Genomic DNA, 142919 nt, shown 5'->3' on the forward strand with positions numbered 1-142919 from the left:
TTTGTATGGTGTCTCAGACTTAACTGAGAACATTTCATTCTCTGTCCATGTTTATATTTTTATATATATATATATATATATATAGTCTACATGTGTATATTTTTACTCTTTATTTTTATATTTATAGTAGCGATTCTGCCTCCTTGTTTATTTTTTTAGCAATGGAATTTTCATTAAAATGCTTTTCAGGAGCTATTTGGAATAACAGCTGTTTCTTAGGAGAGGGGATCTGTGGCTGTTACAGTCCACAAAACTTCCTCTCGACCCTGGACTGGTCAGGGTGTATTTTAACTCCTGTTCCTCTCATGCTGCTTTGTTTGCTCTTGGACAAGTCAACTGGTTCAGAAACAAGTGTTAGGTAGGTCATTATTTTCTTGCCCTTGCAGATGACACAGCTTCTAACACAGCACCACTCTTAGCAGATGAAAGTGCCATGGATTCTTTCCAAGGAATATGTGAACAATTTTAAATTCCTCTGCTGACTCTGCTTTTACTGAACCTTTCCCCTTCCAGTCTGCACAGTGTTTGCACTTTGAAGTCAGAAATACATACAGGCCTTTGGTATCTGGTTACCTTTCTTCCTTTTTGTTCCACAGCTCATCACTTCATCATACCTGAAAAAAAGTGATGCTCCTGTGAAGTGAAGCTTGTATAAAACACTGTTTTGGTATGAAACAGGGCCTGAAATTTCAGTGGTGGTTCATGTAAGGTCTTACATGTCACTTGTTCAAATCCCAGTGGGAACCTGATTCAGCTGCCAGTGTTGTTACCCTGTAAACTTTAGTGGTGTCATGGCACAATGAGAAATACCAATTTTAAACTCATCTTTTTGTGCCATTTAATTCACTGCACATAAGCATGTCCAGGAGGAACATCATGAGATTTTGTTCTTGCTTCTTCCATCACAGAGATTATTGTGCGGTGTTTTGCCATTCTGCCACCAGAATGTGTAGAGGTGGATGATAGACATGGGGAAGGGATTTTTTTACACCCTTGATACATTGTAGGGAGTACAGTGGGTTCATTTCAGTCCCTGGGTGTGCAGTTGCTAATACAGTCTCAGAAGGAACAAAGGAGATCCAGAATGAAACAAAACCCGTCAACTGGAAGTTGTTAGAGAGAGAAAGAAATTCTCAAAAATTCTTTCAGCTGCATTCTCTTTCTATCCTTGTGTGGTTTTTATGTGCTCTTGGTGTCTTTTTGTGCTCCTACTATCTCAGTGATAGAAAGGCCATAACAGCTCCCTGTGGGGAACTTAAAATGCCAGAAAGTGCTGCAGAAGACACGAGCTAGGTCAGTGCTGCCAAAGTGCTCACCTCTGGAGTCAGACTTGATGCTTGGAAAGCTGCATATCACTAGTGGGCTTATTTGTGGTTGTTTTCTTTTAGCTTGAGATACCAGAAAAAGATTATCTATGCTGAAAAGAATGGCAAGGGTGCCCTCACCTCTAGAGAGATACTGGACAATTTCATTTGTCCTTCTGCACTCGGTTCACTGCTTCCAGCTTTCTTAGTTGAAAGACCCTCTTCCTTTCTGGAATTTCCTGCACTCGAGGCAGTAACAATTCAGCTCTTTTGGGAATTTTGTGAGCAGTTTGCACTCAAGAACTGGCGCTAGGACTTAACAAAGGAAGCACTGGCAGTGCTTGCTGAGATGGAGGGTACCTCACAGCAGGATGAAGGTGAAATGTGCAGGAGTAGTGGCCGGGGAATGATTCAGCCTCCTGGTGTCAGTTCTTCCCAGTGCCTGCCAGTCTACAAACAAGGGCGTTTGACCTCACAAAGGCCTAAATTCAGCAAAACCTAGATTTTGTCACCACATACCTGTCATGGCTCAGGAGGAGCAGTTCCCTCACTTGTGCCTCGGAATGTTTTGGAAAGGGGCTCTCTAGGTAATGTCATTTTGTAAGGAATAATCCAATCTCTTTAGATATTGAGGAAGAAGCCAAATAAGGAGGGAAACCAAGATGTGCAAAGGACCAAAAATAGCATGGGGGGGGGTTGTCAGTTTTCTTCAGGAAAAGAAGCCCTGACAGCTCTGTGCTCAACATGTCTGACGTTTACTCACTTCATGGGAGTTGGCACTGTGGGGAATAGGTATTTATAGGGATGTGTTCACACGACTTTGCTTTGCACAGACTACTGATTTAGATGCCTAATTTAGTAGCACAGGCACTCTCTGTCGTCAGCAGAGCCTAAATGATGGTCTCTGAGTTACCCCCTGAAAGGAGGCACCTTTCTCCAGCCAGTTGAGAGCCACCTGAGGTTCCTAATTTAGGCCCATAAGCCACATGTGCAGTGTGTGAGCTTTGAGTAAACAGCACTCAGGGATTAAGTGCTGGCCCTGGCAGTGAGCACTTTGGAAATCAGTGTGTGGCTGAAGAGAAAGATCACCTTTGTCGTAATACGACACGAAAAGACAACACGGACACTGCTGCTCTCCAGGTGAACAAAAAAGAGGGACCTTTATTTTCTGACTCCAACATTTATAGTTTTCCAGAAGTGACAGTGGATTGGAGGGTGACAGTGCCACCTCTCCAATGACACTGGACAGAGCAAGAGTCCATCAATTCTCTCCTCCTCCATGAAAGAATGCAAAACATAAGTTGTTTACAGAACTGTGTGTGAGAAAGTTTGTTAGAAGAATGCAAACATCAGAAGGCTTAGCAAAGTCTTAGAAAATCAGGGTGACACACCTTCCTTCCCTGCTGGATGTAGCCAGATCCACGGGACTCGAGGGCAGAGACACACTTGCATAGGATCATGCCCAAAATACCATTTATTCATTGAGGGAAAAGGGAACTCCCTACCCTGGACCCAGCCGTGCATGCTCGGCTTCAGGTGGCAGGGCAGGTAGAGGCACGAGCCCCTGCAAGCTGCTATGTGCACAGCTGGCTACCATGGCTGTTATCCTGGGATGAACAGAGCTGAAAAGATAAAAAAAAGGGAAGAAAACTCCACCCCAAAGCAACCCCCACCTCTGCAGAAGTGCAGGTTAATAAAGGGAGGACCAGAAGGGGTCTGTGAGCCCCTGGCTCCTCCATCTGCCTCAGCCAAGGGCTTTTCCTGTGACCCCACACACAAATTGTGGAGCTCTTGCTGCTTCTCCGCCTCTTTGCAATGAGAATGATTTTATTCACAGAAGGTGATGTCACGAGATTGTTGGGAGGGGATGTGACTCAATGTTTGTATAATGCTTTGAAGATGAAGAGTGCTAAGTATTGTTATTTGAGATGGCAACAAAATAAAACAAAATATGTTCGGTGCAGCTGTTCCAGCCAAATCCATTTTCAGTTAATCTTCCAAGCAGGAATTCAAAATCAAAGTAAAAATCCTTGCCAACTGGAACTTTACAGCTTGATGGGAAAGTTAGAAAGAAATTAATTGGGTTTTAAATAGTTGTAACTGTATTGTGATGGAGCGTGGAGTGCTCATCTACTCCTAATTGCCAGTCAGTTTGGAACTGGGAATTCAGGCTCGCTCAGGGGAATCTTTTTTTCAGAAAAGGAAAATAGTTGGGCTGTCTTGCATGGCACACTGTATAAACTGTCAGAACTCTGAAAACATGTGCTTTTTCCACTTTCTGCTGCCTTTTTGCAGTAATGCAAACCAGCAGAAGATGTGGAAAGCAATGAAACTGCCAAATGCCACCACAGAGCTCCTTGGAATCGCTGTCCCCTCTGAGACAGCTCAGCCTCTGATCCTGCCCCAAAGGGCTGCTCCAGTAGAGCCATGGTTCTCCTGGAATAATCTGGGATCAGGTGCTGTGCTGGCCCCTCTGCATCTGCTCCTGGTTGCTCATACAAGGGTCCATGACCAGAGGTTTTTCCCTTTGGACCAGGGGTGTCAATAACCACACAGTGCTTCCTCACAGTGTGATGGAGCAAATTTGCTCCCCAGCCTTTGTGATGGCCTTTAGGCCCTCTCCCCTCAATTTTGGGAACACAGGATTTCCTGTGCTGAATCAGACTAGTGCTTCAGCGTTCCAGCAGCAGCAGCTGACCTAGGACTCCGTTAAGGACAGATGTGCTTCAAAATTGTTTCTACCTCGTGGTTGATGTTTCAAAATATGAGAGCAAAAATCTGCTTCCCACAGTGTCTCTATAAAAAGGACACAATAACACCTTCACTTCCCAGGAGCAGTGCTGAGCCCAGACCATTTACAAAACACTTTCAAGTCCTGGACCTAAATTAGCAAAGCCCAACTATTTTTACCTCCCAAAGACCTGCCTCTTTTAAGGAAGTGTACATTTGATTTAGAGTTTTTCCTGATGTTCAAAGGGGTCTTGGACGTGTCTCTCAGCCTCTTGTGTTTGATGGGATTTGTGCATGTGAAGCACCTTCATAAGAGGGTTATTCATTACCTCTCACTTTGAGTGAACTCACTGTTTTCCAGCTAAACCATCCTGTTTGAGTTTTGCTGTCCTGTGCAGAGGTATGCCTTCAGATCTCAGGTTTTTTTTTTCTTAATACTTTTGAAGTTACTTGTTCCTAAAATACGACTCTCAGTAAACATTTCAGCGCTTTAATTTGGCTTAAATTTACGCTTGAGTATTAAAGTTCCAAAATAGTTTTATGAGCAAATAAAAATACGGTGGCTCTGAGAGCCTTTCTTTTCAATATCTTTTAGTTATGTTAAACTCTGTACTCAAGTAACTGCCTTATAAACAGCTTTATATTGCACTCGATTGCAAGTCATTGGAACAACATTCCGTAATGGCTTGCAAATGGCATCATATTATGTGCCCCAGTTTCTGCAGCCAGAATGAACAAGATCATTGGAAAGGTTGGTGATAAAAGTGGACATAAAAAAAGATAACCTTAAATCTAAACCCTCTAGATCACAAGTAATAGAACAAAGTTTAAAAAAAACCCGTATATTTTTCTTCTCGGAAGCGACACGAGCCAGCTCAATCCTGCTTGCTGAAATGCTTTTTTCTTATCATATTCCAAGTAAAATTTTTATTTCCTTTAAAGCTATGCTTGCTGTGACAAAAAAACTATTGCATAAATAATTTTTCCTCACCTTTGGAAAGCTGATTCTCTCAGAATCAAGTAGTTAGCTGGTAGAAGAAAACCTGGGTCATATATTCCGGAACACTTAGTGGGCACAGCAGTGTTGAAATACCTGTGGCAAATGTTTCTTGCTTGAGGTCTGGCAAAATTAAAAAGTGCAACACAGGACTTACATTTTTTCCCCCATTCTGCAAATAAACTTGTATAATTAGATGTTTATATTCTTTCTATGGTGTAAATCTTTTAGATTTGCATGAACGTTGCCATCAGCTACAAAATGGGAAACAGCAGAAAAGATGGTCATTGCTTGTATGGTATTTTGCAAAATCTCGATTGCAAAAATGTCGTCAAGTCACTGAAAGATGTACATATTTTCTAATTATTATCTTGAAAACCTTGGCATTTCAAGTGCTTTCTGAAACACATCCAGAAACTTACGTGACCCAGGTCCACATGGTGCAGCCTCTTATGCCCCTCCCAAAAAATAAACCTCAAACCCACCAACGAAATACCTTGCCTGAGAAGTTTTGACAGAAAATAAAGCATTGTTAACTGAGGGACACGTGTGCCTGCTTTGTGTGGGCACTGTTTTGGGTGTCAGCTGTTTGGTGATCATACATTTTAATTAAGGAAGGGCCCAGTGATGTGTGCACTTTACTTGAGCTTGTTCTCCCTTGTAAGCCTAATGAACTTATCCAGCCCCACAAGCAGGAGCAAGCCTGTCAGGCCCCTTTGCCAGCAAACTCTGGCACAGATCACTGCGCAGAGAGTGTGAGATGGCATCACCCAAGAGAGGGAATTGTCCTATCGCAAAGAAATCCAGCTAGTTTTAGTAAAATACAGTACTCTAAGGTGGGGCTTAGTTTCCTCCTACCTTTCTGAGAGGAAGGCGATGCACTGGAGGAGAAAGATATTTCCCAGACACATTTCTAGGAACAAATGCTTTTGGAGGTGGCTACATCACTCAAATTCTGGCTTTCTTAGTGCTTATTTTATCAGCTGCTCTCAAGCTTATGAGCTGCAGCTGGATGGACTGTGGTCCTTTTGGGAAATGTGCCTTGGTTTTATTTCCTCATGGTTTGAGAGCTGTAACCGTGAGTTACTGCACAGTCACCTTTACGTGCACTACACTGCAATAAAAGCAAATTGCTCAGGTTTTGGTTTTTATTTTGATTTGATTTGATTTGACTTGACTTGACTTGCACAGACTTTCCTGAGTTGTGTGTGAGAGAAGAGAGTGAGGCAGGAAGATCGGGTGGGATGGTCCCAATAGTTAGAGCAGCAGTCGAGGATCAGGATTTCTGTCCTTTCCCTGCCTAGCCGTGGCTCACTGTCACTGAGAACATTCACCTCCTCTTGCTGAGCTCATGTTCACAGGGATTTCTGTCTGAAACTGTGACAGCATTGACTCGTGGTAGTGGTGCTGAGGGAATGATGCTAAAGCACAGACTCGGACCAGGAATCCTGTTCTGCTCTGATTTACATCTGTCTGTAAGCCAGGCTGAGCTTCCTTCCTCTATCAAACAATAGTGTAACCCTGGATTTGCACACTAAGGGATCCCTTCAGTGGGTAACCTCAAAGTGGCCAGCGGTACAAAATGTCGCGTGCAATGATCATACACGAGAACGGGGTCTGTAAGGGGAAACCCTGTAAAATGGGAGATTCTTGGGAATCACCCGTGGAAGTGGCTCTTTGTGTGAGTCACAAAAGGCATGGCCCTTTCTCGGGAGAGGCAAAAGGCAATTTCTCTGCAATGGCTTTCTGTGGCGCCATTGCCTCTTTGCCAGCGCCGGGAGAGGAGGCCGGAGGCAGGCGCAGGTGCAGAGGCGTGGGATGCTCCGAAGGCCGTTAAGGAGCACGGCCTGAAGTGAAACCCCTTTTTTTCTGTGGAGGTCAAGCAGGAGAGGGTCTCAGGCGGCCGGGGGAGTGCCGATGTATATATATATATATTTATGTGAGTGTATAATTTGTGTGTATTCTGTACGCACCGGTGTCCATCGGGGCCGGCGCGCTCGGGCAGCCCCTGTGTGCGGGCGCCACCTGCCGGCCGCGGTGCCCTTCCCGCCTTTTTTCCCGCCGCCCTTGCCGCCCTAACCCCCGCCACTTTGTGGGACACAGGGATGAGTCGTGAGGGGATTTGGTTGAGGAGGGAGCCGCCCGGGCAGGCTGCAGGTATTTTGAGCTGCGGGCGATGTCCACATGCCGTGTTACATGTCGCTCACATTTATCCCGCCTTTTTTAGAGTTTCTTTAAGGGAAAGCCAAGCTCAGCCCCAGAGGAAACATCCTCTGTGCTCTGGGGAGATTCCCCCTCAGTGGAGATGCCTGCTCATCTCTCAGTCTCCGACTGAGCTAATGCCAGCAGGGATTTCTTTTAGGGCACCCTGTTCTCCGTTAGCAGTTACTCCCACCCAGGGCTGCCCTCCCAGTGCTCCCAGCCTTGGTGTCTGGTTTGTGGTGCCGAAGTTACGCATTGTTCCAGCCCTCCCTGATGGGAACACACGGCCAGAAAGGCCTGGATCTGCCCTATGTACCCTGTGGGCACAGCGGGCCTGGAACAGGTAGCCCTCTGTCCGGGGGTCTGTGAGCTGGGGATGAATCCAGAGGGTCCTGGAGAGCTGAGCCATCCTCTCAGATCCACACTCACCCCATGGAACACTTGGAGTGACTGGCTCCATGTGGATAGGTAGCAAAGGCTGAGGAAGAAAAGTCTGGGTCAGCATTTCTTATCACAGACAGGTACGGAGCAAGTTTATTTAAGCTGTATTTGACTTACCTATATAAAAGCCAGAGAGGATTGTAGCTCTTGGGTCCTCGGTACTGTTATATTTTATTCGATGCTTTACGTCTAATGTCTGCAATTCTAGGGCTCATATTAATTATTTTTGAAAATTTCAATGAGTAGGTCCAGGGGTTGGTTTGTTTGTCTGTTTATCCCCAAGTGATGTTTGCTAAGTAACAAATCCATGCAGTTCACTGAGCTGACTGAAGTCACTCCACTGCTGTTTCCCTACTTCCCATGCAGTACTTCTCATGGACAGATGAGGCTGCTATGGAATTGGTTATTTCAATTGGGGGAGTGATATTTAGGGGATTGTCCCCTCCTTGTTAGATACTTGCTGAGAGCTCTGACAAGCCTTGACACTCGCAGTTACTCCTGCCTGGCTTATTCTAGTCTAGGTCACCATAAAGTGGAATAATAGAGGACTGGCTACCCTTGTCAACTGCTTGGAGGCTTCAGGTGATGCTGAAGGTGATCACGAGTTTCACAGTGTGACACCTGTGCCAGTGCTCCCCTCTTCTGTGCCAGTGTCACCTCGCTGCCACGGGCACATCCAAACTTTGCTTTGCATTTAGGGGGCACTGGGCTGCCTTGAGAGCTGCTTCTCCCTTCTGCCAAAACATTCCTGCCTGGACTGCTCCTGCTGTTTTTTACCATAACATTAAGCTTGTAGGTATTAAAGCACTGTCAGCTGAAATCCCTGGCTCCACCGCTGACTTTGAAATTTGCAGCCTGGCCTTAGCCTTAGCACAAGCAAATGCTTATTTAGGTTTTTTTCAAGTGTATGATTTATTGACATCACCAAATTTCTGGCTAATCAAGAACTTTCCAGAAGCAAACAATAAATGGCAACAAAGCATATCCTTGAAGTAGATTTTATGTACAAAAACTGAGCTTTAGCAATCTCATTTTTAGTAATGAGATAAAAACCACAGCTTTTAGGATCAAAGATACATCTTGTTCTATGCATTACCACACATACTATGGGATGATGATGTATGACAAGCAGCACACCTGACACCCCCTCAATGAAAAGCAATGTCTCCGGGCAGATTTGGATTCATAAAAATACCAAACAGTTCAGTACCAAACTCTTATAAATCCAAAAGAAAATCAGGTTGCATTGTCCCAAGAAAGAGCATCTCGTTAGAGCAGACCCAAATGTTATTTTTTCCCCACGGGAGGATATGGAATGAGCCACATTATTCTCTAGATAATGGACAAAAACCTTCTTTATTATGAAAACTTTATGCCCTTTCATAAGCATTAATAATGCTGGGGGTGTGTGGGTGGGAGAGCAGGTGGGTAGGAGTGCTAAATGGAAAAGCAAAAAGCAGAGTTATGAGGCTGTAATTTCTTATGAAATATTGCTCCATGTGATACCTCTTTGCTTTAGAATATTTTTATAGAAGAGAAGTACTTTGCATTTCCTGCAGTCTTCAAGTTTTTGCTGGATTTTGTGACTGCAGTACTTCTGAAAGGCAATGGGGAGGGGATAGCTTAGGAAAGCCTTTATTTATCCCAGTGATGTACAGTACCAACAGCAGTGGAAATTTCCTTGTGCTCTGGGCCAGTGCCTGAATCTTGTCTAAAATAATCTCCTAGGCTCAGAGCAATATCCCTCTCCAGCTCTCCCAAGCCTCTGAAGATGGGACTCGTTGCTGTTCTTCCAAAACCATTTTCCTGTGCTGTGGAAATTGGGTGGTTTTCCCTCATTATCCTCTTTGGAGGTCACAGGGCAATAGTGGCACACAGGGATGGACTTGGGGGTGATTCCTGGCGTGGGCTCTGTGTCAGAGTACCTGGAGCCCTCCCATCTTCTGTTTGCTTGGAAAATTCTGTCCTTGAATCCGATTCCTGCATTGTGGCTACCAAATGTTTCAGCCTCACAGCTCTGCCTCGTGTGGCAGCAATGGCGCCGGAGGGTTTTTTCCAGTTTCAACCTGTTTGCCTCACTATTGCTATTGTAAAATTGTGAAATATTCCCCACAGTTATTAGTAAGGGTTTAGGACTGTTCTGTTCCTGAGAATTCCAATGAGAATTTCCATTCAGGGTTCAGAAAACTTGATCAGCACAGTTCTTTCATCCACAGTGTCCAGAAACTCTTTTATGGAGTCATCAGATTGAAACTTGTCTTCATAGTCGTACAGTTTCCTTCATGGCTGAAAGTAAAATCCAATGAGCTGGAAAATTCAGTATATAGACCTCACCAGCCAGCTTCTGTGTAAATTAAAGAAAGACTCCATTTTAAAGAATAATAACATTATAAAAAAATAATTAACACGAGAATGAATATTTGCAGCCCTATTAGTCAGAAGCAGGAGAGGTAATGAGTAAGATTAAAATCAGCGCTGGCCTTTCCTGTTAGAAGTTTATGGGCATTTAATGAATTTAAATGGGAAAAGGAAGCTGATAATTGAATTATTCCTAAGAACTTTATTCAGCAGGGTTTGAGTGATTGCTGTTGGCTCTCACTGCTCTGCTCCCCTTTGTCACCTCAGCCTGTGCTCTGGAAGCACCGGATCTATATTTCTTTATGTAATCAGGCAAACGTGAGGAGCGTGCTATTGATTGCATTGACTGAGAAATGTAACCAGCACCAAGAGAAGGGGAACTGGAGCAGGAACCAGCTGCTCAGAGATGCTACAGCCACCTGAAGAGTTAGACACGAGCAGAGAAGTCATTGAAAGAGGTAACTGGAGAAATGTTTTGGCCCTCCACACACGTAACACTCAACAGTTCTATGGGGATGTGTGGGGAAAAAGAGATTCCTGCAGGAAACTCTGGCTGGGCACTTTGCACTGGCCCATAAAGGAAGGCAGAGAACAGCAGAGCAAAGGCAGGCTCAGCCTACACAGCTAGCAGGGGAAATGCTGCAACATGAATTAATTTTCATTAAAAAGGTGCGTGGAACAGCAGGAGGACAAACTGCAAGTCTCTGCAGATGGAAAGGGCAGTGGGGGGAAGGCACCAGCAGGGAAAATGCTGCAAATTGGTGTTTTGGAGAAAAGGCAAATGCATTCACCCTGTCAGCTGCGGGAGGTTTCTGTTAATTGCTGGCTGTGTGTGGTAGCTAATGTGTGTGGGTCCTCGTGGCTTTGGGGATTGTTAGTTTGGGTTGGGTTTAGTACCTGAAAACCCTCAAAAACTGTTGGGAAAATCTAACAACTGTGAGTTATCCAGGCACTGACATCCCTGCAGGCCAGTGGTCTGCAAAGAAACCCAGAAGGAACGTTTCCCTGCTCACAAAGGTCAATCCGTTTGCCACAAAAACAACAGATGTTGAAAGGAAGTAATTTTAAACTGTAAGGTTTAAATTGGCAGCGGGGGAAGACGAGTTGCCAAAATGTGTCTTTGTTTTGTGTTTCTGAAAGCCTCAATTCCTCCTAGTAGGAGACTTCCACGTTTGGCCCCTGCACAGATACACTTGCATTTCATTTAATCTGCTGTGGTGCAGTCTGAAGGCTCTGGCTACAAGAAATGTCCTGTGAAGCAGATCCAGAGCAGCTGGCCCACGGAGAGCTCTGCACTGCTCTGCTTTTAGCACCAGAGGTGATTTTTGGGGTGCATCAGTGAGGGCTGCACTCACCAGGTATCTGCTTGGGGTATTTGTCGTGTGGGAAGAAGCAATGGGATTTGGTCCCCGGAACTTCCCAAATGAAGTTTTTCTCTCTGGGTGTGAGCATTCCAGTAGCTGCAGGAACTCCACAGCAGCCCTGTGCATGAGCAAAGCTCAAGGAAAAAGAGATTGCAGTAACAGGGATCTGTGGAAATAGCTAAAAAGGCAGAATTTCAGGGACAACAGGAGAGCAGATGTGAGTTCTCAGTGTTCAGGACAGCTCTGAAACTCTAAAATTGCTTTGTAATAAGTTGTACAGGATCCTTTCTAAGCGTGACACACACGTGCAAAGAAGTGAGAAGTGTTTTGTAAATGTAGTGGTCAGATAAGGAGAGTAATTGAAATGTTAATTCTAATCATATGCTATGCTCATGCATTGATTTTTTAATTCATGTTATCCATTAATTAGTTAATGCCCGTAAAGTGCATTGAAGATAGAAAGTGCTAGAAATTACTATGGACTATTGTTGCTATCATTATCCCCTCAGTTTAATTAGTTCTTGTACATTTTGAGTGGATTATTGAGATGTAAACTTGGTGAAGATGATTTCATACCAGAGGCTGTCCTCAGAATCCTGGCGAAGTGAGCAGCCGCAGTGCCCATCCATCCAAATCAGGCTACTGCCTCGTTTATGCAGATTGATTCGGAAATCTTCTCAGCTTTGTCCTGCATGAGCAGGGCATCTGATGGCTTCCCTCTCCCCCAAAATGCTCCTTGTTCAGGGCCAGGCTGGCACACGTTCAGCCCAGCCTGGTGATGGTATTGCTACAGAGGGACGTGTCACAGGGCTGAGCAGTGATTTATGTCCCTGGAAGAGGAGAAACAAGATTATGGCACAAAGATGAGAAGGTTTTTAATTTCCCTGTGGGACCAGCACATTTCTGTCACCCTTTGAAGAAGGGGAGTTGTCTTTAAAGCAATAGTGTCTTTAACAGGATCTGGTTGTAGTTCGTTCTCTTTTCTTTTTATGTCTGTAATCATGATGAAACCCTCTGACTTTGTCCTTTGCTCTTGTCTGAGCTTTGGAAGGTTGTGTGGAAAATAACAGTTTGTATTCAACCTTATTTAATTATTTATTTATAAATAGCTGCTTTTGAGGGAAGCATCAATATCTGATCCTCTTGGAAGAAAACCTCTGGGAAGTTTTTCTTTCAATTTGGTCCAAACTTCTTCCCCCCGGCCCTGTGATAGATCAGGGATATTCTGGGTTTGTGTAAAATTGTTCCAGAACCTGCTTTATTTCCAGAAGTAATTTCTCAGCTGCATATCTTCCCGTGTCTGTTTGCAACAGGGCTCTGTGTTCTGCATTTTTTCCAAATGTTTTGATTTTAATGGTTATAAGAACCACCGTTAAAAAAATCTCCCACCAAAATAAAAAAGGCATCGTAGTGGAAAAAAGAATGCAAACACATTTGCTCTTTTTTAAAAGACATTTATCAAAGTTCAATCAGCTGGGATTTTCTGACACATGGCTGACTTGCAAAATTCTCTTTAACATCTTTGCATTTTTGGCACATAAGGAAGTACCACTTGGATTACTGCAACTGTGTGAGGATTTTAGCTGACAAGAGAAAAAAAAAGCAGGCAATATGATTTTTTTTTCCCTAATTATTTTTTTTTAGCTATTTCCCTCTCCTAATTTTGTTTCTGTCATTTTCTTTGTCTAAATGTCATTCTGCTTTTAAAAAGAGATGAGGACCACGTCTGGTAAGAAGTAACTGAGCAGGTTATGAGTCCAGGCCTCCTTGCAAATAATGGAGTGCCATGTTTTGGAGCCAGTGAGTTTTGGGACAAGTTCTAAAATATCTAACTGGTATCTGCCTCCACAGCACTGAATTCCTATTGAAAATCAGTGAAGTTTGTTTTTTTTCATAATCATAACTTCCTGTTAGTCAGTTCTGGGGTCTTAGGTGGTGGCATCATATCCCCAGTCCTTCAGGACTGAACGCATCTGTCCCTGTGCACAGAGATTAGAAAGTGACCATGTGTTCTGTAGCCTTGAAGAGCACTGGCTGAGGCAGCCTGGGGAATCTCACTGCTGGGTTAGATCCTCCTTGGTTTCTCGTGGTGCTGAAGCTGCAGGAGCTTGCTGTGCTAAGATCTTTGTGCACATTGTTTGTCTAGTGTTACAAACAGAGAAAATGCTCATCCTCTGAAGCTTGGGGGTTGGGGTTTTTGGTGTCTAATATTTCCTTGTTGGAAACAATTATTTCGACTGCAACCTACCAGTTTATTTTCAGAACCACTTGCCCTTGGCATTTTTCATACCTCAGCTGTGGCAAAATGTACAGCAATGAGATTTTCTTTCCTCTCCCTGCGTATTCCAAGCATTATGGTGTGTGTCATCCCAAACTGCTGGGACCTGAGTGAGGTCAGCAGGATTTTGCTGGCCATTCTCAAGGAATGGTTTGTGCTTTACATAGATTAAATCTTATTTCTTGGAATTGCAAATTGCCCTCTCTCTGTTTCTGCCGTGTTTCATACAGTTTAGAATGTCCACTCTGGTCTGTCATGCCTGTGGCTGTGCAAGCCATACACAAGGATTTCCTCTACTTTTCTCTAATTCCTGCTCCACTTAAAAACTCCAACAAGCCAAAAAACCCCTCACTCCAATGCCCAGTTTCCTGAGTTCATGCATCTCCTCTGCAATTGATTAAGTAATAATAGCTCAGAGGAGGATGCTTAGAATAGAAATCCTGATTTGGGTGTTCTTTTTTGTTTTGCTGTTTCTGTCCAGAAGCAAATAGGCCAAAATCTCCAATAATGTGCATATCATTGCAGCCCGGTGTTGTAATGATACAGCTTGTAATGCTAAGTTAGCTCTAGATAGAGTGGTTCACTTACCTAATATATTGAACACAGCCTAATTAAATATTTAATGGATTTTTCCTGCTGAGAGGAATCAGCAGAAAAACTAAGGAGTGTGTTCCTGGAGATGAAAGTTGCAGAGGAAGGTGATCTGTGGGGATTGTTGTTCATTCAATAACCTCGTGAGCTGCCTTTCCAATGACTGTGTGCCTTCCTTCCGAGAGGGGCACTGCATACATTGATATGTGGATGCATCTTTCAGTGGCCTGAAACCAGAAGAAGAACTTCAAAGTCTTACTGCATGACATGATGGTGAATGTTCAGTTGATTGCTGTTTGCTGAACTGACAATAAAGCTGTGGTTTGTTCTTTCTTTAGTTTAATGTCGGTGCAGCTTTGCAGTGAGAAATGCCCACATATTAAATGGGACACTCAGATTTAAGTAATTCTGCCTCTTTCCTTTGCAGGAACCAGAGGTCTAAAGGTGTATCTTGTAAATTCTAGGGGAGCTGTCTTTTTATGGACTGGATTGAGGACAGTCCTCTCCTTTAGGGATTCCACAGCTCCAAGGGATCCCACTGCATGGCTGGGGGTTTCGGGTGCTATTGCAGTGCAAATAAATAAGTGAGGCTCAGCACAGATAATACACTGCAGTCTTTATTCCATTGTCAGAGCTGATAATTAATTAATTTCTGCAGCTGTTGGTGTCTGCAAAGGGCTGGAGCAAGTGAGCAGTTTCTCTGTTAGCAGGCAGCTTCCTTCTACAGTCCTGCAGTTTCCAGCTGATGTGAAGGCAATGACTTTAGATCCAGCTGGGCTTTGATTCCAGCTAAAACTTAGAATTCCGCTAGGCATTGTGATAGTTTTACTGCCGTACCCTTAACTCTCCTTTTCTGGGCAACTTTTCTTGTTTTTCTCATAAAAAACGAATCTGTAGGTAGCAATTACAAAGTGGCAAAAGGTGTCTGCTGTCCTGCTCGGGCTCTGTGTTCACTGACATCGTGCACGAGCCCAAAGGGCTCTGAGCCAGCTCCTTCACGCCTGCTATTGCCAAGTTCCAGCAGAGCCCTGTGAGGAATCGCCAGTGAGCTGGGGGCCCAGGGCTTGCTCACATGTGGGATATAAACCCCAGGAAATATTGCAGTCGTTTTTAAAGTGCTGGAGCAGCACAGGGAATGCACTCAATAGGAAGTGCCATGTTCCATTAGATAAGCTCTGAATGCTTCACTTCATAGGAGCCCAAACATTGGAGGGGTTTGTTGTTGTTGCTGCTATTGGGTTTGTGTCCTGTTCTTTTTCTTTTGTTTGTTTGTTTTTAATTAAAAAGCAACAGGATAAAAAAAGCGCCCAGTTTTAAAGAATAGGGATAAGGAAATGGGAATTATCAGAGCTGCAACTGGTAAAAAGGAAAGAATGTTATCACAGCCACATCTGCTGGAGAGGCTGTGTTACTCCTGCTGCCTTTTATTATCTAAAAGTTAAAGGGCTTTTGTCTTGGAATTCTTTCTTGCAGCAGGAGCTGTGCAGAGCTAAGCACCCCTCAGATGAAGCCTGGGCCAGGGCTAGCAGGGCAGCATTGCAGGTTAACCTGTCAGGAAATGAGCTGCTCCCGAGCTGCTGTCCTGGCTCTGGAGCCCAAACAAGGAGGGACATTGTGGAAAGCAGCACTCCAGATGCTGTGGCCTGGCCACTGGCTTTGGGAAGTGCTGAGATGAACTTGGGCTTGTAGTGAGGACACGAGACTGATATGGACTGATGTGCAAATGTCTCCTGTGGGTGTTCCTTAGTTTTAGGCTTTGCTTTCCTTACTTGGTTCCAAATTTTGTCCTCGAGAACCCATGCTTGGCTGGGTGAATGGTTTTGTTTGTGTTTTTAAACCAGTCTAGTATTTAAAGTGACTCCAGGGAAATCTTCAAAAGAATCTCATTTTGCTTCTGTAGATAGGTAATCCTAGTAAAGAGGTGAAAACCTTAGGATGGGAAGTTTGGATAATTTGGAAGTCCCTGGAATTGTTTCCCACTGAGCTGCACTGTGGAAGTTGTCAGTGAAGCAGCATGAGACGGAGAGAAATTGGCTTCTGCAACACACCACTGATGTCTCTGTGGCAGAGTAAGTGGTGAATAAATAACCAATGATTTCACAAGAGCCCACCGTACTGCAGGCAAAACCTGGAATTTTGGGAGATCTGTTGTAAATGACAAAATCCTGCCTACCAAGGAAGGAACTGGGTATAAAAAAGGCCATCACATAACCATGAGTCAGCCAGAGTGAGTGGACGGGTGTCTGATTTAAATGTTTTTTGCTAAATTAAGATGATTCTAAATGAAAAACAGTGTTACAAACCATTGGAAGTCTGTCCTGTTGTAGATTGGTTTTACTTAAGCACACATAGCTTTATAAACAATGCAGTGAGTAATCACTTTTTGTGAAAAGGTTTTATTAACAAGCATCAATAATGCCTTAATCTCATTCCAGTGCTTACTAAGCATGGTATAAATGCTTAAAGCCCTGTTGATGTCTTAGAGGAGGGCAGAAGGTCTCCGTCTTCATGTCTGTGGACACTGTGCCAGTATTTGCCATTCTTCCAGGGCTGGGGAAGCACAGGATGATGCTGTCGGACGTGCACCTTGTCTCACTTCTCACCATATGGGCATGTACTTTATTTGCATCAGCAATAGTGGAAAGAAGCATCTGGCCCCTTATTAACTCACTAATCAAGTATGAACAGGAAGCGAGGTCCAGTGTTACCCAAATGAAGAAGGGGAGCACAAGTAAAACAACCCCGCAGATGCTCTGGTTATGTGTCTCTGTTGGATCCCAGCCAGAACAAACTGTCAGCTCTGCAGAAAAGTTGCCAAGCCCTCCACGATAAAATCAGCGCCATAAAAATGTTATAATTAATGATTTCCCTCTAACATCTATGGATGCCTTTAAGTTATTGTGTCAGGAATGTTTTCTGCTGAGTTGGAAAGGTGCCCGTTTCCATATTTGATGTTGTCTCTAAGGATCAGCCATCAGCCCACTTGTTTAACCTTGGGCAGTTCTGAAGCATGTTCATTTACATGAACCTCCCTGAGATGAACAGGCGGCTTCAGGAGCATGGGCCAACACCTGCAGAAGCAATTTCCCTGTCAGTTTGAGTGGCACTATCTTTTCCTGGCTCAGGAAAAGGTCTTTTCCTTACTCACCTCCTGTGAGTAATCCCTGACTTGGGAATGCTGGGTTTGTCCTGGGGGAGGCACACACAAGTCTGCAATTGAGATAAAAGGCAAAGTGCCTACGTGAGACCTTCCAGGAGTTTTCATTCTATTACAGACTCCAAGTGAAAGCTGCAAGTCTGGCTGGGCCACAGGCTCTGCCTAAGCTTAAGCAGGACATTCTCATTGATCTGCACTCCTCTCCTCTGGGACATCTCTGGTGGCTGCCTGAGTCAGGGTGTGTTTAGTCTGCTCCAAATGCAGGCTTCTGTCAGCAGGGATGGACTTGCTGCATCTCCATCCTCGGCCTAGTGTGTTCTTCCACCTCCCTTGTATCCCATACAGCTTCCGTGGGCCAGAGCAGTGCAGTCATCCATGGGAAAACCAGTTATTATTCATAAGTGGTAGATTTGAAAATTGTTTTTTCTTTGACTCACAAAGCTGATCCAGCTTACCACACACTCGCATGGTCACTGGACTATAAGGAAGGTGTAGGTGGCAGCAGGAAGAAGTTCACAGAAAACTTTGCTTTGTGAGAATTCCTGAATTTTGAAATATGGAGGGAAACTTCTCAACAATTTCAAGAAGAAAAAAAAATTATGTAGTTTGTTTTCTTACAGAATAAATAGAAACTATTTAATACAAGTAATTAAGTAAAGGGGTTTAAGTTGCAACTTCTGAAATTTTAAAAAGCTCAATGATTCATTCAAGCTGAGCTTCCTTCCCTCTCTTCAGACTATTATTTTGAAAACACTTTTTTCTAGATTTCTTTTACATTTTCTCCTAGTTGGAAACACATGAACTCCTTTCTCTCTCAAAAGCATTTCTGGGATGAAAGAAGTGCATGTTGCCTGGTTTGGTTTGCTCAGAGCTGGCCATTTACTTTCACCTGGGGTCAGCTCAGGAGCAGAGGACGAGGATTCCTTCTGTAAAGGCTCTGAATACAAAGGTGTCTGTAGTGAAGGATTTTGTTTGTGGCCGTTGTGGCATTATCCACAATATCCTTTGTGCAGGGGAAGTGGGCATGCAGTGAAGTAGGAAACTGTGTGGATGGCCTGGTGTCAGATCAAATGCACCAACTCTCTGAGCACTGCTGGGGACTCCATTAGGAAGGCTTGATCTCGGTTGCATTGTAAAATGCATTATCTAATTTATGCTGGTGCAGTGCCTGCAGGAGCGGCAGTCAGGGCTGGAAAGTGAATCCTGTCATGGTGAAAGAGCTGGAGGAGGAGGAGTGGATGGATCCTGTGGCCAGCAAGTGCTGGCACAGCTGGCATTGACAGCAGGGATCTGGTTTTTGTGACCATGGGACCCTCTTTGAGTGTCAAGGACTGTTAGGAATTGCTGAGGTGGGATCCACCCGGCCAAATGAGGCAAAGGCATTTTTGCCAATGTGCTGGCAAAGCTGCTGGGGAGATCTTTAACCTAGAGATGGACAGAGAGAGCTGATGACAGTGACACTGTCATTCCCAAATGAGGGAATAATGGCCGGACTTGGAAGGCAGGAGATGCATGGCTGGGCTGTGCCGTGGTGGAGAGAGGCTCTGTAGGAACAGGATGGGAAGGTGAGGAAGCGGAACTCTCTCCTGGCTTAGGGATGGGAAGGTGTGGAGCTCTGCCCAGGGAGCAGAGAATGGACAGGCTGTGCTGGCGAGCAGCTGATGTTGGGGATGCTGTGTTGGGTGTCAGCGACAGACACATGACTGATGGGAAGAACATCTAGAAGCAACTGTAACTAAAATTACTTGAACTTTTCATTTTTAAAGCTCTCTCCACTGCCTTCCAATTTGGGAATGACATTTTTCAAGTCTGAACTCCTCTCAAAACTATTTTTGGAAGGTCTGAACAAAAACAGTTTAGCCATCTTTGTGTAAAATGACTGCTAGGCAAGTACTTGGCTATGACATGTTTTTGGCAGAGAGCTATTGAACAGCTTTAGGGCCTCATTGGAAATCTCCAAGTTTTTAAAATCATCAGATAATTATTATTGGTTATAATAATCCTTAGAGACCCCACCCAGCAGGCAGGGATTTAAAGCACTGGAGGGTCTGCAGACAGCAATGAAAAGCAAGTCCTTGAGGATATGCCAGAGAAATTTTCCAGCAACGGTTCCTTGGTATCTGCATATCCAGGCAGGACACAGCAGTGAAAATGTTACTGAGCTGGCAAAGCGTGGTCAGCTATGGAGGTTTAATTGGCTGTGGATCCACACTGCTGCTGGCATTTGGCACCTGGTGTGAAGGAGCTGGAAGGATGGGGAGGAACTGCCATCCCCACTGGCCAGAGGCCGCAGCGATCCCAGCACTGCCGTCTCCAAACTCATTTGCCCAGACTCTCCATTTCAGGCTGTGGATGAGAATTATTCAGGGGAGTATTGAAGAAATGCAGCTTTGATGTGAAAATTGGAGTGTTTGTTTTGGGGCAGTTGTGGTCCTCACCACAGAGAGTAAAGCCCAGGAGTAGGGAAGCCCTTGGCATTTGGGCAGTGAGGTGGGCTGTCTAAAAGGCAAGTTTTAAACTTGCCAGGAGAGGGGAGTGATTACGTTGCAGTTCCCACTCTGGTTTTGATCTTGTTACGCCAGCGTGAGTGAATGTGAAATTAGATCCTCTCCTTATAGAAACGTTCCAGATTAGTTTCACTTGATACACTTTTGCTTTCATTGTTAGAGCTACATTTGTCCCAGACCTTTGAAGTTTGAACTACTTCCAATGTCCTTGCTCCACGAATTCCCCTATCTCCCCGGTGCCTGTAAAATAACACTGTGCCTCCTGAAGACACAAATGTGGAGGTGCTTTGTATTTGTGGGGAACACGGTGTCCCCTGGAGCCGTTCGTCTCAGATCCGTGCTTTTCCATGGCTCCTCGTGATCAAAGCTGTGAAATGCTGCTCCAGAGAAACACTGGGAACGTTGAGGCAAGTGGACGCTCTTCCCTGAAGCTTTTGCATTAAAAAGTTCTTGGACATTTTTCAGTTAACTGTTTATTTCATGGATGGAAATTAATTTGAACTTTTAAAAATCTGACATCATGTGACCTTTCAACTCATCCACTGCTGAGTTAGAAGAAGAAAAGCCTTTATTTATTGCTGCCAAGCCGTTCTTTTCCAGTTGCATTAAAATGAAATATATTTGGGCATAAAAGATGACAGCTCCTTTTCATGGCCTCTTACTGTATTTTTGCTGTGGCTGGTCAGATGCTTTTATCTCAAGCTTTGTTCTTTGCAGTGGAAAAAAAATCAGAGGATTTAAGAGAGTGATAGAGTTTGCAGAGAAAACAAAATTTTCACAAAACACTTGGCGCTGCTCAAGAAATGGGATTTCATGCTGGCAAAGCTCTGTGCTTGGTTGGAGCTCTTGTTGACAGTGATGGGCTTTGGGGTTCCTCCTGTAGCTGAGCCAACACGCCACCCTCCTGTGGCACAGGGATTTCTTGGAATAGGGGCAGAGGATCCTGAGCAGCAGGCTGAACCTGTGGGAGCAGCTCAAGTGAGATTCCCATGCCAGGACCCATCCTGGATGGAACCAGAGTGTCTGGCATGTGCCTGGGAGACTGGAAAACAGATCAGCTGAAAGAACATCTATCTCTTCATGACGGTTGGGAAGGGAAAACATGGAGGACTTGAGTGGGGAAAAGTCCAAGTGTAGCTCACGATGGATAGGAGCAGGAGAACTTTTATTGTGGTCAAGTACAGCTGGCAGTTCCAGGAGAGCATTGGCAGTAAGAACAAAGGGACAATGTTTGATTGAACCAACCTAGCAGCAACTTTTAAACAGGACGAAGAGCAGAAAATAATCCTTGGTCTGGTCCTGTGGCATTGGCAGGAAAATGCCAAGGGAGCCGGCTGGGACAGCGATGTGGGACAGGTTCTGCAGCTGCCTGTGCAGAGCCAGCTACAACCTTGTGATCTGCCAGTGCTGGCATTAACGACTTCAATTTTCCCCTCAAGAACTAGAAATCTTCTTTAATTCTACATAATTCTAAAATTGCAGAACTGGAGGTAGGAAGGGCCCATCGAGCGAGGCAGCCTCCTCTGCCCACAGGGGGTTGTTCAGGGGGAACTTTGTGATTGAAAAACAGGGATTCAACCAATTACTCACCTAATAGTTTCAGTTCATCCACCTCTGCCTCCGAGATCTGCCGTCTCATCTTTCTTTGAAGCAGCATGAATGGATTATCAAGTTTCATTCTCAAATCATCTGCAAGGCAGATTTATGCAGAGCCTTTGTATCTCTAAGCGAATTGGGGAATGCGAGTCTCTTGCTACACTGCGGCTGAATATTCTTAGGGAAGGTGTATAAACAGCCCGAGCCCAATTCCTGTCGGGGGTTTAGCTCATGACATGCGGCTTTCAGCTGGAGTAAGGAGCTGCCCTCAGGCTCGCTGCGAGCCCGTCCGTGCCTGCGAGCGGCGCTGCCGCCGGTGATGTAATGTGTGTGACCTCCCGCCGCCCGCGCTGCCGGAGGCGTCGCGTTGATGCGCGGGCGGCTGCGTTTGTGCCTCCATTCCGCGGGGCGTGCGGTCGCCGGCCGGGAGGGCCGGGACGCTGCCGCAGGTGTGTCCCGGCCGCAGGTGCGTCCGTCCCTCGGGTGTGTGTCCGTCCCTGGGGTGTGTCCGTCCCGCCCGCCGCCCCGGGATGGCCCCGGCCGCGCTGGCGGGCACGGGCCGGCAGGGGGCGCCCGCGAGCCGCGCGGGGCCCGCGCCGCCCCCGCCCGCACGTGGCGCGCGCCCCGCTGAAAAGCCGCGAGCGGCCCCGCGCGAGCCACTGGCGCCGGCAGCGCCCGCTCCGCTCCGTCCTTCCCGCTCGTTCCCGCTCGTTCCCGCTCGTTCCCGCTCGTTCCCGCTCGTTCCCGCTCGTTCCCGCTCGTTCCCGCTCGTTCCCGCTCTTTGCTTCCCGCTCCTCCGCCGCCGCCCGGCCCGCTCTGCCCACCCTACCCACCGCCATGGTGCGCGGCACCGGCGCTTCGCATCCTCCCCTGCATCCCGCAGCCCGCGGGCGGCGGGTGCCCTGAGAGCCACCGCGCATCCCCGGCGCTGCGGCGAGGACCGGGCGCACGCAGCCGGCGCTGACCTGTTGCAAGAGCCGGGCTTGTCTCGGGGATCTTTTTGTCTAGGTGTTTTTTCTATTTTATTTTATTTTTTTTTCTCCTTCTCGACGGGGGAAGTTTGCTCCCCAGCCTGTGGCCCGGCTTCCTCCACACCCTTTCCTCCTCCTGTTCCTTTTTCCAGGATCCGCTGCCTGGGGCCAGAAGAGGTCTCCCTCGTTCCCCCCGGCCCAGCGCTGGAGCTGGGGGCACCCCGCGGGCTCCGGGCTCGCCCTTTCCCCCGGCGGCGGCGGCGGCGGGGCGGCCCCGGCAGTGCGGGGAGGCTCCGCGAGTGCCCCGGGCTGCCGGGCCGCCACCATGTCCAAAGTGGCGGCGGAAAGTTGCGGAGCGGCGCCGGCCGAGGACTTGTCCAAGGTGTCGGACGAGGAGCTGCTGAAGTGGAGCAAGGAGGAGCTGATCCGCAGCCTCCGCCGCGCCGAGGCCGAGAAGATGAGCGCGATGCTGGACCACAGCAACCTCATCCGCGAGGTGAACCGCCGTCTCCAGCTCCACCTCGGCGAGATCCGCGGCTTGAAGGTAGCGGGGTGGGCAGGGTGGGAGCCCTGAAGTTTGTGCGGCGTCTCCCGCCGGGAGCAATCTCGTCAGGTGGATGGTCTGGGAGGAGCCGCTCCCGAGAACCGCATGAAAAGTGGATAAGGACCCGGGTGAATAGCGTCTGATCCCGCTTTAATAATCAAGTGTCCGGCTAAGGGATGACCAGCTATTCGGCAGGCTGTGGGGCACAGCTGGTTTATGCTCTGCCCCGGTACTTTTTTGCGTTGATAGTCTGAAAGTCTTGTCAGCTTTGTGTTGGACTTCCTTGGTGAGTGAGGTAAAATGAGCCTGCCTGAAGTGCACAGAAATAAGGGTTTCTGTAGCTCACGCTGTTTTCCGTCACTATTTTCAGACAGACTTAGCCTGTCAGGTAGGCTGGTAGGCTGCTGGAGAGAGCTGGTCGTTTCCAGGGTGCCGTGCAGCCTGTGGCAGGTGATGGCAAACCCTTGGGCTCGGGTTTGGGATGCTCAGAACCAATCCCTAATGTCTGAAAAGACATCTGGTAACACATCTCTGATCAAGCCATTCTTAGTTGTGTGCTCCTGCAGGCTGCAGTCAGAGGCAGACTGTAATGGCTTATCCACTCTTAATTTCACTCTCTTGGTGGATGAGAAGCTTAGTCCCTAATGCTTCCTTCCCACTTCTGAGCTCTGGGAAGAAAGTGTGACTGTTTACAGAGCATTACCTTGCTTGTGGATTACAGACCTAGAAAGTTACCTTCGAGTAGGCAGGACTACAGAACATTTTCTGGCTGATTGCTTTGAGAATTTTCAGGGAATTCCTCCAGTGAGGTGAGGTTGGAGGGAAGGAGAGAAGAGACAGAGATGCAGTGTGGGCTTCTGGATTATTACAGGAAAGTGCATTAGAAGAGAGTTCTTCACTTGTAGAATGGCTTTAAATGACAAATTTATTGAGAAAGTGTCTTTGATAATAGCATGGCATAAAATAAATAGCTCCTGGGGGAAGATTTTTCCTGCCTCCCAAGTTTTTGTGTTCTGCGAAGGATGTGTGTCCCTTTGGTGGTGTGTGAGGGTAAAAAAGACCCACCCATGGTAGTACTGGGTAAAACTGAAGCTTGTATTTTAAATGGAAGTTCAGTTGCAACAACAGTATCCTGCTCCCAGTTATGTGCAAAAGTGTCTGGATTTCTGCAGCTTCCAGATAACTGACCAAACACACTCGAGGTGGGTAGGAAGGAGTCACAAATTCCTCTCTCAGTTCCAAACTCCTTGAGTCTCGTTTGACTTCCACCTTTTGTTCAGATCCTCAGCTGGAGCTTTCAGAAGGAATCTGAGAGAAGGAGGCTTTTTGAGCCCTGTGTTGGTGTCTGGGAATCTCCCTCCTTTGTCCTGTGAGAAATAACTGCTCCATGAGTAAGAATGACCAGCTGGATGGGTGTCTCCTGCTCCCTGACTGAGGAATTGTGGACTTCCACAACTTTTTTTTTATTCCACTGTGGGATCATTTCAAACATTTCTCACTAGCAGAGGTTTTTAAGGACACCTTAAAGCCTCATTGAGATTTTTTTTTTTCCATTATCAAGTACAGTAAAGTTCCAAGTTACTTTGGGGCAAAAAATCAGACAAAACAGGCATTCATGCACCTAAATCCAGTGGAGTTACAAAAGCTTCCTTTTCTTAGGAGACTGTACTGAAATGTACTGACTGACTTTTTAACAGCTTTGCCTAATCCCTAGCTGTAATGTCATACATAAGGAACACATATGTAGATGACGGGAGAAAGAGAAATATGGTCACAAGTCCAAACTAGAAGGATAAAATACTGAAAATATTTTTATTCTGCTGTAGTAATGCCCTGAACGTTTTTACTTCAGAGCGTTTGCTTCAGACTGTTCCTCACTTAGGGAAGGGCATAGAATCATGTACTTCATTTTGTTAAGGGTGAAAAAAAATCTATTGAAGCAGATTATTTCATTTCAGAGTGGTTGAAGCAATCCTGGTCAAGTGATAACTGGCAAGGCTTTTTATGCCAATCAGAAACAAAATCCAGCAAACCCCTATCTTAAAAAAAAATCTCTAAAATGGTCATCTTTATATGTGACTATGCTTTAGGGAGTAGGGAGTTTAAATGTTAACAATTAATTATTTAAGAGAGATTGCAATTTCTGATGCACCTTGCACTTTTATTTAGCAATAACTCGCAGGTGAATATTTCTCAGGGGAACGAGATCATCATGAGAGCACTTACAATCTTTGCTCAATTTGGGAGCTAAATTACTCTGATATTTAGCATGAAAATTAATTAAGCACCTGAAACTTTTCTGCTGTGTCAGAGATTAGAAATTAGCTCCAAGCTAAGGGAAGTTTTTGCTGGACAGCAGCTTTGTTTGCTCAAAGCGTGGGGCTGTTCCAATGTGCCACATCTCCACATGGAATTATTTATGCCTCACTGAAGTGCTTAAACACGAGTTTGCAGCAGTGCTGTCCGCTGGCCTGTGTAACTGTTTAACATCAATTCCTTTAGACACCCCTCTGCCATGATGATCTCTCTTTTAAAGGACATCAACCAGAAGCTGCAGGAAGATAACCAGGAGCTGAGGGACCTTTGCTGCTTCCTGGATGACGACCGGCAGAAGGGCAAGAGGGTGTCCCGCGAGTGGCAGAGGCTGGGCAGGTACAGCGCCAGTGTCATGCACAAGGAGGTGGCCTTATACCTGCAGAAGCTGAAAGAGCTGGAAGTGAGGCAAGAAGAAGTGGTTAAGGAGAACCTGGAGCTGAAGGAGTTGTGCGTGTTGCTGGATGAGGAGAAGGGTGGAGGAGCGGGCAGCCGGAGCTCCATTGACAGCCAGATCAGCCTGTGCCAGCTGACTGCCACCAGCGCCTACATCAGAGATGTTGGGGACGGCAGCAGCACCTCCAGCACGGGCAGCACAGACAGCCCAGACCATCACAAACACCACCCGAGCACCAGTCCAGAACACCTGCAGAAACCTCGGGGGGAAGGAAGCCCCGAGCACCAGAAACACAGGAGTATCAGCCCGGAGCACCTGCAGAAGCCCAGGAGTTCTGGCAGTCCCGACCATCACCTGAAAGGGCCGAGCCCCGAGCATCACAAAACCGTTGTCAAAGTACCCGAACAACAAAAGCACAGCAGCAGCAGCCCAGAAACTATCCCAAAGCACGTTTTGAGTAGTAGCCCTGAACACTTTCAAAAGCAGAGGCCTGGTGGTAGCCCTGAGCATCAAAAGCACAGCGGTGGCAGCCCAGATCACCTTCAAAAGCACACGCCCAGTGGAAGTACAGAGCACCTGCACAAGGTGAGGGGTACGAGCCCGGAGCACCTCAAACAGCACTATGGAGGGAGCCCAGAGCACCTCAAGCACCTCACCGGAGGCAGCAGAGAAGGGACCCTCAGGAGACAAGTGACAGATGAGCTGTCCCCTCACCACAGGAGTTTGTACAACGGAATGAACGGTGGGTCAATACTTGGAGCAAAAGCTCCCTTTGAAAATTGCTAAGGTAGTTTTGGTGTTTTTCCAGCTATTTCTGCGGCAGGAATGATGTTTGGTGTGAAATGAAAGGCAAAGAGTCTGGTGTTACCATTATTCCTTTAGCAGATGGTTTCATTGGAGTACACAAGTTTGTCCATCCAGCAGGTGTGGGGTAGATTAAAGAAGCAGGGGGAAAGTGCATTTTGAGTGTTGGTGTAGGGTATCAAGGAGAAGATATCAGCCCTGACCCTGCTCTGTGGTTGGTAAACTGTTTGTCCCTAGGTGGATTTGTGTTTGCATCAGAGAGGAATTGCATTATGTTTCTTGTCCTGCTTATGTCTGAGTCAGCAGAGTAGAGGTGAGTGTCTCCAGTTTCATTTCCACCTTCCTAATCTGCTTTGTCTGTAGCTTTAAAGATTTTAAAATTTCCTGTTTATTGATTGAAGGCTTATTTTATCCTTATCCATAAACTTTGGAAAAGACCCCAGATGAAGAGTAGGCTCAATAGAAATGAATCTGATAGCTCCTTTCAAAGCCTTGAGTTTGCATATTTTTAATCATAACAAATTAAAAATTTAGGAAGATCAAGAAGGGGTTTCTTTGCTGTTGTTATTGCTGCCTTTTGGAAAGGTTTCCAATGAACATGCCTAGTTTTTAAGTGCCGTGTATCCTGACTGATGGAAATAAATTATTTGCCTTAGGAGAGTCACAATGTAAGTATCTTGTTATTTTGAAAGCTACAAAGTTCAGCCTTCCTACTCTGCTGTAGAAACAACTCATTTTAGACGTAGCAGAATTCCTATAGCCTGCTACTTTTTCTTTCTTCCATGTGCTTTGGGAAGTTCTCATGAAGGCAATTAGTGTTCTAGTTGCAAACCCTTTTCTCAGACCTTCGCACTTAGATTTGAAATCAAGCTCCGCAGAAAGCGGTGGTTTTGCCTTAGCACATTGTCTGGGATGGAGCTCATGTGTTTCCATTTCATAAGCAGCTGTGAGAAGCTGTGCTGGCATCAGTGAAGTGACCCCTTGTTGGATCTGCCTGTGAGATGGGTGCTGCCCTCAGCCTTTGTCACACTGGTCCAGTTACCTGTTGGGATTAACTTGCACAATGCCTTCAGTCAGCCCCTCTCTGCAGGGGCAAATCCACGTTGCTTTCAGTGAAATGTGTATTTTTGGCAGAGCTCACCAACCCCAACATGGTAAGTGTAGAGACCCCTCTTTTTAAAGACTTGGAAATGATTAAAAAGGTGAGTGTGTGACAAATATGTGAAGATGTGCAATACAGAAATTATTCAAGTTGCTCTTACACAACTTCCATGAAATGCTGTATTTCTCTCCATTCAGATTTTTGTGTTTACTCTTGACCTTCTGTAAGTAGCGTGAAGAATGGAACCTGACTTCCTAAAAACGACTTGTTTCTCGCACCCACGGTGTTCATCAGTCCACCAGAGTTTGTGTAGGAAGGTGATCCAAGGTTTTCAGTATGTGTTTTTAGAACTCACTCACAGGGGCAGGAAGATATGGGTTTTCTGCTACCAGCACTGCAGGCTTTTTGTTTGGTTTTGGGTTTTTTCCCCTAAGTAGCCTTGTTAAGAACCATATTCCTAACAGTGCAGTGCAAGCAGTTGTTACTTTATTCCTGAGTTGACTGGCATCTATTGTGCAGCATATTTCAGCTGTCAGAAGATTGGACTCAGGCCACAAGGTGCTGGAGAGGGCAGCTGGTGCTCTGGGAGGCTCTTTATTGACTTTAATCAGAACTTTGCCTGCCCTGTGCTTTATGGAATCACTTTTACAGAGAAGTCCTCTTCAGTTTGACAACTTCTCTCACCAGAAAGTTGTCAAACCTCTCTTCTTTCATATTTATGTAATTTGATGCAAGCTTGAGGTTTAATTCTGACATCTGTCTGACCTTGATCAAACTTGGGAAGACTCTTGGCAGCTCTGCTGTGAAGAAAAGGTTTAAACTTCAGGGAAGTACTGGGCCTTCACAGCAAGGCTGAATCCTTCTGGGTATTTTGTGTTTTGATTTTGTCAGCTACTGTAAAGTTTTGGGAACAGTTAATAAGGAAGTGGTAGAAGTGCTGGTCATTATAAATTGTTACTGTTGTGAAAATACTGTGTAAATCTGAATTTGGATGTTCTGTGTGTACTTGACCCTGCCAGCTGAGTGCAGGCAGTAAAAATCCTGGTCTTGTTGTAAGGAATGCTGAAATTGTGACAATGGGAGTTAGGAAGTGTCCTGGGAACCTGGCCCTAAACTCTGATGAGCCATACAAAAGGACAATGTTTGATTGTGATCCCAAAGTCACACAGTACGTACAGTATTACATCTCATCAGCGCAATCCAGTTTGTTTTCAAATTTGGAGTATCTCTAGCTGGCAGACGTTTGCACATCTGTGTCATGAGTTTGCATAAGTTCTGAACTTATTGTAGTTCTTGTGGGCTGTCCTGGGAGCAGCAAGAGTGAAGTGCTGGCTGCCCTAAATGATAAATGGCAGAGACAAACATGTTTTGATATTTAAAGGAGTTAAATAAAATATTTTGACTACGCAGTCAGAATTTACCAGAGTCAGTGCAAGCCTGTCCCATCTTCCTTGGTCTGGGCTCTGAATCACGTCTGAGAGGAAAAGTTATTCCTCTGCATGTCAAACCTCATTCCAAAAGTGTTGTACTCTCTACCTGGAACTGCTGTTCCTAATTGGAAGCATGTTTGGGAACAGCCTGGCTACTCCTGGAGAAATGGGAGCTTCTAGCAGCTCGCCTTTAGCTGGATTTGCAATCCTGTCAGTGCCTGGTGACCGCGGGGAAGCAGGGGATTCCACAGGGTGGTGTTACCTCTCCCAGAGCTGGGGCTGTAGGTGAAGGCCTGTGGGATGGATCAGAGAGCTTGCAGGTTCCTGTCAGAGTGGAGCTGCAGTCAGAGCAGTTGCAGCGCAGCATTCCAATGCCATCAGAAATGTGATGTGCAGCTGGAGCTGCTTTGCAGGATGTGTTTATGCATTAATCATTGGCCTTCATGCATGTTTTAAGCTATGGGGGAAGTTACCTCAGCCTCTCACTCACAGGCACAGCTGGAGGAATAAAGGATGAGGTGATAACATTTCCTTTCATAATTCTTCTCATCTTCTATGCTCAAAGGTTTGATCTTGGTATTTTTTCTTGTATGACATGTCAGCTTTCATTTATAAGATTTATAAGGCTTTAAAAATACCCTCTACTTTATGGTTCTCCTACGTATTTCTCTGAAATGAGTGTCCTTAGCCTTTGGAGTGACAGAAAATGGGATGGGAGAGCTACATTTGGCCTGGCGCCTGTTAATTGAAAACACGTGCATTTAATTCCAGAGGTTTTAACCAAATAAAACATGATAACAATCTTTGCTGTAATCACACCTGAATGTTCTGGGTAATGAAATAGAAGTATTTGGGATAGAAAGATTGCTGAAATTAGATAAGAAAATACCAACCCTAAAAACATTTTGAGAAGAGAGCATTTATAGACCCTAGAAGAATACTTGACAGTTTAGCTCTGACACAGATAGCTGGGGTATAAGTGCCTCTATAAATTGATCTGCTTTCAGCATTTTCAGTCTAAGTGTTGGTTTTTTTAATCTAACTGATTTATTTCCAACTTTCTATTTTAAGAAGTCTTTTGTTTTACTCTGAGCTTTGACTTTATGTGAAAGGAAGGTATCCAGAGGCTTTCATGTGTGCTTCTTGCTTCCTGCTGAGGTTATTAATGAAGAGAAGTCAAACTGCTGACTAACACCTCCTGTACTGCTGGAGCTGTGAGGGCTCTTACAGAACAAATGCAGCATCACCTCTCCTTGAGCAAAGGTGTTTGTAGGCTAAACAGAGACTCAGCATAAATTTTGGACGTTTTCTCTTATAAATGCATTTGTGAGAAGGAAAATTAAATTAGAAAACACTGCACTGGGTAAAAAGGGGAAACTGCAGCGTGACTCCAGAGGGGAAAAACTCAATGTTACTGAGTTAACTGATACCCTCTCTGCGCAAAGAGCTCCCCTTTGCTGCCTGTGGGGTGGGATGATGTCATGTTTCCATGAATGTTTTCTTACACTTCATGTTTCTTAAAGCTGAAATGCAAATAATCTGCCTGTCATTAATGGCACTGCACAGCACTCTGTGGGTGATTTGACCTGTCCTGGTGCCACCCAGGACTGCACAGCTGGGAGCCTGGGGCAGCGTCGCTTCCTTCTCAGAGTGTAACCAAAGGCTACAAGGATCAGTAGAATTATTTTTCCTTGACAATACGAAGTGATGTCGTATTTACTTCAGGTATTAAATTTAGAAGTGTAGAGCTCTGAAGCTTTGTCACTCAGAGTCTTTCAACTGAACTCTGTAGGTTTGATGTCAAACTTGTAAATTGGTTCTAGCTGTTACACAGTGTAAGAGAACTGGGGCATGAGTTGTGAGTATGGATGTGACTGCAGCACACTGCATTAATTACCCAACTCATTTTTTTTGGGGAGTGATTCATCATGTTGAAAATGTGTTTTGTAGGATCAAAACAATGAACCTACTAGAAACCCACGTTGTAGGACTTTTGGGAGAGGTTTACAATTCCATGTCCTTAACTTCTCTGACGTAACTCCTTTTGATGTGAATGTTTTAGTGTGCAGTGGATCATCCTTGCAGCAAAACTCTGGGTGTGTTAATGGCAGAGTGATGCCTCTCCTCGTGGAGAGTGGCCTGGTTTCACAGGTTGTCTGGATGTTCAGCACTGATTCCTGCCCAGCTCAGAGGCTGATCCGAGGTGCTGGGGACAGGGCTTGTTCTTGGGTGCTGTGGCACTGCTGGCTGCAGTGGGATGTGCAGGGAGACTCACCTGCACAGCCCCTCCTGCTGCAAGACTCAGAACACCCCAGCACCTTCTGGGAAGTCACTGCTTCCGAGTTCTATTGGCTTTTCCTTTCTCCCCGAGGCTGCATATCCTGCTACGCAGGCGGCTCTGTTCTGCACTGAGGACTTGACGCTAATTCAGCCGTTCTGTGATGGAACAGAACAGAGACGTGACCTTTAAGCCATGTCCGGGGTACCTCCTCTCTCTGGGAGCGAGGTCCCTGTTAGTCGGTGCTGCCAGGGATTTGGGAACTGCTCCCGGAGCAAAACCCCATGCGGTGACTCCCTGCAGCCCCGTGAGCAGTGCCTGTCTCTAGACAGAGGAGGAGAGGAGGAGCCGTGCTGCCTCGGTGACTGGAGATGCGTGGCATCTCTCGTGTTTGGAGTGTCCCCAGTGTTGTAATATGACACAAAATGACCACACGGACGCTGCTCTTCTCCAGGTGAACAAAAAAGAGAGATTTTTATTTTCTGACTCCCAACATTTATAGTTTTCCAGAAGTCACAGTGGATTGGAGGGTGACAGTGCCACCTCTCCAATGACCCTGGACAGACTAAGGGTCCATCAATTCTCTCCTCCTCCATGAAAGAATGCAAAACATAAGTTATTTACAGAATTGTGTGTGAGAAAGTTTGTTACAAGAATGCAAATATCAGAAGGCTTAGCAAAGTCTTAAAAAATCAGGGTGACACCCTGGAACATCCCTGGCACCTGGCCCCGGGGCTCCGGGAGGGAAGGGCGGCTGATCGATCGCAGCGCCGGGACCGATCGTGTCCCCACGAACACCCTGCGAGCCAGCACCTGCTCCCACCCCCGGCTGTGCTAGTGGGACACCTGGGATGGAGCTGACGTATTAATCTTTCTTCTGTTTTCTTCATTTCCTTGGGCATTTCTGAGAAACGATGTATTTCCTGAGTGGTGAGTGGGAGTTTGTTTTGGTGTGTACAGGACACAGCAGAGAAGCTTATTTCTTTTTTGTGGAGATTGGGTCAAGGTGTGAGCCACTTGCCTTTATCTCAGAGAGCTTATCAGGAGTTTGCACGGCTGTTGGTGTTGTCTGCCTGAAATAAGTGAGCACATTTGTGTGTTATGTTATTTTTTTTAGTGCCAGAATGGCAAATCCTCACATTAAGGCCTTGTCCGAGTCCTTGCATAGAGAGAGTACCTTTAACCTGACCTCAGGACCTCGTGTATCAGTTCTTCACACAGCTTTTGGAGTTAGTGATGTGAGTTTAGAACAGTAAAATATGGGTTTAGAAATATTAGTGATTAAATTGTAAAATTCTCTGAACTATAGCACTGACAATACAGTCAGTATATTACAGTAATTTTTGGTGAGTGCTGCTTGTTTCAGACATTCAGCCTTGTAGTGTATATTATGCTTACCAGTCAGAATGTCCTGTCTCTTCTGTTAATCTATTAATGGGTTGGGGTTTTTTTTGTTTGTTTGTTTTAAATTTTTATTATGAAGTTAACAGTGTAGAGTTGTGCAGGGGTTGGAGCTGAATGGGTTAAGAGCTGGGGAAGAGTGTGGCAGGCAGTGTAGTGTGGGGTTCAGATTTTGTACTGCCACGCACACAAAGTGCAGGGATGTTGACAGGAGTAAGGGACAGCCAGGCATTCCAAATTACAGGGTATTTAATGAGCTATAATAAAGCCTTGTGTACATAAGAAAATGACTGGCAATGAAAATTCATTGGCTTCTGAGCTAGTAAGTTATGTCTTAATTAGTAAACTGAAGCACAGCTTATCTTGGGTCATATTGTCATGTGCAGAGATATATAGTTACTGAGGGAGCACTGAGAATTATCTTCAAGTCATGATCTTGATGTAAATCTTGTCTGCCTGTGCTTCTTCACTGGTTAAAGGGTGGTCTCTGTGAAGAGAATCAGCTAGGACTGAAACACAGCTTTGAATTTTGCTTATTGCAGAAAGCAGTACAATAATCTCTTTGAGAGAGGATGAGTTACACAAGTATAACATGGGGGGGTGAAGGGCATGGACTAAAATTGCCTTTAGAAAAATAAGCAATAAGGATATTACTCTGTGCTTATTTAGTGGACTTGTAAATTTATTTTTTAAGTGTTTTTAATTCTGCAAGGCACACAGAGGAGGGTCAGGGCTGTAATCTGTGTCCATGAGCATTTGGTATGCAGCATGGAAGTGTGTGCAAATTTATTGATTGTGAATGGGAAAGCTGCTATCTTGAGCTAGGCTGTCTTAAAAGATGAACAGTTCTGTGAAGGCTGTGAATAACAAATAGCCTCAGTTCTACTCCTCATTTCTGCTATAAAATTTGGGGCATATTTACATTCTTTCTCTAACATTCATGGGGAGTGAAGAAGGCAGCAGCTCTGGACCTGTGTAGTTCAGCAAGAACATGCTGCTTCTACCCTTTATTTTTTATTTACATGATTCATGTGAACTTTACTGGTTTGTAAAAGTCCATATAATAAATGGAGTGGTTATTTGGACCAGTGAAACAGCAGTGTTCAAGCACTGTCAAGACTAAAAGATGTGTCATAGCTGGAAAAGCACAGTGAGCCATGTGGCAACCAACAATATGGAATGTCTCCTAAATGTCTCCATGTTGGTACTTCCTCAAGGTTGCACAAATTATTCCAGAGTCTTTATGCCTGTAATATTAAACACCTCTAATCTGATCAGTGGTGAGATAGCTCCTTCAGATGTTTGACCTCACAACGCACCAGATTTCTTTCATTGCATCTCTCTAAGCTCCTGCGAGCTGTGAAAATTTGCCTTGGTCAACTGTGGAGCCTGTACCTGTGACTTGGATTCAAAGGAAAATATCAGTGCTTTCTACCAAGGGTACAAGGCTGATTCATCACTCTGTGATAAGCTCCCATTTAGGCCAAGTGCAGCTAAGCCTGGAGAAAAGCATTGATTCCTGATCCACATCCCCTCTTGGCTCCTGAGTCCGTTTTTGGTTTACAATGAACAAACTTTAATGATGTTCAAAATCCATCTTATGACTTTTGTGGTCAGCAAACATTGCGGAGGACATTAAGATGAGCCTCTAAAAATAGTGTTGGATTATGAGAAACAAAAAGAACATTCCACTGGAGGCAGATGAATATATCAAGCACAAAGACATGACTGCTGTGAGGCAGAACCTGCAAATTGACTCAGATCCTTCCAAGGATTTGAGCACTTCACTCCTTGCTGGTGCCGGACTTGCACTGAAATGGGATGCCCAGACAGAGCACAGTGCTTAAATATCCCTGCTCATGCAGTGCTCTGAATGAAGTCACTTGTCTGTCACTGTCATTCACCTTGTTTGTTTGGGTCCATTTTAGAAATGTATGTAACCTGAAGTTAAATTTTGAATTTTAGGTTTTTGCAGTGTCACTAAGTCCAAAAAGAAAACTTGACAAGAAAGCATTCCAGCAATGATTTTTTCCTAACCAGCTCTCCAACCACTGAGACCAAAGGCTCTTCAGTGTTAACTGAGCAGCAGAAGATACCAAATCTGTCTCCTCCAGGTACAGGTGCTGAGAACTCTTTGATTCATTACTGTTGTTGGAACTTGGTGCCTGGCCCACAGTCCATACTGCTGAAGGCCACATTGTGACCACTTACAACCGTGTGCACGTATTTTGGAGAAAAGATCCTGAGTTTTTATTAAAACAAACCCTAATTTCAGTGTGAAGACATTGGGATTTTATGTGTTCTAGCTTCTCCATGAACATAATCAAATGCTAAGTTTTTATTTTCACTTTTTGAGTGGACTGGAATGTTATATTCAGCCTGAATTGCATTGGCCAACAGCATGGAAGTGACTGATCAGACTGTCTTGGAAGCGGGGATTCCAGTTTTGTGCTGTCAAGCCACTCCATCATCCTGGATTTATCAAGAATGGGTTGAACAGGGTTGATGCCTTGAATTGATTGCAATATTGCAGGTGCAGTCAGTTGTATCCATGGAATCCTGAAAAGGTGGCTGGGGAAGTCCAGAAGGAGATGTAGCACAAAAGGACTTGCATGACCCACTTTCTCCAGCCATGCAAATTTAAGTGTATTTACTTACCAGCTGCCACCTGAAGTGTGTCCTTCAGGCACTGGAGTCAGTTTCCTGGGCAACATATTCTATTCCACCTTTCCTGTTTCGTGATGGTTTTATTTTATTCATTTTTTTAAACTAAGAAAACCTGACAGTTAATTCCGGTGTCACTTTGGAAAATGGATATTTGAAGGATTGGTGAAGAATGTTTGTATGAGAAACAATTTCTGTTGGTGTTGAGAGCAAAATACTGCTGAATTTATCACTGGAAAGATCTGTAGTTTGAATGTAGCAAAGCTTGGCTGTGTCTGCTCTTTGCTCAGTAGAGCTGCACTTAGCACATGTATTTTTAAGTCAGTTGATGTTAGATATTAATCCTGCATGTCACTTAAACTTAATATAAGATTTTTGAATATTCCTTGTCCTTATTGCAGGGGAAACACAATCTTGACTGCAAAGATATAGTCAGGTGATGCTTGTTCTCAAATTTAACACTTTTAGTGCTTTTAATGCATCCCCAGTTTTGTTAGATTTTGATTTATTTGTTCATGCAGTGCTGCTCAGAAACACATAATGATGCACAGGAAGCAAAGAGGCTCTGGAAAATCTTGGGCAAGAATCTGTAGTGAAAGATAAAAGTTACTAGTAGGTTTTTACTTCTTGGAATGAGAAAAATCCAGGTAGTATTTGCATTTTGTTTATTAGGAAATGCTGTTCCCCAGGGAAGCAGGAGCACTTTCATGCCAAACACTGAGGCTCTCTGGTCGGTGGCTTTGCTCATCAGGTGTTAGGAGAGTTGGCTGCTGCCTGAACCAGCTGCTTGATTTGCATCTCAGCTCATGGAACTGCATCTCAGCTCATGGAACTGCTGATGTGGGGCCTGAGTGCCAAATTTGTGTCACATCATATCTGGAAGGGTTCTCTGGGAGAGTTTCTTCAGTGCTCCTGAAGTCTCATCAGCAGAGCACAGCCTCAGTTCAGCTACACCCAGAGACATCTGTTGCAAACAGAGATAAATTTCAGCAAAGACAGATTTCTGTTTTAATGGTGTAAATCAGAAGTTGCTCTTTGCCCTGCAGATTGCAGGTACGTTCTGTTTCTGAGCACCCTCCCTTCAGCAATCTCAATTCAGGATTCAGCTTCTAACTGAGGGCTTGAGCCAGCTCACATCTGTGGAAAACCAGGGGTGGATGAGATTGTAGACCTTGGCTTGGCATGATGCTGGCTTGTCACCTGTGGATCTGTCCATGTCCAGCTCCGTCTGTGTTTATTCTCCATGCCTGGAGAATTGCTCTGATAGCAAACCAATCAGCTGGGCTAGATGCTGACTGTGGGGAGTCGTGGGATTTTGGGGAGAGCTCATCAGACATGGGGGTAATCAGACCTTGAATCCTGTTTTTCTCTGGCTTTGTGAACATGTGTTTTTATGTACGTGTTGTGCAGAAAACTTCTGCCTCCGAACCCAAAGACAAATGCTGAAAAACCCAAACCCAAGTGTATGTCAGATCTGAAATCTAGCAAAAGAAATATTCAGTGACATCTATTTTCACAGATTCACAGCTTATTCTGAGTTGGAAGGGACCCACAAAGATCACCGAGTCCAACTCTTTAGTAAGTGGCCTGTGTGGAGACTGGACCCACAACCTTGGTGTTATGTGCTGAATTCACCATCAGAGGGAAAAACTGGAAATCTGTGACACTGGTCATCAGATTGACAGCACTTATGCCTTTCCTGGAAATGGCCTTTGCAGTATGTCTGTCCTTCTCAGGCCCAAAATCTTCTGCCTGGTTCATGCTGCAGAAGCTTTCTGAGTTCCATGGAGTCCTGTGAGCTTCTGAAAGGTCCAGAGCGAGTCTGTGGCTCCAGAGGTGGGACTGGGGTACCCAGGGCAGAGGAGGACCCTGCTGTTTTCCTTTGCTCCCTTGCTTGCTGTGCAAAGCCATCGGCAAGTCCTGTCCTTGCTCCAACTCGCGATGCTGGAGTTTGAGCCTGCAGAGGGTGTGGGACCAGTCCTGTGTGAGTGAGGAGAGAAAGCAGCTCTGCCCAGAGAGCTTGGCTGGATGAACTCAGGGAGTTACAGCCCTGGAGAGCTCCCGTGCGTGGGCTGGGACAGCATCGATGTGTGCAACATCGATTGGCGTGTGTGAACGCTCCCCTGGTGGCAGCCCAGTCAGAAAAAATATCTTTATGAAGGTGAGACCTTGACGTGTATAAAGAGCTGTGGGTGTGCCATTACCCTGAGGAAATGCTTACACTTGTCAGTAGTGCCTGGTTCCTGCTTGCAGCTCTTATCAATACTTCTGGAAACAATTTACCGACCACAGAAATATTGTCATCATCACCTGTGTATTAAGAACCATGAGCTAAACAAAAGACAAGACAGGATTAATCAGCCACCAATTAGTGCAGGTTTCCTGAGGTTTTGCTGCTGGTTATTCCATTGCATCATGCCAGTTTTCTAACAGCTTTATTCTAAGAACAGTCTGTTTTCAGCATGGTGTAAAAACTGGGGCTGAAGTTACTCACATGCCTAGAAAACACCTTTATGAACAATCAGCTCGAGACAAACATTTTCAATGTGTTTCCTTTCAAAATCAACTTTTGAGGCAATGCTTCCTTCCTTCCTGAATTTCCTGAACTGGGCTAGTGGGAAACAAAGCTATTTTTAATTCTCTTTTGTGTGTGCAGCATTCCTGTTAGAAGCCATTAATCTACCTTTTGCATCTACAGGGCTGCTTAAAGGTGTCCTGTAAATCACAAAGTGATTTGCAATGGATCCCCCCCTGACGGGCTGTGCTAGCTTTACTAGAGGAAGCTCTGTTTTCTGTCCTGTTCCTAATGGCCTGTTTTTACTGTTACAGAGTAGTTGTGTAGCTGTAGTTGTCTTGATTTGGGAAATGAAGATGCCAGTACCAACCAGAGGCACGGGCAGCTCTCTGCTGTGGATTTCAGGCCGCTAACTGGTAAAATCCCGAGGAACATTCGTCTTCCATCAGAATAAAATTTGAACATGAACATTCTCGAGCTTAAAAAAAGAGAGAACAGAGTATTTTGGCAAGATGGTCATCTGGCCCTCAGCATCCATCAACAGTGTGGTATATTGTGACTGTGCCAGGGAGGGGGGAAGTGGTGCTTAGCAGATTTAAATCTCCACGGCGAGGCTCAGGCTGAACATCTGTGACTTGGCAGATGTGGAAGGGAGGAGCTCGGGATTTGGAGCTGTTCTGGCTGGCTGCCGGCAGACTGTTCTAGCAGGTAGGTGGCTGCTGCTCTCTGTCAAACACCGCGGGCTGAAGTGTTTGCTTAAAGTCCTGCGAAGCCGGGCCTGCGTTCAAGGGAGCGCTGGGGAAAGGTTCTCCCCGCCTGCCAAAAGCTGGAGCTTTCCTGTGCGAGGTCACTGCAGCAGGGGCGCTTCCAGAAGGGTTTAGCCCCGCTCAGGGGTCGGTGCCGGCTCCAGAGGTCTCCGGTGCTGTGACTCTTGTGGGGAGCTGGGGTTTGCCATCCTGGGATGACAGCCCGGACATTCCCAGCCAGGGAGATGTGCTGACAGGACAGCAGCAGCAATCCTGCTCGGGAGCACCAAGTTTCTGCAGGTACAGCAGCTTCCTGCCATGCCAGGCAGCCGGTCCTTAATGGCCTTCCCAGCCAAAATGTGCTCTGAGTGCAGTCCAGTGCTTCAGACCTGGGCAGAGATTGAAGAGACTTAGTACCGCTGCTATTTTCATCTTAATTACAAACCAGAGCAAACACCAGGTTGTTTGTCCTGAGCATGATTTAGCAACCTGTTAGTCTTTTAATTGCACTGATTATTTGGTACTTGAAATAAGTGTATATTTTTAAAATCTCGTGGCAGTAACTTTTGGAAAAAAGTCATTGCTTTTCATTTTGCAGGTGTTTTGTCTTTCGTGCTGAAGTACAGGAACATATGGTGCTACTTCTGAGGTAGCACTTGTTTAAATATCTTTCCTTGTAAAATTTTTCTGGAGAGCCATATAATTTTCTCCTGTAAAAATACTTCTACTGCGTTTAACTGGTTTTATAGCTACTTGATGGGATTATCATGTTTTTATAATTGCAAACTTTTCATGGATGTGGGTTAAGAAATTAAACTCTGAATCCTGAATAAGACAAATGGGCAGTAAGCAGTTACAAATTCAAAGAGAGTAGTAAGAAAATAGTGATAATAGTATAAGGTAAATAAAACAGTTTATCAAAACACATCCCAGGTATTTTGAAAGGGTCAAAACAGAAATTTTATTTTTAAGCTGAGCTCTTGGCAGTCAGTAGACATGGAATGCTCTAATACAGTGTCCAGAATCTCACATGGAAGCCAGTTCCATCTCTGTGTTCAGTCTGGTGAACAGGCTTCCCGAGTCATGGTGCTCCTTCTGCCTGAGCCATGGGAAGCTTGAGCCAGGAGCATGCATTACAAAATGTAAACCAGCAGCACATTCATCTATACACAATGAAGGGAGACTGGAAATGTTCCTGAGTGTGGCACAGCCAGGGGAGTCAGAGAAGTGGAATAACTGGAATATTCTGTATATTTTTGTCTGCATTGCTAGACTCTTACCCAGCATGAGAGATGATTAGTGGGAGGCTAATTGGCCTGTTAAACAAACATATTTAGAAATGTATAAAGATACGTATCTCGGGAATGATGCAGATCTGAAACCCTTCTCACACAGCAGTGGGAAATCATTCCAGGGGCAGTGTGCCAGGCTCCCTCTCTGCTGCCTTGGACATGCTGAGCCGAGGCTGGAGCTCTTCACAAGCCAGGCACCTTAGAGAATGCTGCAGGGATGAAGCACCTCCAGTCTCCAGGAGAGGAGGAGCTGGCCCAGTCTTGCCTCGGGGGCAGAGCCCTCTGCCCCTGCGGGATCCCAGATGGAGCAGCAAACGCACAATTGCTGGAAGCGGAAAGGCAGGAGTAGGATGGACTGAACAGGATCTCCCTTCTCCTGCAACTGGGCTCAGGACTGATTGCCATCTCTAGGGAAACATCACTGACATGTGGAGGTGGCTTTTGTGGCTGTAATGAGAGCAGGCTGCGTTTGATGCTGGGGGTTTGGAGTCGCACCCTGCTGAGTGCAGACAATAGAGTTGCTCAGAAAATGGTTTCTGAGGGTTTTTTTGAGAAGCAGAAAGTGGATGAGGTCAGACAGATTCAGAGTTGTATCTAAGAGTGCATACGTTGTAAAGCGAAGGACTGAAAAAACCAAAAATGTTAGGACTCTGGGCAAGGGAAAATGCCATAATCCAGTTGCTTAAAGTTGGATTATGTTGGATCTGCCCTGTTTTTGAACAGTGTTCCTGTTTCCTGAAAATGAAGCTGTGTGAGAGCAGAATTAGGTTACAGGATAACCAAAGCTCCAACATTTCTAAGTTTGAAATGGTAGGAAAAGCTGTAGGTAATGACCACTTATATATCACTTGTTTGTGGGTGCTGAATGCAACAACTGAAGGGTTTTGGTAATGGCTGTAGTTTCTCAGTCAGTCACAGGTATCAGTTTGGTCTCCTGCCCACCTCATTCTGCTGGCAGGTGGAAAACAGGACACTTATCGCAGTGCCAGCCATGGCGGAGCGACCACTGTGGGGCTGCTGGTCCTCACCAGCTCCCAGGGGCTGCTCAGGGTTTCTATTCCCATAGCACCTCTCAGCTCCCCTTGGCTTTTGGTGTCTTGAGCACTTGGAGGAGCTCCTGCCAGTCTTTCCTCATGACTGTGCATGGGGTTTTGGCAGTCCTGGCAGCTGATAGTCTACAAAGGTGAATTCCTATTTTGTGTGGCCGCTCCTCCTCTGGCAGAGTTCTGTGTGAAGCAGGATTCTTCCCCCGTGTGCTGGAAGGCAGAAATCTTTCATTATGGAGTATTTAATTTTTCAAATGACTGCTGCCACAGTATCAATCAATAGTCTGTGTTAGCTGATCTCTGAGCTTTCCTATTAAAAAAGGAGAAAGCAAAATATTTTTTTTCTATAGACTTTTACTAAATGAATCCTAATAATTAGTGCAAGTCGTTGCTATGAGTCCTTTGATTATTATTGCTGGTAGAAAAGCAATTACATTGGAAAATCAACTAAAAGTCAATTGTGATATTAAAACCTACAATTCTAGATCTTTTCCTTGACTTATTTTTGATAGTTGAGTGACTTATTATTGAGAGTGAGATGGGGTCTAGGAATTCCTCCTTGTTAATCCCTGCCTAGCAGCTGTATGAAGTTTATGGCACTAAGAAGTTCCTACAGGTGCTTTGGGGCTGGGAAAAAAAAGTCCCAGGTGAAGTGAATCTGTAAGAATCTGATGGCTCATTTGATATGTGGTCATACAGGGTAGCAGCTCATTTAAGGGACCACTTGTCTCATTTTAATTCAACTAGAAAATGCTCACTCAGCTGCACAAATAGGACTATCCGTCTGTACACCTATTATGGGATCAGATTAATTAAAGTAAAAGCAGTGAATTAACTTCGGTTACAAAGGCTGCCACGAATTGCTCAGTAATAATTTAATCCTATGTTACACAGGTAGAAGGCACCATATAACTAACGTGTTAAACTACAAATTTCTGATCCAACATTTTGAGTTTTGAGGGTTTTTTATTTTGTTTTCAGCATTGTCAAGGAGCTTAGCTAAATAGCCTTACAAAGGTAGATGTTTTGAAAGCTTTATTGAATAATTTTCAATGCTTGGTTTTAGCCTTTGGACTATTTCTAACTATAACCTGAAGTACTTTAATCTCTCACTATGTCTAAATGGTAATTCTGATAAATTTAACATGAATCAAAGGTACTGTGGAATGGAAAGCTTTCCTGCAAGGTTACTCAGAAAAGAAATAGGTTTGGTTTTAATTGCACAGGTTAATATGAAATTACCTTTCTGCTTTGAAAACAGAAAGTGATCATGTGCATTTGCCTGGGAACATCCATCAATCCATCCCTCCATCCATCAATCCATCCCTCCATCCATCAATCCATCCCTCCATCCATCAATCCATCCCTCCATCCATCAATCCATCCATCCATCCCACTGCCAGGGTGTTTGTGAAGAGTCAAAACGTTTACCAGGGAGAGTTTTTGTATTTCCAATTTCACTGCAAGGTAATGTATGCTTTTTAGGGAAATATCTAGCTGTGGGCTGCATTTGTTCACAGCCACCACACCCCATTCCCTCCGTGCTCCTGTACAGGGCTCCAGGTTGGATGTGAAGCTCTCAGTGGGAAATTTCAAGTCTGTACCCGAGGGATAGTCAGTGCAGGAAGGTGCACTGGGGGTGACACAGAGCTTGTTCTGGAGCTGTACAAATAAGTTCAATATTCAAATGCACGTTCTCTCTGAGATGGCACAATAAGGGAGAAAATAGAATTAATACAAATGTTGCCAATCCATTTCTGTGCTGAGGGCAGGAAATCAGCCCTGCTCTCTGCCACAAAGTGATGGTATGGAAGTCTGGGAGCCTTCCTCGCTGGGCACCAGGCTCTGTCTAGTGCTTCAAAGAAGAATTGTGTGTGACTTGCACTCAAGCTGTGTGACAATCTGTGATTGCATTTCTGGAGATTGGAATTGGGTTTTGCCTGCTTCCTTTTGACATCACTCTGGTGACAGCTGAGGGCCAGCAGGGTCTGCTAAAGAGATAATGGCAGCCTGATGGCTCTTCTCCTTGAGGAAATGCAGATTTTATTCACTGATAATTAAAAATTACAATTACGCTGTGGTCTTGGGCGTGGTTTGGAGCTTTTTGCCTCTTAAGCCAAGGAATTTCTTAAAACATTTCACTGGAAAACGGAAGTAGATGGAGAAACATGGTGTTGGGTAAATTGTAGAGAGAGTAAAGCCCAGGATTGTGGAACCTTTGGAAGAAGATGTGCTGTTGCAATTACTCCTGTGGGCATCACAGGAACAAACATGGTGCAATGGTAAGCCCAGAATCCTGAGGGTAAATAATTTCTTGAATGTATCCTAACATGAGATGTTCTGGTGTTGAAATACCTTGAATGAAAAGGACTTCGTATGCTTTTTCAGTCACTCCCTTCACTAAAGTTGTAAAAAAGAAAAATGCACAAACACTTGCAGCCTAGGCTGTTTCTGACACATGCGGGAGAGAGATTTGAAGTAGAATCAAGGAAATGCTGAACTCGGATTGTGGAGCCTGTTTTCCTGCCAGGAGTGGAGTCCTTGGAGCAGGAATAAGAATTAGGATTGCCAGGAGCAACAACTGACCTTTCAGCACTTGGGGTGCTGTAAGTTGGCAGATCACAGGGGTAGTTCCAAACCAGAGTTCCCAGCGTGTTCAACCCCATTTTGATGAAAAATGGGATGTCAGAGGGAGAGGGGACATTTATCTTGCTGCAGAGAACCATTCACACAATGATTATCTTGATTTTATTTTCACAGGAACATATGTTTCATGTTTAATTGTCAACACCTTCCTCAAGTCTTTGCTTCCCACCATAGCTAAAGCATGAAAAATCAGTGGGAATGCAGTGAAGGAAACAGGTGGAGTCGGAAAAAAACCTTGGCACAGTTGGCCACATGTAGAACATCTTTTAGAGCATCAACAGGGGTGAAAAAGTGTGGCCAGTAAACCCTAGGGGGAAGGGACAGAGGGATTTGGCTTTAATTTCATTTTTAGTGGGAAGAAGAAATGAACTTGAATGAGAAATTGATCATACACAGTTTGATCCTCTTGCAGAAATATTGCCATTGATTTCTGGAGGAATGGGATGTGCCACCTTGTTTGTCTGTGACTGTGCTTTTCTCTTGGTGCAGAGTAATTCACCGACACTCCAAAAAGCCCCAACCCAAACAAAAACCACCGCAAATAAACAAAATCTACTTCACTGCGTGGAGAGACTAAATTAGCTTTTAAATCTCTAATATGATTGTTATGGAGCCACGGAGGCTGAGGAAATATTCTCTTGAAATTTTGCTGCTCGGACTAACTCCACACTGTTCAGTAGTGGCAATGGTTAATTCATTTTCTAAAGATCACGTAGATACATGAGGCTGAAACTTTGTGATTTATTTTGAGCTCTGAGGAATATTATGTGAAAACCTATTCAGGTTTTACTGGCTGGCCAGAGACTGCAGTCAGTTTAATGAGACACAGCTAAATTTACCATGATAAAGTGCTGCTTCGTGCACAAAATAGATGTTGTGGTCCTGTGCTGGTGATTGATGATTTATTACCTTCAGAACTGTTGAACCAATGTGCAGAATTAATTTTGAGTGGATTATTCATTGTTTTTATCCCCTGGAATCTTGTATGATTGATAAACACTTTAAAAGAAAAGAAAAACAAGCTCAAAAAGTAACTACGAGAGATTTTTAGGTTGTGCATTATAGAACACCTCCCTTTTCCTCTGAGATGTTTTACAAACCTAATGTAGCACCAGTTTTGTGCTGCGGAAGATGTTTGTAGCTCACTTTATTTGGTTCCTTATCAAATTACTGGTTTTACTCTGTAAGGCTCTCAAGGGATTGAGTGAAGAAGCTCAAGTGTGTGGCTGATCCCTCTGTGCCTGGTCCTTCATTCCCAGGCAGTCCCTGGCTGATCCCAGCTGACAGCTCTCAGTTTGGAGCCCCAGGCACTGGGACTCCACTCACAGGGAGATGCCCACAGCAGGACTGCTCAGCCAGGGCAATTGTCAACTCCCAGCCTTGTAGCTGCTTTAACCCTTTCACTTCTAGGGAGAAAAACCTGCTCAGACAGAGGATTCAGAAAACTTAGAGGAGAATCCAGCCAGCAGGAAATGGAGAGGGGAGAGGTGTGTTAGAGGCAAGGAAAATGATTAAATGTGCTGTGGTTGTCTCCCTGTGACAAGCACCCCACGACACAGTTTTGGGGTTTCTTCTGATGCAAGCAGGGCTTGGCTCTGCCTCTGGCACTGTGGGGATTTGAAAAAACCTGTGCTGCTCCCCCAGTGGGTGCCTTACACTCAGGGTTCTGTAGAAATACACATTTGTGTACTGGCCAGTCCTGGAGGTCTCATTTTGGCCATGTTGGGTCTGTAAGCTGAGCTGCTGGTGGGCAGCTCAGCCGGAGTCCTGCTGGAGCAAAGAGCAGCTCTGCTCGGCAGCGTCAGCCTCCAGGGCTGTGTCTGCTGCTGCAGCCATCAGCTGTGCTTCCCAAATCCAGGGAGTTAGGCAACACAGGATATGTGCTCTGACAGGCTCCACAGCAACAAAACGTGGGACTTGGGTGGAATTTTACAGGTCCTTAAGCAGTTTTGGTCCTTGCCCTACAGAGCTGAGGTCAGCCGATGACTTTGCTTTGTGGAAGGTTGTTTCATAATCCTCCTTTGGGCGCGGGCTCCTGTGCAGGTCTGGGGTGACACGAGGGCTCAGCAGTGTCTTAGCTGACAAAAGCAAAGGCTCTGTGTTTCATTTAATCCTTTATTTATTTAAAAGGAAAGAAGCTGTTCTTTTGCAAGCAAGGCTCTTCTCAGCATCTGAAAGCTGAGCAGGGTCAGTCTGGATCGTTACCTGGATTTTTAACTTCTGGAAAGAACACAGGTGAGCTTGTGGTGGAAAAACCATTATCTTTTGAGTCAGTCATAAATACTGAGAGGCTAAAGGCTAAAATATTAAACTGAGATTCTTTCTACTTGCTCTTTGAAATACCAAAGACCAAGAGCTTGTAAGTTTTTCCAAGGCTCTCTGCAAACACTGGTGGTGGAATTATCATTCACCTTTTGTCAGGAGCTGCTGTGCAGTGCTGCCCTGTGCTCCAAGCAAACACAGCCCTGTATCCCCCTCTCCTTTGAGTCCTGAAGCTGATTTGTGTTCTCTTCTCTCATCACAGCTCCTATTTATTCTCTTTATCACAACCATCCTTACATCTTCTCTTTGGCCCCTTGTCCCTGCCACTCTGCTGGTGCTTTGGTAGATAAAATGGGTTTCATTATACTCAGGAATGCCTGCTGAGGGTGGGCATGGTGCAGGACTATGTCAAGAAGAATCACTCCATGCTGGGGAAAAACCTCCCTTCTCTGACCTGTTTTCTCTGTTGGAAATTCTGCTTCCCTACACATCTTCAGAAACTTCAGTGCTAAAGAACTTTATGATCCATAAGCCAGTTTTTGGCCTTCATCTTTGAGTAAATAAATATCAGGTGACTCTGCTGCTCAGACTTGGAGCTCACAACTCCTCTATCCATAACACACACCGAGCCCTGCAGTGCAATAATCCAGGGAATATTCTGTTTGGTAAAAATCAATCATCGTATTCTTTCTACATCTCCCTGTTTTGTTATCTGTCACCTTGAATTCATCAGAATGATCCATGTTTGGGTTTTCATCCCTAAATCTGGCCGGACTCTCTGACAAACAACAGTGACCATGAGACAATTTCCTTAAAAGGCTGTTGGCACTCAGTCTTCACCCCTGGAAAAATTGTGAAAAAATGAAAGATGTTGTGGGAGACATGGATTTGTTTTCAAGGACTAAGCTTTATGCTCAAGGTAGTCATACAAGAGTGCTTTCAAATTACTGATGTCTGGAATGTGAAGTCATCAAACTTCTGCTATGGAAAAATCTTTTTGTATTGGAGACATGTATCTGAGGTCAAAAATATTTTTGTTTGTCTTCCTCAGCAGCCAAACCTCTGTGGGTTCTTTGTAGCTTTCTAAAATGATCCTCATGTGGCTGGACTGGTGCTGTGTGCTCCTCCCTGGCAGGACAGAGCAAACCTGCCCAAACTGAGCCCTGTTTGCAGCTCCTCTGGAAGAGGCCTCCCGCATCTCCTCGAGGCGTTCTGCCTTATCATTCCAGGTGCTCAACGCATGAACTTTCAGCACTTCTCAGCCTTGGCTTTGCTTGCAGTGGTAAAACACATTTTACTGATTTCTTTTGCAAATGCTGCTTCAGTTTCTCTTCTGTCTCCGTGGTGTGCTCCTCACTTTCCTTTCAACAGACATAATAAACCTTTCTGCTGTTATTATGAGTAATGGGGGGAATCAGCATGGTTCTCAAGCTCATTGTCAGTTTAAAATCCCTTTTGGGTGCTGTCAGAAGAGACACCACAGTTGGTTACTGTCTTTAAGACAGGAGCCCATGTCTATCAAAGTCTTGATGGGTGATGATCAAGCTTCTCTTGCTCAGCAAGTGTGAGATGTGACTGATCAAACAGTTGGCAGGCTGGGCTTTGTTTTTATGTCAGAGAGGTGCTGTGTGTTTCAGTGCTGGTACAGTGTCCCTTCCCTGGATATTTAGCAAACAGAAATGGTTCCTCAAAGTAGGAAAAAGGGTAAAAGAGCCTTTGGCCAAGAATAGTGTATGCATCCTTTTTGGAATAGAATTAATTAGTAGAATTAAAACTCCTAAAAAAACCTGGGTGTTGTCAGCAAGGAATGAGAGATGATCTTGAAACAGGATAAAACTTTGGGATAGAAAACACTGAAGGATTCATAGTTCAGATGCCTTTAAAAGCAAGGAAAGGAATTGACTGTACTTCCTAAAGCCACAGGTATCATTCCAGCTTCTGGTTCTGGAAATTCAGATGACTTGAGCTTTGTGGTCTTGATTAAATCTTGACCAAGTTCTCTTTCTCTTTCTGATACACTTGCAGAAGCTTTATTCTTATGTCCCAGGGCAGAATTTGGATTTGATGGCTCCCTGAGGATATATTACACTTGGTATTACATCCCCGCTTTGCACTGCATGCTTCAGTTTAGCTTTTCCTGGTTGAAAGGTAAATAAATGGCAAAAAATAGTAGAGAAGGAATGAATGTCTTATACTGGGAATCCAGAACAAATCTGAACCAACTCCATGAGCGTGTGAAGTTGTAGTCCCTCTGTACCTGCTGTGGTGGAAGGCTTGCTTTCAATCCAGAGGGAACAGAAATGAAACTCTTGTACATGAACGAAACAAAAACCCCCAAATATTTGCCTGACTAATGAGCAAGGCAATTTGTTTAATGGTGTGATTTGTTTCTTATTTTTTTTAATATTCTTTTCCTTAAAGAAAGCAAACTGAAATCCTTCCGCCCAGTGAGCTTTTGCAGGTGGGCAGTGTCAGCAGGAATGAGAAGTCTCTGAAGGACAGGAGGATAGGGAAAAGGGCACTGGATAGTTTCTAGGCAGTATTCCTTACGCTTAATGCCATGAGTGCTTAAAACAATAAGCAGCTTTGGTGTCAAGTTTTGGAGATGTTGTACCAGAGCCAAGAAAAGGGGAGAAAGGCAGGAAACACTGGAATGTGCTGAGGGTGTTTCTGTCTGGTGGAACACATAAATAGCAACTGTTTCAAAGGGAAAGTAGAGGTTGCAGAACAGCAGAACTCTGAATTGCTGTCAGGGCTGCTTTGAGTTGTGCTGAGCGTGCAGGCCCTGGGAACACATTCCGTGTCAGGGCGGGAGAGGAGCGCTCTGCTCAGGATGATGGCCCAGCTTTTAGCTTTGCTGTTTTTCAGATGCTGTTCTGTTTTAGTGTGTAATTCTGGGCTTCATATTAGGGGATGGTGAGCTCTCTCCACAGAATAGGGAGGCAAAACAATTCCTTCTCTAGCTGGGGACCAAGGACAAATGATCCAGATCTCAGGCCCAAGAGCATAGACAACATGGACCGAAGAGAGAAAACAAGAATTATGGGACTTCATAACCTAAAGCTCTAATTGGACAATTAACTCCAATATGCTCATGGACCAGAACTGATAAAAGTGTGAGACCCCGTGACCTGTTGTCCATCTTGTGGCCATTTTGGGTTGTGCTGCCCAAGCTGGATCTATTTGAGGCCTCCTAATAAATCCCTACTTTATTCCTCAGCTCCGTCCAGTCTCTGTTGTAGGCCAGCCTTCACAAGGCATCAAGGAGTCCGGTTCTCCTTGGAGGGGCGGGCTGGGGCTTCCTCGGGAGACACGGCCCATCCCACAGCCCGGCAGCTGCTGCAGCGCCACGTGCTGCTCCCGTGAGTGCCACAGCCTGGTCCTGAGCTGCAGGGATGCTCTGCACGTCGTGTTGGCAGGGAAGGGGCCGGGAATATCTTGCAGTGCAAGTAGTCTTGCTGCTGACGCTATTTCTACTTGCCTAGGTAGCATCTTGATGACATCAAGGAAGACTGAATCTGTTTAAAGGTTTGAAGTAGAAAGGAAATAATAATGATGCTTTTCTTGAGGCCAGTTCTTTTCTCAGCTGTTTCTTCACTTCTGTCCTCAGTAAGAGCGAGGTCTGACTGCAGGAGCTGGTTTAATCTGATTTAGTAACAGCTGGAATACAGAGATTTTTTTTTGTTTAGCTGTTTATGCATCTAATACATCTTGTTCCTTTCACTTTTTCTCTCCAAGAGTTTTAACAAATGCAAAGACACTGTAATGAGGAGGGAAGAAAATTACTCCTGACCACAGAGCTGGGGAAATGAAATCCCTCCTTTCTTTTTCTCTTGCTAGAGAAGGACCTTGTGAATGTGACTCCATGCAACCAGCCCCCTGCAGCCACAGGGGATGGGAGATGGTTTGTGTGGGTGTTCCAAATCACCAGACAAGGGAATAAAAATGGAACAGATGAGATGCCAAACCCTTAACTAATTTAAGGTGGCATAATGCAAAGGGCTTCTGACTGATGGAGAATTTGGCTTCATTTTCAGATCTTCGAGGCATTTCATACATGACATCAAATAATGACAGCTCTTCTGAAAGCTGCAAAGATTTGGATAGTGGCCACCCCAGTGATGCAGAAGTTTTTCTTTTCCGTCTTCCTTCCATACCCTGACTTTACTGCTTAATAAAATAGTCCATTTTACCTGGGAAGCTCAGGCAGCGTATTTTATGCAATTCATGATAGGGATTTGGCTAAAGCTGTGCTCTACACAGTGGATCTGGTTACCAGGTGCAGCAGAACTTCAAAAATGAGATGAATTAAACTGTGGAGGGAGTTTTCTGGGTCTGACCATCAGCTTTGGGTTTCTAAGTGAAGGAATCCAAGCTCCATACCATACTTCATGGGTTCTTTTATTTAGAAGTAAACAGCTCAGCTGGGATCTCTTAGCCTGGTATGAAATTCCAGCTTGATGGTTTTCTGATAAATAGTCTGTCTCCTGGCCTTTGCTGAAGCTCTAGGAAGAAATGCAAGCTGCATGTAAAGCTGCAAGCAGAATAAGCTGTATTTCACTTTTATAGCGATTTTTACCAGCAGTTATTTTTATCGTGCTCAGACATTTACCCCACTAATTTTCCCTTTTGTTCCTTAAAAGCTTAAAACTAAAGCTTATCAAAAGACAACGGATTTTTCAATATTTCCTGGGAAGGTAAGGGAAAAGTCTCATGAAGAGGCATCAGTTAAAACAGGATATCCATCATTTAACATTTGGTGGGCTGGGTGTGTGGCTTATGTTTGAGCCTCTCTTTCAGCTGCAGCTTGGGCTCTGTAGGGGTCTAGGTGGGCAGAGCAGTTTTGTGTCAGCTTCAAACAGGTGAGGGTGTGATACACATGGAGTTAAACACCTCTGACTTACAAGAGCATCTCTATTGCTCTGCATTTGATTTGCACCTGAAAATATATCTACAGATACGTGGGCTTGTATAAACCCTGACTGTGAGGTGGTCCTTACTCTGAGTTTGGAATAATTTCAATAAAGAAAAGGAAGCAAATACCTTCATATCTATGTAGACTAAATCTCTTTTCCTCTAATTTTATCTGTGTGCATTTTGCTCTTCTCTAAGTGTGGGAGCAGGTCCCCAGCCCTGTTCCCTGGGCTCTTGCTGAACCAGTGTGAGAACAACGAGGGAAATAAATGCCTGCAAGTTCACCCAGAAAGTGCTTTTTGCTGTCAACAAAGTATTGAAGTATTGACCTTGCAGACGAGTGGGAGCTGCTGCTCCCTGGCTGCTGAGTGCTCCTGCTGTTGTCTCCTGTGGGCTTCACTGGGGAAGCACTGGCATTTCAGCTGGGGGGGAATCCTGCTGCTCACCTAGAGTGTGCCATCAGAAACGCAGGTATTTATAGCAGTGCACCCCTGTGTGAAGTGCTGCTGTTGAATTTGGGACACTTTAGTTCTATATTTAGCTCTGTTACCTCCAGTGAAAAGCCTCACATTCTGCCTGTTAATTTTCCTCAGCTTGCTCATGGCACGTGTCACTTCTTTTTGCCTCTAGACAACTACTGCCATATGTCTGTAGGTTCCAAAACAAGGAGAATGAAAGAACTTTCAGGCAAATGATGAGATTAAATTGACACGGTGCAGGACTGGAGCTGAAAGTGTTAGACTGCTGCTATGCCCTCTCAAATGCCCTTTTAGCAGCTAAGAAAATCTGCCTTTAAAAAATGGTTGGGACATGAGAAGAGAGTGACATTTAAAAGAGAGCAAAGGGAGCATCCACAGAATTCATAACCAAGGTGTGAGTGAGATCAGGAAGAAAACCCCAGGTAAAGCAGTGATCGACCAGAGGAGCTCTCAAATATTTGTCCTTCTGTCACTGTTTTAGCAAAAGATTCAAATGTCTCTGGGAGTAAAACCACACTCTGGATGGTGTTTGCTTTAGACGTGAGTCATGCCTGGGAAAACAAACTTACTCAAGATGCATCCCACGGCAAAACAAACTATTTGAGATCAGCTTACTTGAATATCATAAATTAGTCCAATTCCACTAGAATTTGATATCAGTTAACCTAAATACAACCTAAATACAAATGTAGGTGTTTTGTGTAAGCTTCATTGTTAATAATAGGTGAAGCTCTGGCCATCATCTCCTTGGGGACAAAAGAAAGAATTAATTGATGAGGGATAACTGGAAAAGACTTTAATCTCTGAGGAGAGGCAGGGGGAAAGTGAAAATATATAAACAATGAGTGATGGCAAAAGACAGACTGAAGCTTCATTTTACTTCTAGAAGATGTTGGAGAAGCTCCATGAAATGCAGTATCAGGAAATTCAAAAGCAATGAAATAAGTTGCTGTTTGAACATATAAATAAAATTTGATACTTAGAAGCAATTTATATAGCAAAAAGACTGAAATGTGGCTGTTAAGAACTCAGGAGTGGCAGAGCAATGTGGCTGCAGCTCAGCACGCCAACTCCTGTGTGCTGCAACATCAACCTGAGTGGACCATTTAAAAGCTGTTCTTTACCCTTTTATACTGAAGCTTCATTTCATTGTCAAGTCCTACCCCATCAATTGTTGGGTTTTTTTTAAGAGGTGCTGTGCTTGTTTGGAGGGGATCCCTCTCTGCAGAGCCTGCCTGCATTTGCAGTGCAGCTACAGGCTGTGTGCCTGGTGTGACTCCAGTGAGCTCACCCTGAGGATGCTGTGATTTTAAACACTCTGCCTTGTTTGAGTGCGCTGGCTGGGTGTAATTAAGGGAATTTGCAAGTGGAAATTTGTTTGGGCTGGATGTGCAGATGTAACACCGCACGGATTGCCTTCTAAAGATACACACTAAAGTACCTCTCTGTCAGAATGTGGCTGAGCAGTCAGGGAAGAGGTTGAGTAGAAATAAAATATGAAACAAGGGAGAAGCCCTCCAGCAGTGTCGGTGAATGAGAGCAAAGGCATTCCTTCCTACAAATGCACCAGGATCAAGAGGAAAGAGGCCACAGGACTGCGGAGTCTTGTCTTTTTGTTTTTGTTTTTTTTTAGGGTTGGGATTAAATATATGAGATGGTATTTCTTGTTTGGACTCAGGTGTTTTAGTTCTATTCAAACTACACGCTCATAATCTTAGTTCTGTCATTTAATTTTGGAAGTCTTCTTTATGGCCTCAGGTCAAATGTCGTGTTTTCTTGGGGGTCAGTGCCTGTCAGCACAGAAAATCTAAAATTCTCAGTAACCAGGGTTCTAATACAGGACCGTAAAGGAAGAAGTATGTACAACCCCATCTATTTTTACACTCACTTGTCTTCCACTCCCCTACCTGCGTGCCAGCCTTAAATTGTTTTATCTAAGTGAATAGATTAAAAGGAAAAATTAAATTAAAAGAGACCAAGTCAACAATTTTGCCTTGCAGCTTCCTGCAGGGTATGGATTTGGGTCATTTGAAGGAATTTAAATTCTTGACTGGAAGGAGGTGAAAGGTTGGTGTTTTGTCTGTCATTTTGCTGGAAGTGTAATAAACCCCAGGTAACAGGCAAGGATGTTATTGCTCTCAGGTTGATAAAGTCTGCATGGGAAGTGCTGCCCAATTCTTTTAAATTACACAACTGCCAAATTATAAACGAACTCCATGGAACACAAGGAGTTCTTATGACTTTTATCTCTTTCATTTTGCCATGCTCAATATCCTGCCCTTTATTAAAGCACCTAAGGGATGGACAGTGAGAATGGAGAAATCTCTTGCTGTTGCCAGGGGCCTCCTCCACCTCTCAGTTCTTGCACTCCTTGTTTTCACCAAATCTGCTGTCTCTCGTGTAGGAATGGTGTCGTGCTGCCAGACACACACACCTGCAGGGAGGTGAGGTGGCACGTGGCATTCACATTCTCTGAAAAAATCCCTTCGCCCAGGATTTTTCTCCTGGGAAGCTGAGAAGCCTCAGAGAAAAGGGAAACAATTCTTTTTTGCTTCTCCTGTGCTGTGCTCCTCTGGAATGTGTTTGGAGATTGTTCACCCACAGGTGATTGTTCCATTGGGTTCTGGTGTGAGTTGTTTTCACTCTTTGGCCAGTCAGGGCCAAGCTGTGTGGAGACTCTGGAAAGAGTCACGAGTTTTCATTATTATCTTTTTAGCATTCACTAAGTATCCTTTCTGTGTTCTTTAGTATCGTATAGTATTCTTTAATAGCACATAGCATCATAAAGTAATAAATTAGCCTTCTGAGAACATGAGTCAGATGCATCATTCCTGCCTTTGTCAGGGCATCCCAGCAAATACAGTAGTGGCACTTCCCCAGTGATGGGGACGTACAGACCATGCCCCCTTTGGTGTCTTCTGAGGGATATGAAAACCATCTCTGAAGCACTGGAAACTTTCCTGCTTTGTGCCTCTTCCTCATGGATGTGGGATAAATTCCATCTTGAGACCTCACCGTGGAGCAAAGCTGTGAGCAGTGCTTTGGAGCTGATTCTAGGTCACAGGGGTTTTTTAAATTTTATTTTATTTTACTTCTTAAGATACAAATTTAGAAACTCATTAAAGCTTTGTCCTTATGGATTAGACATACTTAAAACAATGGCAGGATTTTCTCCAAAGGATATGATGGAATTTGTTGACAAGATTAAGGACAGGCAAATGGTGTCACCCGAAGCCCACAGGAGTTACTGAGAAGTTCACTGATAAAGGATTTGGATCTGGCCTCCAGAATTTTGCAGGTCAAAAGAAAAAAAAAAAGCAGCTTATTTTCCTTCTTGGATAAGGAATAATTCATTGCTAGTTCCTAATAGAAACCATGGGCATTGATTTTCCATGGATTTATGTGTGGTGGTTTACAAGACTAATTTTTACAAATGGTTTCTGTTGGCAGATGTAAGCAGCCTCCTGCTGCACTGGCTGAACAGCTGCCATTAAGCAAATGCTCGTCATTAGCAGGTACTTTTTTTAAGCTTCATTTTGTTTAAGCATTTTTTTTATCCAAATATCTGTAGAATTGCAAAATGGGAGGGAAAAATCCATATCTAGCTGAAATTGCTAAGAAATCTTTGGGAAATTTGGGAAATTGATAAAGCATCTTAAAGAGATGGACACAGCTGTACAGTGTTGACTGTGTAATTCTAAATATAATTCTAAATCCTTTTAATTCTAAATACAATTTCACGAAAAGGAAGCTCAGGGAGAAATATAAATGCATGGGATAAATGGATTTCTTAAATACATAGACATTCCACATGGAACTTACCTGCCCTGAATTTTTAATTCAGTGATAGATCTCTCTTTTCAGCAGTTTCTTTTTAGAGCAGCGCCTTAGCCAAGGGAATGTGAAAATTATAATCTCAAAGTTCTATTTCTGGAGGTCTCTAACTCAGCACTGAACCATTTATTCTGAGGGGAGAGCTGCTGTGTGAGGTCTCTGGTGTCCTGGCTGGCAAGTTGGGCTGTTCCCTTACCTGCAATTTGGCTTGTGGGATTTGCACCCAAATAAATGTGGGTGAAAAATATCTGAATCAGCAAAAGCTTCTCTGCATTTCAAGAGCCCCTGGTTTACCTGATACCTCTGTAGGAGTTATTTTAGTAACAATGATTTACTAGAGGTCTCTTACTGTTACCTTTGCCTTGAGGACACTGAAGTTCTGTTAGTTCCATGGGAATTGCAGCTGCTGCTTTCAGCTCTTGGAAGTGCTGAAAGGGATTTTTGGGTGTGCCTAAAATTCTGGGTGCTGAGGATGACGTAGGATGAGATGGGAGTTACTTCTGAAATCAGCTGGGATTTATTGAAGATGTTGGTTCTGTCCTGAGAACTATGATCCACAGCTAAATCTTTGTTCTTTTGATGCCAGCTGTGAACGTGTGCTCAGCTACTGTTCTAGACTCTTTTATGCAAGTAAAAATTATTTCTTGCAAGTGCTTTACTCCACTTTCAGTTAAGGGTTTTAAAACATGTATGTGATGCTATTTTCATGACACATTGTTTATTTAAGGTACCTATTAATATCTTCCTAAATATTCATATAATTTAAATGTTACATGGTACTGCCACAAGACAGACATGTCTTCTTTGAGGAACATTGTGCTGCTGTGTATTAAACTTCAGGGCAAGGTTAAGACTCAGTCATTCTGCATTGTGTCTGGATTTAAGAAGCAGAAGAGTCATGCACTTAGGAAACAGAGAAGTCATGGATCTCAACTCTTCCTCTCTTGCTCCTTTTGGTTTTCACATCTGTTATAGCTTTGATGTGAAATACCTGCAAACTGCAAAATTTCACTTGATGTAAACTTGAAGAATATTTTTGAGTGTTTTCAGTTTCTCTAGGCTTGTTTTGTTTCAGTGAGGTTTTGCATCTCTATACAATTAAGAGCTTTGAAAAGTCTTGAGTCTTCATCTGACTTGTGAAATCAAGGGAGATTTTTCTTTATGGCTTCAATGGGAACAAAGGTGGCACTTGGCTGCCTTTGAAAATCACACCCATAACTTAATAAACAACAAATGACTGTCAGCTTTTACAATGATGTCAGCATTTGCAGTGGCTGTAAAGAGCATTTGCACCATAAATGTCCCCATTAGGTTAATCCTGACAGAAGTGGAAGGGTTGCTGTTAGCCGAGGCTGGGCTGTCCAGGTCTGGCTGCCTGCAGAGGGCTCCTTCCTAGGGAATTTGTCCTGGTGGTGTGGTCACTGTGTATTGCAGTGTGAGGCAGGCTCTGTGCTGAATGGGGCTGGCTCTGGAGGAGGGAAAGAGCCATGGAGAGCTCCTGCGATTTACCAGTCTCAGCCCAAGAGTAGCTCCCGTGTTTGCTGATGCCAGAGGCAATGTGTGTTCTGCTCTCTGAACATCTCCTGTCCCTTCTGCCAGGCTGTGCTTCTTGACCCAAGCCAGGATTCCTCTTATGGTGCCTGGAGCAATTATTAATGCAGCAGTTGTGTGAAAATGCAAATAAGTGTACCTGTTTTGTATGGTGTCTAGATAAATATTGGAGCAAAAATCAGATTGTTGTGCTTTCCCTGGGCTGAACAGGGAGGAACCACAGAGAACAGCAGTGGCTGTGCTGCAACAGGGCTGCCCTGTGACCTTCTCCTGTGCTGGGGAATTCCCTTCTCAGCCTTCTGTCTACCCAGGGAGCCCAAGTCAGTGCATCTAAAGAGCACAGCTGGGATCTGGCACACTGAGTTCCCCCCAAATCCTGCTAAAGGTGTCTAAATCTGTTTCAAATGTACCTTGAGCCCAGAGGCACCTGTGGGTGACACAGCCACTGTGATGGCCACTTGTACGTCCCTCTTCAGAGCCATCACTAGCTGCTCCAGGGGTGCATGTGCCAGGTCCAGACCTTTGGGAAGAGCTGTGGCTCTGCTGTGTTCCTATTTGCCAGGGGCTGGGGACAAGGCTCTTTGCAGATTGTTCCCAGCTTGGGGACAGCCGTGACCAAATTCTCACAGCACGTCCAGGACTGTGTCCATCGTTTCAGGCACTGACTTCACAGCTCCTGTAATATAAAGCAGCTTTTATGTGTTGGCTTTGCATTTTTCTAAAAGGGAAGCTAGAAAGCTTTTATGATTTTCTGACACAAGCTAGAGAGAGAATAAAGAATACACAGCTTTCCCTGCATTTTTAGGGAAAATTGCTTCCCTTCACACCTGCTTGCATTGACTAATTCAAGTAAATAAATCAAGACCAAATTTTCACTCATCCCCTGCATATTAATCATCTTATCCATACAGCTTCCTGTTGTGGCTCTTTAGGATGGGGACCTTGCTTGAACTGATTTATTAGAGAAAATATATGTCATGGTCATTCACATCATCATGCTCATTACATTGGTGAGACTACCAGAATTAGAAGCCTTTAAAAGCAAATGCCACGAGCACTCACTTCCCCTGGAGCTAAATGAGTGAGTGGATAATCTCTGAGATGAACAGAGTAATTAGACGTTTTCTCTCTGGAGATGGGACAGACTCCAGGAATAAATATGGGCAATTCCCATTTGGAAAGGTTACAATTTGTTCCTGTAACAAAACAGGCCAGTTAGGAGCAAAAATGTGGGGGACAATTGCTGAAAATACCTGTGGAAAGAGACAACCCTTGAGTCCCTGGCTGGCTGCAAAGGGCATGCAGAGCAACAGTCAAAATGCCAGAAGTACCAGTGACATGTCAGACAAATAATAGAGGTGACAAGCCACCTGATTGCCCAGGACAGCCCCTTCTCGTGCTGGATTAATTAGCATGCAAGATGGTTCTGTGTGAATTCTAACCCCTTGAAAAAAGCCCTAAATGGCACCCTTGAAAATGGACTTTTTCACTCCTTCCGCACTTGTCCCTTCACCTTTCTTTCCAACAGGATCTAACTTCATTGGAATGTTATTTTTTTTTTGGGGGGGGGGGGGGGGGGAGGGATCATTATTTTCAAAAATTATTTTGCTTAAATAAATCTTAATGTTAAATCTTCATTCCTATGGCCTCGACCTGGGGCCTTTTTCAAAGCATATTTCTCTTCTGTGGGTCCTCCAGCTGCAAAAATATACAATGTGAATATCTGCCCCAGGGTCAAAGTGATGCTTCTGAGCGTGAAGTTTAACAATGTGCCTATTTATCCAGCTGATAAACATGTCAAATGTAAGAGATGTGTTTGACAAGGAGAGAGGAGCAACATTTTGAGGGCATGGAGGCAGATGTCCGCTCTTACTGCTGTCTGTGGGCTTTCAGCAGTTTTTGTTGGCACATCTCTAAGTGTTCAAGGTAATAGTTTATGTTAATGGGTGATATGAAGATGTAAGGAAGTTAATTACTTAGTTAATAATTCCCAGTCTCAGAAATTATCGGGCAACGAGAGTAATGAGAATGGGGTAAAATCTGAAGAGAATTTCAATAAACCCAGAGTAAAAACTGCAGAAAGGCTTGGGAGTTTGCTAATTGATTGTCTTCATGGAGAGAGAAATCATGTTTAAAATTGTCCATGCATCATTTGTTCTAATGTAATAACCAAAAACTATATAAAAGTAATTTTATGGGGGGGGACAAAAAGTAATTAACCTGTCCTGTTACAGTGAAACAGATTTTTTTTTTCTAGAGAGAATTCTGCTGGGGACAGCAATCCTACCTTTGATTATGTGCTATTGCATTATGAAAACTGCAATTCAGTCATATTCATCTTTCGTTCAACAGATTTTCAATTTAGTGTGGCATGAGCTAACTGAGCTTAAATTTGGTATGAGGCTCCTTAAAGGTGACATTTCAAATAAACATATTTTTTCTGCAGTGCTTTCACAGAGGAGCTTTAACAAATGGATGGCAGATGTGAAATAATCTCACAGTCCAGAAATACGACTTGGATGTTTTGAGTAACAACATCCTTAATTTCTCTTTCACTTGATTAGCTTTTGTATTGTGGTTCCCAGGAGCAGGAGGAATTAATTCCAGCGTGAATGGGAGACTGAGCTCTGGGTGAGAAGGGTTTCAGGCCTCTCGAAGTCTGAAGCAGCAGGTGATAGGCAGTTCCTGGTGAAAACTGGGAATTCCCCAGTGAGCAGGTAAAGGCTGGTGTTTGGGAGCTGACTTACAGCAGGATGAACACGTACACCAGTCCATAATATCCATTCCAGGCTGCTGGAGAGGGAAGGGGATTGTCCTGGGAGAGCTGCCCCAGCCCTGCTCTGGGGCTGCAGCTCTGAACCTCGCAGTGTTTACAGCTGGGTGGGCACGAGGGACGGGCCACGTTTGTATCTCCTTTTGGTCCCTGCTTTGGGGACTTCAATGGTATGGGACTTTGGCTGGTATGGAAGCTCTGGAAGGAGAGAGCCTGGCCTCCCCTGGAGCTTGGTGACTATCAAATTTGCAGGGAACCCCTGACGAGGGGGGAGAGAAATGATGCATCTGACCCCATCTTACCAGAAGGCTAATTAATTACTTTATTATACTATATTATTCTATACCATATCACATTATATTGCATTACATCTACACTGAATCTGCCAAGCACTCCGCTCTGCACACAACAACGCTGAATCTCGTGACTGTCACCCAACAGTCCCCACACACACACACTTGGCCCTGATAAGCCAAGGAAACAAAACACCATCACTTTGGGTAAACAAGCTCCAGATTGCATTCTGCTTTGGCACAAACACAGGCACAGCAAATGAGATAAGAGTATTCTTGGGAAGAATTGTGCCTTGCTTTTCTCTGAAGAGAAATGTGGGGTTACAGGTGACCCCCAAGTTACAGCAGCACTGGCACAGAGAGCGGGGCATGCAGCTGCCCCATAAGTGAATGTGTCCATACACATACAAAATACAGATATCCACACTATGTAAATATCCTATTTCCACCTCCCTGTGCCCAGGAGTCACAGGGCAGGTCGCTCAGCCCTGTGCTGTGTTCACCTGGCTCCCTCCTCGTGCTCAGCCACGCCGTGCCCTGCTCCTGGTGCTCCCACAACCATCACCTGCAAAGCTCCCTGAGCCTGGAGGAGGAGTTTCACTGCCCTGGGCAGAGGGAAGTGCCTCGTGGCTCTGCCCCCTGCCAGGGTGCCAAGGCAGTGGCTCACAGAGCATCAGCAAGGGGAAGGGGAATTTAAACTGCCTTTTAATTTGTGCTGAGACGTGACCTGGGAGTTATGAAGCAGCATCATTCAATGAAATCCTCTGTCCTTAATAGACTGGGAGGGGGTGCTTAACATGTAGGGCAGGGTAAGTGCTGGATCTGATTGGATTAGTGGCAAATTTAATCTAGGGGATGACTCTGCTGATTCAACAGTATACTTTTTTCCTAGGATCAAAGTGACTTTGGCTTGACATGTGATCTGCTCAGTACCCTGAACGAACTGTAGGCTGGATGGGTTGCATTTGGTGTTTCAACAGGGAAAGAAATTTAATTTAAGAAGCTGCAATGTACAGAATGGGAAATTATCTTTTTACAGCATGGGGAAGCTTTTCTGTGATGCAGAATTTCCTCAGATATGTTCCCCAAGCAGCAAATGATAACTCACAAAGATGTTTCCCCAGAATATAGCACTTACTACAGAATTTGTGAAAACTTGTGGTTTCCATTATATTTTTCAAGCGTGAATCCGAAGGACAAATATCCTTTTTCCTGCAAAGAGGTTTATCTGACTCAGCAGATTTGATTGAATGCTCCTACAACAGGAAGATGAAAGACTATGTAAATAGGTTAAGCATGGGCTGAATTTTAGTGGGAAAAGCCTCTTGAGACTTCAGAAGCACTTTAAAAATTGATACTCAAATCACAAGTGTCCTGCGTTAGTCCTAGGTCAGTGTGTTAAATATTGAAGAATGAAGTGTCTCTGCTTAAAGACTAGGAAAACTGATTTGGATCTTGAAGTAATTTGTGTCTATGATGGGATGTCCTGTTCCTGGGAAATCCCTGTGACACAGGGAGGGTCTGAACAGCTGGGAATTATGAACTGAGGCAGCTATTGCTGCAAGGGAAGAGCTTTCGACAAAAACTATTTTTGATTAATTTTAATATATTTATTTTGTGGTTCTGCAAGGTACTCTGTTGCTCCAACTCAGACTGTTCTGTGGTTCTGTGAAAGAAGCTGGTTTGGTGGCCCCAGCAGTGGATGTTATTTGGGCTTTGGCAAGAACAAGAACAAAGCAGGAATTGACATGACACAGTGAACAATTACACTGAGACAAAATTGGCCACCGCCAACATTTACTGTGTCCAGTAGTAAATGCTTGATGCTCAAGGGATTGTAGACTTTGGATGTAATGGATGGCAAGAAAAAAACACAACTTCTTTGCAGGGAATTCTTTACTGCCACATAAGAAACACCGTGTTTATGTTAAAAATGAGGCCGTAAAGATAAAGTTATTTTCTGGAAATAAGATTGCTGATTGTTACTCGCTTCCTCTGATTTTACTTTCCCAAACAGGTCTGCATTCCTCTGACTTCCACAAGGAGAGATTTGTCTCACTTGTTAGTTTAAACTGAGGTCATGTTTCCTCTCTTTGACTCTGCCACCCTGTCTCTCCCTTCCGAGGGTTCAAATCCAGGTGTGAGTCTATCCCTCAGTCTTTCTCTTACGGAAAGTTCTAGTCCTGTAGAGATCTGACCCTTTAATCTCATATTCTAAGACAGAGCAGCAACTTGTGTGTTCATGCTTAACTCAAGGAGGAGGATTTTTATCAAAACATAAAATGTCCTCAGTAAGGACAGTAATCAGCAAGCAAATCTGGAAGTTGACACAAGGCTTGATGGCTTTTAAATAAAGCTCCTGGTGTTTAGGTGGAAATGATGTCTCATTAAAATGTTGGCCAGGAGGCTCTCAGTCCTTTTTACTTAGGGGTTTCACCAAAAAGGGCTGCCACAGTCATACACCTGGGTGAACCTGGTTTGATCCTGCTGTTGCTTTTCCTCTTTCTCTGGTGATGGGAAGCATCCCTTGGAGTCAGTGTTCCTGGGAGTGTGGGTGTAACCCTTCAGGGCATCCTTGGATCACTGACTAAAGGAAGGACTTGACTAAAACCAGGAAAATCCCCTGGCCTTCTAACAACCCCCTCTTGTCACCTCGTGTGTTCTGCAGTGGAGCACTTTTCTTGCTGTCCTGCCCTGTGGAAATTGTCCCTGTGTGCTGCCTGTGGGGCCAGGCCCGGGTCAACATAGAACAAATCCTCTCAGCAAAACTCAGCCAGCTGTGTCAGCTGCCTCTGCCAGCATTCCCTCACCAAAAAGTGAGAATGAAACCTGGGAATATTGTCTTTGAACAAACAGGTGTGGGAGCAGGACGAGACTGAGGTGGGAAAACTCACTGCTGCTTCCTGGGATATGGGCTAGAGATGTGTTCAATGCCTTTTTTGTCTTCTGCCTATTTGTAACAGTGGGACAAAAAAAAAGATACAACCAAACCAACCCAAAGCTCTACAAACAAAGCAAATGGAGCAGTTCCCATTACTTCTCACTCCACTTGCTGCCCAAGTGCTTTGGTCACAGTTTGGCTGATGAGGAATAATGGGACTTGCCACTGCTGGAAGAGTTCAGTTCCCACCAGAGCTGGGACCTGAGTGTCCAAGAAAGGTTTCAGCTGTCCCAGAAAGTTCCCTTTCCCTTGGGAAGAGCAGGCTGGGTAGGGAAGTGTGGAGCTGTCAGTGGCTGCTCTGCCAGAGGAGATGCTGCTGTTTTTCTTCGAGGAACCTCCTTGAAATGTGTTTATGCTATGGGAAAAGTGAGCTTATAATTTCCCTGAGCTGCTGGCCCCTTTCCAGGAAGGCACTGTTTTGTGTGCCAGCTCTTTCTGGGGTCGGCGTGTTGTAATTGCTGCTCTGGGAAGAATGGGAGGAAAGGAGATTCCTTTTGGTCTCCAGCCCTGTGCTCTGTTTTTCTATCAGTCTTCCTTAGGACTGGAAGCTTCTTGTACCCTCGGTGAGGCCAGGATTGCTTGTTGCCTTCTAGGAAATGCCAGGGGGGTGCTGGGGGTTCATCTTTGTGTAAGATTTAGGGATGTTGTTAACAGCTGTAGTGTGCCAAATCTTGGTGCCACGGAGGCAATTCCATACCCACGCAGAGCAGCTGGAGCAGGAAACACTGTGGGATGTTCTGTGGTTTTCCAGCTGAGGTGGATGGGATTCCTTCTTGTGCTCAGCATGCTGTAAAAGAAGTGGCAGAGAGGAATTGATACAGGTTTCCACAGGTGAACGTGAAAGCAGGGCTGTCCTGAGGAATGGCAAGAAATGGTGCACATGGATTAGAACTGGTTGTCAGGCTCACAAAACCCATCAAATATATAATCCTCCTGCAGTGATTTATTGCTACAGATCTTATGTTCACGTCCTAAGTCACACAAAAAAACTCATTCATAAATTCAATTTTGGTCCAATTGTTTCTGCCAAGATTTTCTTTGCAGGAAAAAGCCCACAGATTTCTTTCAACAGTATCCACTTCCAGCAGCGAAAAGGAAAACAGGCATTCCTGGAATTATTATCAAAATTCCTTTGTCTCCACAGGGCAGGAAGCCAGACTGCTTTGTTTTAATAGCATTTTTCTAGCCTTAAACCTCCAAGGCTGTCTATATGTCTCAATTTTCTCCAGAAATTTCAGGATGCTGTCTGCATTTTGTTACAGCAGCTGCCCTGACAGCTCATTTATACACTAATTTTGCCTCCCTTGCCCACAGCACTAGAGTGTCTGAGCTGATCCCTCTGCAATAAAGCAGTAGGAAGGCTGCTTTGCTTGTGTCTCTAACATGACTTGCTGTGGTCATACATATGTAATATAATGGGATTTGGAATCCCCTCCCCCCCAGCTGTTTTCCTTGGAGTTTTCCTGTGGTTTGTAGTTACAGTCACATCTGTATTTTGTGCCCAGAACCCTGGGAATAATTTTTTTTGGTCTTTATCCTAAAAAAATCTCAGGAGATTCAGTGCTACTTTGTAGCTGCTGGTTGAGAAAAATGTCTGGGGTTCTTTAAGCTTTCTGGAATTTATTCTATTTTACAACATTACTATGTTTTAGTTTAATCAGTAGTATTAATCAGAGATGATAATTGAGTCAGTACCACCTGCTTGGGAAATGCTCACATATCTCTTGTTGCTTTTTGCTGCTGATTGGGCAAATTCTTCCTCCTTGTAACCCCATAAAAGAAGCTTTCAGAGCGGCCAGAACGAAATCCTGGTAATTTGAGGGAAGGTAGTTCACAGAAAAACCCTCCCCTCACGTGCACATGTCCACACAAACGCATGCACTTGATTTTTGAGTCTGACTCATCTTTCAGTGTGTGTTGAGTGGCCCAGGAGGGCAGGGAAGGGCCCCGAGGAGCTCCTGGAGCCAGGGGCAGAGGATTAGTCATGGGCTGCTCCGTGTAAACCTCAGCCAGAAGGACACAACCACTTCCAACAGCCTTTGGAACCAAAAGCCCGGCACAGTTATTAGTATGTTTGGGGAGAGGAAATGCGTAAATTGCTTTCCCATTAGTGAATAACCAGGAAATAAACAGAGGAGACTTTGTTTAAAATGTTTGTTTTGTTCCGATGGTGAAGATAAGCAGCTGGGAGAGCTCTCAAGCAGGACTGCTCTCCCTGAGTCATCCCAGCTTTGTCTGGATGTTGAAGACCCTGGTGCTGAACACAGCACTGTAATGGATGAACACACCCTGCAAATGGATGCAGACGATTTAGAAACTTGGGGAGTTATTGCAACTGCTGAGTTGCCATTTTCAGGTTCTAGAGCACTTCCTGCATTTGATTTCATCCCCGTTGGATGAAATGGTGCTCGGAACATAAAAGGAGAAGGTGCTGGGGCAGCCAACAGCAGTGGCAGCATCTGTTTGAGGGACAGCTCAGAGAGGGACATGGCTTTGGGAATGGCTGTGCTGGGTGGCTGATTTGGATGGACACACGTCCACAGGGGTGGACGGACCATTCTGTGGAAGGCCATTGAAGTCCTTTAGATAGGACTGCATGGAGAGATAGTTGAGTCTTGGAAGCGTAGTAAAGTGGAAGCACTTCCTCAACCTCTTTGGTCAGGAAGATGCTCACAATTAAAGACCAAGGATCAGCTTCACTAACCCTAGGGAGAAGTCCCCTCAGTGGGGCAGCTGCCAGGCAGCAGCATCCTAAGGAAGCTGCCACACCTGCCGTGCCGGGATCTGCAGGATCTCTGGAGAAGTCTCAGAGGCAGCCCAGGGAATGGGCAGCTGGACGTGCTGCCTTGGGAAATCTCAGCTGGCCTTGCTACAAAGACACTGCAGATTCACAACCCGCAGCGAAGGAGAGGACAAGGGGCTCCATTTGCTGTGTCTGGGGGTAAATAATGATAAATCATTAATTCAGCAGGTGAATGTGCCTAGTACAGCTCTCAGTAATACGTGCTGTGCTTTGGTACCTGTGTTGAGATTACTTTTAAATGATGAGTGTTTTAATCAGCATCATATTAATATAACAGCAGTGTGTGTTGATTGCAGTGAAATAACCCTGGAAAGGCACTGAGAAACCAGGAAGTTGTTCATGTGGAGCATTTGGCTTCCTCTGAAGCCCTGACAAAACGCAGGTTCCCCTCTCACAAGTGTTGTCCTGCATCAGTCCGTGATGTGGGTTTGTATCTGTGCACTTTCACCAAATAAAGCACAGTCTGAGTAGTTCCCAGGCCCAGCTGCAACAATGTAGGATGCAGCCACAGGAATTTCAGGAAAGCAGGAAAGACAACAAGGCAGGGGAAAATGTGGGTTTAGGACAGAAAGAAACTCACCATGTGGATAGGGAAATATGTAAAAGGTGCCTAAACCCCGTCCCTGGGAGAGCTTGGAAGCCTAAATGTGGCAGGTTTTGGCTTGCAGCACCTGAGTCCCCTCTGCCCTGGCTGCTGGGAGTCTCTCTCTCGAATAATCTCATAATCCCAGCATCATATCAGGAGCACAGAGATACTGATCAGACATGCAGATCTTCAGAAATTAGGGAAATAATGAGCTGAAACTGGGGCAGTATCCTCTGTTGGGTGATGTCTGCTCTGCTCTGGCACAGGAATCTTTCTGCCCCTAAGGGGGATGTTTGGGCTCTCAGGAACATGCAGGAGACATCTGCAGAGTTCTCCTAAGTGCTGAAGTAGCTGAGTGCTGATTTCAGCCAGAGCTGGACACAGACTGATTCCTGATCTCTGAGGTCCCTCTTGGGGCTTCCCCTTCCAGGGATTTTGTCTGGAGACATGGATGCTCCAGCTGTGGAGGGAGCAGCCCAGGAGATGTGAGTCCCTAGAGAGCAACATGCTTACACTGATAGATTTTAAATACCTTGTCATTTGATTATTTCTTTTTGTTATCCCTTCCCCCATCATTCCAAAAGAGTCTTACAGAGGAGATGGAGGCTGCACCAGCAGCCTTTCCCTCTGCTATTGTGTAGCTGCCAGCTGAAATGGATAGAGCTAATTTTTCCTTGGAATTAGGTTCTGTGCTGAGATTGCTGGTGCAGTAATTTTACAAAATGCTCATCTTTCCTGCTTTAAACGTGCCCAGCTCAGGAGGGACAGGCAGGTGTTTCTGTACCATGGCTCTTTAATGGGCTCTGGAAGCAAGAGGGTGGTTTCAGTCCCCAGGACATACTTAATCTTGTAACATCTTTTACTGCATTTAATAGCCTGTCCTACATCTTAATCACTCAGTGTAGAGAAATTAATCCAAGCCCTCCTTTTGGCCTGATAATTTTAAATCTCCACTGAGTTTGCCCAGGTTGGCCCGTCTTCCTCTGGCAGTTCCCCAGCTTCTGCCCTTGCCTGCTCACGAGAATGCTCCCCATTGCTCCTCACAGAGCTGGGTAGTTGTGCACATCTTGCTGCTTTTTCCCTTGGGTGTTTACTGGTTTTGTAACTTTTCCCGCTGTATTTACAGGAGGCTTTGGATGCTGTGTGCACACCACAGTTCACGCAGGATGTTCCTGTTGCAGGGAATGAAGCATCAGCAGGATCAGAAGTGAGGCACGGAGCTGGAAACAGAGCCTGAGAGAGTGGCCCTGCTGCCCCTCTTGCTTTCCTGGCGCTGCCTGCTGCCCAGACATCTCTTGGAGCCCCTGCCTCTCCATCCAAATTTACCCCATGTAGACCCAGAACAGGGACTGCTGGTTTCACTTGCAGAGGGAGGAGGAAGAATTGTGGGCTGGCTGTTCCCCCATATTTAGGTGGCCATTGATCTTTGTTGTGAGTTTTGGCATCTCTTTTGTAGTTGTAGCTACAAAGTGTTCAATGGTTCAATGGTTTCAGTAATGAGAGAGCTTCTATTTCTGTACTCTCAGGAACATCGTTTGAATTTGGGATTGAGTCACACAGACAGCTCCCCATAAAAAAGGAGTTTACAGGTTGGATAACTGCCTCCTAACAAGGCACTAGATGAGCATAAAAATGATTGAGAGGTTTGGTCTGATTCACAGTTCCTGGACATGTGGTTTCCAGGTTTGGCCTAAGCTGCAGTTTGCCAGGTGGAAGCCAATGTATTATTAACTTGAGATTGCTGTTCCAATAGTAAAATTCTCACCTAAACTAACTTTTCTGAACTATGTCTCTTCAGCATCTGATGGTTGGAGCTTGTGAAATACAATTTTATGGGCTAAGAAAAGTGGCTGTGAGCATCTGGGAAGGATTGTGGGGATTGTGAGTGATATTTGGTGCATGTATTTGGTGTCTCAGTCAGTTTGACCCTCTGGTTTTTGCACAAATCTTGCTGTTGCTGGGAAGCTTTTTATTTTAATTTGTAGCATTTTTTCATTTTGTCCTGTAAATGTTCATTTTATAGAGGCACGGCAGAACTGGGAAAGGCTGGAGGTGGCTCTGTGGATTCAGTGGTTTCTCAGTGGCCGCAGGTTTGCAGGGGACCCAGGGCCTTTTCAGCAAGGGACACTTAGAAGATGCAATTCCATGTGACCCGGAGACACCGGTGTGAGGTGGAGATTCCTGTGTGAAATCAGCTGGAAAGCTGGAACAGGCAAGCCTGAGAATAGCCTGGCTTGGGGAAGGAAGGAGATGAGGGCACTGGGTTGGAGAGATGAATGAGTGCTCCATCTCCCTTCCCTAAGCAAAGCTGTTCTCAGCTAGTGCCTTTTCCAGCCTTCCATTGCGTTCCGTGCAGGAGCCTGCTGAACATCCATCCCTTTCCTTCTGCTGTGTTTCCAGGCCAGGGGCTGTGCCTGCTCTTGGGGACACTCCTGATGAGCCCAGGAGAGTGTGGTGGCACAGGGACAAACCCGAGTGCTTGAGTAAATGGAACCAATAAAGATTTCACCCGTCATAAACCACAGCCGGTCAATACCAGAACAAGCTGACAGCCAGTGGGAAAGGCTTCAGCAACAGCATAATGGGTTTGATTTTCTCTGTTTCCATCAATACTGTGCCAAATGCATTTAGCACGGGCTGAAGGGGAGTATCAAACAGGCCAGCAAGGAAAGCCTTGCTGTTATCACCTCTAGCACCAAAAAACCCCAAACAAAGCAAGGTTAGTGTTTCAGCAGCCCATTAGTGTGAGTGTTATCCAACTGTTAGCAAGAGCCTTCCCTCAGCTGACATCTGAGATCATTTTTAGGTGTTCCTATAGTTGAATCCTTTATTCTCCATACAACGTTTTTAAATCTATTTTAAGCTTTTTTTTTCCCCAGGTGAATTCAACTGGAAATTTTGTTGCACCTAAATCTAAATGTGCAACAAAACCTCCAGTCGAAATCAGTAAGGTTCTTAAATGGAAGCCAACATTACATTTGTAGTAAGTTGTGTCACAGGCAGCATTTGGGTGACCTGGGACATTCCTTGGTGACCTGGGGAAGAAGGAAATCCTTGGGAGAGCTTCACCACAGGGATGTGTGTGCACAGTCAGCCCAGACCTGCTCGCTAAACTGCCTGATCCACAGTGGCACCTAATTCCAGGCAAGTGCAAACACCTTGGAATCTGAGTCAGACCCCATCACTGAATTGGTGAAGGCATGGCAAGGGCTGCCTTAAGACAAGGAGAGTATGCTTTTTTCTAATAAATAGTTAATCTGTGATTAAAAGCTGCTGCACCTGAGAAAACACACTATTTTTGTGTGAAATCTGAATAAAATTCTCTGATTACAGAGATAAGGTAATTAGCACCTGTCTGTGTGTAATGTGTACTGAAAAGGGGAAACATGGCGCATGATGCCTGAGAAGTGTCAGGGCTGCCACTGCATCCTGGGTATTTGAACCAGCGTATGCCAGCTTTTCCCTTTGCTAGGATTCAGTTTTGACACACTTGGTGAACTAGCTCAGCTTAGTTAATGATGTTTTTAATTACTGGGAAAAGGCAAGAATTGCTGGATCCATAATCACGAGGAATCTGAGCTTGGGGCCGGAGAATTTCAGACAACAGCAAGGCTGAGAAATGCAAAGCCTGTCTTAGTGCCATGGTGCTCACTGTCCCAAAACTTCCTGAGAATATGTGCCTTTGTCATAAATAGCTCCTAAACATTCTGGTGAGCTTAATAAAATCCTGCCTTGGGCAGATGTCTTTCTTTCTACACGATAGCACTAATCCCAGCGTCGCTGCCTTGCGAGGGAACTCGGCTGCGCTCTAACAAGGAGTTCTCCAGCACTCCTTCAGTGAGGGATGTTATGTAAGATGTGCAGCCCTAATAGAAAATCACAGGAGACAGGGCTAAAAATGACCTTGGGAGGTCTTCTGATCCTGCCCCAGGCAGGTGGACGCTGGCAGCACTGCGTGCAAGGGGTGTCAGTTGCTGAGAGTGTAAATCCAACAGTGCCGTTTCATTTTTTTATATCTGAGCAAGGTAGCTGAAAGGGGATGGATTGCAGTGATAGCATGTCTCAGTTATGAATATTAATATTGAGGCAATTAAATCAGATGAGTAGGAATTCTAGGACAGGGAGATGGTTTGCATGTCATTGAATCTGCTCCCCAGTTAGCAGAGAAACCCTTTCCTAAATGAGCTGCCAAGCAGTTACAGGAGGCTTTAGAGTACCCCTTGCACAAGCTTGGTTTTCATTTCCCATTTATTGAAAGATTATTTAGTTGTCACTGCAGTGTGCTGGGTGTGGATTTGAATGACCAAAATCTGATTTGATGTGCAATTATTAAATTCCTGCCAGCACAGTGCAGGAATCTCAAAGGTATTTCCCAACCTAGTTAATTCTGTGACTCTGGAGGAGCAGCATGACAAATGGAGTTTGTTGAAGCCGGATGTACCTCTACCAAACTCTTGTTGCCACACATCAGAGTATCCCTACACCCAATGTGCTGAATCCTTTGCCCAGGTGAATTGTTGGCAGTTTCCCTCATTTATACCCTCAGTGTTTGAAAAGGTGCCTTGGGATGTGGCTCCCAAGGGTGCTGGAGACCTCCTTTAGGAACAGGAATACCAAAGCAGGAAGTGCTGCTGGTAACAGAATCCAGGTGAATTTTGCATTATCACCAAATCATGTTTTTCCATATTCTGGCCATGAGGATGTGAGGACTCAAAGCAGCCTTCTGTCCAGCTCTTGGGTCTCCCATTCTGTCTTTCCCTCAAGCACTCCTCTGTTGAATAAAACCCCTTCCACCTGCCATACTGAGCTTGTTACTCCAGCTCCTATGAACAAGCAGAAAAGTAGGTTGAACCTCTGGGTTTTTGCCTTCTGTGGGGTTCTCATCCCTTTTCCAGGGATCTAATAAGTGTGTAGAGGATCTCAGACTCTAAGATATTCTCCAGTGCAGTCCAACAGCTGCCTGTAAGTTGTAAGCCTCAAAAAAACCAAACCAAAACGAACTCGGAAAGAAAAAGGAAAATATCAGAATTTAACATGACATCCTCACCCATTCTAAAACAGCAGAGGATAATCTGGCTTAAAGGATATTACGAATTCCTTGCTAGACTGAGACCAGGCACAGGCATATAAAAATGGATAAATCCAATGCACAAATATGCCTTTGGCAGCAATGTAAGTGTCTGATAAAGTCTGACATAACCCCAAAATATCTCCTTGCTTTTAGAGTGTGGATGTCAAAAGAAAAAGAGATCAGCTACTAAATATTGATGTTCTCTTACAACATGTTAGAGTGACAGATGTGGAGAGAGGGTGAATTGTCACTGAATTTCCCTAAGAGCAAGATGTTTCTGTGTCTCTAATAGTTCAGAAAATAGTTTTATTTCAGCCCTGGAATGAAGAACCATGTTGATCATGTTCTCAGTGATGTTAAGAGCACAGGAAGCTCAAGGAGGGACGCTCATTTGGTGGTAACCTATTCCTGAAAATGGGAATTTTTCCTAATTGTTACACCTTTGGCAATGCCTCACAAAGTGAGATGGGAAGGAGTGGAAATCTTGTAACCAAGGGGCCCACAGGGGTCAAATCTGGCAGTAATGACATGAGCCAGTGACTGACCTGTTTGCACAGGTCGTTCCAGAGCAGAAGAGATGGATCATACAGATCTTCTCCTAAACACTTTTAGTGCAACTTTGGTTTGGTTGGGTGTTTTTAAAGTTTGCTGACTGTGTTTCACTTCATGTGCTTTCAATTTCTCTGTCTGCTACGTCCTTGGCTGACTTTTCTGCTCATTTTTCCTCTAAGCTCATAACATCCCAGCATAAATATATTAACAGATCCTGAAATATATATGTATCTAGTCTATGTGTCAAGAAGACTCACATACATTAGGATTTGCTTGCTCAAGCCTTCGGTAGATGGCCTAATTTTCCCTTTTAATCAGATTACAAGAGGAGATTTAAGTAACTGTTTCACACTTTAGAAGGGTTAAGAGACAGAGATTCCAGACCAAATCCTCAGCTGGCATTGAGAAGTAGGGAATTGAGACAGAGTTGTGTGATTTGAAGCAGCAGGGATCTCTGCTCTGGACTCCCAACAGACAAATGAAGGAATAAAACTTAATAAGAGGCAGATGTTGCCAAGAGGTGTGTGTTATCTGTGGAGATAAGGGATGCTCAGCCAGGAAATCACAGAAGGCCTGGAGCTGAAGAGAATCCAGAGGGGAGCTCACATGGAGGGAACTGGTGGGCACAGCTGGGAAGTTGGACTCGAGCATGAAGTCCAAACCCGCACTGACACAGCAGTGAACCTGTAACCGAGCAATTTAGAGCTGGCCAGGGCCAGAGGGAGCTCCTGGCCCAGCCCTTCTGACATAATGAGTGCTCAGGAGCCATCTCACACGGAAAACAACAGAGGGAAGGGCTGGGATGTGCTGGGGGCTGTTGCCTGTGGGCTGTGAGGTGAGGGAGCTCCTGCAGCTCTTCCCAGGAGTGCCTGTGCTGGGAAGGAGCTGATTTGGTGGGAGGGTCCCTGTCGTTGGCAGTTAATTGAATGAGCTGTTCATCTCCTAAGTGCTCATCTGAGCCGGGCTCAGCCGCTCTCCAGAGATGCACCCATCACTAACTATGAAAATCCTCACGCAGCAGAGCCTGCAGAACCTCAGATTACCTCTTCCTCTTTTATTGTACAAGGCTATTTTTAATCCGGTGCCTGGCTGGGCATTAATCATCTTTGACAAATTACTGTTTGTTTTCATGTTGGGTAAATTCCCATGCACATTTTAGCCTATTGCAGTCTTGTAAGACCAGTAAGTGACACCTTTTTTCCCCTATTTTATGGGCAGGCTGCAGCAGTGTTGAGCTATCAGAGGAAATTCATGCCCAAATTCATGTGTCAGTTTAAACCAGTGAACAGCTGTGCTGTCAATGCAGCTTTGAAGGGCTGTATCAGCCATTAGCACTGCCCCAATACCCATGGATTCCATCCCATCAATCATCAATTTTGCTAATTACATGGCAATATAGGTACACATGTGTGATGGGAATTGACATCTCAGAGGAAGTTGGGTGGATCACTGAGTCAGGAACGAGTACGTGCAGAATTCCACCTACATACAAAGAGGTGCAAGAGTCACAGCAGTTTTTCTGCACCTTTTTTCTTACACTTGAGTGCTACATCCCTAGACACGTCTCTCTCTTAGATCCAGGACTTTGAGAGCAGCACTTCTAAGTGACCCAAGAAATGTCTGATGGTAAAGCTCGTGGGTGCTTTTAGTGCCGGATCAGGGATCTCCTCTTCTCATGTCAAGTCCTTGGGAGCAGACTGGGAGTGACTCATGCTCTTCACAATGCACCAAGGGTTGTCCTTGTGGAGGTCAGCGAGCAACTGGTGAGCAGAGCAAGCAGGGTTTGCTCTCTGTGCACTTCTGAGGGCAGTGGGAGCGTGTCCCTGGCGTGTGGGGGAGAGGAGGACACGCCGGGAGCTGCGCTGTGCCCCGGCTGGTCCTGGTGTCAACCAGCTGCAACCTCCCCGACCCTGGGGACACACAGCTGCTTCCAGCCCAGCCCCAGCTGTGGCAGCACAGCTGGTGGAGCTGGGGTGGAGCCCAGGAGCTGCTGTGCTGCCCGGGGAGGCTGTGTGTGCCCCAGAGCCCTGGGAGGGTGTGAGGGGTGCCTCTGACCCCGGCTGCCTGCACAGCACCATCTGCTCTCCCTGGGCTCTGCAGTGCTGACCCGGTGGGACAGTGCATTGTCCGTGTGGAGCGTTCCAGGTGGGGATGGGTTGGAAGAACTCAAGCCTGTGTTGTCTTTCTGTGAGATTCCTTGGTATAGTAAAAGCAGAGCAACCCTGACAAAGGCAAGAAAATGACGAGGAGAACTCCGTCTTATCAGAAGGCTAATTAATTACTTTATTATCCTATCTCACTCTATATTATATTACACATATTACACTGAATCTGCCAAGCACTCAACTCATGAGTGTCAGCCGACAGTCCCGAGTCATGGGTTCAATTGGTCAGTGAATCAAAACACTCACACCAGAGTCCAGATACCAATCCCCTTCAGGTAAACAATCTTCCACAATGCATTCCACTTGGGAACAACACAGGAGCAGCAACTAAAATAAGAACTGTTTTTTCTTTCTCTGAGGTTCAGAGAATGTGAATCCTAGAAATAGCCTTGGGAAGTTGTGCCTTGCTTTTCTCTGCGAAGAGAAATGCGGCTACACCTTGGGTCTGAGAAAGGACCACCTAAAGGTTCAGCATCACAAGCAGCAAGGAATTGATCAGTTCCAGGACCTGTGGTGTTTGCTCTGCCCTGGGAGGAGCAGAGTGGGATGTTCCGTGGATACTTGAGAGAGGCGGTCTGCTGCGAGTACAAGTGAGAGTGTGGCGCAGGCTCTGGCACTGGTGAACACAAGCAGATCTCTGTGGATAATACGAGTTTTTTTCTGTTTGATTTTTTAGAATCAACCTTGTCCTATGTTAGGCAGCTGGAGGCCAGAGTAAGACAGCTGGAGGAGGAAAATCGCATGCTGCCCCAGGTGGGTGCCAGCCCCGCGGGAGTGCCCGGGCTGCAGAGGGACCAGCAGCCCTCGTCCTTCCTGCCTTCCAACTCTCAGATACCCAAAGGCTCTCACATCTGTTTGCTCGTCGTGCTGTGTTTGGCTAGGGGGTTCATTTAAGGCTCTGACAATGCTTTCGTTAATTATTTTTTCCTTTGCAGGCTTTGATACGTTGTTAAGAAAAAATTCCTGGAAACTGCTACTTCTAATTAATTAATTAATTAATTTATGGATTAGGAATGACAGTGAACTGACCCTTTGCATTCTGGTTTTATTCCAAGAGGTTCTTGTTAAAGTATCAACTACTTTTTATAGTTAACCAAAATATTTTGCTCTAAAAGTACAAGTATCATAAGTAATAGTTGGGTTATATTATTTTTAATACTTGAAGGAACATATTAGCTACATTAATGCAAGGCTGAAATTCAATTGAATGAATAAGCAAATATGATGTAAAAGGTTTTCCTAACATGTTTCTAAGAATGAAACATTTAAAAGTCTGGTACAAATGAATCAAAGGCACTTGTAATCTTCATATATGCACATACTTACTGGAATGTATTTCTATTATATTTCTTTAAATAATCCTTAGAAAAACCCATCAGGTCCTCAAATGACGTTGCCCACTGGAAAAGAAAAGAAGTTGGGTTTTGTTTAAATTGAACACTGGTCCTTGGTCTGATGAAGAAAAGTGCATTTTGTTGGACTTAGTGCCGTTGTTTGACTGTAAAATCCCAGGTAACAGTGATGTAGTAAGAAGTAAAATCCACTGGCTCAGATTTATTGCCCTTTTCCTAAGGCAGATTTTAGGTAAAGTGTGGTGGCTTTTCCCCTCACCTTTCATATGACAGTTGGAAGGGCCTCTACAGCTCTTTGCTTGGTGACCTCGGGCACTTTGCTTCTCTCTACCCTAATTTTTGGATCTGGAAAAGAAGGACAGCAAGAAATGCCTGCTCACTGACATGTAAACAGTTTTCAGCAGGAAAGACACCTCAGTGATAATGAATATTATTTTCTTTTCAAGAATGGTTTTCGGGGCAAAAGTTAACAAACCCACCCAAAAGTACTGTGTGGTTTGTCTTGGGCCTGGAAAAACACTGAGAGATAAATTGTGCAGAACACTCTTCACGGGCCAAATCTTTAGGTGTGTCCGTGTGTTTTATGTTTGATTTGTCTGGGTTTGAGGCGCTGAGGCAGAACCCACAAAAAGCATTCCCAAATCTGACCAAAGCCTGGAACACCCACCCTGTGTGCATTGGGTTCAGTGAAAATATCTTGGCTGGGGTGCCAAACCAGAGCATAGTCCCTGTGAAATCAGCCTGGCACCTAAGCCTGTAGCTGTTGCAAAAACCATTGAAACAAAATATGCTGAGGGTGGGGTTTTGAAGGGGAAGAGTGAGGCGAGCAAGCCTGGAAACTACTTTTTGTTTTCAAATAGCCAGGTCAGTTTGTCCTATGTGTGGTTTTGTTGGCACAAGGATCTGTGGTAGAGTTCTGAAAAATCTCCTCATATCTCTGGGCACTTCATTGTAAGACTTAATGAGCGGCAAGAGTTCACATTTCCTGGCATATTTTACTCTTCCTCCTGGCTGAAGTCATGGCCTTGGGGAGAGGAAGGAAGTGTAGACACCGAGCTTTTTCTAACGTTGCTCTCATCACCTCGGTGTTACATTTGCCTGAGTTTGTTTTGGGGGTTTGTTATCCCTGTGGGTCCCACCTGGAATGTGCTCACCTCAGTGGTGATCAGGCCCTGTCACAAAGGCAAGGGTGCAGGATGGAAATGCATGGACTCCTGGCACTGGTTTGGTTCCATTTAATGGGAGGAATGGGAGTTTGTTGGGCATGAAGCCAAGCCAAGTGCTTTTGACAAATAAACTGAAAATCTACAACAAGCTCTGCAACTGATGAAGGTTTTTGGCACAGCCCTAACTCAGTTACAGTGTCCTGCCTTAAAATTTCAGGACTACCTCCATGCCTTTTGCTTTTTGGATAGTCCCTCTCTGATGGGGTGCTGAAGCACTGGGAGGGTTTGGGAATTGCAACATTGCACTTAGGAGAGAGGTGAGAACTCACAGTTGTGAGTGTGACACCTCTGCTGTATCTGCTGAAGAGCCCTGGCCTTGTCTCAGGCTTTATTCTCCCCTCCTGCCACACTTTTCTTCTTTTTCCTCTCTGCTTTCAATATCCTTTCTTCTCCCCCTTTTCTGCTTATGTGCCACTCATGGAAAAGCACTGACACATTTGTCAACACCTCTCCAGACAAATCATTCTGTTCCTCTGTCACTTAGATGTGGTTCTTTTCCAATTTCTTTTGCTTTGCTTGTCTCCCTCCGTATGTATTAGTTTTCTTTTCCAAACCCCACAGACCTCTAATGTAAAGGTTTTATTAATATTTAGTGGCAAGGGCATTTCCAAAGCCAATGGTTTTAAGTGCTGCCATCACTGTTCAAATGAAAGCTGAGTTTCAGCTCGCTCTGCTGTACCAAAGGGCTGCTTTGTCAGGGGAATTGCAGTACCACCACTGAGTCAATATTTCAATTTGATCAGGTAATAGAAAAGGTATAAAAACGGGAATATTCTCTTAGGCCTGTTAATGTCTCTTGCTGTGCTGCACAGTGATTGAGAAGGTGGCTCAGAGCATAGGAGGGGGTTTCAGAGTTACAGAAAGTTGTGGGTTGTGGATTTGGTGAGAGCTGTTCTTTTGCTGTTGTTCTGTTTTCCTTCTCTCCAATAACAAGATATGATCCAGACCCTTTCAGTTTCTGGCCACAAAGAGGACTTTTGAGTAAGAATGCAGATACTTCCCAAGATTTACGGCATGCAGCTGGGTCTTCTGTTGGGAATGCCAGACTGTGCTGGCTGTGGCCGGGCCGAGGGGTGAGCAGCTCCTCAGACACTCCTGTGGGCAAGGCTGTGTGACAGCTGGGCCTGGGGGCTGCAGGGCTTGAGCAAGAGCCTTTCTGGTTTGCTGGATGGAGTTCAGGCCAGAGCAGTTCCCCGTGGGGCTGAGGCAGGAGCAGCACAGGGGCTCTGGCAGTGCCTTCTGCTGACTCAGAGCACTCATGGAACTCCAGCACCACTGGGGATCAGGCTGTGCAGCTGCCATTGAAAGGGGAAAAGGCAGCATCAGCAGTGCTCTAACCACCTACAGCAGGTTGACTCTGGCTGGAGGCCAGGTGCCCACCAAAGCTGCTCCATCACTCCCTGCCTCAGCTGGTCAGGGGGAGAAAACACAGCAGAAGGCCCATGGGTTGAGATAAGGACAGGGACAGGTCACTCCCCAGTTACTGTCATGGGCAGAACAGACTTGGCCTGGAGAAATTAGTTTAATTCATTACCACTCTAATCAGAGCAGGATAATGAGAAATAGAAACTAAATCTTAAAACACCTTCCCCTCACCCCTCCCTTCTTCCCTGGCTCAGCTTTACTCCTGATTTTCTCTGTCTCCTCCCCATCAGCAGTGCAGGGTGGACAGGGCATTTTTTTCCTCCTTGAATATGTGTCTCATGTGCACTGAGCTGCAAGGATGAGAACTGGGAAGCCATCCCTAAAGCCTCCCCATCACTAAAACCCTAAATCTCCCCCTACCACTCAAATCTCGTCACACCAGTCCCCTACACCAGGACGTAACACCTATGCTGCTGTAATGAAGATGCTCAGAGATAATTAATAAAGCTTGTAGGGATCAAAGATTGGATTTGGATCCCAGCTGCAGCTCCCTGGACTGTGACAGCTCTGTTATGTCAGTGAGTAACTTCAGAGGCCTGGAAAGAGGAGTGTCCTCCCAGACTTGCTGTGGTGCATGACTGCTCCCTGTGCCTTATGCTGGGGGAGGCCTGAGCAGGATCTGGCATCCGCACGTCAATTAGCTGAAGATATCCCTGAGTTTTTGTAGGGCTGGTACTTCAGGGCTGATCAGCTCAGCTGAAATGCTCTGGGAATGTGGACATCTGTCATATAATGACAGTGAATGCATTTGCAAAAGACAAACTTGGCAAGTCACCCAATTTAAATTGCTTCAGTTCTTATTTGTTTCACGGGAGGAGGAGGAGGAGACTTTTCCCCTTCCAGCTCTTTGTCCTTGTAATTCAGCTTTCCCTTTCAGTGAAGGGGAGGGAAAACATTGCCAGGATGCTGCAGACAAAGCGCCAGTGGGGCTGGAGTTGGGATGCAGGGAGGGAGCTCCTGGCTCCCACAGCACAGGACCAGGAGGCAGTTCTGGTGCTGGGCTGAACTGGAGCCCTTCTGTCCCTCTCACCTGGGCTCTGCTGCCTCTGTTGCCTCAGTCTTGCCTTTCCAAGGCTTCTGGTCCTTTTCCATCTCACTTTGCTGTATTTCTTTCACTTGGGCTTTTGCTTCAGGCCCTTTTTTGGGGGGTTTGCATCCTTGTTAGTCCATTCCAGTCCTGGTATGTTAAACTGGGAAATGGCAGGCATGACTCTTAGGCACACATTAATTTATTTTTCAGCTCTTCCAACATTTCCATTTCCTTCTTTCTTCCCCCTTCCATTAGATTATCACATTTTACTTCAACCAATTTCCAAATCTTTCAAAAACCTTTGGCTGAGGTCTGTGTTTTTTATTTTCCCTTTTCATGATATTTTGTAATTATAAATCTAATTAGAAGATGGGAACTGTTTGATTAGTGGTTTTTTCCTAAAATCTGTATCACTCACAGTTCCCATACTGTTTGTCTCCTCCCTTCCTTAGCATGTAGAATAGGGACTCCTTCAACCAAAACATAATTAAAAGCCATTGAACAAACTGATGTTTTCTAATCATATCAAATATTTGCTGAAAGAAAGTGAATCAAGAGCACCCACCCACCCAGTTCCTTCGTGTGCTCCCATCCCTAGTGTAAATTATTAGGCCATTAATAAAGAGCTCCAGTTCCCAGCCCTTTATTAGGGTTCTGGGCAGAGCCTTTATCTCAGAGTGTCCATTGTGCTTGACAAGGGAGGGCTGGAAGACAAGAACTCACGAGCTTCGAGTCACCAAGACACAAATTCAAGAAAAACTTGGGGTACAGAGAGTTGCAGCTCTCAGAGGACAGATAGTGCTTTTTTCCAGTTATAACTCTCAAAGTCTGGAATTGCTTTGTCCTCAGGATTTTCTGGTAGACTCTTCTATAGAATCTTCTAGATTTTACATGTGTGGCCTCCAAGGTTTGGAAGTGCCACAGCCCAGAATGTTTTTTTTTTGCCCTCTCATTATCAAAAGAGCTTTCTGAAGGGCCTGCTGGAAGTGGCTGTTTCTGAGGGGGTGAAGCCAGCAATGGATTTGGCCACTGAAAATCTGAGTGTGCCTCCAACCCACTGTGAGAGCGTGTGAATTTTGGCAGCAGGTTTCTGCTGAGGTCTTTGAGGACAGGTGAAAAAGTGCAGTGTTTGAAGATTATGTATTTTAATTGACAGGAATGTTCCCTGAAAAAATGTCACCGTTTTCTTTAGCGTGTTATTAATCCAGCAGAGCAACATGCTGCAGTTATTGCTTTCTGGTTTTCCTTTCTCCTGCCTGTTTGAAACAAGCTGACAAACACAGTCTGTATTTGCTTTGAGCTGTACAGGGAAATTGAGGGCTGGAGAAATCAGGGAAAAAAAGCTTTGAAAATCAGGTAGTGATTGAACTGGTGTGGCAGCTACCCAGCAGGAAGGATCTGCTTCCCAGTAAACCACTTGCCTCTGGGATGAGAGACTGCTGCACAATGAGGGAGGGCTTGGATGCTGAGTGAACAGAGCAGTGTCCAGCAGGCAGGAAAATCCTGCTCTCTTGGAAGCTATGATGAAGCGACTGTGCGTGTCCTTGGGGCAGCCATGGACTGCTTTCCCTTCCTGCCTCTCCCTGCGTGCCAGGCACCTCTGGAGGGGCTGGCACATGGACTGAGCTGGACACTGGGCTGGGCACTACAGTGGCTTTCATTCATGACTGTCCTTTTCAACAATACAGATTGAAAAAAATGAAGCTTTCTACTGACTTGAGTAGAAAAGCTGATGATTAATTCTCTCCATCACAAAATACCCTGTTTTACACAGGGGTCTTTATTCTGACCCTGACCAGGGTACAGTGCAGGGTTTGTGGGAAAATGAGTAGTAACATTTTGCAGTTAGTGTGAGTGAAATGCTGAATTTTCATTCATCTGGGCTTTTTGTTAGGTGATATTACAGGGCTGAGTCAGATTTCCTGTTCTTTCTATTCACTAGAGTCACGTTTTGGCATTAGATATTTTGTAGATTTACTCCTAACAGCAAATGGATGTGTGCATTCAGGGATCCTGATCCTTGTGGAAGCCATACACAGGATGCAGTGTGGGTTTCACCTGCTCTCTGCAGTGGGATCACCTGCACACAGATCCCTGTAGGCTCAGAAGAGGCCATGTGCACACTGCTGTGCTTGGGCACAAGGGCTGGCCAGGGCCAGTAGGGAAGGCTGGTTGTGTGGGATGAGCAAAAAAGTCAATTATTTCTCAGGTGCTGATGTTCTACAGTGCTGTTTGTTCACAATTACTCCAGATTTTTAAAGTTTATAGAGCTTTCAGCACTACAGAGCTATGACTTCATCCCTGTCCAACTTGGATCCACTTTCAGAGTTTGTTACTGGATAAGAAATGGAAAGATCTGTCACACGGAGTATGCTTCCAGTGCAGGTGCTGTGTGGAGCTGGGAGGAGAAGGAGGAAGGGAGCAGATTTCTCTTCCCATCCTCGAGGTCCTGCTCAGGATCCAGTACTCAGGGCTGGGCAGTGACAGGGCCTCAGTGTAAGGGCACAAGGGCAGGCTTTGGTGGCAGGTGAAATGTGTCTGTGCTCCCCCTGGGAAGCAGCAGCTGTGCCAGAGGCTCTGCAGACCTCGGTTCCTTGTCCCCCAAGGCCCCATGCTTTGGCAAAGTGCCTTTTCCTCCTGCTTTGCTTCCCTGCCTCAGGAACTCCTACCAGCAGTGCTGGAGTGCTCCAGCTCACAGGGGCCATGCTCAGGCTGGGCATCCCCATCATCCCCTGGAATAAGCTTCCTCCAGGGGAGGCAGCAGCTTTACTGCCTCAGTGGAGTGGCCTCACCTGACATGAGAAATCCCTGAGCTGGGGAAGGGCCTTCAGGGCTGCAAAATCTGCCTTACTTTGTAAAGAAAACTTATGTCTCTTATCAAGGACAGAGGGAGGAAGGAGAAGGATGTCCACAGGGGAAATACTAATTTTCAGTCTCCTACCAACATGTGCTGGATGCTTGAAGGGCTGTGTTCACAAGTTTCTCGTTCTCATGAAAGGAGACAAAAATGTGCTACATATGGCAGGGAAGAGGCTGTGGAACACAACTGCCTGGAGGAAGGCTTGAACTCTGAGAGCAGCACCACTTGCAGGAGGTTTGGATTTTATTGTGTTCAGGAGGCTTCACATGTGTAGTCTGTACTCATTTTCTCTGCATTTTAATGGCAATATTTCTATTTCCAATTCAAAACCGACCAAAATCTTTGCTGCCTCTGGAGTTAGTAAAGAAACAGAATACCTTTACTGGTAAAAGCCCCAAAGCTGACAGACTGTAACAAGTCTGGATTAGGATAAATTCAATCTCCTTTATTACCTCTTTTCCTTCAAGTTTCATTTCCTTTCTCAAAGTGCAGCATTAAGTCTGGCCAGTCACTAACAGATCTATAAATCCTTCCCAAAGCAAAGTGAGTCCTGAAACCCCTCCGTGCCTCACAGCAAACTGCTCCTGGTCCTTGCTGGGGAGGATTGCAGGACGCTGCCCCGCACGGCCCTGAGGGTGTGCTGCTGCTGGCAGCCTGGTTATCAGATCCATTAGTGCCCACTCTAATGGATTACATGGATCCTGTGCTTGGCAGGAGGACAAGTTTGTCTAGGAAATGAGGTTTCAGATTCAGGCTTAATGTACCTTTTCTATGGCTTTAGCATATGCAGCATTCTGAGGTTTGGTGGGTTTTTAACATATTTAATTTTTTCTAGGTTTTTTTGGGTTTTTTTCTCAAATATATGAGGTCCAGTCCAGGTGACTGTGGGGGTGGAGTTGATGTGTTGGGTGGCTGGGAGGGTTCTCTCTGCCCCTTGGCACTGCTCTGAGCCTGCACTATTGCTTACAGTGGCCTTAGCATATCCCAAGAGCACTAGGAACTAGCTTTGGGCTGGATTACTTTCCAGTGAATTTTCAGGCAGACTGGATCTGTGAAGTTCAGCCTCGTGTCTTTGCCCTGTGCCTTTTTTCTCCCACACCCACCTTCATCTTTTCCTATTGTTTAGATTAGAGACCCCCCAAAAGCTCTGCCCCGTGCTCTGTGCTTGCTCAGCAGGGCAAATGTCTGCACAGGGGGCACCGATCCTCATCAGAGGCTCTTTCCACTGTCATTATTTTTCCTTCAGAAATGCATTTCCCACACCTTCCAGCAGGAATTACTGCTACATTATTTCTTAATGTTTCCTATGGTGTTTGTTACTCTTTAAGGGAGGAAATTCCCATCCCCTGGACTCTGAAACGTTTTGCTTCTTCGTATTTCTCTTTTTATTTTACCCAAAGTTCTGCGTGAGGAATATAAGGGAGGAGCAGGGCGGGTTGGGAGCAGCTCGGGAGCGGGGCTGGGGCGGTCCCTGCGGCTGCAGCGCTCCCATCGCTGCCCACGGATGCAGCAGGGGTATTTTTAGCACTCCTCCAGAGCCGCCTGCTTGCTCAGGTTACCTCACTCCAGGAGATGCTTTACATCCTGCAGAGCTGGAGCTGACTGGGCTGGAAGAGCTTAGGTAGCTTGCATTTTTTTTAGCAGTGTCCTGAAGAGCCCTTCCAGGTGTCCACCGGGAGGACAAAGCCTCCGAGGTTGTTGCTGCTGGGGACAAGTTGACATCTCTCAGGCCAAGTGGGCCTTGCCTGGAGGAGCTGGAGGCAGGGAAGGAGGGATCTGGCAGCCTGGAGCTCCTGACTCCTTTCCTGGTCAGCTCGTGTTGCGAACCTCGCAGCAACGTTCAAAATACGAGTTCTGTTGAAGGAACAACCTCCAGAATTACAGAGATAAAATTAGACCTTGTATTTATCTCTCTAAACTTTGTAGCACTTCTGCCAGGCGATGTACACACATAAGAAATTTTGTTACTATGTCCTGATTTTCCAGGGAGTCGCCCTTGAGGGCCACAGCTTTTGGGTGACACTAAGCAGTGCCACCCACGCTGCCTCAATGGCCCTTGGTTACTGTGGCTCGGAAAGAGGGGGGCTTTGGAGTAACACACACCTTCAGCGCTTCTCAGCCTTTTGCAGAAGAGCAATAGATAACTGACATCTGTTTTAATCAGTGACCAAGCCTTTTGTGTATTAAATAGTGTTTAATTTTTTGCGAAGGATGCCATTAGGATGCCAGGAGGGGCGGAGGGGAGTCACTGCTCTGCAAACGAGCCAGCCAACGTCAGTGGACATGGCTCAGCCTCTCAGCAGTCTGACTCAGTGGTAAATGCTCTGAAGGTAACGCTGCTCCTCTGGTACAGTCCATGCAAAACGTCCTGTCTGTCCCTCAACACGTGTGTATTGTCCTGGCAACATCCCCGTGGGCACCACCGGGATGTTACTGTCATGAGTGGGGTCGTTTTTGTTTGTCACTCATTGCATCTGTGGACTGTGTGTTTCCTGGGCAGGGTCCAGCCCTCTCAGCCGTGTTGATTCCAGCTGTAGCTGCTCTCTGTGTTACATTTGTAGTTTTTCTTTGAGGCTGGAAGTGGTGTTTTGCTGAATAAGGAAGTCTTTCATTGTTTCATGTTTGTGCTCCAGCGGAATATAAGGGATTCCTGTAACCTGTGCAGAGAGAAAGGCTTTAATGCAGAGATAAAGCCAAGGCACACAGTATATTTGTGTTAAAAATAGCAAAGACCACAATCCCAAGGTCAGTGTTGAAACTCCCTTGGGAACACATGTGTTTTACCCTGAAGCCAGGGCTGCATTGCAAAGGCCTGTGTGGCATTGATACACAGTTGACACAAATAATTAGAGGGGTAAAGTTTCAAGTTCTCCTGTCAGCAGTAAAACTGTTGCAATTAAAGAAACTTAGAAAGTGTTCAAGATGTCCAAGGTTTATGGGGTGACCTGAGACAAGTGTCTGAGCTCACTGTCCATGGCAGCACAGGCACCAGTGGTGTCCATGTTCCTCTGGAGGGGAATAAAACTGAGGGACAGCTGAGCAGAGTGAGGACTGTGTATTCCCCACTCCCAGTGCTGGCTCAGTCATGGTTGTTTGGGGCTTTGGGCGCCTCTTCTCTCCTGTGCTTCACAATTTCTAACCTGCTTTAGGCTAATTGGGTGTTATTCCCCACCTATGCAGATGTTGCAGGGACATACTTGGAGGGGGAGGTTTGCCCTCTTTCTGGAAGGGACTTCTGCAGACATTTGCTCTGGTTTTGAGCTCAGCAGAGCTGTTGACTTACCTGGACATCCGAGTTCCTGCACAGGGTGATTGTGCCCCTCAGGCCGGGTGAGGTTGGCTTCTCCTTGGTGGAGCCTGAGGAAATGGGTTTATGCAAGTGAACCGAGCACAGATTACAGCAATCAGATCCCTTCCTGTAACACAACCCCCGGGCAGAGCAGCGCTTCCCTGCAGCCACCTCGCCTGATTTGCTGGCATCCCGAGGGGACAGGCAGCGGGCAGTGCCCCAACCCCTCTCCTGGTGCCCTCACTGGCATGTCCCCTCTGCGGTGGCCTCCCCAGCCCGTCCCTGCCAGCAGCACTCTGCCCAGGAGTGCAGGGTTCTCACCTCGTACAGCGTTCCCAGCTCCCAGGAGTGCCTGGTTCAGAGTGCTCCAGGTCCTCTCTGCATCTTCCATATATTTCATCTGCTGCTGCCTGGAAAATAAAGCTATGCTGGGTAATTTTGTCGAGAGATCATGTGTCATTATGGAAAAAGCCTTTTGTAGTTCTCTTAAAATCCCCCTTGGCGAAGGCTCTTCCCTGAAGAGAGCATTTAACAAGGTGCTTTTGACAACCTGTAATAACAGCTGGTCCGTGTAAGTGAAATATTGGAACAACAGCTGATGCTTTGCTTGCTGAAATGGATTGATAAGAAATACACAGAGTTTAGTTCAATGCGATGTGAAAGCTGAGCTTTAAGTTCACTAGGAGGTACTGCAGCAATTGATATAAATGAAGTGTATCCAAATGGAGAGTGAGCTGTCAGCTCACAGACTGCCCAGCTTCCCCATCCCCAGTCAGGGAGCAGACCCTGCTCTTTCCCAGGGTGGGCACATGGGTTTGGACACACCTTTCTGGGGAATGCACACTCTGCAGGATCACGTGCAGGAGGAAGAACCAGCCAGCACCAGGAGCCTGCTGTTCTGTACAAATTTGGCAACTTGGACTTCCTGCAACAAAGAAATAGTCTCTGTTATAAAACCTCATTGTTAGTGCAACCACTTGTACACAGCAAGAAACCTAAAGAGCAGGAATGTGTTTATAAGGGACATTTCCATTAGAAAACAGAGGAGGGAGTTGTTAAAATACTGCTGTTGTCTTCCTGGCTTTGAAAAAATGAAAAAATAATTTAACCAATTGCCTGGACTCTCCTTCTGGTGGAAGAAGTGGGGAACAGGAGCAGAGCTTTGACATGCTGGTTGGCTAAGGCTCTTCCATGACCTGCTCTGCCGGGCAGGATGGCTGGAAGAGGAAGTTGCCACATGTGTGTCCCCATGCCTGGGCCGCTTGTGTCTGACCAAACTGCCTGTGGTGCTCCACAGAGATTTGCTTTGCACTGAGACAGCTGGGAAAATGTGCAGGGTGAGTTTAAGGTATTTAGTTTTATGTTCCATATTGAGCCTGGAAGCTCCTGAAGATGCAGAGTAATCTTTGTTTAAATGCTGACAGTACGCCCTTGAAGATTTTATATGGAAATTAAGTCAATTACTGTTTCTGTAATGCAATTACTGTTTCATTAGGAACACCGTGGTGTTAACATGTGGGTTAGTATTGATCAGGAAAATCTATGTGTATAATATATCTGGGATAAAGTACTTTATGACTCAGCTGACCTGAATTTATCCTTCATAAGAATAAAACTTGGCAAATGTGATGAAGCCTGACAGCCTCAGTTTCCCACCTGAACAATGGCCCTTTTGTATTTTTCTGCCTGTGATATTCCTTCACAATTTATGGATAAAACCCCAGTTTGTAAGTTATACATATTTAATAGTAATCCATAAAAATTCTTGTGATGTAAGTAATGCCACTTCCAAAATGCTCAATTTGACATTATCACTTCCTTTGTGTAAATCTCAAATATATACTTGTATCCCACCTTGTCCCTTTGTTCCCCAGCCATTCAAAGCTCTGCTGCTGGCATTGAAATGCTCCCTTTTCCTCTGACTCTTATAATCTGTGCCTGATTTGACTATTGATATATTATTATACTTTTTAAGTAGTTGGTTATTTCCTTTCTGGTTTTGTCTTCTCTCACACCCACCCAGTCCATGTTAAAAGCACAGGGGATTTGTGATGAACTAATTATAGTGTTTCTTTTCTTTTGCATTCTCCTTGCAGTTCCTGCCAGGCTGTAACTCAGTGTTTAGCTGCAGCCTGATGCACTGTGGGTGTTTCACAGGAAACATTTGCCATGGCATCATTTTGCCTGTGAAAACAGTGGAACGATGACAAGTTTCACTTTGAGCTCCAGAATTGTGGAGCGGGGTGTTGACTGGTACCAAAATGCAATCTGGTACCAAAATATTGCAAAATGCAAACATGGATGTGTCATTCATGCTGGAGGAGCTTTGTGGTGGTATATGATAAGTGCTGCTATTTTATTAAGATAACAGAGGTGGGAATTCTCTCCTCAGGATGTGCATATGGAATTGGTGCCTCCTCATCGACAATGGATTTGGGAATGGTTTTGCTTTGCATTTATAAGCTTGTAGTGCCTTTTGAGAATGTAGCCACATGTGGCAGCAGGTTTGGAGGCAGTTTGTGGTGTGTTAGAGAGCACGGGGGGAATTCCAAAGCACAGGGATGTCTGGAGGGGTGCTATTCATGATTTTCCTCAGGTTACTGGGAAGTTTTGTTTGCAGTTCGCTTGGGAATGGAGGCCAAAGGAAGGTGGGATACACCAGTTGGGATTAGGGGTGTAGCTGGGCAGGAGGGCTCAGGGAGCTGAGAATTCCAGGGGTATTTCCTGCTGCTCATGGAGTCCCACAGGGCTGGAGTGCTGCTGCAGCCAGCAGATGTAATGGCTCTCACCTGCAGTTGGATGCAGGTTCCTGCCTGGCTCCAAGGGACATTCCTGCATCCTGGCACTCTGCTGTGTTGGAAGTAAGATGAAAAGGAATCTCCATGGCTGCATCATGAGCCCCACAGCTGTCCTTCAGCTGAGGTTTCTGCTGAAATTTGGAATTATTTTTAGTGACATTTTGATGCCAACTTGTCACTTGTGCTGAGGGCATGGGCTCACTTGTATGGGTTTGTCCCTTCCTAGCAATCAGGGGTCACTCATTCAGCTGGGACAAGGGACTTTGGGAAGAGTCACCCCCTAGTTTATTACTGTGTCAGCATTAGCCGCATGGTAAATATTGTCTTAATATTTATTGAGAAGCAAAATTGTTGAAAGTCACGGGTAGGTGCAATGTGCCTTCTCACAAAAGCTGTCCAGGAGATCTTCCTCTTTGCTGGTATTCAGTTAGGAAAATCAGAAACCAGAGCTTGGAAGTAGAATAGTCAGATCCAGCCTGGCTGTGCCACACACACCCAGTTTGGGAGGTGTCACCCCCATTTTTCGTGCTGTCACCACTGCAGTGTTTCCCTGCACAGCAAACGTGCCTAAAGCACACACATTTTTTAAGATGGTGACTTGGGATTTCTGGCTGCAAGATTTTGGTCATATGGCAAGTTTGCAGGTTTGGGTCATGCCCACCAATTGGAATTAGAGACAGTTCCCTTTAAAGACTTGACATTGTTTAGCCCTGTGCTTTAGCACTGTAGCCATGTTGCTTCCGGTCTAAAATATTTCTGGTTTTCATGCTTACACTCAGGTTTTCTTCAGCAAAGGCTCAGAGAAACTGGGTTATTTTCCCATCTTTTGCACAGAATCACAGTAGGACCTTGGGTTTGTCCTGTCTTTGCTCATCAGCTACAGGAGCTACCTTTCCAGGATGTCAGCTTCCCAGGATCCAGCTCCTTTGTTTTTACTCAGTGCCAGCTAATGCAGAGTCTGTTCACTGCTGGACTTTAGGCACCGGTAAAATACAAGTAATGAATGATGACAATGGAAAACAGCTTTCACCTTTCTTGACAGTCTTATGGCTGTTGTCCTGGAGATTAGTGGTGATTTAGTAGCGGTTACAAAAAAATAATCTGAAATTGTGATACAATTGATAGGAATCACCATTCTAGTGTCTAGTGGTCCCTGAGAGGCCTGGGGACATGACACAAGCTACTGTTCTTGTGCTCCTATTCCATCAACCTTTCTATAAATCATTATAAAATGCTTCCCTGAGTATTGGGGGTATCACTTCTCTGCTCTTTTAATTCCAGCATTGTAACGTGGGTGTTAAGCAAAGTGTGGCACAGTGAGTGCAGGCACAATTCCTCTGACCTCGAGGAAGAACTAGTGGAGTAAACACTTCTAGTGCTTTACCTGATTTTAAGAGAACAAGTAAACCCTTTGAAATAGAGAACTGCCTTGTGGTTTTTAAACTGGGGACATTTAGACACCTCTGGATGGATCTTTGTGCTTCTGAATCACATCCTGCAAGAGATATGGTTGGGGAAATAGTTGGACAGAGTTTCTGTTGAGGTCTGCAAACACCCTCAGTCTTGTGTGTGGAGCGTGAAGTATCCCAGTGATGCACGTGCCAGTTCATGTGTCCCTGTTTTCAGTCATTTTTACCTGGCAGCATGTGCTTTCTGTGTTCAGAAGGAATGCTGTGTCCCTCGAGAGACAGTCTCTGCTCCCGTTGTGTGTCCCTGCCCCGTGTCCTAGCTGTGCTGCATGGTGTGTGTGCCGGGCCGTGGCATTCCAGGTGCATGTCCATAGGAACACCAGCGCTCCTTCGCCGGGAATAACGAGCTCTCTTTCCATCCCTCCCTCTAGGTTGTGTGGAGGAAACTTGGAGATGCTGCAGGGTCGTGCCCTGGAATTAGACAACACTTGTCAGGAAATCAGTACAAAGGACCCATGTAAGAGGCCCTGAGCACATCCTCTCTCTGAAGAGCACGGTCTGAACTGCCCGGGAGAGGGGAAGCACCGCCTGTGTCCGCCGCAATTCCCAGCTGACCGCGGGGGGTCTGCACTGCAAGAGACTGCTGGAAAGGGGGGACATTCTGCACAGGGGTCTGGCAGGGAGCTGTGTGGCAGTGTCCCCCAATCCTGCTGTTCCAATATCCCAGCTAATGAAGCTCTGCGCCCTCACTGCAACACTCCACCCTTAGAAGCACTGAGGTATTGCCATCCTAACCAAAAGATATTTGGGATTCTGCAGGCGTTACGCGAAATAAGTTTTATTTTGGTTAGTTACAGTGAATCTCCGATAGGTCTGAACGAGTTTTCCGCTGGATTTAAGAGAGGCTTTTCAGCAGACTGGAGAGACACTGATAAACTGTGCCTTTGGTCTCTGCAGGTTTGAGAAAGTCGCTTCTTAGTAACTCACACTTCAGTCTGTAAAGGATCCGTTAATGGTGCTTAGGCAATTTCCAGGTGATTTTTTTGCTTCGGTAGAATACCTGCCTTTGGAGGTGCTAAAAGACCATAAAGTCCTAACCAGCCGGTAGTGTAGCATAACTACAGTACTTGTAGTGATCCACAATTTCTTTCTAAATGAAAGTCAAGATAGCTTTCTTTTCGATTCACTTTGATGCACATCTTCTGAAGAGGTGTAACGAGTTTAATGAACGGCCCTTTAATGAACAGAACACTTAGGCATCATTATTACAGGTCTCAAGTCAGGATTTCCATTAGAATTTATTTTGGAAATCATATTCCAATTGTCAGGATGCTAATTTCTACTGTTTAATTTAGAGACATGCTGGTTTGTTTAACAAGAGCCTACAAGGATCTAAAAGATTGCACTGCATTATAAAAAAAAGCTTTTCTTGCCACTGTAGCGTTCTTTCAAAGAAAAAGGTTTTATTATCCTCAGAGCATGCCTTTCATTATTATGAGGCAGAAAGCTCTTGTTCAGATTGCCTGAGATTTGACCAGACGGCGCCCTAGATGTGCTTAGTTTATTTTTATCTCTGTGTATGATCCTAGTTGTGTGTATTGAATTACAACGATAGATATTTTGTGTATATCTTAAAACAATGATAGTTTCATGTATGAATGTGCAACAGGCTTGTGACTGAATGCTGTTGCTTAACTTTTTACCATAGCTGAGTATCAAAAAGACTAATAAAAATTAATTAAAAAAAATAGGAATGCAACAATTCCTGGGTTTCTGATTTGTTCTTGGTTACTAAGATTTGAGCCAAAGTCAGAACCTCTGTTTTTCTGAGCTTGGACTGTATCTGTGGGCTATTTGCAGTGAAATGTAGCTCTGTTGCTGTACAATCTTTTGTTATATAGGAGTATGATGTAAATCTGCTATCTGTCTTCAGAAAAAATGTGTTAATTTGCAGCAGTAATTCTGTTGGTTTCTGTTGTTATTTTCACTTGGTACCATTCAACATAAGGCCTCTGATCCAGCATTGCTTTCTTGGGAAAACTCCCGTTCACTGCTTCTCCTTGAGTTGGAAATGCAGAATCCAGCCTTCTGTTTTGATCCATTGCCCTCCTGCGTGGTTTCTGCTATAACCCCCAGCCCAGCCAGCTATGGGTTCTCTGCCCAGGTTGTTTTCTCCCCTATATTGTTTGCAGAGTTCAATTTCAATTGTTGTATTCCTATCTCTGTATGTATGAGCAGCTGTAACACCTGTACTTGTGCCTGCACTCTGGACGTGCAGGGGCCAAGCGAGGGACACTGGTCTTTTGACACTACACTTGTGTAAATTTTGATACTGTATTAAAACTATTTTTTTACAGTTCTGCATACGATGGGGTATCAAGTATCGTGTTCATCTTAGCAATGGTAATAAATTATAGAATCCCACCTTTGTTTTCTCTCCTTTACTGACTGAAGCTCTGAGTTGCTTGGGCTTACAGGCAGGAGCCATTGAAAATGTTTCCTGCTCGGTTGAGAAATTAGCAGCGCACTGTGCATTTTTCTTCATTTGCTTGCCAGGGGTCTTTAAAAACCCCAGCAATGTGAAGTTGCTTCCCTGTTTTCTGTTAAACAAGGAGCAGCTGTGGGCAATTGTGCAGGGGGTTGTGACCAGGTGCAACTCGTTCAGTCCTCAGCTGTGCTGTGTTTGCAGCCCCAGGACAGCTGTGCTGGTTCTTTCTTCCTGCCCTCCTCACAGAGCAGTCTTGAGGTGCAGACAGGAGGTTGTGGAGCTTCTGGAGTCTTCTTGCTCAGGTAAGGGGTGCTGGTGGGGCTGGCAGTGTCCTATAGTGTGTTGGTGGCCTCATGTGTCACCACATCCCTGTCCCAGGATGGGTTTGTGTGGGCCAGGTGAAGGGGGTGGCTCTTACTGCAGAGCAGAGGACTTTCACTGAATTTTGTGGACAAAAGAGATACTCAGTACAATCAATATCTTTAAGCTAATAAATCCCATGGGAACTCCTTAAACTGCACCTTCCTAAGAGGAGGAAGTGGGCAGTGTATGGAGAAGGGGGTCAGTTCTCTTGGGAGAGTCTGCAGCCTGCTGAAATGCCTCTGTGCTAATGAATAAAAATTGCTGTAGTACTTGGGGACCTTCAGCTCCTCTGTCTTGCTCTCTGCCCCTGTGGTTAAGCCTTTTTCAGTGAAATGCAACTGTGCCAAGCCTCGTGGACTCTTTGTGTGGCTGTTTTTAGCAGAATTCTGCTTTGGTTGAAGATTTGCACATGTTGTTACGGGGCCTTTCCCATGGTCTGAGCTGAGCCTGAATGAACTGTAAATTCATTGTGCAAGTGAATTTTAAATAGTACTTGTGTAGTGGATGTATGGAGTGGGTTTTACCTTCTGTACTGCAGGAAAGCTGCTTTGCTGAAGGGTTAGAAGGTAAAGAATGGCACTTTGTTTTCAGCAAGTGACTGAATTCAGCAGAGCCTGTTCCCCAAAGGCTGCAGTTGATGGACATGTTTATGAACGTGGCATGAAGCCAGAGTGCCCTTTGTAATGTTTTGAGCAGAGCTAGCCCAAACAGCCTCTGTGGCCTGGGGACAGCGCCTGGCCCAGCGCTCCTTTGTGCTACCCAAACCTCTCAAACGCCAAATGCCCCCCAGGCTCTCTGTGTTGCCTCCCCAACAAATACCAGCCATGCCAGGGCACTGGTTTTTTAATTCCCCAAATATTTTTGAAGTAAGTCCCAGGGTAGTGTGAATTGTTTATCCTGATCTTACAACTTTGATACAGAAGAAAGTGGCTCAGCAGTTTTTTTTTCTCCCCACTTTTAAGTGGGAAAAAAGTCTTGATGAGACCGTCTTTTATTTTGAGCAGAATGGGCCAGCAAATGCAGCTGCTGGGTATGGAATGCCAAAATCTCTGTCTGTCTCCACACTTGTGTTTTCCAGGCTCAGGTGAACCAGCCACGAATGTCCCCAAACCAGCACCAAACTGCTGCTCTGGTCATCCAAGGTCCCCAAGGTAAGAACAGCTGACTCGATAGCAGTTCTGCATTAAGTAATCAAGCAGCAAACAGGGATTTGCTGGGCTGAATTGTGATTTTGGGAATTTCTGGCACGTGCAGGAGAGGACTGGGAGGTGGTGTTTGCCTGAGCTGGCAACTGGGTCTGATGTGTGCAATACTGGCAGTGAGGGGGAACTGCCAAAGGAGGAATGAGCAAATTCTCATGCTTGGAATCACTCTTTTCTTGAAGAAAATTCTCCTTTCCCCTCTGCTTGGTGGCTCCAGACTCCTCCTGTTTGGTTGGGTTTTTTTTTAAATCCTAGAAATAGCATGGCATGGTTGGGATTTTCAGTGTGTGGAAGGTCAGAGGAGGGGAAGGCTTAGCAAGACTATGTGGGATTGGTAGGGGTCAAGCAACACAGAGATGGTAGTGTGGAGGAAAATGAACTTTTGAATACTCTTACATAAATAAAAATACGACTGTGATTTAAAAGCTTAAGATAGCGTAGACTAGAGACAGAAACCTTACTTGGATCTTTCTTAATGTGAAAGCTCAGACAGTTCTAAAATTGAGAAATATTGACGGGGATGATGGAAATAAGTAAACCACAGAATCCTGTGATATTGATGTGAGGGCTTTGCTGGAGTCGGGCTCTGGGGAGCTCCAGCCTAGTCCAAGCATTAGTGGCTCTCCTCGTGCTACTGGCTTGTGAGGAAGGACCCCAGAGACTGCATCACATGCTTCTGTGTGAAACTGCTTCCTAAACGCCTGGTTCACAAAGAACTGCCAAAATAATAATAGTGAATTATTTAATGTGTTTGGTACAACATGATAATTATTCTCTTCTTGAATAAGAACTTGTTATCATGACCTTTCAAAGCACTGGCTGTGGCCCTGAAGTTTGAGGTGTCTTTGGATTTTTTTTTTTGCCCCCTGCTACTGTTGAAGTGAATTTAAAAAAATATTTGTGAGGCTGCAGATTGAAAAAAAAACAAAAAAAACCAAAGGGGAAAATAATACTGGGAGCCCATTACCAGCTTCTGAAAAGAAAGAGTACAAAGGGAAGGGGAATGGGTTCCTGCCCTGCCAGGATCCAGGCTGCTGCAGGTGACTCTCCTGCTGTGTTTAGGTGACAATCGATTTGCAATGAGCTCACCTGTGTGTGGCAAACACTGAGGGGGAGAGAGAAGGTGGCTTAATCCTTTCACAGGTGACTTCTTTTTCTCATCACTCTTGGTAAATGCCAGGGGCTCGGATTGGCTTGTGAGCAGTGGTGTTCCCAGGCCTGCACACCTCCACTGGAGAGCAGGAGGGGTTTGATGGCGTGTTTGGAGTTCTTTTCCAAGGAGCTTGGGAAGTCCCTGGTGTGACACAGGGAGGGCCCTCCTGGCTCAGGCCAGTGTGCTGAGCCCTGTTAAACCACAGCTTCACTCACAGCTTAAGTGTAAAGGTCACAGTGAAAGGAAAATGTTCTCTTGGGTTTAGAGGTGGCCTTTCCACATAGGATCTGGTTTGTTGTCAGAGCGGTGGGATCGGCCTGAACATCAGTCGATGGTGTGGGGCTGTTGAGCTGCTCTGTTTTCACAGGCATTAGACTTCATAAGAGGGGAAATACACAATCTAAAAATACAGTCTTTTCCTCCCCCTGCTGAAGGGGAAGTCTTCACGGACTGCTGCATGCTCCCATTTAGGAAGGCACAGAGCCCACCCTACCCAACCTTGAGAATCCCAGGGAAAGCACACCATGAAACATGGAAATGTTTCCATGGGAACTGTTCCTCTACTCCTGCTAATGAAATGGACCTATAACACCAGTGACAACAGGTCCCAGTTTCTGCACCAAACTACAAACAGTCAACGCTACAAAGGGAGCTGGTAAAGAGCAGAAGTGTAAATCAACAGAAGTGCTAAATTAGGTATGTGAATGCCTCTCTGTGAGAAAGCACAAGCAGATAAACAAAGCCCTTGGGGGAAAAAAAGATCATTTTAATTACAGCACATCCAGCCAACATAAACCCCATGGATTGTGTGAAATCAGGTTTGTTCCTCTGATCCACAGCAGGAAACCCTGTAGCAGATCAAACGTGTTCAGGGAGGCTGTCCTGCTAATTGCTGCTCCTAGCTGAGCCAAAGCAAACTATTTAGACAAAGGAGAGAATTCACTTTTTATTTAGAATTAATTATGAAATAGCATGTCTTGATGGGCTTCACAATCACACTACATTTCCTGGGGAAAAAAAAAAAGTAGTTCTAATCCTGTGAAATAATTGGAGAATTAACCCATTGCTTCAGGCTGGAGCCCTAACATGTGCATACAGTTAGGTGCAAGATGAGTGATGTCATGAATAAGGCCTTTTCTTCAATCACCACAAATTATGAAACTCATTCTAAAGCCTTCCTTACAAGCATTCTTATATGTTCTGATGTTAAAACTGTGGGGGTTTTGGGGTTTTTTTTCTTTCTTTCTGTCGTGATTCTCACGCTTCCTTTTGGTTTTTATTTTTAAGCTTGTTGATGGCCTGTTTAAACCATCTTGCAGCATCTCTTTGGCTTCTCACTAGAGATTTTAGGGTTTTGCACTGAGTATTTTGGGGGTTGGATGTATTGCTTGGGTACTCCCACTTTATGCTGCTAAACATGAACTGGGGGTTTCAGTTTCCTCCTGTGCTATTCCAGCACCTATGGGCTGTCTTGGAGCAGCTTATCTGCATTCGTAGCCATGGACAAACAAAGCCAAAGAGGCAGGGAAGAAGTTGTGTTGGTACCCTGACAGAATGGAAAGTGCAGGGATATCCATGCAAAGCATCCATAATCCATATGTGCTTATGGTAAGTAATAACTTCACTGTGTCCAGGAAAATGTTTCTGTGAGCGCTGATGGAAAACTGATCTGGATGGGAAGGCAGGTATGTGCCAGCAGAGAGCAATAACTGTGCTGCTCTAAAGGCACTTCAGAGGCATTTTCAGGTGTAAAAATGAGTAGTTGCTTAAAAAAATGCAAATAAATGAAAAATAGACAACTTGAAGCTTTCCCAGCTGCTTTCCTCGGCTCTTTTGAAGCTGCCTTCTCTTTCCTCTGAGGATAGCTCCATGTGACAGCCGGCTTGACTTTTCCCCTGCTCATATCCCTACCTTAGCACGAAAAAGGAACAATGGAGAGAAGAGGCAGCCAGTGATCAGTGCCCAGACTGGTGCTGATAAGGTTTTATCTTGGATCTCGATTAAGTAATTGGTGCTGAGGTCTCTGTTGGAAATGTCCTCGCTTGCTTGAGGAAGGCACTGAGGACTGGGTCCTGCCGTGTCCCAGGACTCACTTGCTGGGGTCAGGGCAGGGGTTGTTGGGGTGTTTCTGTCCCCTCAGCTCCCTGGAGCTGGTTTTTACAGTGGGCTTTTTCACATGGTTCCAGCCGGGATGGCAGGAACCGGCAGGAGCAGCACCCCCCTCACACGCCCCCTCAGAGCCCTTCCCGCCTCCTCACGGCCCCTTCAGAGCCTCATCTCTCCTCACAACTCCCATCTTACCTCACGGCTCTCCTCTCTCCCCCCTCACGGCACCAACTTCCCTCACAATTCCCCTTACAGCCCCATCTTCCACAGTCTTCCCTCACAACCCTTCTCTTCCCCCCCCCTCACGGCCCCATTCTTCCCTCACAACTATCCCCTGTCTCCTCACTGCCCCATTTTCCCCTCAACGGCCTCATTTTCCCTGTAGCTCCCCTCTTGCTCCCCTCCTTCTCCTCACAACTCCTCTCTCCCCTCACAGCCCCATCTCCACTATCTCCCCTCACACCTCTCCTCTCTCCCCTCACAGCCCCATCTCCCCTCACAGTTCCCCTCTCTCTCCCCTCATGAACCTCTCTCTCCCCTCACAGCCCCATTATCCCCTCACAATTCCCCTCACACCTTCCCTCACGGCCCCATTCTCCCCTCATAACTCCTCTCTCTCTCCTCACAGCTCAGTTTTTCCCTCATGGCCCCATTCTCCCCTCACAACTCTCTCCCCTCACAACTCTATCTCCTCTATCTCCCCTCACAACTCCCCTATCTCTCCCCTCATTAACCCCATTCTCCCCTCACAGCCCCATCACCTCTTTCTCTCCTCACAGCCCCATTCTCCCCTCATAACTCCTCTCTCTCTCTCCTCACAGCTCAATTTTTCCCTCATGGCCCCATTGTCCCCTCACAACTACCCTCTCTCCCCCCCTCATGAACCCCATTCTTCCCTCACAGCCCCATTCTCCCCTCATGACTCATCCCTCTCTCCTCACAGCTCAATTTTTCCCTCATGGCCCCATTCTCCCCTCACAGCCCCATCTCCTCTCTCTCCCCTCACAACTCTCTCCCCTCACAGCCTCATTATCTCCTCGTAACTCCTCTCCCTCTCTCCTCACAGATCAATTTTTCCCTCATGGCCCCATTCTCCCCTCACAACTCCCCTCTCTCTCCCCTCGTGAACCCGTCTCCGCCATCTTCCCGCGTGGCTCCATTCTCCCCTCACAGGACCGGGCCTTCACCCCCAGCACAGGTACTTGCCATAAATACAGAAAATACTGATCTGGGGGACTCGGGGGTGGGGGGGAAAGTGGAATTTGGAGATTTCCAGTCCTTTGTGGCATAGAGGGAGAGAACTTTGCTTGGGCTGGATGGAATCTACGAAAATAAATTGTGCCTCCATTTGTGCCTGTGGGTAACTCAGGAGCTGTTGATGTCACAGACTGAGGAAAACTTTCTGAATGCACGTTATAAAAAATATGATCTAAGCAAATATGACCTAAGTCATATTCGCTGCATTTTAGTTTTCTGTTATCATAGAAAATAGGTAAAAAGTCCATAAATCAGAGTGATTGCAAGAGGGAAAGATGTTTAATCTAATTACCCTGTGCTATTTGTTTGGTTGGGGAGGAAATATTAGGCAGGCTTTTGTCTTATTCTTCCCTAGGAGTAATTAAATATGCTCCCAAAAATGTTTTGGGCTGAACTGTCTATTAACCACATTTTTAGTTCCTCTTTTGCATATTACTAGCCTCAGAATTCCAGTGTCCTGAACAAGAGGAGCTGAAATTATATCAGTTAAGGGATAGTATTACAAGAGAGCTGTGTAACCAAAGTAACTCTCTGCTCAGATGTGTCTCGTGAGTTTTCATTCTTTTCAGATACATGAAGATGTCCAAAGGGCAGCAAAAATGACTGCAGTGCTGCACTATAACTGCCCACAAACCCAAGTTTTTATTCTGTTTTCAATTACTTGCGTGATCCTTGCAATATTCCAACCCACCAGAAAATTAATGCTGGTTTACCAGATATTCACTTTAAAAAAAAGCTCAAATCCCTTCACGTTTCTATTGCTGCTTTACACAGGCAGTCCTGTTAACTGGGATTTCATGGGTATAAATGACTGGAAAATTGCCTCAAAACGATGCGTTTTCTATTCTTGTTTTGGTGTGTCTGTTGCGATTTCCTGAGGAGCAGGTAAATTACATGGGAATTGTCACAGGCAGTGATTAAAAAGGATTAAAAATCAATTTCACCTTGCAAGTTGGTAGAGAGGGGTAAGGCTGTATGGGGTTTACCCCGGGTGTGTGGAGCCTGAACAGCAGGCTTATTTTATTTGGTCTTAGCTGAGTGTTTCTGTTAGTACGTGGTGTTATTTGCTGTGGTACTACTGGAAGGCATCTGGGAATGCTTGGTGGCCTTTGCTTGGGAACATTGCTCAGAAAAATCCTCCTGTTTGAGCTCTGCTCCTGAGGGGAGGTCCCTCCAATCTGCTGCTGACTTCAGCCCTTCAAGTGATTTCAGAAAAGAAAGGTGGATCCCAAACAGCCTCGTTAACACCATTTTTGTTCACACGTTTTCCCTCAATTTTAAACCTTCCAACAGGTGTCTGTTTGGGTTTTTTTATTTACATCAGTGGGAAATATTTATTGAAGTGAAGAAATGACTTCATCTCTTTGAGAGGCAGGTTTGCCTCGTGCATGTTCCTGCTGTGCACAGGAACATTTGCTGCTGATTAGAGGGGTACAGCTCTGTTTGCAAAGCAAAGCGCTTGCATGAGCAGATTTCTCCCCTTTGCCTTCTGGCTTCTCTTCCCACCTGGAGTTTTCCAGGTGCAAAATGGTCTTCACTCAGAGAAAAGACCATCTGGGTTTTGTCAATGCTCAGAAGAATAAAACTTTGCAGCTGAGAGCTGATTTCAGTTCCTCTGCCTTGAGTCTGGTTTTGGTTTTGTGGCTGTGCTAGGCAAGCTGGCAGAGGCTGCTGGGCCTTGTGAAGTCATGCTGGGCTGTGGCTGGAGCAGCTCCCCGCTCCTTTTATCCCATAGCAGTGTGTTTGTTTTGTGTAGGAATGTCAGAGAAACAACTTTTCTCCTGCAGACAGTGACAATAAACATTGCATTTTGTGATGCTTTGGCTCTGAGTCCAACATTCCACTTCCCAGCCTCTGCTGTCTGCATGGCCCAAAGCAAAGATGTGGATGAGGAGAGAAATAATGCACAAAGGAGAATTCTCTGAGCTCCTTTGCTGTAGTGGGTGCTGTGAACCTCCCTGGGATGTGTTGCAGGGGTGGTTTCTGTCACTTTGCATGTGTGTCTCCCTCCTGGCCATGGAGCTGCTGGCAACTGAAAGAGGTTTCCCATTTGTTGGCAGGGAATGAGTAATTGCTGAAGTGTAACACCTCAGTAGTGGCACCTGGGAGATTCTGCTCTGTCATGTGGAGTACCAATGCAAAAACATTTTCTGTGCTTTTTGCCGTGTCCAATTACTCGCCTGGTGAATGGGGGAGCTGCTTTTTTGGGGCTGTAAATGCGGCCTGATTCTTTGAGGCGCCATTGCCGAACAGGAGCGCTCCCTCCGAAGGGAGCAGGGCGCCCAGGCACAGGGCAGGACTGTCACAGCAGCCCTCGGAACAACTGTGAGCAGCCACTTCCCAAGGAGCCGAGCAGCATTTCCAGAAGCAGCTCTGGATGGCGGGAGAACAAGCAGGCCCCAGCCTGTCTGCGCATGGTAGGTGACAAAGTTCCTCAGCTACTGATATGTGTGTGTATGTATATAATTTCCAAGAATGCTGATTCTTATCTGGTGGTTTGTACGATATATCAGTGGTTTGTGTAAATAGATTTTTACCTACTCCAAGAATTACCCTGGCAAAGGGCTTAATAAATTGCAGGAGACAGGAATGAGAAGGAAAGTGTAACCTTTAACCAGAGCATAAAGAAATAATGGATGTGGAATTTTTTTTTGTTTTCACCTGTAATGTATGTACAGTATTTTTCTCTATTACTAGCTGTTGGCTGTGGAAGTGAAAATATAGAGGCTGGCGAGGCAAGGCCATAGAAATGAGGAAATGCTAGTACATAAACCCATTTGCACTAAAATATTACACTTGTCTAGAAGATAAGTAACACTATGTGTTAGCGGTGGTAGCAGAGTGATGGTTTGCTATCAGACCTCATAATTTATCCCATGCAGAGCGTTGCCTGTGGAGTAAGGGCTTGATAGATCCTCTCAGCCATCCTGGTGTAGCAGGATTGGAGGTTTTGTGGTTCACCCTTAACTCAGTGGATCAAGGAAGAGAAGCCAGAAAGCAGATTTGATGATTAATTTGCTGGGTGTGCACGTTATGATTGCTGCAGATCTGGATGGCTTAGGCCACCTGAGGATTGTGTACTCTCCAAGTGACTAACAAGATGTGCCTGCTTGCTCCAGGGGAGCTGGTATGTTCAAAAGATGAGTATTTGAAGAATTTTCAAGAGCCCGTCCTTGGGGCCTGTGGGGTGGGCAGCTCAGCCACATCTGAGATGGGCGTTCAAAGAAGGTGGGCCCAGGGTTTCTGTTTTATTGTCTGTGCTCTCTCTTTCTCTAAGTGGTTTGTGGTTTGTGTCTGTGTGCTTTGAGCTTAAAGGAATGTTGCTGAGCATGTAACAGGTTTTTAAAAGTGAGTTTGATACTGTTGTAGGGCAAGAGATCGCTGACTAGCAGGGTTAGCCTTCAGTAGTGCTGCATGGCCGCTTAGAGCTGATGGTGCGGCCACAGGTTGTTAAACAATTTTAAGCAGGCCTATCTTCAAAGCTTGTAAAACTAACATTTAATGAAGTGAAACACAGATCAATTGTAAATTTTGTGCAGCAGCTCAGCTGTATTGATTGCAAGGTTCAAAGACTTTCAGTATGGCCCTATTAAACACCTATAATGTTAGGGTTGAAATGGTGCTTGGCAAATGCTAACAAGGTTGAAAAGAATTCCTGCTTTCCAATAATCCGCTGCTTCCCGTTCAGCAGGGAGGGGTGGGAGCTGTTTGGTCACATAGCAGTTGCTCCTGGGTCAGTCTGGGCCGGAAGGAAAGGGAGCTCTGTGCTGGTCAGCAGCAAAGGCAGCCCTGCAGCCCCTGTGGCTGCTGCGTGTGCAGGTGTGGGAGCTCCTCCTCAGCACTCCCGCTGTGCAACTCTTGTCTGCCGTTTCCCGAGGGGATTTTGGCCGTTACACGTGGATAGGGCTAAACCTGAGCCAAGCGTGCCAGCCAGGGAGCAGTTTGGCCCCTCCGTGCCGCGGGTGCTGTGGGTGATGTGCGCGGTGGCCCCGGGCGCGGAGCTGTGTCCGCCACAGCGGCTGCTTGGCAGAGCAGCTGAGAGTGTAATTTAGCCGTGCTCGGCTTTGGCACGCTAGGAGCTGGATCCTGGCTCCAGCCCGGTCCCCTGGTGAGAGGGCTGTAATTTGTAACCACTCAAGGATGCCGGCGGCTTTTCCTCTGCTCCATGGACATGCGCCAGACTCGGCAGGCTCGGCTGAGCCGTGCCCCCTCCTGCCCAGCAGCGGGATGGGAATGGGAAGATGTATGATCAGGCAGGCGGTACGGCAAGAATAAAATCAATACAGATCAACCGAAGGGTTTTAATCCTGCCTTGTAATAACTCCTTATCTCTCCATATCCCATATTCATTACAGCGTGGTGTCACTGAACGCTGCTCACTTGCAAATCCAGTCAATGTCCCCATGCAATGTAGTGACTCTAGATGTGTACGCACCCACACACCAGGAGCGCACCCCTTGCTGTGAGAATGGGGGGTTTGCATGGAAACAAACCCAGGCAGCTTCCAGGATGAGCACAGCAAGGCTTGGCCCTAGGGAAAGAACAGTCTGGGCACAGTGTTTGACCCTGGCAGCTCCTGCTCCGGGTCGGCTGGCATCCCACGCTTCACACCTGGGTAGGAAGGGCTGCTCTTCTGTAAAACAGCGGCTCCCTCTCCTGCGCTCATTCTGACAACAGCGATTAGAAACATAGCAGCACACGAGGACACTGCTAAATATAGAATGGCCTGAAGGGATGAGCTTATGTTTCCTGGATTTTTTTGGGTGTGATTCCCCACCCCTACCTGCCTTATGGATGCTGCAGGAGAATTTACAGTTCAGGTGACCAAACTAGCTCAGAAAGAGGAAAAGGGATCCCTACTTCTGCCACTGTGGTATAAAGAATAGGAGTAAGGAAATTCCATCGGGAAATAAAGGACCATTAACTCAAAACGAGATTTTGCCAGCCTGTAGTGGATAAAGCTCCTGCCAGTTCTGGGCTAAGGGGAAGGAAGCAATGCTGAACTGAGGGACCGTGGGGGCTTGAGCCAAGCAGGATGTTGGTCCTGCGCTGGACCTCCGAGAAGGGAAGCTTTGCTGAGGCCCAGCCCTGACTGGGCTGTGCCGACAGTGCTGCGGGACATTGCAGCTCCTCTACAAGAAATCCTGCCTTTAGGAAATTCTTTCCCTTTAGGAAATGCACAAAGAGCAAGCACTTTAATTCCTGGATGTCTTCATTCAGAATGAGTTGTTGTCACTGCTGCAATAGCACAGATTTTGCTCGTACATAATATATTATTTATTTAATGAAGGCTGAATGAAAGAGCTCCCTCGCTCCCTGTCAGTGGTGTGCAAATGTCTAGGGAGGGTTTGGTGCTTGCTTCAACAGCTCACGCTCCTAAAGACTTGACATCTTGTTTATATTGCCTAAATAGATCCGTGCTATTTCCGGGAGCTGGTGTTGGGCTTTTATGACAGTCTTCATACGCAGTTTCATTTTTAGCGTAGGAGAGGTCGCAGCGTTTTGCCGACTCAAAGTACCTGACACTGACAAGAGGAAGCAAATTTCATTAAATAAAAAAGGGGTCAGCACTGCGCAGGCTGATTATTTATAAATAGTGCCACCAGTCGATACCTGATGGTTTATTGGACTTAATGAAACTCCTGTTGCCAAATGTGTATTTTAAGAAGGAGTTTGACCTTGGGCATCTCTCCTGCTGAGGGGATGCTGTCTGCTGTGTCAGTGGTTCAGAATCAATAACCTCCAGCACTGTCCTGTTGAGAGCTCGTGTACTTAAGGGTGATATTGTAAAATGTGACAATATTCTGCTGACGAATGACTTGATACCCATATCCCTGTGGGGAAGGGTGGGCAGGGTTATGTGGTGACTCTAAAAATGCATTGATAATGAATGAAGAAAAATTCTGCTGAGGATGCCACTTTATCCATTTAGCACCTGGAGCTGCTGCCCTTGTGTCAGCCTTTACCAACGCTGTCCATGGGGGTCGGAGTGAGACCTGTTCGCTGTTGTGATTCACAAATTTCATGGGACTTTTTAGGGCTCTGGAAGTCAAACTTTGCTGTTCTTCTGGTTTAATTATGGTAGCAGGGTGATAGCCCTATATGCAGAAATTTGCTGTACACAAAAATCAGTGCCCAAGTATCACTGGAAAGGCTGGTTTAGGCTGTTGTCTATAGATGGTTTAGGGGTGAACATCAGGAAGGAAGAAGAGCTGCCTGATGCCAGAGTAAATGGAGATAAACTGGCAGTGGCTGCATTTATAGGATCAGTTGGAAGAAATTTTTCTAGCTTGAGGTTTTCTGCCTGTAAAGGCCAAAGAAAAAGTTGAAGTTTCTTTTAGGTAAGACACTTAGTTCACATAAGGGGATGTACCTTGTGGACAGATGGGTTTGCTGTCTTGCAAAGGGCTTTTTCAAATATTTAAGGCTCCAGACTAACTGAGATGCTGCACATGGAGGAGCTTCCATGCACAGCAGCTTGTTGGCACTACTTAATGGACTGGGCTGAGCTTGGATTTCTGGGTTCCTGAGTTTGGAACTGGGGTGTAGATGGAAGCTGTGGTGCTCCATACACTTAGTATGAAATACGTGTTGGAAGATGTGTAGCCTTTCACCAGGATAATACTGTAATACTGTTACGTCCCTGGAAACATCCCTAGCATGGCTCCAAACCTCCGCTGTGGAAAGGCTCATGTGTCTCCTGCTTGGTGCAGGCTGACAGGGAGAGAAGCAATAAATGCAAGTGTACACATAGAGATGTAATTGCAATTATCCAAAATAACTTTTTTAATAACATCTTTAAAATACTTTATGTATTAAAGAGCTCAGCGGGTCTCTTCTTAATATACAGTGTGATTAATTCAAATGAGAAAAAACAGTCATGCAGACAGGCTTTTCAGCTAATGAGCAGGATGCATAAAATGTGCTCTGCCTCGCTAAGGTATTATTGTCATCTGACATTTTTGGAAACTCCCATGGAATTTATTTTACGTTAGCTTCTGGTAGTGCTGATGGAGTGGGTGAATTATTGCCTCTTTGTCTTGAGACTTGAGCTAACCCTCTGCACAGATTTTTGGAAGTTTCTTTTGAACAGTTTTGAGTTAGGCACATTGCTAAGAGAATTGCACACAGGAAAGGTCATCCCAGCAGCACGGGCAGGAGAGACACGCACTGTGGGTTAAGGCAGTAGACTCGTAAGTCCCATTTTCTGTGCTGGTAAGAGTTAGAAGCTGTTGCCTGTTTTAGTCCCTTGTACATTGTCTGGCCGGTGGGGCTGGCTGCCAAACCTGAATGGGTGTCAATGGCACCTCCTGGATAGGAAGTGATAGGGACTTTGTGATGCCCAGCAGCTGCTTTCTGGCAGGGGCCGGGGGTGTCTCCAAACAGAGCCCTCCCAGAACACTGCCTGTGTGTGAAATGCCATGTGCTTTGGTGTTTCAAAGCGAAATGTTCCTGAACGAAGGGGAACCAAGCCTCCTTAACGTGCACTTTAAGGAATCTCTTGGCAAAATACGGTTCTCGTCCAGAGGAAGTGTTTTCCAGGACTTGGGGATGGGGTCAGAACCTCATCTCTTTCATATATTTGATATGAGTAAATGCATTGCTGTGCTGAAATAACAGCTTGCAGGCTACACTTAACATATGTAAAAACCCTACTTCCTCCCCAGCCTGAGCAATGAATGTTTTTTTGGGAAAATATCTTGAAGGGAAATTCCCTCAATAAAGCCTAGTTGATGGTTTTCTTCAGTGAGCTTGGATGTTGTTCGAATGTGCGTCTGTTCTGGACCCTGTGCAGAGCATCTCCCAGTATTCTCTACCTGAAATATCAGTAAACTCATCCAGCAGGGAGTCCTTCATTTCCCTTGCTCAATCAAAAAGCAGATTTTGCTCTCTAGCTTCTGAAGTCATCTTATTACAGAAGAGATTTTCTGCTCTGAAAGAAAACAGGCAGAAGAAAACAGAAGAGAAGTTGCTAAAGAGATAAATGACAGACTCAGCCTTAAAACCTGAACTTGCAATTTATTTGCAGCAAATGTTCAGGGGGCGCAAAGACAGGACATCTGTTTCAAGTTATTCCCAAAGCAACCTGCTTATTCAGCTGCAGACATCCCCACCTGCTCCTCTAATGAGCTTGCATCTCACAATATTCCATGTTCCCTCCTTTGAACCTGAGAAGAGCTGTCTGAAGCAGGGGAGCACTTCCTAAAATCCAGCATAGAGAGAACCCTCTGCATATGTGCTGTTGGAGTCTCCCTGACTCCCACACTCCTGGAGTTGTGACGGCTAAATTTGGCATTAGTGTACATGCTCCTGATGTAGGATGTTGTGTGTGAAAGCAGAGCAGTTTTGGGGCTGGTGAGGGGTTTGGGATCTGACCTTGAAGACGGAATTTTTCAGTGTGATCCTTTTCTAATGCACTGCTGCCATTTGACATTTACCATTGACTGCTTATGCAAACTAAGGGGTAGCAGAAAGATACTGATTTCTATTTTTTCCCCCTCCCTGTACTTTAATTTTACAAAGTAAATACCAGGAAGAACTGCTTTGCAGGTGCTTTTTAGCACAGTGAGCATAATGCTTGGGGAATGCAGCTGGAACCCTTGGCCAAGGCTGCAGAGTCACTGTGTTTCAAAATGCAGATGACTTTGGTGGAAGCTCTGGACTAAGTGCTCACAGCCTGCAGAGGTCCCCGCAGCAGTGGGAAAGGTGCTCCAAAATGGTGCAGTCATCTGCTCAGGCAACCTTCTTTGGGAGGAAGGGAATGCCCTTGAAACTTCACAGAAGGGACAGAGCCCGGTCTGAGTCCCCTGCTCTGAAGGTGCCCATGGCAGGGTGGTGCCTGCCTTGCTCTGGAGGCGGGGGTTGAGAGTGGTGTTCCATCGTACCTGAACGTTCTGAGCTGACTTCTTGTGACCCGCACAGAGCACAGTAAATGGGGCAGCAGGTGAGACAAAGAATGGCTTCTGTAGACTCCCAGGGAAAGATTCCTGCTTGGGCAGAAGTGTCCCTGGGAGCCTTGCTGTGTGTCCTTCCTTACACTGTGCTATTTTTTGCTCTCCCTGCAGTCAGGTACACATCGTCAGACACAGATCCCCTCTTTCAGGAGGGATCTTTGGTGTCTGATTTGGGCTAAACATTGTCATTAATGAGCCATTGACTTGGTGTGATGCCTCTTGCCTTATATCAGCCACTGTTTCCTGGGCTAGTCTTGGCAGGAGAGGATAGGTCTCTGATGGATTTCCAGGAGGGCTTTGGAAAGGGTCCATTAGGATGGGAGCGACAGCGAAGGAAAAGGAGTGAAAAACTGTGTTGTGCTGGTACCTGCTAGGAAATAATTTAAACATCTTGATAGACTCAGTGCACCAAACCTTCCAGCTGCCTTTCCAGCAGCAAATGGTGTGTTCTGCCCCTAAAGCCATAGTCTATGGATATGTGTGGGGAGCAGTGGAAGCCCCCAGCCCTAAGCCAGGAGGCTCTGGAGCACCTGGCTGGATTCAGGCACAGGGTGAGGCAGCCTGTGGAGTTGAGGGAGCCACTTTGCTGTTGTCTGTACAGTCTGGTAGTGCAAAGGTGAGTTAGGTATGAACTGGGAGATGGGGTGGGAGTATCCAACAGTGAGGGTGTTGTCGTAGTCACGGACCAGAAAGAGCTGTGTGTAGTTATGGTATTTTTTGAAAACCCCTTTGCTAGGATTTTCTTCTCCTAAGGAGCTGAAGGGCCTCAGCTTCAAGCATAAACAATTTGTTATCTGCTAGTGTGGAATGCAGCAGGTGCTTCCTCGATTGGTCAGTGTGGGATGTTTCTGCTTGCTGACCAATCAAGGGGCAGCAGCTCTCGGACTCTCTGGGAGTCACAGAACTTTATTATTCATTCCTTTCTATTCCTGTCTCATCTTCTGATGAATCTTTCTCTCTATTCTTTGGAGTATAGTTATAGTACAGTCTTTTTTATATGATGTATATCATAGTATAATAAACCAACCTTCTGAAACATGGAGTCAAAATTTCTCCTTCCCTTCACCAAGTCCTGGCTTCCCTGAAGACCACTGCATCAGCTGTGAAAATGGCTGCTCAGTGCCATCCCAAATATCAATACCTATGGAGCAGACAGATTTACTCTCCTGGTCAAATAATCTTCCTGCTTTTGCAATCCTGGGCAGTGTCTCTTGTTCTATGTCGGTTTTTCATTTCCCACTAAATTTTTAGAGGATCGGGGTAAATATCAACAGTGCTTTTTGGTGCCAGCAGAATCCTGGATGTGAGACTGGGATGTGCCGTGGTACTGGTGGCAGCCTGTTCTGGGTGTGATGGCTGGGGGCACCAGAAGTGCTCTAGCAGGTTTATTTGCATCTCTGCTCCCATGGCAGGAGCTCTGGCTCACGCTAGTGAGCCCTGCCACGTGCCAAAAGCCAGTGGCAGCGAGACCATGAGCCATGTGATATTTTCTGGTGTGAAATCTGAAAGCTCTGGCAGGGAGTTGAGGACTTTTAGAAAGCTCCTACATGGTGCTGGCTTGAAGGAGTCTGGAATCTCTGTGACAGGAAATTGTGTCTGCATGTTGGACCTGACTGGATGAAACCTTGTGGCAGTGGCAGATTGAAGGATGTGTGAAAAAAAAAAAATGATCTGCAAAAAGCAACTAAAAATAGCTTAGAAGGAAAGGGGATCTGCAATGTTTCAGTGTACCGAGGGAATCATCTTTATTATAGTGGTGATAGTCAGGTCCATTTTGCTGCTGTCTCCCAGGAGCAGCAGATCCAGAGAGCCGAGCTGTGGCTTTCTCTGTTGGAGCGAGCAGGAGCAAATTGCCCCTTTCTCCACAAGAAACAAACAACTGGCAGTGGTGTTTGCCTGTTGCACAGAGCTCAGCATTTGGATCGTCTCTAACTGCAGGCTTTCCATTTGTAAAACAGCAGCTCATGGTAATTAGTTTTATTGGGTTTGGCCAGCTGCCAGGCAAAAAGCTGGATAGCACAGTACTGGCATGGTGCTCCACAGGTCCAGACACGCTCCATTTCCAGGAGCTTCTGGAGTCTTTAGTGACTTGTATCGCACAGTTATTGCATATCCTGAATCAGTGGAGGCAGCGCAGTACATAGCCACGTGCCCTTTGCAATGGCCGGTGTTAAGATGTATGGTATTTAAGTTGCTATATGGGTAGAATCAGGTTTAATGATTTTCTCTTTGTAAATGGGGTGGATTTTTCCTGTTATTGGCAGTTAGGCTTGCTGGGGCAGAAAAATGGATGAGAGCGTGGAATTACAACAGGTTGTAAACTCAGTTTAGCACCAACTATATATAATTATACTTAAGAAATGACAATAATAGCTGAAAACTATGGCATGATAGAAAAAATGTGACTCTTCCCTGGAAGAGTGCCTTTGCTATTTGTAGCCAATTTCCCATGCTTAGTAACTTAGCTCTACATTGATTTCTGTAGCAGGTACTGTAGCTCACGAGGTGGCATTTAGCACATTAAATGGAGTAAAGAGGTGCAGTGGCCTCTCAGAGGGCGCTCGGGGCCCTGATAACTCTTCACTGGGACCATGAGGAGTGGGAGGCTGTTATAAAAAGATTCTGCACACTGTCAAAACTCACCCCTTTCTTCCCATAAAAGGCCAAGCATGAACACTTGCCTGGAACCTGGGGCTGACCCTTTGACCAGGGACTGGGACATGCTGCAAGGGACATCCTTGAGGAACCACTGATCCCTGCTGTGTGTATTGCAGCTCTTCCAGACCAGACCTTTTCCAGACCCACTGCTGCAGTTTTTGCTCCAAGTGACTAAAAAATTAAAAATGTACAGCAGATGTGGGACCCACTAGAGCACTGATCCTAGTGGGGGAGAGCCCCAAAGAAAGATGAACAGCAGACTGACAGAGTGGGGTGTGACTGGGTTGTTGTCTTTCCTCCTGAATGGCCAAACAGCCTATTCACTCCTCGTTTAGAAATTAAAATTAAAAGGGGCCATCCTCAAAGAAATGTAGTCCGTTGTGAGTTAGGAATTTGTTCCCTTGTGTGGCTGGATAGCCTGGGCTGTAAATGTGACATTAACTCTGATGGGTGGTGGAGGATAATGATGGAGGATAGTGATGGAGAGCTCGGAGGATAATGGCTGCAGGCAGGTTCACAGCGTGTGGGACAGGCCTCCCGGTGCCCCTGCGCCTCCCAGCCAGCCCCCAGCACACACCAGCCAGGCGCGGCAGATGCAAAGGTCAGCTTGTGCCCGTTCAGCCACAGGACATGCTGTGAAATTCTGTCCCGTTCAAAACAATTCACTCTGGTGATATCTTTACTGTTATCTCCATCAGGCAATAGATTTGATCCGTCTAAGTTCTCCTTTATAAGCAACTGAGTTCTTGATACCTCAGCAGGTATCAGCTTTGTTTAAGCACTGTGGTAACTGACTGTAAGGGGCTGCTTTTATTCCTGTAATATTCGTGTTAATAACAATAACTTTTGAGAAACCTATTAAAAGTCTGTGACAGTAATTTAAAACAAAGGTCATATGCACCATTCCCCATTCCATAACGATCAAGTTAGTAACTTTTGATGGGTACATTAACTGATGCTGTCATCCCTGGGCAGATCACAGAATCAAAACAGGTTCCTATTTCACTCGGAGTGTAACACCTGCAGTGAAGTGCTCTTCTGGCTGAAACAGGTGTTTCCAGCAGAGGGAAGGTTTGCTGCTAAAACTGCATCCAGCCGATACTGTGGGCGTCTGCCAATGGACAGCAACCCATAATCTATATATAAATTAAACAAAACCCCTTCATGACAGGAATATTATTAAAGCTGCAAAGTCAGACACTCGGAGGTGAAGAAATGCCAGCATCAAAGTTTCCTGGGTGACCTCAGTTTGTCCTCTCCTCTGCTCGTGCACATGCATAATGATGCAGTTTGTAATTATACAGCCAGAAGTTACTCCTTTTCAAATGCCATATCCCCATATTCAGCACCTGAAATGCCCTTGCTCCTGGGGCTGGCCAGTGCTGGGGCTTTGGCTCTGGACTGTTGTTACCTAAACCAAAAAGGTGACTTATGGAACAACACCACGTTTATGCCCTGCAGGAGAATGTGTTGGGGTGTTGTCCTGTGCATTCTGCTGGATTTTCAGCACCCTGTTAAAGCAACATGGCCACATTGTGGATGAGGTGTGGGAATGGGGCTCCACACCTGCACAGGTGCTGTCAGAAATGGCCTGTGGGCTTCGCATACAACACCTCAGGAAAAATTATGCTGGAAGTCTTTGAGGAGTTTCTCCTGGTGTTCTGGAGCTCTGTGTCTGGGAGCATATGGGTGTCTGGTGGGATTTTAAGCTCATTTGGAAATAGTGGTGGTGCTTTATAAGGCAATGCATTTCCTGGGGAATTTGAAGCGTTGTTCTGGCAAGAGCAAAGAGGACAAACTTCTCCTGTCTTCTGCTCCAGCATTTTAAACTTCTTTTGGCATACTTCAGATCCTAGGTACATGAAAGATTATTTAAAAAAACATTTATAGCATCACATTTATATTGTGATGATTCTTGCACAAACAGTGATATTTGCAACTTTCAGCATGAACTAATTGGGTATGATTTCACACCTCCTTTGATGAACTTAGCAGCACTGCAGCTACAGTGTCTGATGGTGGCTGCAGATCTCGCTGGCCACTTCAGCAGATCCATCCCTCCCTGAGCTGCTGCTTTTGTGCCCAAATCCCTGCCAAGGCACGGAGAGCTCTCAGCATGGCTGGAAGGAACTCAGCCTCCACATCTGAGTGCGTGTAAGGGGCCGTGTCTGCCACCTGAGGTACCTCAGCTGGCTTCGACTTGCTCCTGAGCTCTCGCCTGTGGTTAAGCCTCTGCCAGCAGCGCCTCTCATTTCCAAGTAAATGAAACTGGGACCGGTCTATGTAAGTCTGCTGTGCTTCAGCCAGAGCTTCCAGCAGTGCTGAGGGCATGAGATCAGCTGGAGATCAAGGCTGTGCTGTGTCCTCAGCTTATCTTTTCCGTCTGAATTGTCTCCCTTTTTGTTCTGCGTCCTCTCTTCTCCCTGTTAGATGTGAGGGTTGACTTTGTAACTCTCTCTGTGCTGCTGGGGGCAGGGGGTGTCACCTGCCTGCCTGTGACACAGGGACCAGTGTCTGCAAGGGCTTTGTGATCTCTGTGAAATCAGAGTACAGCATGCATATTGAAACATGAGAGGACAACTCGGGCACAGAGAATGAACAGGAAATCAGCTTTTCTATGTTAACTCTTCAACTGCTCTGACTCTCGTATTGTCTGTGCACAGTTGTCTCTTGTTTTGAATTTATTTGTTGTATTGTCAACAAAAGGGGAAAAGCCCTCAGTTTTATTCAGCATGGGTTTTTTGATAGAGGTGTTAGAGATGATAGATCAGTTTCAGATTTCTAGAACAAATGTGTAGATTTACACATGAAAAGTTCGATTGTTTTCTTTTTAAATAGAAGGTTTTGTTTAATACTTGAGTTTACTCTTGCTTCAGAAGGCAGAGGAAATCCTGGTACAAGGCCAGAGACAGGGAGTCATAACAGAAGTTAAACTGAAATTAGACATGAAAGAATTTTTTTTAATCTTTTGTCTCTGGAGCCTGAGAGAATGGTGCCTCTTTAGTGAAGGCCTCACAAAAAGGGAAATTCAGCCTCACTGGAAAATATTTTATTCCTTTGAGACAGAAGGGAAAGTCTGAGCAGAAATATTTTTAAGAGTGTCAGTCTGTCTCTCTCTGATCAGACTGTGCAAACCCAGCACTTCTACTCTGGTGTGGGAGTTACTCTGCAGTTGTAAGCCTCTGGCAACAGTTGGTCCAAATATCAGCAGACACTCCATCAAGCCCCTTGAAGAATAGGGGAAAAAGGGAAATTTATTTACAAGTTTATTCCTTGACTAGTCCACATTCAACAAACTTAGCAAGGCTGCATCCAGGCATAAGAAGTTTGCAGAAACTTTGAATTTTTGAAGTTTGCAGAAATGGAGAGAAAATGTGAGGGCTTGCAGATCAAAGTGAGCGGCACTCACCTCCCGGGGCAGGTTCCGGGTCTGCTCTCTCTGGTGGCTTTCCTCAGCTCTTAGTGGGGCTGTGTGAATTATCCTTCAAATGTATTTCTGTAAAGGAAATATCATTCCCAGAGGCAGGATCAAGCTGCTAAAGGTTGTTCAAAGGGAAAAAAGCACCGGTTTTATTTACAGAGACAAACCTTAGCCCGTGAGGTCTGTAGCACCAGCCTGCCTTTATCCCTGTGGTAACAGCTCGGAGCAGGGATGTGCAGGCAGAACGGGAAAGGGTTTGGGCTGGTGTTAGGGAGAGCTGTGTTCACACGGTGTTTGCTGGTATTCCCTTTGGCTTTGCTCACAGGGGGCTGTAATCTTGTAAGCCTCAATTTAAGATAGGAATCCAAAATATGGAAGGACATGCCCGAATTGCAGAGATCTGAAAACTCATGTGGAGCTTTGCTTTTCCAAACTCCAGTATTGTCAAACTTTGCAGAAAAGTGCTATAAATGTGGTGTAAGTGAAAGCCACATCAGACTTGCGGTGTAAAGCCTGCTTGAGATAGGTGCCTCAAAGACAACGAATATATGCAAGCCACACTTGCAGCTAAGGAACATCCTTATACCCTTGGACAGAAGTTTATCACCTTCCTTAGCTCTTAATGTTGATTTTTTTTTTTTCCCTGGCTTGAGCTGGTGACTGAATCTCTTATGCTTGCGGAGGACCAGCTTGCTGTCATCTCGTTGGCATTCTGCTTTGCCACTAGCAATTAAATCTAAATGTTTCTACGTGCCTTTCCCAAAAGACAAGAACCTGCTTGCAATGAGCTTCCCGGTGACAGGGATCCAACTTCCCACTGTGCTCACTTCGTCTGACCTTTGGAGCATGCAAGGTTGTGATGCACCAGCCTGCGGGGACCGGCACGATGTCTCTTAATTGTGCTCTGTAATCAGCGGCTCGTTTGCATCCCTCTGCAATGACACAGCTTTGTCCTCCAGCTGAGGGCACCACGGGAGGCCGCTCTGCAGGCAAAGGCACGAAGGAAGATCAAGTACTCCCGGCAGCTCTGCTGCGATGCTGGGAGGCTCCTTGGAGCTGTGAGAGGGACCTCAGCCTGTGGTTTATGGTGTATTGATTGGGAAAGGAAGCATAAAATACTGCCTAAACCCGCATTCTCTTGGGAAGCTTCCATTACCCGAGGCAAAATGGGACCCAAGGGGCTGGGATCCTGAAAAGTATTAATTCCCTTATAAAGGTATGCGTGCGACCTTGGATTAATCCAAAATCAGGAGAAATAGGTCCCGCTCAGTGTTTCGTGGGTGTTTGCAGGCTCCTAGGAAGGAGCCTGTGATACACACCACAAGAAACTCTGCAGGCATTGAGCTTGGCGGAGCAGGGGAAGCCTTCATTGCATCATCGGGGCTGAAGGAGCTGCAAAGGTTTTCCACTTCTCCAAAAAAAGGAAGAGTGAAGGACCTGTACTGTGGCTTTGCTTTGGATTCTTAAAAGTCTGTGTATAAGCTCTGGGTAGAAATGGAGGCACTTCAGAGTTTTGCACAAGCATCTTTCACCCAAGCAGCAGTTAAAACGGGCTTTTGAAGAAATGGCAACCACTGGGGATGGTCCAGGAGAGATGTCCCTTTACTTCTTGAAGGTGTCCATGGCTCAGATGCCGCTCCACCTGGAGAGCTGAAAATGTAAGGGCAGAAATGGCAAAATAACCCAACATTGAACCAAAGTTCCATGTGCTCAGAAATTGGCTGAATGAGACACTCTGTGACCATGAAATCACACTTTGGAAAGGCTGCAGTAGATAAGCTCAGTGCTGAAGCTGCTTCAGCTTTGTGCAGGAGGTGAGCCTACAGAGTAGGATGATGGCTCTCTGAGTCCTTCCTGGAATATTTGCCTTCCAGAATCCTTTCTGGAGCATTAGCCTTTCTCACACAAAACAATCATTCCCTGCTTTGATGGATTCCCCTGAAATATCATCTGCATAAATAGAACTGCTGCAACCCTGTCTGGATTGAAACATGTAATGTTGTAGGATGGAAAGAAATAGCTGTGTTTTTCTTCAAGGCAAAATTTCTTATATTCTTGACAGCTTTTGAAAAAAATGGTGGTGTATGTGGAGTGAAAATCTTAGATCGGGAACTGAAATAAAAATGAATTATAGCTCAGTTGTTTCACTTTTTAAAGGCACGGTCTTAAATTTCTAAAGTGGCCATCCAGATGCTAAAAGGCATAACTTTTACAATTTATTACAGCACATTTTCCCCTTTATGTCCTATAAAACACTGTAGATGTTCTTGACCATACCCCTCTGTCGTAGCATGTGATACATACCTGAAAGGTTTTCGTTCCCTCCAGCCAGGGAGCCCCAGGTCTGTGCTTGCTTTAGCCTTGTTTTACTGGTCCCTGTGAGGAGCAGAAGTTGGAATGAGCTTTAAAAACCCGAAGGGCAGTGATGCCAAACCAGCAAAAGGGTAAAAAAGTTCATGCCATCCATGTTCTCCTGCATGGAGTGGGCTCTGCAGCAGGCTGGCCTCCTGTGGGCTGTGCCTGACCAGGAAAGCAGATCTGTGCTGCAAATGAAGCTTTTGTACTTTTTATCCTTTACTGGGGGCGAAACTGCCTCTTGATGTTGTAGAGACTGAGCCTCATGGACACAAGGAGGGCAAATGCAAAGAAAGAAGAGTCGTGGGTGGTTCTCTGCCTGGGAGGGAAGAGGAGGGTGAGGAACCCGACTGAGGAGTGGCTGCTCCTCTGACACTCCTGACCATGGGGTTTCAGGGCAGGGACAACATTTCTCCTGGGATTAATCCAAGCCACAGCTGATGGGCACTGGGAGGACTTGGCTGGGTAGCCCAGGGCTGTTTGTTGCGTGCTGCAGGGCAGATGGGCTCTGCAGCAGGTACAGGTTTCAGAGCTGGGATGGTTGCAGCCCAGGCAGGGTTTGGCAGCTGCCGGTGTGTTTGTTGTACATGTGGTGAAAAGTGGGGCAAATGATGAGGAGGAGGTGATTCTGCGCATGTCCTGGTTACACCAGGTGTATCTCGCTGTGCTTTTGGTCCTTTGGCTGTACATGTGCGGCCATATGTTTCAGGGGAATCAAACAAACCTGACTGAATTGCCCCCAAAGCGCTGCAGGGAAGTCAGTGGCTGTGCAGAGCTCAGCACAGCTGCACTGGGACATCAGTGGTAGCACAGAGACCTCAGAAGCAAGCTTTTACAAGCTCAGGGCTTCTACGTGTGATAAATCAGTAATTTCTTACCTACCATAAGGGAAAGCAGTGTACTATAGAAAATACTGATGTTCAATTTACATTTAAGCATTTCTATATAATAATATGTATATTAAACATTTGTAATTATTAACCAGACATTCTGGTTTATGTTAAATGCTTTTAACATACAGTGAATACATCATATAGCCAATATAACAAATATATAGCATTTTTTTCTTACAATAAAGTGTTAGCTGTATTTAGTTTACTATGCTTTATCTTATTAATGTGAGTTTTAATTAAGCCTAGTAAAAAGATTGTCTCCTGTAACAGTTTGGTAGAGAAGTAGGTTCCGGTAGTAAATGCATTTAATCTCTTCAGGGAAAGGGAAAAAAAAAAACCCAAAAGGTGTTTCATGCATTCTGATGGTGAACATTAAAGACAACATCTTCTGGGATGATCTGATGTTGGGTTAGAAATCAAACAATCACATTGTTCCTAAATAAATGGATCCTGCGTGTACGGCCTTAACTGGACATCAGGCTGATTTATAGTGGGTTACTTCACATTTCAAATTGAATGTATAGACATTTTAATCAGTATGGGGTATTTCTAGAGCCTATCTGGGGTAAGTAACTGACAGGCAAAAAAAAAAAAAGGAGGTTTCCCAAATTGTAAGAACAGGAATAGCTCTGCCAAGACATAATGGTAGATGGCCCATGTCTAAAAACCTTTCAGTGCAATGGGAATTTTCCCACTGCTTTCTCTGGCACTTGATTCAGGGTCCCTGGAATTTGGCTGAGAAGCCTCACTAGAGCTGAACAAAAACTGTTTATTTCCATTGTTGCTTAAGCAAACCAACCTGGCATGGAGTATAACATGATTCTGGAGGTTTAGTTGAGTTAAATTGTGGTGTTTTTGTGTTTTTTTTTTTTGGTGAGTGTTCACAGGCTGGTCCCTCCTACCCTGTGGATTTCTGCCACAGGACTTATTTATTGCTCTTGTCTAGAAATCAGGAGCTGGGTGGCTGCATCTGTCATTTCCCTGTCAGGCTCTGAGTGGCTCAGGTAGCAGTGGATTCAGACACCCTCCCAACTGCCTCCAACTCTACTGTACTAAAACACCTGGTGTTAAATGGGGAATGTTTGTAGTGTGAATTAGTAAAGCAGCACATTTGGAAGGCTCTGAAGAAAGCCTTGGGTGTGTTCATTTTTGTTATTGCTGCAGTCTTTGCAGAGATGTAACACCCAGTCAAATGATGTGGGATCACTTCTGAAAAACTCTCTGTTCTCGCATCTTCTGTACACATCCTTTTTGTGTATCAGGTCAGAGCACAACTGCTATGAAAAATGTGATTTATTGGTAAAATAGTGATTTTTTTCCTGAGAAAACTTCAACAAAAAAAATGACAAAGCATCTTTCCTATCTGTTTCCCAAGAAGTACAAACCCTGTCTTGAGATATTGTTCTTTTTTCCATGCTTGGAGACAATAGAGAGCCCGATTCCTTCTCCTGAGAAGAGTAATAGATTTTCTTCTTTTAGACTGGGACTGGTATTTGAAATGCTCATGGGGTGCTTGCCTTCACTTATCTTCTGTTTGTTATCTCCTGGGCCTGCCAGTAAGTCACAAGAAGGGTTTTTTGTGTGTTGTGAAGGGATTTTTTCATTCCTTTCCATGTTATATGACGTCTTTATCGTTTTTATCCAGGGGAGTAGCAGGGCAGTTCTAAGAGCACGAGGCTGTGTTGCTCGGGAATCTCAGCTCTGCACACGTTTGGCACACCTTTAATTTGTAGGTACAGAGTTTTAAATCTATTTTAGGGTGTTTCTTTTGCAATAAGTGCAGAATGGCTGTCTCCATGAAACCCAACTCTTGTGCTAGGGTTTGTGCAAACATGAGCCAAGAATAAATATATTTTACTGCTTATGGGTAGGGCTCTGTTCCAGTTTTGTGTGTTGTGCTCTGATCAACCTGCTGAAGGCAGCCTGTGCGAGAGTGCAGATGCACTGACACCCTGCCTAAATGAACACGTCCTCACTTTTTCTGGGGCTTTTTGGGTAAATACTGTGCTTGTTTGTGATGATGAAACTACAATTGGTTTTGGTCAGTTACATTGATGGGAGGGATGGATGTTGGCTCCTCGGGGAAGGATCCATGGCCCTCCTTGACTCAGCTGTGTTAATTGGCAAAAAGTTCTCCTTCCCTGAGCAAAAGGAGAGTTTCAGGCCTGACTCTTCCAGAACCACAGCAAAGAGTGTCCAGATGGATGTGAGGAATGGGATAAAACCTGGCTCACAGCCCGGGAGAGCTGCACAGTGAGGATGTAGCCAAAATGTCCCTCTCTGGCTTTCCTGACAGTCTCCTGGCCCTTCCTGCTCTCTCCCCTTGCAAAAATCCACATTGTGCTTTCTCATCTTTCCTTTCCAACTCTTTATTGCTTTAGTAATACTGAAAGGATCTCCTGCTCCAGCTGCCAGACAGGCAGCTTGTAATAACAGAGGCACAAAACCAGCACAAGAGATTTCCTGGTTTGACTAGGATTTGTGTGCAGGAAATCTCCTCCTGAGCCCGTGTGAGTGCAGAGGAACTTTGCAGGCCAGCAAAGCCCCAGCCACGCCAGCTCCCCCCACACGAGCAGGGTGAAAGCATCAGCCGACGTCTCCCATACCTGTTCCACTGAAGGCAGCAGCTTTTGGGTGAGCACTCAGCCCCTTTGCTCTCTGCGGGCCCTGGCTGCCGTCCAGGGCAGGAGCCAACGTGGGACCAGCGTTCCCTGATTTGCACCCTCTGCAAGTTTGCTTGTTCTCTGCCTTTGCCTGGTGAGCTGGGCGTGGAGCAGGGGATCTGTGGATACCGCACTGCAAAGGGAAGCAATTCCAGGAGGTGCTTCAGGAGAGGCTGAGGAGCCCTCCACGGCATTTCCAAATCGGAGCGCTCCAGAGCTGTTCCTGAGCTTATTAGCACTGAGCCCTCTTAATTCCAAGAGGCTGCTCCATGGCCACTCGGGAGATAAGGGAAGATTAAACAGAAGAGCATAAGTGCTTGAAGATGAATCCTTAATACCTGTGATGAAAAGGAGGCTGGATTAAGTGAGAGTTACACCTCTGTGAGCTTCATTTCAGAGCAGGGATAGCTGATCTCACCCTCAGCTTCCCTCAGCTGCCACTGGAAATCAGCTGGTTCAGGCTGGAGAAAAGTTCAAGCCATTCTGGCATTAAGCTAAAATCTCTTCTGGAGATTTACACTTCAAAAAAATAGTTGTGTATGGGACTGAGTGCAATATTGATTGAGACTCTCAGGATCTGGTGGCAAAAGGATTGTTTGAACGGTGGCATGAGTTTTGTAAACACACAAGGGATAAAAACGATGAATCAGAGGAATGTTCTGTCAGAGAATTGCCTTTGTTAAAAGAAGATACCCCTTCCTCTAGAAAGCCTCTTACAGAGAGCTAAAGAGAAGTGGTAAAGTGTGACCAATGGTCCTGGTTCTTCTACTGCACTTTGAAAAATAAGGACAGACCTTGCTGAAATACCTGTGTATTTCAGCTCCTACAGCTGGCAGGAAGGGCAACCCTGGACAGGAGGATTCTCTCTTTCTTTGGGCTGGACTCCATCTTGGCTCCAGGCTTGCCCATCGGGATTTCACTTGCAGAAGGCATGCTGTGGCCATGGCTGCCTGCCAGTGGCTACTGCGGTGGTGGGAGGGTTTACAAGAAAACCAAGAGGATAGTTGGGGTTTTGTCCTCTTGGAAAGTCCTCACAGGAACAAGAAAGTAAGTGTACAGGCAGCTCTTGACTCTTGCTGCAGCTGCCACAGGTGTATCAGCTGATGCTGGCTGTCCTGGCTGTCCTGGAAGGCAGCAGATAATCCATGCCCAGGGAAGGGCACAGAAATGGCTCTTACGAGAGTTCCCATGTTCCAGTACAAGCTGGCTTGTCCTGGGCAATTAATTCAGCTATAAATAAGAAACCCAGTTTGGTTCCATGATCCAGTCCCTGGCTGAGTGATGATAGGATGCATTTGAATACACACAGGGACTTCACCAAATCATGTTCCACCCTAAGCTGCAGACATCTCACTGGTCGGGGAGCTGGGTGGTGTTAAAGTCACACTAAGGAGCTGTCTGGAATGGGACATTCAAAACCTGCTGTCTAAGGAGACTCTGGACAATGAAACACGCTGCTGTCACATGAAGACCTGCAGCATGTGTTGAGTCTGTTTCCAACCTGCTCCTCCCTCTGTAGCATTCCCATAAGTAAAACTGAACATTGAACAAAGAGGTGGCCTCTTCTCCCTTTCCAAGGATATTTGCTGTTTATTAAATGGGATCTGCCCTTGACCTTGCCTGTTTTGCACTGCTGCAGCTGATGGACACTCGAGTCTTTGACCAAAGGCTTGACTGGCAGATCTGCCGCTAGAGGAAGTCTGGTGCAGCTTTGCTCATGTCTTGGCTGCCACACTTGAGCCTGTCTCCTAAAGTTTACCTGGGGAGATATAAAATAATGTTTTGGTGTGGCCCTTTCCAGCAAAATGATTCTGTGCTGCTCCTGGGAAGCCAACTGCCTTGATGAAGCTTTTGGAAGGAAAGAGGAGCTGAAGCTCACAGCTTTGAAGGGACTAATGCTGATGTATTCATTTCTAATGTCTTTGTTGGAGCTCAACCATTTTAGGACACACAAAAAAATTTTTTTTTTCACCTTTGTCTGGATTTTGTCATTCTCTGAGAGCTCTGAGGTAATAGAACTCCCCTGAAATGTTCCTGCAGCCATCACTTCGGGGCCTGTTTCAGTACACACTTGTGCCTGAGTGGGTGTCAGTGCCCTTTCCCTGGCATTGCCTTCCCTGCAATCGTCACTGAAGTGCCATGGATGGCATCACTGAGCACAACGTTGGCTTTGTCTGTGCTGATTTCCTTGCGTTGTGGTGCTTTAGCCCTGGCAGCAACTGGCACATCATCAACCCTTGGAAGCCAGGAGATTCCAAAGGGAGGGGATCAGGCACGTCGCACCTGAGGGAGATTCAGTCAATTGCACCACTCTGTGCAGGCTTCCCACAGGTTTCCAGACCACTGAGTGCATTAAGATGACATCAGTGGTCTAAACCCACAAGAGCCAGGGATTTTGGACTTTGGGATGAAGCTCAGGTTTCTAAAACTCACGTCTGAGCCTCAGTAGCCCTGTCTGTCCTGCACACAGAGTTCCTGGGGAAGTCTGTTGGAATTGGAGCAGTTGGCACAGCCTAGTGCACGGGATGGACTCTGTGCTGCACCAAGAGGTGTCTTTGATGTCTCCTGCTGGTTGCCAATGTGACTGCTGCTGCTGTCAGGGAGAAATGTAGTGCAGTGAGCTGAAGACACTGATCTGATTATGGTGACAGACTATGAAAATAAACCTTTCTCTAAGAGCAGAGTTTTGACAGCTTTTTCAAGTACATTCACAAAGCTTGGGATGTTATACTTTATTTTCTTACTGCTCAAAGTGAAAGGTTGCATGCACTAGACACACTTGGATATATGAAATTAAATGCATTATGAAAACAATAATTTTGAGCCAAACATATACCTCTTAAAAACTTGTTGATTTTCTGGCTGGTTTGGGTCTGCCTGAGATGGAGTTGATTTTCCCTACAGTGCTGAGCTTTGTCTTGGTGGCTAAGAGGTGTTGCTCAGACCTCAGTGCTGTGAGCAGTGCTGGCACAGCGTCGGGGCTGCCTCCCCAGCACTCCCCTTCACCAGCAGCCTGGAGGCGGGAGAGAGCACGGGACACAGCCAGGACAACAGACTCGAGCTGACCAAAGGGATCTCCCATTCCATCTGACATCAGCAGCAAAAGCTGGGCAGGAATAGGAGAAGGGGAGGCATTCATTACTATGTTGTTTGTCTTCTGGAGCAATCCCTGTGCATCCTGAAGTCCTACAGCCCAGGAAGTGGCTGGATATTGCCTGCTGATGGAAAGAAGAGAATAAATATTTTCTTTTCCTTGGCTTCTAATCTGCCTTCCTCTTGGTCCATGAGACTTTTCCCATCTGATTTTCTCCCTACCCTGTCCTGCTGGGGGGAGGGATGCAGCAGCCCGCGGGGATGTGGGCTCCAACCAGGGTCACCCCACCACATAAAGGGACTTCTCCCCTTACCCTGACACTGGGATCAGCTTTGCAAAGGCAGCTCAATGACCTGAGCTGGGAAGTAGCAGAGCCTGATTACTCTTGGATTTGTACCTCACAATTGATTGGGCTTTGCAAAGCCTTTCCTGCAGGACAGAAATTAGTAGGGCAAGAGCTTTTTAAGAAAGTCAGTTTGCAGTCACTAAAGAAAGGAAAAATTAGTAATTATATATGCAATCAGTTCTGCTGGTGAGACAGTGATGAGCTTCCTACAGAATTGTCTGCGGAAATATCTTTGTCTTTTTTTGGAAACAAAAAACTCTTGGAGAATACTTTGGGGAAAGAAAGGTCATGACGTTTGAGAGGCAAAAAGGAAAAACACAGTACAGTGATCTTTCTTTTTTTTCCCCACAAACCTCAAATCTGCAGTGCCTGGGCTCCATACTTCTGTCAGCAATTTTCTTTCCCCTCCTATTTTTGCAAGAGAATTTTAGTATGAATTTTGTCATGACTTGTGAGGTACAGGAATTGCCTTGATTTCCCCCAGCCCGTGCAGTACCTGTCCCCTGCCCTTCTGGCACAGCCCCTCTCTGTGTTGTCCCTTGAATGACATCTTGAATAAGGAGCTTTTTTCAGGGGTGCTGGTAGGAATGGGTTGGGTTGGGCTTGGTTGGCTCCTGCCAGCAAACCCAGAGCCATCAGCTGGGACAGCCATGGAGGTGTCAGGTGTGGTAAACTGCACCCTGAGCTAGGAAGATTTTCCGTAGAGAGGCCATTATCCAGCAGAAAATAAAGAACATTAATTTGTATTAATATTTAATAATGAACCAGAAACTGCATCAAATCAAACATGGATTCCCTGTGGAACAGTCAGCAGGTACGAGGGCGGTGTGTGTGAGGGGGGGTCTCTGTACCTGGGTGTTATTAGCTGCTTGCACAGTTTCTTGCCAAGGAAGCGATCTTTGAAAATCAAACCCGGCTGTTTGATTCTGCTGGGATCTGTCTGTGAAGGGCAGTGGGAGAGGGATGCTGCTTATCCCTGACCTGCAGGATTGTATCACTGCTATTTCTCAGCAGAAACGTTCTCCCTTTGCAAGTGAAAAGAGGATGTCTCAAATAAATCTCTGCAGAGCTCTGACCTGCCGTCCCAGTGGAGCTGGGGTTAGCAGCACTCCTGTCTCCAGCTGTGAGGAGTGCAAATGGGCTCTGCCAAGCCTTCCATATCTCTGCCAATTTTGTCTCACAGTTCAGTTGGTTGGTTTTTTTAAGATTTGTTACAGAAGATTTCTTTTTTAAAGCTAACCAATGACGTGACTCTCGCATTTAAATAAATGCATGTGCTCGGGTAGATGCAACCAATACAATAGAAAAGTAAGATTAGAGGCGATCTGGGTAATTTTCGAGTCTGTGGGAGGGCAGAGTCAGCTCCCTCCAACACAGTCTGGGAGAGTATCTGAACTGGTCATTGCTTTGGGGCAGTACGTAACAGGAAAAACAAAAGGTACATTTTGTACCTGGGTTGTATCCCAGCCAGTGTGGTGGGCTTGGGGAAGTGGTGCTTGTTTTTTTTAGCTCCTCTTCCCTCTTGAATGCATTGCATTTGTAAATGCTTCTTGCTCTGACAGGTAAAATCCCCAGCACTCTGCTGCTTCTATTTAAACCTTTTTTCCTTGAAGAAATATTGGAAATGTGATGTATCGAGAGTATCCAACTCTGTTACCATTTGGAACCACCTTGTTAACAACTGAACAGTTAAATTTTTCCCTGCTGTGGTTGAAAGATCTTCATTCCTCGCTATTTCTAATTACTCCTCTCCTCAGTACCTGCCTGGGCAAACATGTGGATTTGATGGGACAGGGAATCAGCTTGGCTCATGTATAGAAAAGCCAAAACCCTTGTGTCTGTATGAGACTGGGGGCATCCTGGGGAGCTGATGCACTAAATTTCACATGAACAAATCATGGCCAGCACTCGTGCAAGGGTCCCTAATCCTCCCTGGCCATGCCCAATGCCACTTCTGAGGGACTTGCTGGAGTTCAGGAGCAGCCACGTCACTGAGGTTGGTGACTGTGTTTCATCTGAAGTGCTCAGAACTGTCCCTGGCAAGGCAAAGTCTGAGGGATTGCATTTGCACTCAGTCAGGGAAATACTGGAGCCTACATTAAGCAGTAGACAGTTGAGGTATGATATACTTTATCATTTTTTAAGCCTCTAACATAAACAGTGATGGGTTGTTCTTATCTGAGTGCTTCCAAACAAGGTTTTGATCCCACCCAGCACATTGCTGTTCCAGCTGAGAGTGTAGGAAATCAAAGATAAAATGCTGAGATGAAATGACCTTCCCCTCCTTTCTCCCTACAGGTGATTTACATTTAAGCCCAGTTGCAAACCTAGATTTCACGGCTGGTTTTCTTAGCGTAGACTAAACCAAAATCTGGATCCAAAGCCTGTCAGTGTTCAAAGAAAATTATATCATAGTTTTTTCTCCTTTCTGGCAGAGCTGGAGTGAAATTCTAAGGCAGACATCTGTGTACAGTGAAGAAAGCTCCATGGAAATGCTGCTGTTCACTGGAATGTGTATTTATTCAAATCCTAGAAATCTAGATGGAAGACAGGGAAGACAGAGGGATTGTCCTAATGAAATTGGCAACAATAATTGTAATGGAACCAAAACTGTTTAGGTTTGAAACAGAATCATTTAGATTTGACCAAAGCTTGGCATTGTTGTTTCTGTCCCTTTCTGACACTGCAGATGTGTTTCTGCTGAACCATTATGTGTTTAGCAGTGACTTCCATGAAAAACACGCTACGACTGTGGGCAGAGTTTTGTCACAGCAGTGAACCCCTAAGAAGAGCTGTGTGTGACATATCAGGACACAATGGTTATTTCCGTGTTTAAGCAGTGTCAGCACGAGGCACACAGCCCCTCTGGAAATGGGGAAAACTGGGCATTGCTACAAAGCCCCTTCATCACCCTTCTTTACCCATTTGGTGCTGCTTCTTTACCCACTGTGCTGCAGTGAGGATCTTGCTGGAGCTGGGAATGGAGCTGCTCCCTAGCCAGGGCAAGGAATAGCTGATGGCCATCGCATGAAATGCCATAATTAGCTCCCACAGCCTGTATGGGAGTGCTGGTATGGGATGTGTCCCTAAACCAGAAGGGTGTCGTCTCTGGTGTTAGGAAAAGGGCTGGTTTTGTTATGCTTCCCTTCCTCAGAACTCAGGAGAAATCATAGGAGCTGCCCAGACAAAGGCAGAAATGCAGATATTTTGAGTGGAAAACCTCTGGCTTCAGATTTTATTTCCTCCACTGCTGTTGAGGGTACACAATAAATCTTTCCTGGTTATTTTCACTTGAGGCAATGATGCACCAGAGTGATGTGTTAAAGCTCACCCCGGTGCAACAAATATCCTCAATTTACTTTTTTTATAAGCCTGCTAATTTTCACAGCTTTCTAGAACTGTTTAGGAACTGAGGAACAGCTGGATGGAAAGGGATATAACCTCCCCCTCCCCCCTCCAAGCACAGAACCTTCAAAATGTCTCCAGTGAAGAAGCAGACAGACAGACCAATACATTTCTATCAGAGAAGTGAGACCCATCACAGGTGACCCTTCATCAGCTGCCACTGGTACAGCATTGCTGTCCTGGGCCACATCCAAAAGTTTTGTAGGTGATCAGGGTGGCACTTGGTGTCCTCTAGTCCAGAGGATTTTGGAAGATTTTTGCTCCGAGCCCTTTGAGCAGAAAGGCGATGAAATATGGTTTCTTTTTGCTCAGAGGGGCCCAAAGGTCTTGGAGGAAAATCAATTTGCTTGACAGACTTGGCAAGGAGAACTCTCAGCTAGTGGCTGGCCTCTGTCCAAGCTCTCCCCCGCCCAGGGACAGGCAGGATAATTTAGCAGGTCTTGTTGCAGCAGAGCGGGATAGCGTACTTGCGGATGTCCAAGTGACTGAAGAGCTCAGTGGGTAAGCGCTTGGGAGAACAAATCTGTTTGCTGCTGGCTCTTCTGCCTGTGGGGACAAGGAATGTGTTTGAGCCTGTCCTGTGGCAGGCACCACTTCAAAGGCACTTTGAAAGGGGGCAATGGAAAACACTAGGATGGTTCACAAATGTCCAAACACTGATTTCTCTCAAGAGTGCCCAAGATTTCCCTTCAGTCTGTGGGTATACCATGACTGATTTGTTTTATCAACAGCTAGCTGATTTTTCCATTCTTCCTCAGTGTTTTTTTCTTACTGCTTTAACTTTTTAACCTTCTTATCACCTCTAGCTGTGTGTGTTTTGGGCGCTTTTAAATGAAATTTCGACACTGCTCTTTTTCAAGAGAAAGCATTGCTGTTACTTTAGCAGCCTTGCAGACACACTGCTGTAACTGGTGTAACACAGCAATGGAACAATATGACTCTCCTTGAACCCTTCTCTGCTTGTTTTTACTGACACTGTGTGTCTTGGGATTGAAGGATCTGTGGAAACCTTCCCTGTGTGCAGTCCCTGGGAGGAGCCAGTGTGTGCTAGCACAGGTTGCCCTGGTCTGGTGGACAGATGAGTTTTTCAGTTCTCTCCAATCCCTGTTAGTGGCTGTGATAGGAAAACCAAAAAAGAGGGGAAAGGGGCTTTTCTCCCTCTCCAATTGCCCCATGTCAGCCCTGCCTTCAGCTCTTTGAACACCTTGTGTTGTCACAGGAAAGTGTTGCAAGAAGCACCTTTGTTGTAGGAATATGCCTGGTGGTGTTGGCAACGAATCCTGTGGTTTGTGTTGCATTTGTAGGACGAAGGCCGCTTTCAATTCATCATCCTTTCATTAAGTTTGTTCTGTGGGGCTTTCATTCACTGTTGTCTGTGGGATCCAAATAAATGAGAATCCTGGAATATCAAAAGAAGGGTAAACACAAGCATTACGCATTTCCTTGCTTAGCAGAGGAATGAGAAAACCATTCTGAGTATATGGGATTACAATTGCACAATGAAAATTGTAAGTCCTAAATGTCCAGCCTCATTTCTAACCTGCATTTAGAGGAATCTTGTCGTTGTCCTTCTTGGCAGAATCAAACACCTGAAAATTCCTGCCGTGAGGGCTCCCTGCTGTGCGGCTCAGCTGCCCCTGGGCTGCACAGGGTGAGTGGGACAGCTGGGAGGGAGGGGTAGTGCAGAGCAGGCTCTGGCATTGCACATTCAAGGGCTGTTGTTGGGTTTTTCAGATCACTTTAGACAAAGTCAGGAGCGATTTTAGCAGAGCTGATTCTGCCCTGAGGAAGAGAAAGGAGTAACTGACCTGGGAGGATCACTTCCCGCTCTCTTTTCTGTGATGCTGTTCCTGTTTCAATCCTCCTGGGACCCAAAACTGTGCAGCATTTTGCATCTCAGAGTCAGCCTGAGAGAAGGTTACTGAATGGCAAACAAGTTCATCCAAGAGTATGGGGGATGAGTTTGCAGAAGTATTGCTTGACATCATCAACTTGTGCTTTTAATCATAAGAAATGTACCTGAGAAACTTGACGGCATCCTCCTCTTCCCTGGTAAGAAATGGCATAACAACATGTAAGAAAAATATCCTCAGCCCCTTATGCCCCATCTTTGTCACAGGTACAGCAGGGTAACAGATTAACAGCTCAACATTTCCTTTAGAGCCTCCCTTCTCTTCCCACGGGCAGCCACGTGTCCCCCTGTCCCTGTACTACATGGGAAGGACAGCCCGTAGCTGCCACCTCTCCGGTTCTACCAGAGCTGTGCCAATTAAAGAGACTTTTCTGTATTTATTATGGAAGAGGAACTTGCACCCAGTGACATTTCTGCTGGCTGCTGTTAAAATCCTCCCCGCTCTAAAGTCAGCAGCTTCATCTCAGAGTGACAAACAGAACTGCTACTGAAGAAAATGTCGTCTCCAGAAGTGTTGAATGTAAAATTGTTTAACGGTAAATAATACAGCCTGCAAAGTTATGCTGGGAAAATGGACTAAAAGGAGAAATCTCATTTAATGTGCGTTGGGTTTTTGCTCTTTGCAGTTACAGGAATTGATCATGCACAGTTAGTGAGAAGGGTAAGAAAACTCAAGGGAGACAAACACCAACACATCTCAGGAACAAAAACCACAAAGGTTTCAGAAGAATGTTCTTTCCTTTCCTTACTAGTTGTTCTGCTTATTATTTGTTGTTGTTTTGGGGCTCATTTTTTTTAAAGAAACAATGCATTTCTTTTATCTTCCCCTCTTTCTTCCTTTTCATCTTCTTTCTTAAATGTCTCATTAGTTTCTGCTGTGCAGTTGTGCAAGATGAAATGTTGTCAGCCTGTGCTGATGAATACCTCTCTGCAAGCCTTACATAATCCATCCCAGCCCCAAATCAGGTTAGTGCAGAAATAGAGCTTTACACCTTTGAACTGCCAATTCTGCAGCAAAAAGCAGCCGCTGGCATCGAGTGCCAGGCCAGGCCATGCCAGCACAGTCAGGAAGACATTGCACCAAGTTTGGGACATAGATATGAGGAGTTGCAGCCACTTATCCTGTGTCCTTTGGAAGTCCCCTACCAATTTATTAACTTGGAATTAGGTGCCCTTTTTTCATGGTGACAAAGGTGGAAAATTTCAGTCTTTGCAAGACCATATTCAATAATGACATTAATTTTTCTAGTTCTCCACTCAACTCTTGTTTTTTCCTGGCTAACTCTGGGGCATGGCAGGGAGACTTCTGTGTGATTCCATTATTGCCAAGGGCCAGACGGTCAGCTGCACATTGGAGTGGGGGACACAGAATCAGAAGGGACCCACAAGGATCATGGAGGTCCAAGTCCTAGGCTGGACAGGTCGCATTTGTAGCAGTGTAGGTGCAGTTTAGGCCGATTCTACTGAGATTCTCATCCTTTGTGCTCCGTGCAGGAGCAGCTGTGGTAGTTTGTGCATCCAAAGCCATCCAGGGAATGGACTTTTACAAGAAAGGCCGACAGGGCTGCACTTGGATTTTTTTTGCTTAGTCAAGAAAATGTTTGCTGGTTTCACAGCATCCCTAGGGAATCCCTCAAAACCAGACAGGGTGCTCATTATTTTTCACTGGCCATGACCACTGTTCTGTTTTAAGGCAATTTATTATTTCCATGTTTGCTGTCAGAGAAGGGTTTGTTTTGTCTTATTTTAAACCTCCTTGGAGTCTGTGCATAAACATTCACCTGTTGCTCCGTGGCAGGTAAATAAGAATTGAGCCTTTTGTATGCTATGGGAATAAGAAGGAAATGCTGCACTGAGGATGCAAGCAAACAAAACAGGATTATTGGTTGATCTCTTGAAAAATGTATGTGCATTTCTCCTGGACCTACTGTGAAATGAAGAAATTGGAGCAAATGAACATCCCTGAATCTCTCCCCTCTGCTACTTACCTTAGATATTCGGCTCCTCATATGTCAGGGCAGCAGCAGCAAAATGCATTAGAAAACAGAAGTACAAGTGAGGACTGCAAGAAATGAAAAACTCTTGGGGGTGGTGCAATCTGCAAAGAAAAACATGTTGGAGTAAACGGTCTTCTCCCAAAATGGGAGTCTGGCTGCAAACAAAGAATCAGAAAATGGGGAAAGTGCTTCTCACAGAAGTATTCCAGGGAAATTGTATGCTACAACTTTCTTGCAGGCCAAGCACTAATTTAATCACAGAGATAAAATGTGTCCTATTTCTTTAAAGGACATGGGAAAATTACTGGCTCCTTTTTTTCAGGTTAACTGCATGTGCACAGGTCATATCTTACTTTCCAGATGCTTCCTGCGAGCAGAATGCTTGGACCTGCTGCACGGTAGAGGCCTGAGCATGGTTCAGGGGAAGGGCCATGTCCAGTGTGGAGCTACAGAAGGCCTTGGGGGCTGCCTTGGTGAAGGCCTAGATTTCCAAATATTTCAGCTTTCCTTGCTCTGTCACATGCCAAGTGCCAGAGCAAAGGGACCTGCTTTTCCCTTCCCTGTTTCTCTGTGTTTGCTGCCTCTCCCTCGAGAATTGTTAGGTAACAAATACACAGACACACACACACACACACACAGAGAGAGAGAGATTCTCATTAAATGAAGAAGGACTAAGTAACTGCGCATTATTGACTTTAGTGGTTCCCAAATGTACATCCTGTATTCCTTTTGGATCTGGGGCAATCCCAGCTCTGGATGCGAGCTTTGCCTGCAGGTCTTCTCCAACATGAAGGAGCCTTGCAATTAGAGCTGCCCTCAGTGCAGGTTCTAATGTGATGCTTCTGGCCTGCTCAAGGTACTTCACTGGAATAAAACGCCCAGGTGCTGTTTTATGATGCCCCTGTCAGCTCCTCAGCGCAGGAAGTGGAAGGGGGATGATGGGCACCATTGGATACTCACAAGTTAAATACCAGTGTTCTGTATTTAAGGCTCAGGAGGGAGGGAGGGATACAGGACCAGAGGGACAGTGAGCGTGGCTGATTCCTTAGTGCTAATATTCCTCAGGGAGGGTAAATGGGCTGAAGGGAAATTCAGCCACCTGAAAAGGAAGTTTCAAACAGAAGGATTACTGAAAGCTGAGGAAGGAAAGGCAGAGCAAGGCCCTGGTCCTGCTCCAGGCAGGGGATGCTAATGTGGCTCTGAGCTCTTCAAAGCCTAAAAAGCAAGAGATGAGGAGGCTGTGCTCCCTCGGGAGGGATACTCATGGAGAAGGGGAAACATTCAACCAAGGGCTCTGTGCAATTTAGTCAGGCAGAAGGCATAAAGGAAAGAAACTGGAGATGAGAATGCAGTCATAAAGAGCAACGACCAGGTCAATGCTATTTTTAGTTTCCATAAAGTTATGGTTCTATTTAGTGAAGGAAAATGGGGTAAATTCCTCTTTGCCATAAGGCAAGGATGAAGGAAAACTTGAACCCCTCTCTCTTACTTCTCACTTTCTGACTAAAATCTGCCAATGGGATGTTTTCCCCTATTTCTGTATGTTCAGTCCAAGTCTAAGATAAAATTACCTGCTATTTTTGTGATATGCCAGTGGTGCTGTTTCCACTGTTTATGAGAAGACAGAGATGGCCCTTCCTGCAGGCAGCTCACAGTCTGTGGGACAGGCACCCATCTGGAATTACTGGGGTGCTCATTCCCTCTTTCTCTCCTTATTTTTGAGCGCTTGGGATGGTTTATTGCAGGTGTTGGGAAGTGCTGGGCTTAAGGTGGGGCAATTCACAGACTGGCACAAAAGCTGTGGTGAGGAGGGGCATATAGCAGGAAATGGGAATGTGAGAAAAATGGGAATGTGAGCCTGGCATGTCCACAGGGTGTTTAGCAAAGGGGTGGGAGAAGGAGACTGCAGGACAGCACTGCTGCTGCACTGAGCACACGCCCCTTGGAGCCAGGGGAGGCTTCCTGGCCATGGAAACAGCTGAGGTGGCTGCAGGGCTCTGTGTCTCTTGCTCGTGTGGATTCCTCTGTTTTAGCACCACACTGCTGTATTTGACTTCTCAACACAATAACTACCATTTTGGAGAATTTTGAGATGAGAACATCAAATGCCCATCTCACAGAGATTGTCAAAATTGAATTATGAGTAATTACCCTATCAGATGTCTCATCATTCATTCCTGTAATTGGGTTTGCAGGGCTCAAAGATTTCTGCTGAAAGACGTGTAAAATGATCCAGGTTTTTGATATTTGCCTTCAGAATGTTTGTGGGGATGTTCTGAGTCCAGACCCTCTGCAGTCAATGCCTGTGGCTGTGAGGGACCCTGAGCACTTAGAGCACTGCCAGCATTCCAGAGCCATTTGTGTGCCCTGCTTGGGGGAATTCTGTGGTGGGCACCATCAATAACATCCAGAGAGGAGCTTCTTGCTGGAGCTGGATGAAGCCTGTGGCATTGCCAGCTCACCCAGGGCAAAACTCCTCCAGATTTGGGCAGTGAAACCCATGGCAATGTGGGAGCCTTCCTTTGCTCCTTATTCCCATTTTTGCTTGAATTCCTGCTGAGCCCTGGAGTCTTTTTCCTGTAGCACATCTGGGTCAGCTTCTGTCCTCATTTGGAGGTTGGGTCAGTTCTGCCTTTAAGCAGGTTTTCATGAGAACAGCTGAAGGGAGAGACTGGCCCTGGGAAGCTGCTGGAAGTAGGAACATTTACAGATATTACGGGTTGCATAAGCAGAGGGGGCAAAAAGGACAGCAATCACAAGAACAACTCTCTTTCCTGGCTTGTTGAAACAAACCTCTTTTCTTCCAGGACAAAGCCATTGCTTTTTATACAGCAAATCGGGCTGTTTTGTTGTTTTAATGGATTTACAAATGGAATTTGTTATTAGCAGTAACTCCACCATTGTGATGTTAACAGGCAGGAAATTGGCCTGCTCTGCTGCAGCCACCTCTTATTACCTTTCCCTTCTCTTCTGAGAGGCTGGTTTTGAGCAGCCCTAGACAGGGACATCAGAGAGACTCTTTATCCAGTTCAGTTTAAAAGCTAAATTAGAGCAATTGATCATTTTGTTCTGATGGTCACAGACTCCCAGCAGAAAATCTGGAAATATCTGTAAGAGCCAAGGGGGAACGGCTTTAAACTGACAGATTTAGGGTTTCAATTCAGTATTAGGAAGAAATTGTCCCCTGTGAGGGTGGAGAGGCCCTGGCACAGGTTTCCCAGAGGAGCTGTGGCTGCCCCATCCCTGGAAGTGCCAAGGCCAGGCTGGATGGGGCTTGGAGCAGCCTGGGACAGTGGGAGGTGTCCCTGCCCATGGCAGGGGTGGAATCAGATGGGCTTTGAGGTCCATCCCACCCAAATTGTTCTGTGATATTTGTAATTGAAAGACAAATCAAAGCCTTTCTTTAAGAACACTGGTGGAGGTTTTGAGGCTACTCAAGAGAGATTTTGGCTTTTATTTTGAACGTTGGACTTGGAACTATAGGCACAGTCCTGTGGTACGACCTGAAGTACCTTTATCCTTCACAAATCAGACACCCTGCCAAAATATGCTGGTTTGGTTCACTTTACGATTGTTAGTCCTTATTTCTATAAAGGAAAGAGCTTCATTTTGAAGGGATTGATGATCTGCCTAGGTTGAATTTTGAGGGCTTTGCTTAAACAAAGTTTCCAGAGTTACCCCAGTGCAAGAGAGATTTCCTGAGCCCAGAGCCCTGCTTAGTGGGATCCTGTGAGGGAGACACGTTGTGGCAAGGACAGCAGGAAGGTCAGCCCGGAGAACTCTGTGAACTGAAAGCTCTGTAGGCAAGGAACAGATTGCAGAAAAGTCAGGGGCAAACTTCAATGAAATACCAGCAGAACAGCTGAAACCAGAAAAACATAGTTATGAAATCTTCCATAACGGGTTCATCTGGAATTGTGACTAATGCATCATTCTGGTACTCAGTGAAAGAAACCTCAACTTCAAATTTATTATGTTTTCTTTGGGACATGTGGTTTTCATAGGTGCTGGAATGAAAACATGAAGACAAGCCCATAAACCCCTCTGTATTTAAAGTTAATGACACAGAAATCTCAGTATAGCTGGCTTGCCAAGAAAAAGATCAATCACATTCTGCTCATCTTCCCTTTTTGCCCTTTTTTTGTGTTACTTTTGCTTTCTTGAGCAGGTTTTGTCTTTTAACAGTTCCCAATAAAGGACAATTCATGGCACCGGAACTGCACATGATTTCAGCTGACACTGCCAGGCTCCGACTCCACAGCACAGGAACCAAATCAGAAATAAAACTTGCCTCTTAGCTGGGCAGGCCTGTGGCCACTGCATTAGGTGAGTACAGCTGCTGACACTGTGATGCTGATTTTGGAGTTAATAACGAGCTCAAACTGTTTGTAGCATTTTGTGTGTTTTCCTTGAAATGTGCTCGAAAAGCTCTTGACTCTAAATAATTGGCTTTTTTTTTCTTTTTCCCCCATGGGGAAAAAACACCAAGACTTCCTGATGAAAATAAATTGATAACATGACCTGGATGCTTCCTAATGACTCAAACTGGAGGACAAGGAAATCATAGTGTGTGTATCTCACTCACCTGCTCCCTAAGCAAAACTGTTTTGTCTCTTGTCCTCTTCTACAGGTTTAAAATTTTTAAACTCATTGCACAAATCCAACCAAAGTTTGCAAGGAAGAAGAGCAGAAGTCTCACAAATGATTAGGTTGTTAAAAATTTCATGAAATGAAGCAGATGGAAGTAAGTAACCTGCTCCAAGTCCAACCCACATACAAGGCTCCAGTAAGGATTTTTTTACTAGACATGAAAAATTTAATTTTGGCAAATTTGATCAATGTAGTCTGGGAAAAGACTCACTGATGTCTCTGCCAATCTACCAAAAGATACAAATCAGTATGAACAAGACTTTATTGGGTCATGAACCAGCCTGGTCCTAAAAGGTGTCTATTGCTGTTTTGCAATTCTCATGCTTTTTTTCCTTTTTTTTTTTTTTAAATTTTTTTAGTAGGTGAGCTCATTATATTTTGGAGAATTGCAAAAGTTTAGGTTTGGAATGTTTCCTGATTAAAATCACAGACCCATTTCAGTCTACCAAGCTTCAACAAGCTTCACAGGAACTGTGCCTGCAATTAGGATTAATTTAACAAATACAATGACCTCTGGAGCAAGCAGGGCTTTCCCAGCCATGGGCCATCCCTGTGATGCAGGAGGAGAGAAAAATATTTACTAAGGAGAAGGGAAATTACAGCACTTTGCTGAGTTAAAGGAACTGTGTGTAAATAAAGATACCCTCTGCTCCCACAGCCCAATTAGAACAGTGATGTGCGTGATCTGAAAATTATATGTTGTGAAAATAATCCCCAGTTACAGATCCGCCTTTGACTGGCTCTCCTTGATTTCAGACACACGTAGGATAATTGCATGCTCCAACAGAGATCTTAATTTGAATTATTCCAGAAGAAAAGCCTTTATGAAGCAGATTTCACTGCAGGGCACTAAACCAAGTCTGTGAAGGACAGGGAACAGAAGAAGGGTCTGTATCACATTTTGTGACATCAACTCACAAGGTGAAACCCCGTGGCTGAAGGCACGAGTGGGGTTTTTGTCAGGCCCTGTCTGAGAGAACCTGCAGAGCTGAGCCCAGGAGCGTCTCTGGTTTGGCTTGCTGGGTTTGAACACCTTGTGGCCCGTGCACCTGTAGGTGAACATCAGGCCCAGGTGCAATGGTGAGTTTCCATGAGAAAAAACCCATTAACTCTGCTTGCACTAATTGCCATTATCCACTCTCTGCGTTTGGGGCAAGGGAAGGCTTTTCTTTCTGGAAATATGGGCCAAATACTGTTACCTGCCTAAAAAACCACTCTATTGGAAAGCAGCAATAATTGCAAACATCCCCAAACAAAATGCTGAAGAGTTTCTATTAAAGGAAAGGATAAGAAAATATGGGGTGCTCTTGCTGTCAAGACATAGCCGTGAAGCTGGGACAGCATCTCCTGGAGAATTATTCTATTTTTGTGGTAATTTTGCAGGCATTTATATAAGTGTATCTGAGCTACTCTTTGATAGGCAAGGCTGGGCTGAACTGTATTTCCTGCCTGCAGCAGAGAAATCCTCGAGAAAATAAATGCACTGCCCTGATGTTTTCTGAGCCTTGTTGATATTGCCAAATCACACATTTTGGTGAACAAGCTGAGAGTTCAGCATGTCCCCTGAGTTTTTCTCCAGCTCTTTTAAAGCAGCACCTCTGTGTTCTCCAGCAGGGACTGGCTGTGGAGTTAATGCAGGACAAATTTGGGATGACTCAGGGGCTGTTTGTTCCTGTGCATCACTGTATATTCACTGCCCTCCCCCATGAGCTGGTTCCTGACCCTGCCGTTCTGAGTCAGGCTGGTGTTTGAAACGAGGGGGTTTTGTGGGGAAAATGAGGGTACTGGTGGTTCCATGCACTGACAGAAGGCTGGCTCCTCCCTCAGCTTGGGAAAGGAGCTGCTGCATAATAAATCACCAGTGTTTGAACTCAGGAGAAAAAAGCATGGCAAGAACCTATAAAAATATTCAATTCACTGCTTTTACAGACAGGCCTGACTCAGTGTGGATGTCCAAGTCTTAAAAGCACAGGTTGAGCTACTTGAAACATTCAATTGTGATTCAAATGAAAAGAGTTATTTGAATAAATCACTCCAAAGTTGCAACCTGATCAAGCACTAAGGCAGGACTTGCAGCTGCCTGAATCTCTGTGTAGGATGTGCCTTCCCATCTCCTCTGGGCATTGCGTTTCCGCTCTGTGTGGAAACCACTCACAGCAAACATCCCTGGGGCAGGGAGCACTGGTTTGCTTTATTTAAAGCAGAGATCGGTGGGACCTTATGGAAGGAGGGGGAAGCTCCTTCCCTTGAGATTCATGGGACTTACTTGAGAGTGAGCAAGAAACTGGGAAATTGCTGGAAGGTGCAGAGCCAGTTTTGTTCAGAATGGGTGAAATTTCCCATTGCTGGGTAGGAATTCTGTGTATTTTCCTGGCCGTTCAGGAGATGATGGAGGTGGTTGGGAAGGACAAGTTCCCTGCAGAGGGAGGGAACTCAAAGCTCCTGCACCAGGGTGCAGGACAGGCCTGTGCTTTTAAACGTGTCACCTTATTTTGGGATAGGGCTGATCACTCCCTCCTTTGTGTTTCCCAGGAACACTGCACTGGGATCAAGGGTGGGCTCAAACGCTGGAGTCCTGTTTGAACTCGATCCTCTTTGAACTGTGTGACCTCTAATGAAAGCTGGGGAAGCTGAGAGAGGAAAACAGCTTTTCTTTTCCTTCTTGCTGGACGGATGCCCTTATTTTGTTTCAGATCATTCAGCTTTATTTTTGCCAGGGAAAGGTTATTTATTCAGCATTCAAATGTTTGGTCAGCTAATTAATTTTTTATATGCAGGAGCTTTGAATATTTCTCTTTGAAATGCCTTAACGAACCACCTCTTTTTTTTCTTTTTTTTTCTTCCCTGGGCAATGTACTTTGCTCTCCAGTCATGACCTTCTCTCTAAAGTTGCCTAGAAAAATTATCTAGGAGAGATCTCCAACTCGTGGCTGTCAGAACAGGTGGGACAGTTTCTGAGGAAGTTTCTCTTGCTGATACTGAAAGGGGCACCCCTTTCACAGCAATTCCCAGCATTCACACCCCATGTTCAGTACACTCAGTACTCAGGGTGTGTGAAGGAGCTGGGCCTGGCAGAGCACCCAAGGCCACAGGGCTCACACAGGGAAGCCAGGGGCTCTCCTGCTCTGCTCTGGTGTCCTCCTGGCTGTGCAGCCTGGCTGCCCTTGCAAATCCGGCCCTCATCGGTGCTGCTCTGAACTGCAGATAATCCCACGGGCTGCACAGGGCCTTCGGCTGAGGCTGAACTGCTGGCACTCCAGGGCAGGGATGGTTTTCTGCCCTACTGTTACCTCTGGTGGAGCTTCACCAGGTACAGGAGTGCTGCTCTTTAGGGCAACTTCTATGTGATGCTGAAATGAACTAAATATAGAGGGGTTTTTGTTTCCTGTATATTCTCCAGGCTTGTTTCCATTTTTTTTTCCTGTATGAAGAATGTAGAAAAAGAAGTAGCATGGTCCTGCTCTCCTTGTTTTCCACCAGGCCACAGAATGCCCCTTTCTTACAAAATCTTTTTGGCTGAATTCACCCTTTCCAACTTCTCTTGCCTTCATTTAATATTAATCCCTAATTAATTTTTCTTTGGTTGTTCTCTGACAGCGTAATTTCATTTCACCAACACCCTCCATTACATTGCTGTTTTGTGATTTCAGACCTGCTGGCTGCAGGCTCCAGAGTGAATAAATGAAGGCTCTCTCTCACTCTCAACTCATGCTTTGAGTTGCCATTCCCTCCCCATCCCTGCTCCCCCAGGCAATTCATTGCTTATCGCCCCATGTCCCGTTGTTATTTTGTCAGATGTGCCCTGGTGCCCTGCACACCCACCCCAGGTGTTTTCTGCTCCCAGCTGGTTACTCAGAGCGGTGTTTCCCTGGGGTTTCACAGCACTCCTCTCCTCTTCCTGAGCTGCAGGTGCTGGGGCAGCTGCTCCTCGTGGAAGGCAATGGGATATTGGTGGCTGATGTTAAGGCAGCAGAATATCAAGGGCATCTTTGTACAAGAACATAACGACCAAGACAGTTTTTAAAGAGTGCCCAAGTGATTTAATAACCAGCTCTGTTCAAAAACATTTGGAAGCCAGTCCCCTGACTTTCAACTCTTTATATAATTTATGTGGTTTTGTTGGTTGCACTTGGGTATTCCTAAAAACGAGACAAGGCCTGGGGGTCGTGACCTGCGTTTGGGAGAGCTGAGCATGGCCCCTGGTTTTACCTTTGGGGCTGTCCCACATCTTCAGCCCAGAAGCTGCAGCACCAAGCAGACAGAGCACAGGCACTCCCACCTTTGTGAGGTGCAAGAGTGGCTGTCATGGACAGTCTGGGTTTTGTTTGGGTGTTCTGGGGCAGGTTGCTGAGCTCTGTGCTGTCCCTGTGCCTGGTGAGGAGTGTGCAAACATCCTCCCCCGCAGCAGCAGCAGGGCTTTGTCACCGTGTCACAATCCAGCATTAGCATCTCCAAACTCTGGCAATCTACCAGGGACTTCAATGCCAGCCCACCCCAACAGAAATTCTGTATGCAGGCACACGCTTTGCTAGGATATAATTGGTGCGATTGCTCTACTTTCCAAATACTGCAGTCAAATACATTCCTGTGGAAAAAGAAACTGATGAATCTTCAATAGCAGGAGAGGCTGAGCCCATCAACAGACTTTTAATGAGTATCAGGCTGCATTTCTCCTCTTGCAGGGCTGCTCGAACACGGGCTTGCCCAGGGGGGCACTCAGGATCCAAGACATCCATTTAGAAAAATGGGTTTGTGGTACCAGGGAATGGAGCACAGCAGGGAAGAAAGAAAAAACTGGTGTGTGGAGCCTCTGCTGTGTATTCAGAAAGGAGCTTACAGGGATACAGCACAGGGAAACTGGGGGCTCAAACAGAGCTTTCTGTATGCTGGAGCCTCCTTAGCAGGGCTTGTCATAAATCTGTATTTTTAAAAAATACTAAACCTGTTTTTCACCTTGCAGCCAAAAATCTCAGGTGCTGTGGCAGTATGAACCAATTCAGTTCAGTATTTACAACCCTTCCCTAGTCAAATGTTTATCTCATAGAAAAAAAGCCTTACAAATCTGGAAGTACAAGGTTGATGTAAACTTGGTCCTGTGATTTGAAAGCCTTATCTTTAATTTTACTTTTTCTAAGATTCTCAAATAGCTTTTACATTGTATTTAATCTCACCATATCTTGCTGTATTGTGGGGTTTGGGGTGATGTTCATCCCAGCATCTGTGCTGGGAACAAAGGGAAGTGTTGGAAAATGTGCTCGGCACGGGAAAGTTCTGGATGCATTTCAAGGTTCTCTTCTCTCCCGAGCACTGTGGGCTTTTCACCACCTTTTGGCTTTCTTGCAATTCATTTTGTACATTTACTCACAGCCTAAAAAAATTCCACGGATCATTTTTTGACTACCCAAGCCATAGAGGTGCCTTGGTTGGACACCCTGGATAGAAAAGGTCAGTCGGTTCCCAAAAATGCTGCATGAGCCTACAAAGTGTCCATGTAAAGCTGGTCAGACATGCCTTGAAGCTCAGGAAATTACAGCATCAGTCAGGAAAAACAGTTCCTGAAACATTTTGTTGCTCTTTTATTAATTCAAATGTCATTCCTGTTTTAATTCACATATTCCCAGCTAACATTTAATTAGGACAGGTATTCTGGGGTTGCTGTTTTTAATTTTCTTCTAGCTGTGCTACCATTTCTGTAGCAGTTTCACTGATGGTTTTACTTTCACAATTGATTGGAAAGGTTTATTTTCCTTTAATGTTAGTCTTTAAATACTTGCTCACAACAGGGGCTCTGCAATGTGTATTATCTTGGATTGTGGGATGAGAAACTGTCCCCGGTGCTGGACCCAGAGGGCGATCTCCTGCTACACACATCCCCAAACACACACATGTGCTTTCAATATTTTTGCAGCTTGTCTTAAATGACTGTTTTTATAATTATTTTGATCATTACAAAAGTACAGATATCCCAGGAGCCACACAAAGCAGCCATCAGGAAAAGAGATTCTTTGATAGCTGTATCAGAGCTCTGTGTCTTCAGCATGAGAAGTTACTGAGTGTGGCCACCACTCAGAAGGCTTTTCTCCCTGTGCATATGGAGGAGGAAGTTAATGGGTTTTGATCTCCAGGCCAGGGGCTCATCCTGGTCTGCAGTGGTTCAGTGGGGGGAAGATCTGTCAGGCCACAAAATGGCAACACTTTGCAGTAAAACTGGAAAAAAAACCCCAACATTCATACAGATAACAAATTTTCAAATCTTACTCATGATAGCTTTGTCTTTAACAGAACTTGGGGTAGGGAAACAAAACATTTGCTAAGACTTGTTGTCTGGACACAATCTTAGCCTTCACCCTTTATTGTGGTGTCTCTAATGGCAATTTCAAAGGGCAAAAATATAATTTAATATTAAAAACTTGATCAGCCAACAGTCCAAACTCTTCCCTGGGGTGACTTTCATAGTGTTGTGCCAGGAAAAAAAACCTGATTAGTCTCGAGAAAGGATAAAAACTCTGAAGGTCTCACTGTTACCTCACTGTTAGACTCATTTGCAACTCCTCCAAGGTCTTCCCTTCCTTAGCAGTGATTTGGGAAGGTCAGGCCTGGGGAGAAGTGTTTGTCCCTTGGATGGTTGGGCTCCTCTCTCCCTCCCTGGGTGTGAGGTCACCGGGGAGTCACTCAAAGCACTGTTTCCCCTTTCATCCCCATAACCCTGTGTGGATAAAAGCTTTCCCCACCTTTAGATTGGAAAATTGACAGCTTTGACTGTGCCAAGCTGTGGCACCTTGCTGCAGGCTGGTATAGAAAGCAGGTCAATGAGGACAAGAGACAAAATATTGAGCAAAGAGAGCTTTCCCCTTGACATAGCTTGGAAAGTGCACTTTAGGTGCTTATTTGGGATCAAACAAGGCAGAAATTCTATTGGAAAAAATATTGATGGCTGTAGCAGCCGATATAATTGCAGCATAGTTTGACTGCAAATGTAGAGCAGCTGCCGTGCTGCCCAGGTTGCTGTTGTGTACCTCGTATTTGCATACAGATTTGACAATGTAATTGTGTACTGACAGAAAGCTCATGGAAAGAGAAAGATGTGAGTAAATCTGCTTCTGTATTTCAACTAAAATTTAAATCTCCCATTTTGCAGCAGAAGTTGATTTTTTTCATTCCACAGAGCATACTTGGCCAGCTAGAAGCCTTGGAGCCTAATTTATTCTCTCTCTCCTATAATGCAGACCCTGAGCAAACTGAGAGAGGGAAGGTCGTCTCACCTGTAATTCAGCATTTAACAAGGTGCTTTGCATAATAAAAAATAATCTGCAAGTGAGGAAATCATGAAGAAAACAAACGCAACTGCATCCACTGGAAGGGATTCCCGTTTTCATTCTGACTGCAGTGGATCAGGATTCAGGGCAATCATGAATACATTTGAAAAATTTCCTCTCCTTGTCTGCCCTACTTTTGTGTTTCATCATCATTGAAAAGCCTCGGCATCAGGCTGATTGTGGCACTTAGCAGCCAAGGATTGGTGTTTGATAGGGAAATATGCTGGGGAGAGGAGAAGCTGAGTTCTCCTGAAATCCTGTCTTGGGTTAGGGTTTCTGATAGAATCGTGATATGGGTCTGCAATGAAGTGAAAACAAAATGGGTTACAGGACAAAGTGCCAATGTGAATCAGCAGAATCTCTTTGAGCAGAGAGAGTGTTGGAAATGTGTCGTTGTTTGGTTTTTTTTGGTGTGTGTGTTTCTCATTCATAATAAGTATCACTCTCATCACGGTACAGATATCAAACGACAGGCAGGAGATGAAAAGGAAAAATAAAGGCAGACTACGAGTAAGTGTTAATTAAAACAGGATTTGGAATAATCAGGAAGTTCTTTCATATCTGCTGCACATGAACCTTCCTTTGCGAGCCATATTGCTTTGATTTACATGACTATTGGCAATTACTTACAGAGGATATTTCACAGCGATAAGGTGCCTGAAATCTGATCAATCTGTGATCACACTTTGTGCTGTCAATACTCTGAACTCACAGACTTGACATGAACATCTCTGTGCTGAAAATTAGGGCTCAGGATTTGGGAAAGAGTGGCTTACAGTCCTTGTGGGTCCCTTCTAACTCAGAATATTCTGTGATTCTGTGACTCCCTGTCTGCTGGCAAACCTGGGAATGGAACAACTGACATCCCAAAAGCTGTGTTTCGTTTCCTTGGAATTATTTAGCAGGTTCTAGAAGCGGGTGACAGTCTTAACTTTAAGGGAAAAGAATCCACATGAATATTTACAGGACTGCTGGGGGAAAAATGTCTAATTGGTTGTGGAGTGGAATTTGATCCCAAATTGAAGAGACTTTGAAGTTTGTATGTGTACAAACACACAGAGGTTTGTGTGTATGCACAGATACACAGAGATAGAGCTGCAGAGAATTTGGAGTGGTGCATGTGTACAGATCCCATAGGTGCGTGTTTGTGTGCAGGTGTGCACACATTCCTGCAGGATAAACCCTATGCATCATCTCAGTGTTTAATAGAAAGGCTTGTGCAGTTTCCCATCAGCCCAGGAGCCTCCTTTGATCTGAGAGCTGCTGCCAGTTGTTGGGAGTTGTTTTGGAAGCTTTGTGAGCTGTGCATATCGAGCAATGATAACTCAGGTTTATTTTTGTATTATCACAATGTTTAAGCCCTCAAGTTCTGTTAAGCTGGTGTTTTGTTTTGCTTTCC

General features: G+C 45.5%; 1 protein-coding gene and 1 long non-coding RNA gene across 5 annotated transcripts; one reads left to right on the top strand and one right to left on the bottom strand.

Annotated features, from left to right (window-relative positions):
* Positions 1-11988: 11988 nt before the first annotated feature.
* On the bottom strand, positions 11989-22677 carry LOC119699009. Its single transcript, XR_005256326.1, has 3 exons — positions 22491-22677; positions 21520-21618; positions 11989-12226 (listed from the first exon to the last, which is right to left on the bottom strand). It is a non-coding gene; the product is annotated as an uncharacterized LOC119699009 (long non-coding RNA).
* On the top strand, positions 21758-91711 carry CCDC85A (coiled-coil domain containing 85A). 4 transcript variants are annotated; one of them, XM_038131931.1, is made up of 6 exons: positions 21758-21991; positions 22649-23040; positions 25577-26492; positions 74575-74651; positions 84002-84121; positions 89719-91711. In XM_038131931.1, the coding sequence occupies exons 1-6, from the start codon at positions 21850-21852 to the stop codon at positions 89806-89808; spliced, it is 1737 nt and encodes a 578-aa protein (XP_037987859.1). In that variant the 5' UTR covers positions 21758-21849; the 3' UTR covers positions 89809-91711. The 4 variants fall into 4 exon arrangements, with proteins under 4 accessions (XP_037987859.1, XP_037987860.1, XP_037987861.1 ...); XM_038131934.1 differs by lacking the exon at positions 21758-21991 and adding an exon at positions 22276-22533; XM_038131932.1 differs by lacking the exon at positions 84002-84121 and having other exon boundaries at positions 21762-21991.
* Positions 91712-142919: the final 51208 nt, after the last annotated feature.

Source organism: Motacilla alba, chromosome 3, assembly GCF_015832195.1.
Source record: "Motacilla alba alba isolate MOTALB_02 chromosome 3, Motacilla_alba_V1.0_pri, whole genome shotgun sequence".
NCBI lineage: Eukaryota > Metazoa > Chordata > Aves > Passeriformes > Motacillidae > Motacilla > Motacilla alba.

Coding starts and splice junctions, on each gene's coding strand:
- CCDC85A (XM_038131931.1), top strand. CDS start 21,850: ATGTGTGTGACCTCCCGCCGCCCGCGCTGCCGGAGGCGTCGCGTTGAT. Junction 26,493..74,574: donor TTTGTACAACGGAATGAACG/GTGGGTCAATAC, acceptor TTGATTTTTTAG/AATCAACCTTGTCCTATGTT. Junction 84,122..89,718: donor CAGTGGTAAATGCTCTGAAG/GTAACGCTGCTC, acceptor CCCTCCCTCTAG/GTTGTGTGGAGGAAACTTGG.